Raw genomic sequence first — 142,605 nt, forward strand, 5'->3', positions numbered from 1 at the left:
ACCATAAAATGTAGATATGAAACACATACCGTACAACACCAACAACACACGGCACTAGCGTCACGTACCGGGTGCTATCGCTCATAACAATCGCACGGCATGCCAATGACACCGGATGTCAATTGCATTTCCCACACTTACACACAGCATCAGCGGGTTCACCACACAACATTGTCGTTTAATTTTTATATTGCACTCCACTGCACTTCACTAACAGCGTTTGCGTATCCCTGTTTTGCACCATGTTTGTCTGTGCATCGTTTCTCCCATACGACCCGACGATAAGCACCATCCGGTACTGCTCTGCGAACCCTGTGCGTTACCGCTGTCACCGTGCGCCTAGAAGGTAGGCTAACAGTTTTACACGCTCCTCACATCACTCGGATGGGATGCTGCAATAACATCCGGAATCTAGAACGAACGCCACGTAGTAGAAGCACGTAACAAAAAACGGTGAACATTAAGAACTTCTGCGCTTTAGTCGAAGCATAGGATGACATCACACTGGTAGCAAATTGAACGAGGATCACTATTCATCATTGCACACAGTACTAATGCCGGATAACTAAAGATGTTGCTATTCCCGTCACACTATTCTACGCCTTCACCTTCAATTATGAACTTTTTTTATCACTTCTTGTCATCCCAAGCAATGCGCTAGCAAGATAAGAGATCAACCCGCCATCAACTGACAAACGACGGGTACGCTATCGCGCCAGCAGCAGTAAATGCGCCTCGTTAGTTCTTTTTTTTTTGTCGTCCAGTTCAATTTCACCGCAATCGTAACCCTTCGCTGCTATTCCTGGTAAACCGACAAGCACTAGCGAAGGTTTCAAAGGGAAGCCTTCCAGCCGCGACCGAAAGGTCCGCTTAAAGTTTGCCTTTTAAACCGGGCCACATCTTACCCGTTTATCTCTGGTGCCGGGAGATGTGGTATTTGCACGTTGGCCTAGGCACGGATTCTGCAGCGCTACGGGTTAGGAAAAGTCAGGTTAGTTTCTACCCGCTTGTTTTGGACGTTTGCTAACCACAAGCGTTAACGTGTGACGGCGAAGGACGGCGCGGGCTTGATCGTTCCCTCCCTGTCTGATGATTTAATCCAACCGCAGTGTGATAAATAGTGATACCGGCGTCTACCGCGACAGCGCAAGCGACCAACGATCTACAGACAAAAAAAAACCCGATGGTACGAAGTTGTTCAGCGAACATCACGCAACAACGGTGCTCAAGTGAATTGACACTTTATTCGCATCGGTTGTGTCGCATCGTTTTTTTTTTTTATTTTGGTTTCCTCTTCCGAAAGGAATGGTACATTTTTTTTCTTACTTGCCCTATCGTTTTGCAACTTATCTTTATCGTTTTTGTGCTCGATATGCGCTAAACATTTCATCGTGCTCAAGGCCGGTGGTGCTAGTTTACCTTACAACATAATGAGAGTACTCACCGGTCGTTCGGCTGAGCGGATACAAAATGGAAGCATAAATAGACGCAGACCTGCTCTTCCGGATATGGCCACTGATGTACTAATGGAATTACCGTAGAATTGGTTTGAGGTAATTAGCTTCTACAAATTTTACCGATTATAATGTCCCCGTACCTTGTTACCGTTGTTTAAGCTTAAATGAACGATTAGATGTGTTTTTTTTTTGTATTTCTCTTTCTTACTGGATGGTATGCGGATTGAAGCTCGGTATTCGGAAGCTAAATTGTGTCCAACGCGAAATATTTCATCATCCTAATGTATCTCCATGAGATTCTAATTAGAACCTCTCCTAGTGACGCTTGCAGTGAAAGTTGTAATGGTCATAGTTGTAATCATGACTTTTCATTTTATTTTGTAATAACCTTCAGAACTTAGTTTTAGAAGCATAGCACTGTATTGGTTGTACAGATTTTTGCTAAAATGATTTCATTTATTTCGATTTTGTAACTTCACCTGAGTTTGTATTACCATGAATTCAGGAACAATTTTACCAATAAATAAGTTATTTGTTATAGAAGCCCCGTTTCAATAAACTTCACGTTTGCAGGTGTGCTTCAAACATTTCTTTTTCATGCCAATTTAATTTTGATGGAAGATATTTGACACTAGATTTTACGAACCTTATGTAGAAAATGTATTTTTTTACAAAATGGTGCATGCAAGTAACAAGAACAACATTAGGCTAAACATTAGACAAATTACAATTAGAAGTTCTGGTCGAGTTCTAGCAGATTGAGCATAAAACATCTGAAGACATACCAAGCCAATCGGTGCTCAGACTTTCTAGAAATGATGAGAATATTTCAATTAACCGAAGAACGAATAAATTACAAACGTTTACTTAATTTTTTTTTTTGGAACGTTGGTTTGAGAAAAAAATATGATACTGTACCATATCTGCTAAACATCTAAATCCCCAAGTATTAATTTCTTAACAACATCATCTTTAGTTTAGGTGTGTACAGTTATCTTATTGCCAAACAATCATATAAATCCAATTTCATGCACATGAAAGTAAATCAAATCACAGAAATTTAATTATGCGCAACCCATAACACTTCGCAGCTGGGTTTCAAGAAGGAAACATGTAAGTTTTTTTACTTATTTCAAGAGCATCGGGTGTGCCCCTACCCAAGGTAATGCCAGTGTCTAAATGAAGCTTTTCTAATCCGTGGTAACGTGTTCATGTTCCTGTTCTCGTGGTAAAGCCCGCAAAGCGTAAGGATCCTATTTTATTCTGTTTCGACTAAATTTACATGCGATATTTATGATATCTTGAGTAAATTTAAATAGTAAATGTAATATAAGAAATCGAACATCTCCAACTGTGAATGAATATATGAATATACGGCTAAGAGACTTGTGACGACATACCAAAAAGTCGTTTATGATCATTTGAATGGTTCTGGCATATTTTCGCATATTTAGCTTACCGGTCTGATGAATGAAATCATTCGGTTACCTCAACTGTTGAACTAAACCAAAAAAATATAGCTGGTGCTTTAGTTTCTGTTCCTGCTACAGAACGCGAAATAAAATCACAAAGATCACTTCTTCTTGCCAATCTGAAACATCCATTAGGTTACTCGATCAATAAAAGCTACCCCAGACGCATAAATCATAAACCCCTAATCGATCCACTGTCAGTATTTGTCACCGGTCGGTAAATAGACGATAACACACAACAAAAAGGAAAAAAAACACGAACCCAATTTAATCGATACACCACTCCAATCGATCGTACTGTGCTGACAGGCATAAAAAGATGCCAAAAATTCACAACACATACAACAAACTTTGGCATTGTACATGATACAGGCAACCATATCACGCTGCATCATCCCAGCACACCATGAAGATTCATTTACTGGTTCATCCCAGCGACCAACATCGAAAGTTAATGAGCCTCGAAAAAGGGAATTGCAACTAGGCCAGGACAATCATGGGGAGAGGGAAATAAAATAAAGGGATTTTCCACTGGTCCGTCACATACACCCGTCGAACAATTTGGACAGTTTCCCTTTGCGCCAAACGAGCAGCGGGGAAGATATAAAACCCCGGTATGCGACAGCTTGCTCATAACAGCATCGCAACAGAGACGAAAAGTGTAGAATCAAATGACGGATTTACGGGCTCGCTTTGAGAAATTGTAAACTCACCTAAAGTAGATCATAAATAAATATGCTTGATGAATTTGGCACCCTTCCCCGTAATGGAAGTGTTTTGTACAGCGGTACCGGTTGTAAACGAGGCGGGTTTTATGCGACAGCAATTACCGCCATACCGTGGAAGTTTTTCTGAGGCGCAGTGAAGAAGCGTTTGGCATCGAATAATTCAACTATTTTGCAATAATTAATTATTTCCATAAAAATCTCATTGAAATGGTGCTTAAATTCGTTTCGAGCATGAAGAAGCACAAAGCCTTTATCAACCATTGTTGAATAAATTGTATTTAAGCGTGCTTAACGAACCCCCCGTATATTAAAAGTATGCGAAAAGAGTTTTTTATTAGATTATGTACATACATACACCTCCTCTGTATTTGTTTTACCCCTTATACACGTTGTGACATCACACAATGCATCAGAATCACTCACGTTCCAGTATCATCGTCCATGCGAAACGATTGGAAACCAAGGTGCCTTCAATAACAGACGTAAACAATCATTCCAACTCGCAAATATGCTCGCTTTTCTCTGTCTGCCGGGGTTTCAGTGTCGTGAATGATCTCCAGAGGTTTAATTATGTCTTTACAGTTTCAGACTAGACTATTTATCAGACTCTCTTGAGAGCCTGACATTCATCTGCAAGATGTATAGGCGCTTCTAGGACCCTTTTGGTGAAAGTAGATATAATGAAGAGACAAACAACTGAGGCAACCCATAATAAAGAAAAGTTCTAGTGAATATTAAAATCTCCTGAAAGAGATCTTGAAAATATAGCTATCATATAATTTGAACGATTCCCACATATTAGTCGTGCTAACAGTCAGCTGGAAGTGAAATATAAACCGCTGAGAATGCATCTTATAACAAAATGTCAGGCGGCCTTTTTCCTATACTTATTCGTCATAGATTTGAACACGTTGAAATAATACTAACAAACAATAAACCGAATCTACATGCCAAGAGTGCAAGTTGTAAAATATACATTTTCTTTTGCATGAAAAAAACTGCAAGCCATGTTGCAAACTGCATAAAATATCATGTTGCTAAGGATAATGAAAAACCTGCGACCCAAACGCTTTCCCGATTCCTTTAAAGTGTATTGCAATAACATAATGTAGGGAGAAAGCATAGATTTCTTCACTATGAACCGGTTTTGATTGCAATTCGAATTCTGTGTACCTTATGCACTGCAAAAACTTTGCACCACCATTGCATTGATGTATTGCAGTGAACATTACCATTGCTATTGCATCCTTTCTTCGCTCTTCAGTGTATCCGTATCCTTCTGTGGAAGGAAAAATATGCAATCGTGTCCTGTTTGTATGGGTTTTTTTTATGGCACACCTGCGAACCGTCAACCGGCGTGCCGATGCATGGTGGCGAACGATGTTGAGCAGGACAGTTCAATCACCAACGGCTTCAGGTTTGTTTCGTTTTTGGTTTCGACGTTCGATGCGCTCAGCTTACATCGTCTGCATGCAAATGCATTTGTTGCATTTGTTGGCTGGTTTTTCTTTACCAGAGTTTGTTTTTCTTGTTGTATAGTGCCAGTCTGATGAGGCTTGTGCAATACGGCACCATCTGATGGGTAACGGATGCATGTTCATACACCGTTCAGAAGCATTCACTCTCAACAATGTTTTAAACCGTGCTGCAAGTGTTGTAGAACGAACAGAGAACGATCATGCTACTCGTTTTGCACTCTAAATGCAATTACTTCAGCCATCATAAAGGTTACGCCATGAAGTTTTTAATAAGTGTACGGAATATATGAACTACAGTGGTAAAAGGGTGGTCTGCAGGGATTGGCAGTGCCATATTACAAATTGTGTTTTCCCTTATGTTTATTTCCCCTTAAAAGCTGCTTAAGATCGGGGTTTGGTCAGGTAAAAATGTTAATTATCGGAAGACATTTTCCCTTTTTCTTTTTCTTTAATTTATTTTTCATCCTTGTTAAAATTTCTTTAATTGCCTTTTGTTAATCTGTAAATAATGCTATTACTTTGAAAACATTAATGGGAACCCTCGAATGTTACTTATGGAAGCTAAATTGATTCTCATACTCATACAGCTTTAGCTTATTGGTTCCTATGAATGTAATTAATACCACAAAAAAAAACGAATAAAAAGGCTTCCACGTCCGGAACACGTGGCCCACGCTGCTTGAATATTAATTGCCAATAAAATCAAATCAATTCCCCGTAACCTCCGTCTGCATTGTACAGATCCCACAGATCCTATCGTTTGCTAGGAACCAGTCCCAAATATGGAGCAACATGCTGGTGTGCGATATGTTTAATTATCCCTCGATCAAAGTGCAACAGCACAACGACGTGCGTATCATTCACATTAAAAGCTGCCAACCAGGGCCGGGGCGGCGTTAAATGGCCTAATGGAATTATTTTTCCCACTGTTCGCTCTGCAATTATACCACCATGAAGCTGTGGGATAATGTTTAAAGTTTTCAACCTAGACTTCCCACTTCGGGAATGTTATTTGATGCCCTACTCTTTCCGTAAGATATTTTTTCCTTCATTATCGTTTACGAAATCTGTAAGATTTCCAAGTTTTTTTCACTTGCGCAGCACCAAATAAAAACACTAAATCAATAAAAACTGTGTATCATTTTAGAATAAGTACCGACAGCAATGGGAGCTTCACCTTTCCATCAGTATGATGCTTTCGCGTTCGAACAGTTGGAGATAGAATTTATTCCAATTCATAAATCACACGCTTGCAACTTGCAGAAACGTCCAAGTTTGTTCTTTTGGAATCCGAGCGTACAGATAGAATCCTTTCGGAACGAAGAAATTCTAACGGCAGAGTCGAGATTGCTCCATTCTAACGTTCAACTTTCCTGGGTAATGTAACTATAATTTTTCCCTCGAACAAACATTCCAGCTTCAGCAATGCGACTTCAATGGAAACGAAATGTGATGGAAACATTCTTAAGCATTCTACGTGACGATGTTGCTTGCGACCGTTTCAAGAAGCACGGTTTAATTTACACTTCTCATTAACAAATAGTTGTTGAATAGCTCCGAAACTTTTAAAACTTTACCAACTTACTTAAAGCGGTTATAAAATCTGATTGCTTATAAAGCATTTTTATTAAAATTAAAAAAGTAAACAAAATAATTTGAAATTATTCGAGCTTGCTTGAAATTATTCGAAAAAATGCTTAATTGACATACGTAGTCGGAGTTGATAGATTTGCTTGTACTGGTTCCTTTTTTTTATTATTGTAAATTCTAAATTATTTATGAATTAATATTCACGCGTTATATTAAACATCTTTTCCTTGTACGCCGCCAATTGCATTGCTAATGTTTTGATTTTAAAATGCAATCTTTTCACTAATAAGCCACTGCGTGCGCAAGAGAATAATTTTACATGCGTTAGATATCCGATCCCACCCTGTTTCAATGAAATCAAATTGTCCACCCACTGTCGATTGCGCGGATATGGGCGCTAACTTTAAGCAAACGAGTCCATAGACCCAGAACCGGTCTAGGTGGAATGGAAACCGACCGTACTGCACACTCCACACAACGGTTAACGTCAACGTGCTATTGGCGATTTGGCCAACGCTCTTAAAGGCCTGCAAGACTTGACCACATTCCAGGTACGGCCGACGTCAGTACACCAGCGAGACTAGTTCGTGACCACAACCGGAATAATGACGGCAGCCTTCGCTAGCGATGGACGCCACTGTCAAGTTCAACTCGTACATGCAGTGTACTGAAGAACTTGTTTACCATATGCTTCCATGCAGTGCTCGTTGATACTTGCTAACTGCTTCATGTAAAATATTTTCAGAGGAAAATATCCCTCGAAAGAGTTCAACAATAGAGGAAGCAAACTAATCTCAATTACTTTCCAAGTAGAATAATAAATATAATTAGCATTAAATTTTAAAAGAGAAAAGTGGTTAGTTACATAAAGAAAAAACTGTACAAAAGAGTCCCTGTAACCGTGCGACATTATAAATTCATGCAGTACACACAACAATCCGTCTCGTTTTGAGCAGGATTGGTATGTGAGAATTCCTCGTAGGAGAAAAATGATACATTTCATCGCTGGCACCTTTTGCAAAGCTGTAAAACAGTGGTATTCCTGTTAATGTTGCGCATTAAATCAAATGTGTGCAATTTAATTTTTAAAATGAAACACGCTGCTTGCTTCTTTTTTATTATTTTTAGCTCACAGCTCAGCTAATCCAGGTTGTACCAGGTAAATCCGTTGAGGGTTTTTTATTTGCAAGTTACGACCGTACGAATGGCAAAAGGCTGAACATAGCATGCTTTTGTTGTCGTTAGCACCATGCAAGGAAACGAAATGGTGATCATGAATATTGATTCATGCATGAGGGAAGTAATGAATTCAATTAATTCATTTACTTAAAAGTACGTTAAACGTTAATGTAAAAATTTAACATGTCTTTCCAAAGAAAAAGAATTAAAAGCAAATTAACAACTAGAAAGTTACAGTATTTTTTCGCGTAAAACCACATGTATTTGGATAATCGTACTTATTATTAATTTGTTATTATTATTGTTAATCTGTTTTAACTATTTTACCGTGCAATTAGACGGTGACAATTATCTCGGAGACTTTTTCTCCAAGACTTTTTCGATGAAATGCGATGAAAAGTCCGTGTATAAAAAACGGCTTCCCATTTACATCGCGTATATGAAGTGGCTCTATTTTGGCTGGTTTTAACTACAAAATCAAGTCATTTCAAGCTTAAAATAAAATTAATATTAACTGCATACAACAAGTGCTGAAGGCAATTCAAAAACTGTTGGAGAAAAGGTCTCCGAGACGATTGTCACCGTCTAATTGCACGGTTACAAGTAACTCATTCTCTTGTGCCATTCCCATGTTATGCCGTTGCCCGCCAGCAGCTACTAACATGTACTTTCGTGAACATATCATATCATACCTTTGGGAACCAGTTCCCACTCATGATTGGATTATTTAAAAATACTCTTCCCCTTGCAATTATCATGCAGCATGATTATAATGAACAATTGATCATTCAGCAGATAGTTTAAGTTTAGTTTTGTTGAGTATTTTAGATTTAAATTCTCATTTAATAACTAATTGGTTTCAAGCAATTCTTTAAGGAAAAGAAGAAATCAATTATCTAGTATACTGGCTGGTATATATATATATTTGTTATTAGAAGCCTATCTGCAGCGGCAAGTCCCATTATTTACGGACAAATTTTATCTGGCTATCCGTAAGATAATGTGGCAAAATGGACACTTTACGTGACACTGCATTAAAATGTTATCCCAAGCCCAGCATCCCGATTGCGTCTCATTTGCCTGTTTATTGTACGCAAACACTTCGCCACAAACCTTCCACCGGATGTCGGATCCTAGCTCCACCAGCAGTAATAATAAAGCGTTTGCTTATTTCACTTAAAATTCAGATTTGTTCCCAACCCTAAATCCACTCACACTCCAGGGATCCCAGATGATTTCCGGCCGCTTCGTGGGAAATGTTGGATTGTTACTCGTTTCATCTTCATCCAAGATTGTATCTCTATAAATATTTACCTCGGCATACGCACACAACCAGTGCGCATCAATTTGAACCCCGCTGTACGAAGAATCCTTTCCGTCCGGTTGCTTTCTACCGTGACAATCGGTTAAATTTATTCGAAAATGAGTACCCCAAACGATATCCTCTGCTGTCAGCCCTATTTCATGCCACCATTTCAGCACAGCCTTCTAAACGTTGCCATTACGCAAAAAAAAAAAACCATTACCATAAAAGTGGCGCATCGATGATAGCGAAAAGACGGTAGCTTGAAAATGTACTGCTCAACGGAGATTTTTTTTGTAATACTTTTTTCTGTCTTCTCCTCCCACCCGACACATGCCTGGACGAAGAGTCAAATGGAGAGCGATAAAAATGGGTTATCATCAACAGTGTCACCAGCGTGACACTGGAAAGGGTACGCATAAATATTAGGCGCCGAAAGCATTTTTAACGATGGACGGGGTTGGTTTAATACAATAAAGCAAAAAGTGTTGGCAAGTGCTTCACTTTACCATCAAAGTATCGCCCACACAATTCTAATCAATAAAATTATGCTTTTTCCGTTTTCCATTTTCTTCGAGCAAGTCGGCAAAAGAGAATCATGGGTTGCCGGTATGTTTTTTTTATTCTCCTTGAAGGCTGTTTTTTATGGCTAGCAATTCTGAGTGCTACAAAGCAAAAGGCATGCGACTTTTAGATGAAATAGGCAGAAAAAAATGTAGCTATCAATTCACCATACTCATCAGCATGCATTTGTTCATTTAGGTCATTTCTACGCTAATGTGCTTTTTTGGGGGTTTTAGCTTCGTTCAGCACAAACAAAACCGACAAACAGAACCGGGTGTGCATGGAAAACAAGGAAAATTCTCAAGGAAATGTACGAATAGCTACAGATAAGACAAAGCAAGAAAAAGAAAACCATTGCTAAGGTACTTTCGTACCACAAATGCAGACCACTCTAGGAGGCAGAAGCCGTGGAAACATTCCCAATTTTGCCGATGTGGTACAGCAAAGCAAAACCGTTCTGCACGAGGCACGAAAATAACAGCATCCCTTTTTGACGTAATGTCTCTAAGCAGCCAGACCGCGATCGAACACGCTCTCAGCGCCTGTTGTAAGCGGATTCCGAGAAGTTCATCATTAAGAATGGAAATAGATGGGTTGCTGCAGCAAGAAAATATCTCTACCGGTGTCGAATATGACGAGAGTTTAGTATAGCGTTCGGGAAGCAAAATGGTTCGCCCACTCGTCCTGCTGTGAGTTGCTGTTCCGGGTGGATGATGCTTTGTTCCGGATGGAATGTTTCAGTAAAGCAATAAACGCTCCATACAGCCTGAAATACGTACGACATCAGCAAAGCACATAAATCACCGGTTTGGAAATTAATTTTCACCTTCCGATCCCGGGTTACAGTCGCAAAGCATTCGCCCATGCCCTAGTAAACGAAATGATGCTTTATTTAAGCGAAACACGAACACTACGTTAAGCATAATTAATTTTGCTAACCTATAATCGATGTCACTTTGCCGAACTTTGGCTTTTATCGAAGTTCAATCGTTTGGCCGGGACCAAGTTGTGTTGTGATGGAAGTGGCTTTGTAAAAGTTTGTTCAAGAACGCTCGCATTTCACCGCAGGGCACGGTAGCAAAGATTCGCGTTAACAAATCTTTCGCACAAGTTCGAAATTTGTGAACTCAGTGATTCTGTTTCAGCTATTAGCCATTTTGTTGTTCGCCGTTCGGTACCGTTTTCTCTTTGCAATATTACAATTGTAATTGGGACGCTGTGTGCTTCTGTTAGCTTTGCTTTGTAACAGAGATAGAGACGAAAGCAAACCAAACATTAAACCAATCGTTTTTACCATCGAACACCAGTATTCTGATAATTGGGGCCATAGGTCAAATAGTTTCATGTCTGATGGGATTCTATGCCACTGACAGCAGCCAATAAAGATACATCCGACCAGCTTTAAATAACCTTGAGAATCTCGATCAAACACCATTATCCCCATGGATCAGGCACTATGGAGCGACAATCGAATTAGTATGATAAGTACTCGCTATCCATTTGAAGAGCAATCTCATTGAAGATGGCGTGAAGATAACTACTTCAGATCAGCTTTATTCACGTGAGTATTCAGGTAAAGTTCAGTGTTTGCTCAATCGCCATTAGCAATAACAGGGGCTAGCAACTACTTAAGAGTATTTGAACAATGAACGTTTTGGCCGATTGTTTGGTAATTAATAAGTTTGGTAAAAATAATTTGAAAAAAATGCTTTAAACAACAATTAATCAATAAATGCGAAAACAAAATAAATATTGGAATAAACAGTAAAGATAAAAAATAAAATCCATATTAAAATGTTGAAATGTAATTCAAATTAAAATAAATTACCTACAGATTCATAAAACGTCAGCTAAATTTAGATAAAACGAAGGAAGTAAAATGAAAAGCATTCTATTTTAATTATAGCCCCCAAAGCTGTGAATCGATTCGGGAATAATAGAAAGAATATTATCTCATTAAAAGGCTTTCGAATATTTTATCACATTTAGGTGAAACCCTTATATAGGTTTCTACCTGGACTATTATTTAATTAGCGTGCTTATTTGAACAAGGTCAAATTTATTCATTAACCATTGACTTCAGCCCAGTTATGTAGCACCTAGTTTTAATATAAAAAGTTGCATCCCTGATCTCGATTCTACTTTAAACAAAAAACATCACTCACTGCTTAGGTCACCGAGATATGTTTCGGTGTATGTGTGTGTGTTCTACTAACCCGGCTATCTGCAGTGGAATGGAGTGGCAGTTTGCAAGAATGAAAACTTAAATGCCATGCAAACAAACAAACAACCAAATAGGCATCACGAAATAAACACACGCTCCGTTGTTTCAGTACGCAGATAATTACTATCTGTTATCTGTGGAGGTTTTCGGTGGAGTTGGCGTAGAGAAACCACCGCAGTAACAAGGGCTCTTCCGCTTCACCAGGTCATCTCTTGGTAAATTCATTCAGCTTCCCATGTGTTTAAGACCCCATCCAGACTGATGCTGGTAGGCAAAACGCCACCAAAAACTTTACTTTACACAACCCGGAACGTACCGTTTTTCGGTTCCAGGTTAAGGTTTGTGTGTGGTTAGGGCAATCCGGTTCTGGTCTGTCGGTTGTGTGTACCACGCTTTTATTTAAATAAAAATACTGCAGCACTCTGGCGATGGAGACGTGTGTAAATTTACATCTGCTAGCATGTACGTTCGAATCGTCAAAAGATAGGTTTTTCCTTCGTTGGTGCCTTTTGTAAACGCAATAGAAGCTCACCAGAGAAATGAAAAGATCCAACTTTCGGCTTACGGCATTAAAGTAAAGCTACCGGATGGATCCACTAGCCTAACGATGCAAAACTTTGCACAGTCTATTCAAGTACTTTTGGATGCTATATTTGTATAGCCTGACATCCGGTATCCTCCTGCGCAATGCCACAAGGCAGTAAAGTTTACGGTAAAAGTTTCCATATCAAAATCATCGAAATCATCATCATCTTCATAAATCGCCTTGTATGGACGACCCATTCACCATCACACTTTTGAATCAATCAAATTCAACTAAAGTAATGTGTAAAATAAATAAAGAACTTTGGAACCTCCGAATTTCTCGGAACACTCTGATACGAACCGTGAAGGATAGCAAAAACCACATCATGACCACACACCGGTATCAAACTTTTCTTCATGATGAACAGCGGTGTGAAACGTTTTTGTACTGCGAAATAGAAATATAATCAAACTGCCTGTGGATTGATGTTCCAGGAAATGATTCTAACAGCTAGATACCTGTCCAACCGGCAGCGAAAGGCACATAAAAGTTAACACTCCAAAACGTGGGGAAGAAGTTTCACGAGCTACAGTCGCCTCTCAAATCGAAGACAGAGATGCAACGTGATTTAGCAGCTTAGACGCTGAGACGGTTTCCCGTTCGCAAGATCTCTCGCAACGAGTGGAAAAGTTTTTGACATTCATTTAAAATTCTTTACGGATGAGGCACAATTGTCCTGCCGTATGTGTAAATCGTGACGGTAGAAACATTTGGGCAAATATTGCACGTGTTTATATTTTCTCTCATACCTTATCCCTTCTATGTTCCCCGATTATGATATTGTTTTCTTCGTATGTATGTGTGAGTGATTTTCTTCTTCTTTTTCTTTCAAATTCTTTCCCGCTCGTTTTACAAAGTTTGCACCAGTTTCTCACCCAAATTATCGAACGGTTGTTAAACTTTGCTTTGATTTTTTTTTGTAGACACAAACAAACCACGGATATGTTTACTAAACCTAGCATTTCGTAGAGACGTACTGTTGTTATTTTTTTTACTCCACAGATCATCTTCTAATCCAATGTTTTTTTTTATCCTTCTTTCTCTTCAATTCTTCCATCGAGAGCGGCGAAAGGTGTGACTTTGTTTACTTTGTGGAAAAATAAATATAATATGCTGCCGCACTACCGTCGAACCTTCGTCTCGGGTTCGATTGAAACGAGCGTGATAACTCGAGTGATTTTGGCTGCACCTCCGTCTGGCCATTAGTGAAATTGAGACGAAATTGAAAACATTTTTTACCGTAACACAATACCCTTTGGATCGGGGTTTTGAAGTATGGTAAAAAATGAGCTGTTTTTGTTACGTTTTTTTGCCTATATATAATGTTTGATCATATTTCCGTTATCGTGTAGTTGTATTTTTCCTCCTTTAAAAGACACATTTTGATTTTTATGATTTTTTCCTTCCCTTGTTAAAGGTTTCGATTGAATTAAAATAAAAATAGAACTGAATATTATTGAAGAAAGTTATGAAAATGTAAGAAACACAATTTCAGGAAAAAAATATCGCACGCAAATAAACCCCCATTAGGACATGATTTAACAAACTAAAAAAAATGCCCAGCTGATATTTTAAATGATTTTTTTTTATCAGCAAATGTCTTTCTTTGACTTTGTTTACCCGTAGCGGAATAGCCGGTCCTTAGTACTGGGGATTGGTGGGGTGCTGCACCAGTCTTATCGCATGAAAACCGGCGCCATCAGCAATACACCACCGAACCGTCCTCAAATTTCAAAAGAGTGCCAGTGTCCTCTTATTTTGTCAATTTAAGGTACGTTTTATAGTTCCCAAGTTATGATTAAATGAAGATGAAAAAGTAAGCAATCGAATTAAAAAATATATCCTTTCATCGATTTATTTATTGCTGCAGTTCGCGATTGAATAATGGCAAATGTAAATTCAATTTGAACTAAAAGTTTATAGCGTTTGCATGTTAGTTCTACAGATTTAGTAAGAATCCGTATTGTTTTCTATTGATAGCTCTGATGAGCCAATAGCGTACTATATTCATGCATATTATTATATTTTTCCTACTACTTAGTGTCTAGTAAAATTTCGCACAGTTACAATATTTGAAAGAAGTAGCTATTAATTAAGCTATACTTTAACTGATGCAATTTAAACATTTTCTTCTATAGTATATTTTGCTTCTTTAAAGAGTTTTATTTAAAAAAATGCTTACTTAAAGAATGCTTGTAACGATATATTTTTGTTCAAATGATGAAATGACTCAGAAATGTACATACTGACCGCTATTATTTCCACCAAGCGTTTATGGCTAATATTTAAACCAACCTTAAACCTTAACGGATGGAACATCGATTGTTCATCCTTGCACTTGCTGGTCTCGTGTTGATTAGTTACACACCCTAATTAGTTGACCATTGTTTACCGAGCCTTGCATAAACACTTGACCAAAACACGATATACTAACACCAATTTTCCATTGAAACGCACTTTCCGCTCTTGCTCTATTATTCAAGTACAATACAAAAATGTATACGGTTCAACAACCCCATCGTGGTAATCGACACTAACGAAATTTGTTTTGTTTCGTACAATTTGAATGCGATAGAATGAGACTCCTTTTATTGTGCACCTGACCAATTTCATTTACCAGACTCGTGGATTTCTATTATGATTAGTTCAAAGCTTTTAACTAGTTTGAATAATGATTTAAGGGAAAATTTGAAGAAGAAAAAAAACAAACAAATGTACTCACCCTCATATAATAATTATAATTTAGCTGGGAAGTGTGATACTATCTAATGAGTATTAATTAGACGAAACATCAAACAAGGAACACAATTACAATTCAATATGAGAAAGAGCAAAAAAAACAAATCTTGCAAATGATCAAAGGTGCCTTGTGAAACCCGTAACTCCGCTCAATAGTTTTCGTTCATACAATTTCGAAAATATTACTGAATATTACAGCAGATGTTTTATGTTGCGTCACTTCGCTCATATCGATAATCGACGAAATGCATTCTTCAATCACTGTCGATGGAATTAAATTAATCTACGCAATTTCGATTTCACGCTTGGATGATTTGCACTCACACAACTGCTCTCTTCACACACACGCTCTTTTGCTTTTTATTGTTATAATATTGGATTTTTTTCATTTGCAAAAATAGAGCAAAAAAGGCTCCTCATATAAACTTTTTGAGTATCACATTTTTTGTGAAAATTTGTCTTATGCTAGGATCTGTACAATGCAATGTTATCGGAAAGAGAAAACGAGAACAAAATTGAGCAAAGGAAACATTTCATGTCACATAAACATACTTTCAAATACATAGACACTGTTAACAAAAATTATCACATAATACTTTAAAAATCGTCTTAGTTATTTAACTGCTTTAACTTTCTTGTTTGTACTTTTCATGGCTTACACATATAACACAGACATTCCGTTACCACACTTAATCAATTAAGGCGTCATTCACTTTGCAAACAAAACCTATACACCGGGAACGTTCACAACGTTGTGCATTATTAAGGTGGCGGTTGGAAATTGATTCACATATAGCACTGAGCACCTCAACAAATGGCCAACCTCTTCAATTGGTCTGATGAATTCAACAAGTGTGACTTCCCACGCGAACTTGCACGGCCATGTTTGGTTAGATCTCATCCAAACAAGATCGTGCCGTGTAGCTGCATGTGATCCACGCTCTACCCGCTCTGGTATGGATCATGGTTAATTTAATTAATGCAACACATCCACTTACTTTACATCACTTGGGAGACCTTTTTTTTGTCACACTGCACATCACTTAGCAATTATAGTCGCATGCATGGCTACTACCGCGAACGCGTTTAGATAAACATTACTCTGCGACTAATCGTATGAACGCTTCATATGTAACGGTTCGTAACGCACCCTTGAACAACGGTTTTGCAATCCGATCGTACCAAAATAAAACGATAACCGTAGCAAAGGTATACCGCAGAACCATAACCCGGGCGAACCGTACGCCAGCCGGTGCGAATGATAACTGCCTTTTCGCCAACGCCATCGTGGTTTATCGGCCGCGGTGACTGCGTCTGACGGTGCTCACAATGAGTACCATGGAACGGGTCTACCCATGAGCGCCGCCGAGTAACGTCGATGGAGACGCGTGGTCGTCACTCACGTCTGTGTGCTTCTACGTGTGTGAAGCTGTCGTTCAGCGGTAAAAGATGTAGACTATGATGCTCTTGCCTTATAGAAGAAAACTTTTGGAACGAAATTGGAGCACCGAGTTCAATGTATGTTAAGCGAACTTTGTAAATGTTCGGAACGTTATCCATTGTAGTGTATTTCTTGTCAATAGTGCAAAATGGTTACATTCATATTGAAATACAAATTCATATTTATTTATTGTTTGGTTTTAAAACAGTACAACAGATAACTCATCTAAGTAAAACCTAACCTAACACCCAAAAACAAAAATAGAAAAGAATAATATATAAACTAATAGACAGCACGTTAGAGGAAACGAGAATAAGAGAAATTACAAAAAGGTACTATTGTAGGGAACTTAGGTAAGACGATAGAGATAAATGGAAATCAAACAGATGGCACGATGAATTAAAAGCACACATCGCACGTAGTAGTGGATCAATGCGACTTAAGGTGGTGCGACGATCGGAGCTACTTACGAAGAGATCGTGAAGGAACATAAAGTGGGATAGAGGCAAGAAGAGTAGGTGCATCAGTAAAACCGGACAGAAGCGAAGCAATGAAGAAAGACTAACACGAGGAACGACGGACTTCAAGGGACTCAAGCACCAGCAGCCGATCTGTCAATATACGGAGGTAGGTAATATAAACTATTGTCCACCTATAGCACCTTTCAGCAAACCAAGAGTGTTGCGCACAACGGTTCGAGTAAACCCGCACAGGTGCTGCGATAGAGTAGCGGTAGGTGGCGCTTGCGTTAAAAAAGAGACTAAAACGAAGAGTAAGCGATTATCTCGATCGTGCGCTCACGATCGGATGTGCGCCTTACACCAGGAGAGAAAAGTTCTTTTTCGATCTGACCACCGCTAAGAATAGAGGTTTATTAACCACACACCCCACATACGCGCTAATAAACGGTATTGTTAACGAAAAACTATTCGGTCGGTTGGATAAAAAGTAGTTGCTGGATGTGACCTTTTATTGCAGGACGCAACAAAGAGCCTTCTATGCTTTGCTAACATTATAGCCAGTAGTGATAGGAGATAGTAAGGCCACAGTCGAGGCAGACACTAAGTTCCTTAACCACACTGACCCTATTAACAGCAACATGGTCAATGGTATACTGGTGGAAAATGGGAGTACGAGAACGGGAAAACGATAGGACATTAAATAATGATTTAAGTGAATTTCAAAGTGATAGGTAGTTACGAGAACACCACAAGAAAAAAAAATAAGGTAGAGTAGAAAAAAAATAAATCGTTTGCGTAACAAAGGAAACAAGGCAAGTTCTGAGCGGCAAGATAGAACAAACATCGCTAATGAACAGAACAAATAACAAAGGACTAAGTACGCTGCCCTATGGGACACCGACATTAGCAAAGATGGACGAGGAGACATAGGAATTAAATTTTACACGATAAACATGCCTGCGCAGAAAAGAACGTAGCTAGGATATAATAGAGACATGGATGTCTATATTAGATAATTTTTTAAAAGCAAGGAATGAGAAAAACGATCGAAGATGAATTTGGAAAAATTGACAATACTAATGAAGGAAGAGGTAGTTGAGCTAATGGCAGTAAAATAAGCTATATACTAGTGTTAGCTATAGATAGGAACGAACGAAGCTTGGCTATATCACATTTAAATCCTCATGTACTCAATCTTCGCAGCAAGCAACCAACCTGACGTTTAATCGAAACGAACAATTAACAACCGATTAATATGTTGAATAAAGCAACTCTTCTAGACAACGAAAATTATTACAATCATGATATTGAAAAGTAAACCTTCCAATGGTTCTCATTGCTATGAAATATCAAGGATATTCTTTCCTAAACATATACTCTACCATATCATACACTCTGTTTCGTTGATCGACTTCTGTGTCGAGTTTGAAAGCAGTGTTTGTGTTTAACTTTCTTAAATGTACTAATTTTGTTGTTTCTCCGAAACAGCTAATATGCCATCGAACAAAACGGATACCACAGAAACCTTTCGGCAAATATTGTAATTTAGAGCTTGCAGCGAACAACCACCCTCCTATTAACTCCCGTGATTTATTTGTCCTGTTGCGTCGAGTCCGCTTTGAGGTTGAATATAGCTTTTCTGTTTTTATTCGTGCCCATTTGATTTTGTTGTGTTTGATTTCGCCGTGTTGCACAGATGAAAAAATGTTTACCAGAAGCGAGCAAAGATTTACGATGCCTTTGTTTCTGATGATTGCTGGGCGTTAGTTTATGGCCGAACTCTACGACCAAAGCTTAAAAATGAACGGCGAAGCTTAGTCTGCGGTGTGCTTTTCGGTAGCTTGATGTGGGGCAAAGGAATCAAATGCAGAACCCGCTCATTGGAAACAAATCGTTTACCAGCGTTTTCAACAAAAAGCGCTTAAAAAAAAAGACAAAATTAAGATAGAAAATGAAATGAATTAATAAACATAATTTTCTTTCAAAAAATAACAGTTTACAAAAAAATAGTTGGCTATCGCTACAGTATGCTTGTTTTATTATCATTGAACACATACCGTTTCTTTCGTCAATTTTGAGTAGTATGACATGCAAAAAATGAGCTATTCATAATTAAAGTTCCTGTATTCATCTTTCTATTTGTGCAATCCTTTCAAAATTCAACAAGTTTGTTAAACTAAAAAAAAACCTGAAAACAAAACATTAAGTCCTTTATGATAAAGCCTCGCCTATTCTCGCATATTTTACTTTAACCAGTTGCTCGACGAGTATTAATATTTAATAACAATACACAATTTATTCAAAACAATTCAATATTCAAACGTAAGTATTGGAAAACCATTGAAGCAATGGTGAAATAAAATGGACACCTAAATAAATAATACTTAATTTAAAATGAATTTGAAATAAAGTACCAAAAAGAATTCAACGCAAGAGCAGTGGCGGGTTTAACGGAAAACGGACTGAGCGGCCGCGAAGGACCCCGAGCTCAGAAGGGGTCCCGTCAGCCTGCCTTTTAAGCGAGTTGCATTGAAAAATTTGCATTTTTCCGTTTTGTTTTTATGCTTGTATAAGTTTTGATTGTTGAATCAGCAAAATTACATCATTACAGCACTGTAGAACAAGAGTGGAACTAATCGGTGCAGTTAAAATAATACTAAAAATCAAATTACACGAAATTTTGGTTCATACTCTTTAAGGTTTGCATGCCAAGAGTTACCAAAACGTAATAAAAATGGTTAAAATTTAGTTCACAATTTTTTTCCATATCTGTTATATTAAATATGTATTGGTTTAAAAGCATCAAAACTTTTAAACCAATACATATTTTTGATTATTTTTAAAATGAGAATATGCACCCTAAACATCGATTTTTCGAAAGGCGTCGTATAGTTATATCATGGACTGTATTTCATTTAATCGATGAGATGCATTATTGTTGTATGTATAAACCGTGGACGTTTAGCGTAACGCCATCACTAGGCGCAGTCACAAAGCGGCGGTGATCGAAGTGTAGAATCGGCAATCATCGGGAGTTCGCACTTTTTATAACTTTCTCCTTTACCAGCTTTTTTTTGCTTTTTAGCATACTTTGTTTCATTTTGTAAGCATGAAAGTCATTTTATTTGAGTGAAGTGAATGTAGGTTATATATATCATTCATGCCCTTCTGCTGCTTAAAACATAAAAGTTTGAAATATTTATAGTGCGATCTGTATCTATCTCAAATGTGTATATTTTTGTAAATACGATCAGACGTCTAAGAATTACAGTGCCATACAGTGGCTACTGCATATTACTTTCAATCCAATCCATGTGCATCGCCACATTGGTGTAAATACCCGGGTACCCGGGAGTTCCGCACTTGTTCGCTCCGTAGCTAACGATACCTATCAGATACCATGCACCTTTAACCTTCGCCATCAGAGGTCCACCTGAATCACCGGTACACGTATCCTTGCCTCGTACACCTCCGGCACACATTTGGGAAGGTTTCAAATAAATACCATTACCACTATATGCCTGCAAACAGTTTGTTAGATCCCTCACATTCAGTTCGACTTTGAGCTTCTTCTCGCTCGCTAATGCTGTTTCCGTTTTGCCCCAGCCTACAGCAAAGCTGGACATTCCTACCCAGTTACGATTACGAATCGAATCCATCACTGGCAGACAAATCGGTCGTATCGTTGAGGACCAAGGTACATCTTGCTCGAGGCGCATCAGTGCAATGTCGTTAACATGGCTGGTATTTTTTCCGGTGTAATCACGGTGAGCAATGATATTCTCCAAAGCTAGATCGATAGGGGATGGCGAACAGACACCATTCGAGCAATCGTTTTCCGTGGCAAGATCCCACTCACCGAGCCGAACCTTAGATCTGGGATGAAAAAAGAGCAGGTCGATGGTTGAAGTTGTATAAAAAAAAAGTTTAAACCATACCTACATTTGCCAGCCTTGAGGAAGAAATTTAACACAGTGAGCTGCTGTCAGGATGTATCTTGCGTTTATTAGCGCACCACCACAGTAAAATTCATAGAAACCCTCCGGTCTCCAATATTGAATGAGAGCCGACCACGGGAACTCCTCCAACTCCGTTATCTGGCCCCCAACGATACGATCCGACAGCTGAATGCCACATCGCGGTGCTACAGGGAGGCCAGTGATGGTAGTGTCGCTAAAATCGGCTGTTTCACAACATACCTAGAATGGGATGATACCTCTAACATTCACATACACAGGGCTACCTATATCATCCCACTTGATCGTACAACTCACCAATGTGCGGCGATCAATCTCTCCACAACGGCTGTTTGCCAAGAACCTTGATTCATCCGGAGTTGTAATTGGTTTTCTGTATATAGCAAGCAGCGGTGGACATTCTCGAAAAGGTATACATGTGCCTGGCTTCCCTCCAGGATTAACACAGCTTTGACCGCGGTCTGGCGAGGAAATGCCTTGGATCACAAACAATCAAAGATATTGGTCTTACTTATTTACCTAATGCTTCGACAGCGTTTACTGTAGTTAATATACACAGCGACAGCAGCCACCGATACGATTGACTTCTCGCCATTATTTTACCTGTAGAATGGCCACGGTAACAGCACAACCGACTTCTTCCGCCGGTTAATATGCACTGTTAAAAATCTGAAAACAAACTGAAGAAGTGTTTACGAACTCGTTTGACAACACCAACTGTTCGAGATCGAGATGATGCACAGATCACATTTTTGTACGATTACACAAACAGACCTCCTGCCAACGAAATCGGGTTTTCCGTATAGTGGGTTTTAAACGGTAGTTGTGAAGCCCACGACATGTTCGGCGATTTACATATTTGTTTTTTTTTTTGTTGTATTTCTTTTTTTTGCTCGGAGAACTACAACGCAAGACTGGCTATCGCACAACGGGCGTCATCACTGACAGACTGTGCCACCCACTGGGCAGGACAGGTCTAGACTGGCAATCGTTGCAATGCTTAAAACAAGAAGAACATAATGTCGCAGAGCGTTAACGAACACCACGATAAAGGACAAACACAAACAATATTTGCACATCGATAGTAAACTGGATTCATTTCATTCGAGGTTATAACTGCAAAATATGTTTGTTTCTGTCAGTACCGCATTCACTTTCTTGTGTCCAAATGCTGATAAGCTGTTCAACTAATTAAGTAATTAATTAACGTTAAGTAATTTTACAAACTTCAGTTGATGAAACAAAATAACATAACAATACTATTTTTACGAAATGTAATAATTTTGGAATTGTGAGTTTTTTAAAATAATTTACGTAATAAATTTTTTACGTCATCATTACCACGCTTGAAATTATGAATTATTAGCAGAGCTAAATATAATACTGCTCAAAAAATGAACTCGTCTTCATGTAAGATCACATGTATCCAAAACATTGTTGATAATTTGTAAGTTTCAATGTATTTTAAAATGGAAATAAACAGTACAATTATTTAATGTTATTTTTTATCCAGTCGACGTAAGCCGACACTTCCGTGTAAACACCAGGAACATCAGCCCAGCCGCACTTTTGTTCCCCCAAACCAGCAACCCCAATGAGGTAGTAGAAACCGTAGAAAAACCGCACCAAGCCTCCTCCAGCATCAGCACTGCAGATCTCCCTGCTTGATCGTTCTCCTAAAGCGCAGAGCTGGGTTGAATGCAGGAAACCCGTTCCACGTTGTTCCAGAAGCGATGAGCATTGCTGTGTGTCTCTCAGATTAAGATCTACTTGGAGTTTTTTAGAAAATCCACTGTCTCTTGGTGTGCTTCCCCATCCAGCTACGATGCTGAAACTTCCCGTAATATTTTCACTTCTAATCAATTCTGATAATGGTAGACAGATCGGTTGGACTGTGTCCGTGAAATTCACTTGCTCTTTGAATTGGATCAGAGCAATATCATTGCTGAAGCTATTACCCCGCAAATCATACCCATCGTGTACGATGATTTTAGCGATATTCACATCAATAACAGGATTATTGCAAGAATCGTGCTCACAATCTTCACTCGTCGAAATATCCCATTCACCAAGCCGTACCCGATTGCTGAAGAGGAAATGCAAACAGAAATACGTTTTATCAGTATACGCCTACAGCTTCAGCCACCCGGAATGTTTTCTATTCGTTCACTAACACCTTCCATCCAGGAGGAAGAGAGCTGACGCAATGAGCAGCGGTCACGATGTGCCCTTGACTGATAAGCGTTCCCCCACAGTGAAAACCATAGCTTCCGTCTGGTTTCGCGTACTCGATCAACACCGTCCAGGGAAAGTCATCGATCTGTGTTAGCTGGCCGCCAATAAGGCGGGACGAAGACTGTATTCCACAACTCGGAGGTGACGGTAATTCAAGTCGTTCGTCTGGTGGAGGACCTGCACAGCATACCTATGAAATTTGATATAACTAAGATTTCTACCAGCGACAATAATAGTCTCATACCTACCAAAGGCCTTCTTTCATGCGTACCACAACGACTGTTCAGCAAGAATAGTTTTTCCTTGGGTGATACTATGGCTTGACCAACAACGTGCAGAAGTACCTCACAGTCCCGCGTAGGAATACACTTTCCCGGTTCACCTGCCGGGTTTACACAGAAAGCTCCCAGTTCTGTTGTGGCTTTTTTATGAAACACATAATTTCGTTACTATCTTAATGATCACTATGTAATGGTCATATGTTTCACTTACCAGAGAAATCAAACGCTTCGATAAGCAAAAGTCCAACTGTAACAAACATTAAATATGATTTTAACACAGTCATCATTACTACAATTTGTTTGAATCCGCTCCAATCCGACACAAGTCTATACGCGTAAAACTCGCTAAACCGACTGCTTCAATTCTAAAACATGGGTGTCTTATAAAAGCAACAATAACAATAATCACCTCACAACTACTACCACCGTTTTACATATGAGTAATGGAACCGTGGATTCTTAATCATTGCTTCGTTTGTTTGTTTCTGATAGTGTCATGATTGTCACATCATAATTTGTTTTCAAAAATAGAAAATAGTCAATGCAACACTACATAATAGTAAGAAAGGTTTTTGTTTTCTTTTATTGTTGTGAATGCATGCATTAAGGTTAAAAGTATATGAAATCATAAGCTAAAATGTTGGCCTTGTAGCCACTTCGTCATATTTTTACAGAAAAGTCAAAGATCCCTCGAATTATATACAATTTCAACTTTAAAAAAACATTTATTACATGCAATATCTGTTCAATGTTTTTTTCCAAACTCACCATACTCTGTCACGTTCCCGTTACCGTTCCTATAAACTTTCAATTCCCGACGTGTGCCACTTTTTGTGTTCCAGCGGACTTATAAGCTCCGAAGTGATGCTTATAACTCATAAGTCCGAACAGTTGTAGATTTCTTTTCTAATAACTCTTATATCTTTTGAAGTTCTTCGGAATCGTCATCAATGTGACTAATACTAAAAATGTGTTTTACAAATATTTTATGTTATTCAGGTGGTGTTTTAATGTACATACATAATACATACATAATGTACAAGAGTGTAGCAAGCAGATAGCAAACTAAACGGTGATGGTTTTCGAATATGTATTCTCGGAAGCCAATGTGATGCCTCCGAGGATTATCTTTTTCTTTCCACAATTGTCAAATTTACCCCTTCGATATTGGCATCGATTTTTGCGGCTTTTATGCTGTTCGTGGAGCCGACTGTTTCATCATCCGCCTAATAAAGCACTACAAAACTAGAAATCATTAGAATTATTAAGTATTCTCAACAAAGGTAACTAATAGTACAGGGTCGTCAACAAAGTAAAATAGGAAAAATGAAAAATAAGGATAAGGTTTAAAGGAGTAAGCCCAATAAGCCAATATAAACCCAACTCCACGACTCCTCCCCAACAAACTCCACGATCAATCACAGAAGACGGTCCACATCGTGATCCTAAATCGCAGCCACACGTTTTTTACGTTGGACAGAACCCACCAAACCAATGCGGCAGGGTCACTGAGTTAAATAGAACTGGCATTGGAACAGATAGACCCTCAATTATTCGAACCATTTGGAACAAGCTCACATAGAAACTGATTCTTTATCGATAAATGTAGTTGAATTAGCTTCTATAAAAAACACGAAGTGCAGTACAGTCACCACGCGAGTTATGTGATTCTCGATCTACGCGAGTTCTAATTCGAAAATTTAAAGTAATCCAATTATTATTTATAATTTGGTACTATTCTATTAATATTCTCTTTGACAAGCAGGCACTTACCTCCTCTTCCATATTCAAGGATACATTATAGAAAACTCGAGTTACGTGGATATTCGAGATACGCGAATGATACACAGCGATATGATCGTTTTCCAACCAATTTTCTGGTAGTAAAGTTACGACCAACAATTTTGGAATTGTCCTTTATTTCCCTTCTCGACATTAATGTGTTTAGCAAAGGAATAATTTACTGCTTCGATCTGCAAGCTGTAGAAAGTGTCTCGTTTCTTTTTTCAAGGGCATTGCGACTCCTCATTCATTTAAGCAACTTAATAACACATTGCTTTTAAACAATAAAATGAGTGATAAAGCTGTTTATGAAAACTAAAAAAAATACCTATATACATAAAAAAACTAGCATCTACGAAAGACGGAAAACCATTATACTCAGCTTTTTCTCGAAAAATACCTTGTTGTGATATGTGTCGGTTGTCAGTATAGTCGTCAATTGTTCTAATACACATTATCCCGTATCCAATCAACATACTCAGCAACATTAGTATATACACCCGGTACACCGTCTGTGCCGCACGTATTTGGTCCATAGCTAACCACACCGATCAGATACCATGCACCAGCAATCTGACGCATCAGGGGACCACCCGAATCACCAATGCATGTGTCCTTACCAAGCACGCCACCAGCACACATGTGTGTCGCTTTTTGCAAAAATCCACTCCATTCATAAATTGATTTACACTCTTGCAAGCTAGTGATGATCAACTCGACCTTCAGCTTTACATCACTCCTCGTTTCATTTTCCGTTTTACCCCAACCGACAGCATAACTTGAAAATCCTACATGATCAAGATAACGGACCGATGCGCTCAACGGTAGACAAATAGGTCGTACTGTTTCAGAGTACTGAACAGATCGGGTCAAACGAATCAACGCTATATCGTTGGCATTTCTATTGAACTTCATGGTATAGTTGCTGTGAACAACAATCTTCTCAACCTCCAGATCGATCGGCGCTTTGGAGCAAAAGCCATCCTGACAATCATTAGCCTTTGACAAATCCCACTCACCAAGGCGTACACGATGGCTACCAAGAATTGATAAGAATTTTACAAAAATAGCATTTGTTGGTGGACGGAACGCTTCATTGATACTTACACCTTCCAACCAGGAGAGATCGATTTGATGCAGTGGGCAGCAGTAACAATATACCTCTCGTTGATAAGTGATCCTCCACAGCCGAATCCAAAGCTTCCATCCGGCTTCTGAAACTCGATCAATGCCGTCCATGGAAACTCATCGATTTGTGTTGGCTGACCGCCAAGCACACGATCCGAAATTTGCATACCGCAATGCGGAAATGTTGGTATCAAAGTACTCAGGCTGGATGCAGCACAACACATCTGAGGTCAGGAAGATATTAGAGAAATTGAGTGTAAAAACTAATCAAACACCTGATTTCAACTCTTTCGTCCACTCACCAATGTGTTTCGTTTTAGCATACCACACCGGCTTTGCGTGAGGAACTCTGTATCTTGTGGCGTGTTAATGGGTTTATTGTAGATGTTGACGAGTGGTTGACAGTCTCGGAAGAGAATACACTTGCCCGATTCTCCTACAGGATTTACACAGCTTTCACCCAACTCTGACAAATTCGAAATTAACAACAATATTTTGAAAATGATGGACATCACGTCTATCACTAGCTGTTATGCATACCAAGCCCTGCTACAAATTGCCCTGTCCACCACACAAGACTGAGCAATAGATAACTCCATCGCTGCTGACTCGCACCATCAAACGGCATGTTGCGATATTTTCAATCGCATGCACTACTTACCACCGTCGTGTTCAATCGTTAAAAACAAACTATTGTTCATCAATAAAACCATCGCAAATATATGTAGCAACAGATCGCGCTGCTGATGTATAGACTTTTTATAGTAATAATAATAACATTCGAGTTCAAGCGATGGTTTACATCATCTGGCAATGCCACATGTTTGATTTATGAGAAGGCCATTTGTCCACGCAGCTGCTAATCAATTCCTGAGAATTTAGAAAGCAATGGTTTTAAAAAACATTAAGCGAACAGTAATGCCTTACAATATATGATTATACGATTGAGCATCTCGACATTGAAGGTCATCTTTACTATGTATGAAATGCACCACATTTTATATGGTTACTTGGATTTAACTTTATTTGGCATGGTCACCATATTTATGCTAAAATTAAGTTCATACTTAATTCAGTTTTTGTGTAGTGCAGCTGCTCTTTTATGTGTTTTAGCAGATAAATTATTATTACTATTTTACAAACATTATTTTCCTGTTGGGTTTCTACGCTTGCTTCAGAACAAGGATTCCCAAACTATCATACTTCGATGTACTTCTCTTGCGTTGGAAAGAGAACTTCGGCAGAGGGAGAATGGGCCCAAGAGAACAGAATATTTTAACAGAAAATGTAAAAAAAATTGAAACAGTCATGGTAAACGACGATTTCATATACTGTAACTTTAATTTCATATACTTTTATTTTTTAATGATGCCATCAAACTTTCACACACAATCAGGGTTTCTTGCACTGCATCTAATACATTATCGGTTCATTTTTCGCTTTGATAAGCGAGCTCTTAAATTTCAAAACCGTTGTCTTACAGCCGGAGCTTCATTGTGTTGCGATAAATTGTAGCATCAGAAATTGGTAATCATTTGCTATCATTTCTTAAGAATGTTTCCTTATTTTTTTTTTTTTTTTTGAAACGGTTTCAACGACTAAATTTCCATTTTTCCTGTTGTGTGTGTGATTCTACAAAAGAGCTCGTTTCTATGCCAGCAATTAGTCCCGATAACACTAATCTTCGTGGAAGCTGGATTTTTTTCTACAGTAGTCTAATCATTATTAATAGTAATTATTCACGATGACGCCTTTCCTAACATGGTGTTGTCGCTTACAACATGACATTACGAATTCGTCTTCCTGGTGTTCATTATCAAAACGAATATCGACTTACAGGGTGGTTAATTACCTCCACCTTACTAAACCTTTTAACACGCAGAAATCCTATCTTCAATTGAACACATTAATCATTGCATCTCAAATACATTCCATTTGTTTATGAAATCATAAGCTAAAAGCCAATCACTCCCAATAGTTCTGTGCTTCAGATACAAGTCTACACCGTTTATCTTTATTAAAATCTAATTCTAAATTAAATATCACAACGATCCGTACGAAACGTAAAGATTCTATACAAATAAAATGATAGAGAGTGATGGACGAACATTTTTTCAGCTTTAACGTCCTATTCAAAATACGAAGCTTCTTCATTATACTTTCAAAATTACACAGGTAATAAATCCATATGCCAATACAATGATATAATGGACATGAACGAATGCACTTATTGTGCGAAATCCACCAAGTGCTATTAACACCGTTCAACCAGTCAATGATTCAACCACCGTTTGAATCAGTCTTGGCGCGATATTCATCTCAAAAGGAAACCGGATAATTTTGCATTTGGATCTAGTACACATTGTTCCGTATCCAATCAACATATTCTGCCACGTTCGTATATACCCCTGGTTCATCAGGTACGCCGCACCATCCTGATCCAAAGCTGATCACACCAATCAGATACCATGCACCAGCAATCTGACGCATCAGAGGACCGCCCGAATCACCGCTACATGTGTCCTTGCCATACACACCACCGGCACACATTTGCTTCGTGTTTAACAAAATTCTATTTTCTTCATAAAATGATGCACACTCTTGCCAGCTCGTGACGTTCAACTCGACCATCAGCTTCACTTGGCTTGCAATAGCAATTTTGGTTTCACCCCAACCGGCAGCATAACTTGAAAATCCTACATGATCAAGATAACGGACCGATGCACTCAACTGTAGACAAATAGGTCGTACTGTTTCAGAGTACTGAACAGATCGGGTGAAACGAATCAACGCTATATCGTTTTTATAGCTATGATCCTCCGGGTCATAGTTGCTGTGAACAACAATCTTCTCAATCTCCAGATCGATCGGCGCTTTGGAGCAAAAGCCATCCTGACAATCATTAGCCGTTGACAAATCCCACTCGCCAAGGCGTACACGATGGCTACCAAGAATTGATAAGAATTTTACGATAATAGCATTTGTTGGTGGACGGAACGCTTCATTGATACTTACACCTTCCAACCAGCAGGAATCCGTTCAATGCAATGAGCAGCAGTAACAATATACCTCTCGTTGATAAGTGATCCTCCACAGCCGAATCCAAAGCTTCCGTCCAGTTTCCGAAACTCGATCAATGCCGTCCATGGAAACTCATTTATCTTCGTATCCTTACCACCAATTACACGATCGGACATTTGCATGCCGCAATGTGGAAATGTTGGTAGCAAAGCACTCAGGCTGGATGCAGCACAACACATCTGAGGTCAGGAAGATATTAGAGAAATTGAGTGTAAAAACTAATCAAACATCTGATTTCAACTCTATCGTCCACTCACCAATGTGTTTCGTTTTAGCATACCACACCGGCTTTGCGTGAGGAACTCTGTATCTTGTGGCGTGTTAATGGGTTTATTGTAGATGTTGACGAGTGGTTGACAGTCTCGGAAGAGAATACACTTGCCCGATTCTCCTGCAGGATTTACACAGCTTTCACCCAACTCTGACAAATTCGCAATTAACAACAATATTTTGAAAATGATGGACATCACGTCTATCACTAGCTGTTATGCATACCAAGCCCTGCTACAAATTGCCCTGTCCACCACACAAGACTGAGCAATAGATAACTCCATCGCTGCTGACTCGCATCATCAAACGGCATGTTGCGATATTTTCAGTCGGATGCACTACTTACCACCGTCGTGTTCAATCGTTAAAAGCAAACTATTGTTCATCAATAAAACCATCGCAAATATATGTGGCAAAAGATCACACTGCTGATGTATAGACTTTTTATAATAATAATAACAATAATAATAATTGAGTTCAAGCGATGGTTTACATCATCTGACAATGCCACATGTTTGATTTATGAGAAGGCCATTTGTCCACGCAGCTGCTAATCAATTCCTGAGAATTTAGAAAGCAATGGTTTAAAAAAAACATTAAGCGAGCAGTAATGTCTTGCAATACATGATGATACCATTGGATTGCTCAACATTAGAGTTCATTCTTGTTACGTATGCTATCAAACACACACATTTCATATATATGATTTGATTTCACCTCATTAGGCATGGTCATTACTACTATTTCAAATGACTATTCTACAAACATATGGTTTTTCGTAACGTTCGAACGTAAAACGTTCATTTTACATCGATCACTCCAGCCGAAAAAATTTCGCTTATCTATTACAAATTATCTATTACTAACATGACAGTTTGACAAAAGTTTTACAAGACAAAGGGATATCAGGTCGCTGCTATGAAAACATGTTTAAGTCGTCAAATTTTTGGCTACATTGGCTTGAGGCAAAATTTTATGTTTAAAAGCTCAGAAAAGCTTTATTTTAAAAAAAAAATACTGTTACGCCTCAGTAAGCAACACCTAACGCTATTTAGTTCATTTTATTTTTATATATTTTTGATAGGACTATGGTGATTTTCTCATACATTACAGCAAAGGATAACTCGAACATATTCAGGAAAAGAGTAAAGTTACCAGATCATTACTCTATCGCAGATCCTTCACAAATTCCGAGAACACCAGATTCCTACGCACCATTTGTTCATTGTCTCAAAGGGTATCGAACATGCTGTCGGAATCGTTCAAATCTCACCGGGGTCTGAACCAAGTGGACGGACTCTCCTGTTTGCTGTATATCATCGCTCGGGAAGGTTTGATACGAAGCGAGGACTTCGACATCCGGACCATGACTTTCACCAGATCTCAACCAATTCCTGGACTTCGCGGATGACATCGTCATCATCGGGTGTACATCTGCGGCTGTGTAAGATTGGATTGAGGATTCATGCGACGAAGAAAAACCTGCCTGCCGGGGGTCAGATCAGAGCCCGACTCAGAAGCAGAGTTTCAGTTGAGTTATCTGATCTCGAGATGGTAGGAGTTCTGTTACCTTGGTACGATCGTAACTTCAGACAATAACGTTGGTGAGCAGCGAAATTCGAAGACGCATTGTGATGGGAAATTGTGCCTACTACAGGCTCCACAATCTCCTACGATCCAAAAGACACCAGCAATACACGAAATGCACGTTATATCGCTCACTAATATGTCCGGTAGTCCTCTTCGGGTACGAGTCTTGAACTATGCTGACGGAGGACGTCAATACACTCAATATTTTCAAACAACGGGTGCTAGAGACAATCATCGGAGGTGTGTGCGAGCAGGGCGTGTGAAGATGGAGAAAGAACCGCGAGCTTTCTGAGCTGTTTGGCGTAGCTGCTATCCTGACGGTGGTCAAAACCGAAAGGGTACGATGGTTGGGGTACGTGATGAGGATGCCGGACTCAGGCCCTAGCAGGAAACTGCTCGTCAGCGATCCGTTCGGCACGAGGCGTACAGCAGCACAGCGAGTTTGATGGATCAGGTGAAACCTTAAGATTACATTAAACCTTAACCTGATCAGGTGGCCAAGAAGAAGTAAAAGTACCACTAGAGGATTGTTTTGTTGTGTACGTTTTTTCAGATTTTCTGCTTCTTTTATTGCACTATAATCTCTACTATTTCCGCAGTTCTTCGACTTTTTTCATCCGTTTTTGAATAATTAATCTTTCATGTGAAGGATTGGCCCGGATTGGATTTTGTGCAAGTCCGGTGCAACTACTAGATCCAGTTAGGGATAATGTGATCCTTTACTGTGGATATGTTGTGAATTAATTGATACCTCAAGTGTGTATGAATTCAACCTGTCTTCGTCTATGTTTGAGGAACGTGCTCGATGCGTTCCAATACGTTTATGCGTACACCACAGTAAAAGAAAAGTGAACGAAAACTATAAAAGATACTATTAAAATATAAGTTGCATTCTATGAAAAATCTGATTTTCCGTCACATATGCTTAATGAAATTTCTACTTGAGACAATGAAAAACGTGAGAACTTGTGCTTTAATCGAATGCTTTATTTCTACATTTAGGATTATAAATTTTCTGCACATAAAACGAAATTTGTTTATCGTGAACAATTGTTTCTAGTAGATATTGGCCTGTATCCAATCAATGTACTCAGCAACATTAGTATATACACCCGGTACACCGTCTGTGCCGCATTTCGTAGGTCCATAGCTGACCACACCGATCAGATACCATGCACCAGCAATCTGACGCATCAGAGGACCGCCCGAATCACCGCTACATGTGTCCTTGCCACGCACACCACCGGCACACATTTGCGTGGTTTTAAGCGAAACTCCTTTCTCCTGATAAATTCGTGCACAATCTTGCCAACTTGTGATGTTCAACTCGACCATCAGCTTCACTTCGCTTGCCGTTGCAGTTTCCGTTTTACCCCAACCGGCAGCATAACTCGGCTGTCCGACATGATTACGATTACGAAGCGATGCGCTCAACGGTAGACAAATAGGTCGTACTGTTTCAGAGTAGAGAACCGGGCGGGTAAAACGAATCAACGCAATATCGTTGATTATTTTATTATTTTTTAGGACGTAATTTCTGTGGTAAACAATCTTCTCAATCTCCAGATCGATCGGCGCTTTGGAGCAAAAGCCATCCTGACAATCATTAGCCTTTGACAAATCCCACTCACCAAGGCGTACACGATGGCTGCCAAGAATTGATAAGAATTTTACGATAGTAGCATTTGTTGTTGGACGGAACGCTTCATTGATACTTACATTTTCCAATCAGAACGAATCAGTTCGACACAATGAGCAGCAGTAACAACATACCGCTCATTGATAAGTGATCCTCCACAGCCGAATTTAAAACTCCCGTCCAGTATCCGAAACTGGATCAATGCCGTCCATGGAAACTCATTAATCTTTGTATCCTGACCTCCAACTACACGATCGGACATTTGTATGCCGCAATACGGAGATTTTGGTAACAAAGAAACCTGCTTGGATACTGCACAACACACCTGAGGTCATGTCGATCGGAAAGAATGCCAGATGTCATGATCGGAAATAAAATGAACATAAAAATAATATCGAACCTCTGATGATAATGCTTAAGAACACTCACCAATGTTTTTCGTTGTAACATACCACACCGGCTTTGCGTGAGGAACTCTGTATCTTGTGGCGTGTTAATGGGTTTATTGTAGATGTTGACGAGTGGTTGACAGTCTCGGAAGAGAATACACTTGCCCGATTCTCCTGCAGGATTTACACAGCTTTCACCCAACTCTGACAAATTCGCAATTAACAACAATATTTTGAAAATGATGGACATCACGTCTATCACTAGCTGTTATGCATACCAAGCCCTGCTACAAATTGCCCTGTCCACCACACAAGACTGAGCAATAGATAACTCCATCGCTGCTGATTCGCTCCATCAAACGGCATGTTGCGATATTTTCAATCGCATGCACTACTTACCACCGTCGTGTTCAATCGTTAAAAGCAAACTATTGTTCATCAATAAAACCATCGCAAATATATGTGGCAACAGATCGCGCTGCTGATGTATAGACTTTTTATAGTAATAATAATAATATTCGAGTTCAAGCGATGGTTTACATCCTCTGGCAATGCCACATGTTTGATTTATGACAACGCCATTTGACCACGTAGCAGATTATAAATTTCTGAGAATTTTGCTAGCAATATTTATGAAATACAGTAAGTAAGCAGTAATGCCTTACAATATATGATTATACGATTGAGCATCCCGACATTGCAGAACATTTTTATTATGTATGATATCGAACACATTCAATATATTTGGTCTAATTTAACTTAATTTGACATTGTCATCGTCATGGTCATTATGAAATTTAATCCAAAATTTATGATAAAACTCCCTGCAGCTTTTGTGATGTGAAGCTGTTGTTTATTGTATTTTAGCAAATGGGCGAAAATTACTATTTTACAAACGTTTGGGTTTTTATGTTCACTTCAGACAAAAATTCCAAACATTTTATTGTTCCTTTGATGAATCTCTTTTCCATTTCCTCATTTTTCTTTCTTAGATTTCTGAGTTTAAAATTTCTAAGGAAGAGTAAAGCAACTAAAATGATTACAACGTTGTTTACCGCGAGATGCAAGAAATACTAATTTTAGCTTATCTTAGCTTATCTAACGAAAGCTTATGCTTAGCTTATGTTTACGAAATACATCCACGAGTGATGAACAGGAAATGAACACAGGCACTGCACCAGCTAAAATACTACAAAAGAAACCAAGTAAAAAGCAGATTTGCACGCAGCGACGAGCACTTACACCGAACAAATACTGAACCTGGTGAATCGAGTGACAGATAAGTAACCAAGACAATCGGCAAGGTGAACAGTGCCTCAGTGCCTGTACGTTTTCTAACAATCCGTGTACCGGTTCGTTACACAATTTTCGGTACTTTTACCAACACAACTGTTTTTTTTTTATTTTCATTCAAATTTGCTTCAAACCCTTGTTTCATGTAGCTGAAGTCATCAGCTTCATTTAGTGTAATCTTCATTCGAGGTTAACTGATATCCTCACTACATTTTAAGTTTTTTGATTGAAAGTTGTTTCCCTATGGTTTGTTCACTTTTGCCTCGTTTGAATCAAGAGCATACTTTCGATTAGATAAATTTCCCCGAAGGCCGAACAGATCGGAAGAATCTTTAATGCAATCGTTTCAATTCTCGAGCAAACGTTTAAAAATCTGTTGATGACATTCCAGTGGATTCATAAAAAATTTTCTAATAGGCTTACCAGACGTACCGTATTTAACGGGATTTAATCTCGTTTTCCTAACCAAAAGTTGATGTCCCGTCGTATGCGTGAAAATTCCCAAATTGCCCCGTTTTCTCATGTCCTGCGCACTATTAAGATTTTGTTTATTTTTAATCAAACCCCATCAAATGTTTGATAGAACCGTCATAATTAATTACTTTTTATATTTTTCTGCGTGTTTTTTTTCTCATCGAATCGAGTTTATAAGTCTCAAAAGTTCAACGAACTGTGATCGAGGTGCATATATTAGGAATATAACTATGAATCATCTACACAGTACGTGTAGAACTGTTGAAAGAGGTTTGTGAAATTATCGGTGAAATTTTTTACGAAAAGCTACTCAAGCTTGCCAATACAAGGTTTCATTCTCTTGGGCTTTCGATTGAAAGGATTTGGAATATGTTTGGCAGACGACATTCGTATTTTCTCTCTCAAGATAAATGTCCTTTTATGCTTTGCGAATTTTTAGAAATCCTCACCTTTAAATTGTGGCAACTGTTCACTAGGGACCAACTGGTAACTTTCCAAACATGCATCAGCCTTGTTGAGGGTGACAATATTCCAGCTATTGAAGTTAGAGGTAATTGCAATTGAAGCAATAGCTAGGTCGAATAAATTGGGTGGATCAGCACCAGTAAAACTAATGGAATTCAAATCATGCTTGTCAAACAATAATTTGTGTTTGATAAATTTCTTCTGAATTACGGTTTTGCAGCGCAGAGTAATTTTTGCTAGGACTAAAAAAACGACGATCAATGATATAAGTTTTCTTTCCGTATGGTTTGACAAATTTCGGTTGACACAAATTTTGTTCGATAACCATAAATATGGGGTTTGTTTTAGTTATGTACGTTTTTTTCAGATATCCCGCTCCTTTTGTTGCACTATAACCTCAAGAACTCGAGGCCTACCATTTCCGCAGTTCTTTGACTTTTTTCATCCGTATTTGAATAATTAGTCCTTCAAACATGGGATTGGCCTGGATTGGATTTTGTGCAAGTCCGGTGCAACTACTAGATCCAGTTAGGGATAATGTGATCCTTTACTGTGGATATGTTGTGAATTAATTGATACCTCAAGTGTGTATGAATTCAACCTGTCTTCGTCTATGTTTGAGGAACGTGCTCGATGCGTTCCAATACGTTTATGCGTACACCACAGTAAAAGAAAAGTGAACGAAAACTATAAAAGATACTATTAAAATATAAGTTGCATTCTATGAAAAATCTGATTTTCCGTCACATATGCTTAATGAAATTTCTACTTGAGACAATGAAAAACGTGAGAACTTGTGCTTCAATCGAATGCTTTATTTCTACATTTGAGCAGAGTCCTTCCACACATTGCCATTGCCATGTCCAAAAAATGCAGAAAGCAGTTATATTTTAATTTTAGCATAAAAATCATAATCATGCCAATTAAGGTTGATATATTAAACATGGTGGATCTCATACATAATACAGACGACCTTCAATGTCGAGATGCTCAATGGTATCATCATGTTTTGCAAGACGTTACTGCTAACTTGATGTTTTCTAAAAAACATTCAACACAAATTTCTCAGGAATTGATAAGCGGCTACGTAGACAAATGGCCTTGCATTCAATCAAACATGTTTCTATGCCAGAGGGTGTAAATAATCCCTTGAAATCGATTATTATTGTTATTATTTATATTGTTATAAAAATATCCATACATCAGCAGAGCCACATATAAATGCAATGATTCGATTGATGAACAATAGTTTCCTTTAAACGATTGAACACAACGGTGGTACGCAGAACAACCTATTGAAATTAACGCAACATGGTATTTAATGGTGCGAGTCTGCCACGATGGAGTTTTCTATTGGTCATCCTTGTGTGGTGGACAGGTCAAAGTGTAACAGCGTCCGGTAAGCATGACAGCAACTTTTGAAAACATCATTTTCAAATGATTTACGATACTTTCGATTTTGTTAGAGGTGGGTCATGCCTGTAAAAATCCTATAGGAGAATCGGGCAAGTGCATCTACTTCCAGGATTGCCAACCACTCGTCAACTTGTACAATGATCCCTTTCAAACGCCAGAAGATACCGAATTCCTCACCCAAAGCCGGTGTGGTGTACATCGCCGGAAAATATTGGTGAGTGGACGAAACTGTCAGTGTCTGGTTTCATAAAAGCTTGAAAGCTCATTTTCTCTTGTATCCCCGTGACCACAGGTATGTTGTGCAACGTAATTCAGAGATCAATTGAAACACGCCCGATCGAAGAGCGAAAGTTGACAAATGCCGCGAGCGACGCTCACGATCGTGCTTTGCAGGAAAAATGGAAACGCGGCACTGCCATTGAACCGTTACACTGTCAACTATTGGGCAGCTCCTGAACTTGAGAATTGAGTAATTTTATAATGCGTGATTCACTTTGGATGAAATATTCGAATGAAAATTAAAAATAAAAATCGAAAATATAGAAAATGTAACTGACTTGATCCGTCACAGTTGCATCCCACGTATGGATTGAAAAGGTGAAGTAAGAAGCAGGTGGAAATATTTATTTTTTGTTATTTCTTGTTTTGTTTTGACCGCTGTATATTTGTGTCCACATAAAAGAAACTTTATTCGTGAAAGTGTTGTGTAATACACTAAATTATCAAAATCAAGCACTGACGAGACGCTACACGAACTAGTAGACAAAATACCCAAAATAGTAACCAAAATTGAAAACAAAGAGTACCTAATTTGAAGAAAATAAAACTATGCTGAGTTCTTACATTTTCTAAGCTTCTATATTTTCTATTTTAATTCTTGGAAAGAATGTTTTAGGCAACCAAAAGCAATTTATAATTTTCGATTGAGTAAATTAGTTATCTGAACTTATTTTTTTAAACTAGAAATGATAGAGTCTTTTTACTCCTTTCAAACGAGTTGGGAAAATACACCTTACTGGTTGAACAATTTTACAAACCATCCTGATTATCTTTCGAATATTCATTTTTTCATGCATTATAAAATTATTCTATTTTAAAGTTCAGGTGCTTCCCAATAGTTGACAGTGTAACGGTTCAATGGCAGTTGCATTATATGAATTCGCGCTTCCATTTTTCCTGCTAGGCACGATCGTGAGCGTCAACAATCGCTCTACGGTCGGTCGTGTTTCAATTGATCTCTGAATTACGTTGCACAACATACCTGTGGTCACGGGGATACAAGAGAAAATGAGCTTTCAAGCTTTTATGAAACCAGATACTGACAGTTCCATCTACTCACCAATGTTTTTCGGTTATGCACACCACACCGGCTTTGGGTGAGGAATTCGGTTTCTTCTGGAGTTTGATTAGGATCATTGTACATGTTGACGAGTTCTTGACAATTCTGGAAGTAGATACACTTGCCCGATTCTCCTATAGGATTTGTGCAGGCATGACCCACCGCTAGTAAATTCGAAATTATCATAAATGATTTGTAAGGTATGGAATTCACACATATTACTAGTTGTTCATACCGGACGCTGTTACACTTTGACCTGTCCACCACACAAGGATGACCAATAGAAATATCCATCGCTGTATTCTCGCACCTTCAAACACCATTTTGCGTTATTTTCAATCGGATGCACTACTTACCACCGTCGTGTTCAATCGTTAAAAGCAAACTACTTTTCATCAATCGAATCATCGCATTTATATGAGGCTCTGCTGATGTATGAATTTTTTTATAACAATAATAGTTGATTTCAAGTGATTCTAAGAAACCAGTATCAATGGAATTTATAACATGTTTTCACAAACGTAAGTAATAAACAAATATTTAACTAACTAGCTAAATAATTCCAAGTGATTATGTACATCCACTGGCAATGCCATATGTTTGATTGAATGCATGGTAGTTTATTCACGTGCAGCTACGTGATCAATTCCTGGAAATTTTTTATGGAATGTTTTTAAAACACATTCAATGAGCAGTAATGCCTTGCAATACCAGATGATTAAAACGAGTATCTTCACTTTCGAGGACATAGTAACTACGACAGGAAATCGAACACATTGAATATGTGTGGTCTTATTTAACAGTATTTGTAATGGTCATTGATATGTATGCTAAAATTATGATATAGCTTGCTCCTGTATTGTGATGTGTTGCCCTTTTATGTATGGTTCAGCGTAAAGACGATTAATCCTGTTCTACAAACCATGCTCTTATAATTGGAGTCTTACGCTTGCTTCAACAATTTTTTGATTTTTTTTTATTTTTGCTAGTTTAACTGACGGTTACAATATTACGCAACACAAATCCTGGGTATATGAAAACTCTATGACATGTGCAGCATGGTTTTATTGCCAAAAGATTACAACAGGTTTAGTGATTGTTTGGCCTGACACATAGTTAGCGCTAGTAGATTTAAATTCATACCATTTTTAGTTTACACCAACCTTGACACGACTCGTGTCCAAATTAGACAGCCATCGGAAAATTACTTCGTAAGTTACAGCATTATTTTCACTTACAATCAACAATCAGCATACAACTTCACTTTACAGTAGTTTTAATTTTTATGGATTTTTTGTGTTCATTTTACCATGTTTAAACTTAATAAGCACACTAATACTTGAGGATTTATTTTGATGGGGCAGTGTTCGAAAACTTTTCAACTAGGCAATTTTTCGCTGCGACTGTATGTTTTCCCATCAAAAAGCAATATTTTATAACCACGCGATTTTCCTATTTTCCATGATTTTTCAAAAGTTGCTTCACGCAAAATACTACAACTTACGAAATAATTATTCGATGGCTGTCTAATTAAAACATGAATCGTGTACAAACTAAAACTGGTATGGATTCAAATCTACTAGCTTCATCCATGTATCCGGAAAATCAATTTTGAGCCTGTTTGTTTGTAATCTTTTGAGAATATAACCATCCTATACATGTCATAGAGTTTGCGTACACTCCGGAAAGTTAAACTAGTCAAAGTAAAACTAAGTAATTCAAAAGGGCAATACATCACAATAATAAAATTAAGTTATATAGTTATACAGAAGTCAGCATGCATATCAATGCCTATGACAAACACAGTTAAATCTGACCATACATATAAAATTCGTTTGATTTCCTGCGTAGTAAGCACGATCTATAATGTGAAGATACTCGTTGTAATCATCTTGTTTTGCAAATAATTTCTGCTTACTGAATGTGTTTTAAAAACATTTCACACAAAATTCTCAGGAATTGATTAGAAGTTACATGAATAAACGACGCTGCATCAAACATGTGGCATTGCCAGTGCATGTACATAATCACATTAAATCAACTATTATGATTATTATTATTATTATTATTATTATTATTATTATTATAAAAAAATCTATACATTAGCAAAGCCACATATAAATGCGATGATTCGATTGATCAACAACAGTTTGCTTTTAACGATTGAACACGACGGTGGTAAGCAGAACAACTGATTGAAAATAACGCAAAATGGTGTTGGAAGGTGCGAGATTACAGCAATGGATATTTCTATTGGTCATCCTTGTGTGGTGGACAGGTCAAAGTGTAACAGCATCCGGTAAGCATGACAGCTAGTGATAGGCGTGATGTATATAGCGTTGAAGTATTTTTTTGTTAATTTCAAATTGGTTAGTGTTGGGTCAAGACTGCACAAATCCTGTAGGAGAGGCGGGCAAGTGCATCTACTTCCAGGATTGCCAACCACTCGTTAATATGTACAGTAATATATTTAAAACGCCAGAAGATACAGAGTTCCTCACCGGAAGCCGATGTGGTGTGCATAACCGAAAAATATTGGTGAGTGGACGGAACTGTCAGTATCTGGTATCATAAAGAATCAATTTCTATTGTATCCCCTTGATCAAAGGTATGTTGTGCAGTGTCAGAGTTCTATCAGAGAACTTCATTACCAGAACCTCAGAACCGTAGAACGAACTACGGTATGCAAATGTCCAGACGAGTTAGTAAGTAAAAATAACAAACTCAAGTAAAAATAGCAAACGAGTTAGTAAGTATAATTTTTGCATAAATATCATGACCACGCCACATGTGGGTACATCAGACCACATTAATTCAATGTGTTTGACCTTATTAAGCAGGATAATAAGGAAGTTCTCGAACGTGAAGATACTCGATGTAATCATTTTGTGTTGCAAGTCATTACTGCTTACTGAATGTATTTCAAAAACATTTCGTACAAAATTCTCAGGAATTGCATCCATGCGTTCCATCAAACATGTGGCATTGCCATTGGATGTAAATAATCACTTGAAATGTAATATTATCAATATTATTGTGAATAAATACATTACATACATTAGCAGTGCCACATACAAATGCGATGATTAGGTTAATGAACAATACCCAGTGAGACACCCAGTCAGACACTCTGTTAATTTATGACGAGTGATGACGCCCAAAATGCATCAAATAACACAGTATTTCTATGTTGAGCAGGTTTTTAAAATAATTTAAAAGCAACATTAATCCGTGATGCATGCTCTGTGAATGATTTTCTCTCAATTTACTGTTTCATTAAGCGGTAAATAGAGTGAAAATCAGTATGCCTCTAAGACCCATTGTAAACATGTCAAAACTGATTGAAAGGGTGAATTAAGGATTGCCAATATTCCCCTAATTTATCCTTAAGTTATCCGATAAATTAGGAGTGATTAAGGGGTAATTCAACGAAATATTCCTCACTGGGTAGTTTGCTTTTAATGATCGAACTCGACGGTGGTTAGCAGAACAACCGATTCAAAACATCGCAACATTGGTTTTGGTCACATTTCTATTGGTCACCCTTTTGTGGTGTACAGGTCAAAGAATACAAGTACTGGACATGCGTAACAGCCAGATGTAGCCACGATATAAATAGCGTTGAAGTAATTTTTGTTAATTTCAAATTTGTTAGCGCTGGGTCAAGACTGCACAAATCCTGTTGAAGAAGCGGGCAAGTGTATCTACTTCCAGAATTGCCAACCACTCGTCAACATGTACAATGATCCCTTTCAAACGCCTGAAGATACAGAGTTCCTCATTCAAAGCCGATGTGGTGTGTATCATGAGAAAATTTTGGTGAGTAGTCGGAACTATCTTTATTTCGTTTGATAAAAGCTTGGAAGCTAATTTTCTCTTATATCCTCATAACCACAGGTATGTTGTGCGGTGTCAAATTTAGGTCAGAGATCTTCGCTACCAGAACCTCCGAACTGCGGAATACAAATGTCCGATCGAGTATTTGGTGGTCATGATACAAAGATTAATGAGTTTCCGTGGACGGCGTTAATACAGTTTCAGAAGCCGGGCGGAAGCTTTGGTTTCCACTGTGGAGGATCACTTATCAATGAGCGGTATGTTGTTACTGCTGCCCACTGCATCAAATCGATTCCTCGCAGTTGGAAGGTGTAAGTATCAATGAAGCGTTCCATCCACCAACGTATGCTACTGCTTAACGATTGATCAACGTTTTATCCATTTTTGGTAGCCACCGTGTACGCCTTGGTGAGTGGGATTTGTCGATGGCCAATGATTGTCAGGACGACTTCTGCTCCAACGCACCGATCGACCTAGACGTTGAGAAGATTGTTGTTCACAGCAACTATGATCCGTACAATGGTAGCTTCGAAAACGATATCGCGCTGCTTCGTTTGACCCGGCCGGTTGACTACTCTGAAACAGTACGACCTATTTGTCTACCGTTGAGCGCATCTCTTCACAACCTCAATCATGTCGGACAGCCGAGTTATACTGTCGGTTGGGGTAAAACAGAAACTGACACGGAGAACGAGGTGAAGCTGATGGTCGAGTTGAACATCACAAACCTGCAAGAGTGTGCACGAATTTATCAGGAGCAAGGAGTTACGCTTAAAACCACGCAAATGTGTGCCGGTGGTGTGCGTGGCAAGGACTCATGTAGCGGTGATTCGGGCGGTCCTCTGATGCGTCAGATTGCTGGTGCATGGTATCTGATCGGCGTGGTCAGTTTTGGACCAAATAAATGCGGCACAGCTGGTATACCAGGTGTATACACTAATGTTGCTGAGTATGTTGATTGGATACAGGACAATATCTACTAGAAACAAATGTTTGCGGCACATCAAGCTCGTAATATGTGACTCGTCGATGTAAGCGAATAGAAAAATGAATAAACTTGAATTTAGAAATAAAGCATTTTATCAAAGCACGATTAAGCTCAGGGTTTTTTTGTGCCCCGAGGAGGAATATCTGTGTCTATTCATGCACACACATACACACACATACACATACATACAATACACGATCGAAAGATCAAAAGGTGAAACGCTTTAATAATTAATATTATCAACTTTGCCAATGCCACTATTCCACTACGTCGCACTGTGGTGGAATATGGTTATTTTATATGTATGGTCTGATTTAACCGCCAACTAACACTAGAATTAGTTGGCTCTAAGAAGAAAGTAAACAAATGACTGAACGAAAGAAATGCGCATACCGAGCAATGCAACAGCGGCTTAGAATGCAAGCACGCGCAGAGGAATACACATGGCTCAAAGGGGAGGAGAATAAAGTACACCACACCAAGAAAGAACTCTAGGAGCAACAATGGGTACGAGAACTTCGAAAAATCGCAGAGCATTACGGACCCCGAAGAAGTTTTATCAAGAGATAGCTGGTCACCAAAACAACTTCAGACCTAAGGTGACCTGTTGTCGAAATAAGGACCATGGAGATCACGTCAGTTCCCAGCCAGAGGTTCTCTCGTGATGGCCAACTTACGCAGGGGTGACGTACAAATAGGTGAACACACTTTCATAGTCGCCTAAAATTACATCTATCTTGGGTCAAAAGACAGCACCGCCAATAACATTGATGCTGAAATTCAAGCTAGGGTGTTGGCTGCCAACCGGTCATACTACAGTCTAAGGAAACTTCTTCACTCAAAACACCTGTCGCGACGAACGAAGCTGGGACTACATAGAACTTATATAGTTCCAGTACTCACATACGCCTCTGAGACACGGACTTTGCCCAAAACAGGTGAAGTCCTCTTAGCGTCGTTCGAAAGCAAGATGCTCAGAAGGATTGTTGATCCCGTTTGTGTGGAAGGACAAAGGAGAAGCCGCTACAATGACGAGCTCTATGAATTGTACGCAAATTCACCGTCGTACGCGGATAAGACTCACCAGGCTCCGGTGGGCTGGTCACGTCATGAGAATGATAACGAACGACCCAGCCCTTAAAGTTCTTTTAGGTCGTCCCCATGGACAAAGGAGACGTTGTAGGTCCAAATTGACATGGCATAATGGCGTTGATGCGTCCGCCAGGAAGGGCAGGATAATGGTTTGGTAGTAAAAAAAATTAATCGAATTCTTTATACTTAAGATGCTATCAAATGGTGATTTACTTCTAAACTTCTATCTATTATTCTATACTAATTTTGACGTTTAATCACATGTATGTTCCTCCTGTTTCTCCTCGAGACACTGAAAGCGTAAGAACTTCTGCTTTATTTCTACATTTGAGTTTATCCATTTTCCGAGCTTGATGTATCGCAAACAATTGTTTCTATTAAATATTGTTACGTATCCATTCAACATATTCAGCAACATTAGTGTATACACCTGGTACACCTTCTGTGCCGCATTTCGTAGGTCCATAGCTGACCACATCGGTCAGATACCATGCACCAGCAATCGGACTAGCATAACTTGCCTGTCCGACATGATTACGCTTACGAAGTGATGCGCTGCACGGTAGTCAAATAGGTGTACTGTTTCAGAGTAGTAACCCAACCGGGTAAAACGAACCAATGCGAAGTCGTTGATTATTTTGTTATCCTTATTATCCTTGTTTGTTTTCCTTTAGGATACGGGAAAAGGAGTCAGCTTCTATTTGTGCTGGTTCCATGGTTCGAATGATTCCGGGTCGATGTGGGTCTTTACTAGTTTTGTTTCAATCAATTCAGGAAAAAGCTTCGTTGTCGCCAAGTAAAATCGTAAACCCTGAGAAGCAAACTTTAGTTCTATTCTTTGTTGTTTTTGTTTGTTTGTTTGTTTACTCAATCTAATCATCGCATTTATATGTAGCTCTGCTAATGTATGGATTTTTTATAACAATAATAATAACATAGTTTGAGTTCAAGGAATTCTTTACACCCTCTGGCAATGAAACATGTTTGATTGAATGCAAGGCCATTTGTCTAAATAGCCGCTTATCAATTCCTGAGAAATTTGTGTTGAATGTTTTTTAAAAAACATTAAGTTAGCAGTAATGTCTTGCAAAACATGATGATACCATTGAGCATCTCGACATCTCAAAGGTCAACTGTACTATGTATGAAATCCACCACATTGAATGTATGTACTCTGATTGAACCTTATTTGGCATGGTCATGATATTTATGCTAAAATTAAAATATAACTGCTTTCTGCTTTTGTGTTGGGCAGCCATTGTTTTATGTGTTTCAGCAAACAGAACTATTACAACTAATCATAGCACGAACTAGTACTAACCAGTAACTAACCTCTTTCAAAGTACATATTGACTTCAAGTTAAAATCCCCGCAGTACGCCATACTCGCTATATGCGATTTCGTAATTCGCTATGTTTTTGAAAAATGACAACTCAAAGATAATAAAAGGAATTCTGGAAATGGCAGTTCCAACAACTTGGATACGCAGTGAAAAAATAGATCAAATGGAAAGTTTAATAGTTATTATTGTAAAATAAATTAATGAATGAACATGCGAATTCCTCTTAGTTCCACGCAATTTAATTGTTTTCTGTGACCCCTTATACATGTCTATATTTCAACTCTTCAACATGAAGTATAAATGAGTTTTCTAAGGAAATTCTATATATGCAAAAAATGATACACGCTACAGCGATCGATCCCAAACATAAGCTACTGTGTATAAAAATTTTGATCAGATGCAAAAGAAGAAGAACAAGAAACTGGTTCCCGAAAACTGGCTTAAAGTTCAGATGATTTTCACTGTATTAAAATCAGATATCGCTCACTAAACCGGAAAGGCATTAGTTTCCTTTTATGCCTATATTTTCGGCCGAATACACCAAAGGTAAGGTACACTCCGGAGTTTTGTTGCGTAGCCATGCGACTAGGTCCTTAGCTAGTCAAAGTAAAAAGAAACATTATTTTAAAATTCTCGTTCTGTAGCAAGCGTTAGTCTTCTGAAGCCATTGTAATAGCGTAAGAAGGAGAAGGGAACTACTTTTATTAAATGTGTTTGATTACATGCACAACAAGAATGTTCTCTAATGTTAAGATACTGAATGTAATTGTTATGGACCACCCTATGTCGCATCGGTGGATCCGACACGGTAACTCACCGCTGACAGGTAACGGCCAGCGGTCGATGGTGTAAGTGCGATCCACCGGTGCCAGCGAGGTCAGCGTACGGGCGCGCGCGGCCAGACACTTCGGTTCGGACAAGCGAGACTCCAGCCTCTCAGTGCATGCCAGTGTGCATGTTGTAAGGTGTCAAATTTCGGTATAGAATATATTACTTTATAATACGTGTGTTGTAAACGGTTCACGTGTAATTCATTTTCGTGCATGTATAGTGTCGTCCTATTTGGCGCGAAAGAAAACATAAAAGTAATCATCATGTTTTGCAAGGCATTACTGCTAACTTGATGTTTTTCCGTCCATTCCACACAGAATTCTCAGAAATTGATTAGCAGCTTTAATAAACGGCCGTGCATTCAATGAAACATGTTTCTATGCCAGAAGGTGTAAATAATCAATTGGAGTCAACTATTATTATTATTATTATTATTGTTAAAAATTCTATACATTAGCAGAGCCACATATAAATGCGATGATTCGATTGATCAACAATAGTTTGCTTTTAACGATTGAACTCGACGGTGGTAAGCAGAACAACCGATTGAAAATAACGCAAAATGGTGTTTGAAGGTGCGAGAATACAGCGATGGATATTTCTATTGGTCATCCTTGTGTGGTGGACAGGTCAAAGTGTAACAGCGGCCGGTATGCATAACAGCTTGCGTTATATGCGTGAAGTCCATCATTTTCAAATCATTTATGATAATTTCGATTTTGTTAGCGTTCCATCATGACTGCACAAATCCTGCAGGAGCAGCGGGCAAGTGTATCTACTTTAATGATTGTCAAGAACTCGTCAACTTATACAATAATCCCTTTCAAACGCCTAAAGATACAGAATTCCTCAACGCAAGCCGGTGTGGTATGCATAATGATAAAACATTGGTGAGTAGATGTGACCCCTTACAGAACTGTCAGTATCTGGTTTCAGAAAAGCTTGAAAACTCATTTTCTCTTGTATCCCCTTGACCACAGGTATGTTGTGCAACGTAATTCAGCGATCAATTGAAACACGACCGACCGTAGAGTGATTGTTGACAAATGCCGCGCGCGACGCTCACGATCGTGCTTTGCAGGAAAAATGGAAACGCGGCACTGCCATTGAACCGTTTCACTGTCAACTATTGGGAAGCTCCTGAACTTAAGAATTGAGTAATTTTATAATGCATGAAAAATTGAATATTCTAAAGAAAATCAGGATAGTTTGTAAAATTGTTCAACCTGTAAGGTGTATTTTCCCAACTCGTTTGAAAGGAGTAAAAAGACTCTATCATTTCTAGTTAAAAAAATAAGTTCAGATAACTAATTTACTCAATCGAAAATTATAAATTGCTTTCGGTTGCCTAAAACATTCTTTCCAAGAATTAAAATAGAAAATATAGAAGCTTAGAAAATGTAAGAACTCAGCATAGTTTTATTTACTTCAAGTTAGGTACCATTTTATTTTCAATTTTGCTTACAATTTTGTCTGCTAGTTCATGTAGCGTCTCATCAGTGCTTTTGATAATTTAGTGTATTACACAACATTTTCAAGAATAATTTTTTTTTAATCTGGACAGAAATAAACAATAATAAAACAAAACAGAGAAATTAATAAAACCGAACAAATCTACCTGCTTCTAACTTCACCGTTTATAAACTAAATTCAGCCGTTAGATGCAGCTGTGATGAATGTGAAGATCAGTTCAAGTTGGGAGTTGCATTTTTTCTTGTCCGTAAGATGAATTTCTATTTATGTGAAGTATTTCGGATCAATTCAGTTCTGTTCCTTTAAGTGCTTTTCAAATCATATGTTATGATGAGATGATGAGCGTAGAAAGCGATTTGCTTTCGTGCTTGGTATTTTTAAAAATGCGCTTACAAAACGCATTGAATGTAATAATTTCTGCAGCAATTTAGTGATTAAGGTAAATGTTACGTGGTACAGTCCTAAAAACTGAATTTGCAACCATTTCGAATGGAATTCAGATTCACCGTCAGTCACCTATCTGAATAGTCAATCCTGCGATTGGCCCGGAAGAAGTAATGTACCGGTCCTGTATGCTTGTCAAATTTGTATGAAGTAAACTTTTCTACGACTTTGTATAAGAAGCGTTTTTATTACGTTCTATTTCGTTAAAAAATTACTTTAAATATTTGTATTGTTTGCGATTTTTTTTATTTAGAAGTTTTCCGAGAATTTCAAAATTTTACTATAAACGGAATTATTTGATAGATTTTTTGTTAATTAATTTATCAGAAGAAAGAAAACAAATTAGAAATTTATTTTAGAAATTTATTTAGAATTTTATTTAGAAATTTATATAAATATACTAAAAAAGAAAGAAAAAACACAATAACGAAAAATAAAATGAAATTAAAAGGAGAAGGATATGAAAAGGAAAAGTAGTGCAGATATGCTGCTGTGCCAATCCATCGTACTCTCTGCGCGACAAAGCTGCCTGCGATAAAACCGCGCCAACAGTATGAAAACAGGGATGGAGGAATGGAGTAGATATTAGGGGAGCTTATGACTGTTACGCATGTGTTTATTTATCACGAGACTTATTAACACAGGTACAAGATCGTCTCTTTTCCGCTCCCAAAATTTCTTAAAAGAATGTAAGAAATTATGATTTATTTTCCATATTTGATGATCTAGTTTGGTTTGGCGTCGAATTGTTTAGTAATTTCTTCTGAGAATTTGGATCCGGAGAGAATATTGAGTCAGTGTTGTTGTCTAATAAGCACTCTGTTTCTTCTGCATTGTATACTAAGCAGGCGGTAAGGATATATCTCACTGTAACTTGTACACCACAGCTTAAACATGTTGGAAGGCTCTGTGGTATGCTGGAGCTAGGAGTTTTTTAAACCTTTCTTCTTCTAGTGATAGGATTTTAGTACCTTATAAGGTTTTGAGTAATGACCAACACTTTAGTAGACGGAGGATTATAGGTCTGGAAGCTCTACATTGTCGGCATCCTAGTATTTTGAATTTATTTATACTAGTTTCAACAGTTTGATATATATAAACGGATTTTGGCTTGTCTAGTTTTTGGTGTCATTGCATTATTATAAGTAATTGATTTTGTTTTGCCAGATTTATTTATTTGTTTACCTTTTCTAATGTGTAATTTTTTTTATTTATCAGTAGAGACCTTGAACCCTGGATATGGTTGCTAGATTATAAGCTTGTGGATGCGGAAGTTATGAGGACAATGTCTTCTGCATGTATCAGAGGTATAATTAGGGGGGAAACTAAAGGAATAAGGATTGGTTGCTAATTAAAAAAGAGTGGGAGATAGGATGGCACCCTGCAGGACTCAACTTTCTAAGGTATACTGTTGTGATGAATAAGAGCCAATAATAGCCGGAATCATACTTAAAGCCAGTTTGTTGTCTATGCCAGCACCCCATACAACTGACAAGCCAAGTTATGGGGTTATTAGAACTGACCGATTCTGCCAAGCGATTTTGTAGTCCATTTGTCAGATCGCGTTTGACAAATAGACGACAATCCTTAAACCGGAATCGAGCATGCACAATTCCGATTTGTTCCGCTATTATTTAAAGAGATATAATTGATATGTTTGATATTGATATGAAGCTTCCGCTATTTCAATTAGATCAGCTATGGGGTTTTGAGAATTTAAAATGATAATTTTTGGTTTGGATACCTATCCACCTAATTGTTTGACTCTTCTCCATAGATCTTTTGAAGAGATTGTAGGATTGTTTTGTTAGTATTTTTTCCCATGTAGGTTCCTTAGCTCGTTTGACCACCTTTTGTGTGCATTAAATCTTAAGGCTTAGCGCTGTATATTGGCGTCATTTACCTACCCCCCGATCGTAGTTCATCTGCAACTGTATTGGGATTATTGCATGAGAGTGAAGCGGCTATCACTGAGATAATGAATCCAAATGATCTCTTACTCCTATTTGGTGATTTCAACACTTTCGTCGCTCTTCTTGGATACCTGCTCCTTTGCCGCGGAAATTCTACATCCCTAGCAGCATGCAAAATGTAAACTCTATGCTTGTGGATGGTATGAATGCTAACCGTTTTACGCAAATTTCAGACGTGAAAAATTATCGTGATCAACTGGACAACTGGACCTAATATTTGCAAATGAGGCTGTGATTGAGACTTGCCCCAACGTTTGTCGTTCAACACCGCCTTTGCTCCCGCAGGATTATCTTCACCCTGCGTTTGAAGAGTCCCTAACTATTTCAATGGTTCCCCTACCACCAAGGGAACGCGCATCGTCCACCCCGATTCTACTTTAAACGAGTGTAATATCGGAGTTTTTTGGAAATCATGGAAAGCCCCGACTGGTCGTTCATCGAAGGAGTTCGCAATTTGAATGAAGTTGTCTCCCAATTTTGTGATGTCACTGTTGCGGCATTCCCTTTATGTTGCCCCTCCTTATCTCCCGTGGTCAAATAGATCGCGGAGAGTACTAAAATCTGACGAAAAACTAAACTTCGCCTTTACCGTCGCAACCGAATTACTCATTATGTGCGCCTTTACAAATATGCGGCAAGGACTTCTTGTGTTCATAACCGTTGGCTTCACAATGCTTATGTAACACGAATTCAAGATCCTTTCATTTCTCGCCCGAGAACATTCTGGCGCTACTGCAAGGCCCAAGTTAACCTTTCCATTTACCTACACTCCTCCTACATATCCTTGGATGATGTGTCGGCGTGTACCCCTGCTGAGCAAAGTAATCTGTTGGCCAAGCATTTTCGAGTGATTTTTCACTCAGATAACAATTATTTGCCTATCGCTAAATACCTGTCCTATGCTGCTACTTTAAATCTGCATTGCTGGAACCAGAACCAGAACCAGTGCATAAGAAGGGAGATAGGGGCGATCCTCGTAACTATCGTGGTGTCTCCCTGCTTTGTGCTCCATCCAAGATTTTGAATACGTTGTCCTCTTCTCAGTCCTTCCTTGTGTATCTTTTTACATTTCTCGTCATTGGCATGATATTAGGCCGAAACGTTCTTCCTCGTCTTACCTCATGTCCCTTGTATCTTAGTGTTAGAGAATATTTTCATTAGCCGTCAAGTAGAAACTGTCAATACTGACGTTAAAGCAGCTTTCGACAGTATTCCGATTGACCTTTTGCTTGCCAAATTGAATAAACTCGGCCTGGGGAGGCCTATAACCATCTTCGTGCTTCCTCTTCCTTATCATTTCCTTAATATTAATTATTCGGTTACATTGTTTAGCCTTTAAGGCAGACGTATGTTACAGTTAAATAAATAAGTTTAATTAAATATCCCTGTAATTGATGCACTCTAGTTTATCTCCCTTCTTGTATGTGGTAGATGATACCAAGATTCCAATTACAATGCATCGATTCACTACCCCATCCCTCATTAATAATTCGATGAATTTTGTTCTCATATTATTCTTGAGCCGACGGATGGGTTTTCGGGTTTCGTCAATGCTAGATATCATCTACTAGTGGAGCCTCTAGCTGCTAGTTGAACTGATCGTTCGTAGATACTGCTACCCAGGACAGTTAGAGGACTCAGGACACTGAAACCCGTGAATAGTTGGGCTTTCATCGAATGCTTTATTTCTACATTTGTGTTTATCCGTTTTTCTATTTGCTTATACCCACGAATCACATATCACGAGCTTGATGTGCCGCAAACAATTGTTTCTAGTAGATATTGTCCCGTATCCAATCTACATACTCAGCAACATTAGTGTATACACCTGGTACACCGGCAGTGCCGCATTTATTTGGTCCAAAACTGACCACACCGATCAGATACCATGCACCAGCAATCTGACGCATCAGAGGACCGCCCGAATCACCGCTACATGTGTCCTGGCGAAACACACCCCCAGCACACATGTGTGTGGCTGTTAACAAAATTCTCCAACGCTGATAAGCTCGTGCACACTCTTGCGAGCTAGTGACGTTCATCGAAACCTTCAGCTTCATCTCACTCGCTGTAGCATTTTCTGTTTTACCCCAACCGACAGCATAACTCGGCCGTCCGACATGATCACGATTACGAAGCGATGCGCTCAACGGTAGACAAATAGGTCGTACTGTATCAGAGTACTGAACAGATCGGGTGAAACGAATCAACGCTATATCGTTTTTATAGCTATGATCCTTCGGGTCATAATTGCTGTGAACAACAATCTTCTCAACGTCCAGATCGATCGGTACATCGGAGCAAAAACCATCCTGACAATCATTAGCCGATGACAAATCCCACTCGCCAAGACGTACACGATGGCTGCCAACAATTGATAAGAATTTTACAATAGTAGCAGTAGGTTGTTTATAAAATAATTCTTCGAAACTTACACAGCGTCCTTGTGAATGCAATGGGCAGCAGTAACAACATATCGCTCATTGATAAGTGATCCTCCACAGTGGAAATCAAAGCTTCCGTCTGGTTTCTGAAACTCGATCAACGCCGTCCACGGAAACTCATCGATTTGTGTTGGCTGACCGCCAAGAACACGATCCGACAGTTGCACACCGCAATGGGGAGGCTCTGGTAATGAAGATTTCTGAATAGACCCTGCACAACATACCTGTGATCACATTATGATGTAAAAGGAAATTGAGTGTAAAAATAAATCAAACACCTGATTTCAACTCTTTCGTCCACTCACCAATGTTTTTCGTTGTATCATACCACACCGGCTTTGCGTGAGGAACTCTGTATCTTGTGGCGAGTTAATGGGTTTATTGTTAATGTTGACGAGTGGTTGGCAATCTCGGAAGAGGATACACTTGCCAGATTCTCCTGCAGGATTTACACAGCTTTCACCCAGCTCTAACAAAATCGAAATGAACAAAAAAATATTTGAAAATGTTGGACATCACGTCTATGATTAGTTCTTTTGCGTACCGAACGCGGTAACACTTTGCACTGTCCAGCACATGAGAATAACCAGTGGAAGACTCCATCGCAAAAGGTTCACACTACCAATCATCTTCTTGTGTTAATTTAGTACGGTTGTACTACCAACACCACCGTTACGTTCAACCGATGGACAACGACTATTGGAAATCAAACTTCTGAAACATCAACAAGTGTTAACAGCATCCCTATCAGCACTGATACAAGCTGTGTGCAGTGCTTCAGTTTTAAATGTGTTTAACCTCTGACATTTATTTTGGAAATTTTCAGAATGTCCGATAATGGTACCTTGCTAACACTAACTTTAATCTAGAAATTTTCTAATCAGAATTAATTTTAAGTTATATGTACTTTCTCTTCGAACTGGTTGTCCAGCTGTAGGTGATTGCCACACGGGGTTTAATGCCAGTCCATTCCATTTCCATTACATTTGATTAAATCATATTTGAACTGTACAGCCATATGAAGGACCGAGTTTCCAGCTACGTGTTGAATAAGTCACCGAATGCCAGAAGTTACGTACAAAGACCTTCCATTTCACAATGCTACAGAAGAAGCACCAGAGCACCAGAACTTTCGAACGAAACTTTGCAAGATAAAAGTGAATTGTGAGTCATTCAAACCTTATGGAAGCTTTCCTCCATGAACATTCATAGATATTTCTCCTAGGTACACTGAAACCCGTAAATAGTTGTGCTTTCATCGAATGCTTTATTTCTATATTTGTGTTTATCCGTTTTTCTATTTGCTTATACCCACGAGTCACATATCACAAGCTTGATGTGCCGCAAACAATTGTTTCTAGTAGATATTGTCCCGTATCCAATCTACATACTCAGCAACATTAGTGTATACACCTGGTTCACCGGCCGTGCCGCATTTATTTAGTCCAAAACTGACCACACCGATCAGATACCATGCACCAGCAATTTGACGCATCAGAGGACCGCCTGAATCACCGCTACATGTGTCCTTGCCACGCACACCCCCAGCACACATGTGTGTGGTTTTAAGCAAAATTCCCCCACGCTGATAAGCTCGTGCACACTCTTGCGAGCTAGTGACGTTCATCTCAACTTTCAGCTTCATCTTACTCGCTGTACCATTTTCTGTTTTACCCCAACCGACAGCATAACTCGGCCGTCCGACATGATCACGATTACGAAGCGATGCGCTCAACGGTAGACAAATAGGTCGTACTGTATCAGAGTACTGAACAGATCGGGTGAAACGAATCAACGCTATATCGTTTTTATAGCTATGATCCTTCGGGTCATAATTGCTGTGAACAATAATCTTCTCAACGTCCAGATCGATCGGTACATCGGAGCAAAAACCATCCTGACAATCATTAGCCGATGACAAATCCCACTCGCCAAGACGTACACGATAGCTGCCAACAATTGATAAGAATTTTACAATAGTAGCAGTAGGTTGTTTATAAAATAATTCTTCGAAACTTACACAACGTCCTTGTGAATGCAATGGGCAGCAGTAACAACATATCGCTCATTGACAAGTGATCCACCACAGAGGAAACCAAAGCTTCCGTCTGGTTTCTGAAACTCGATCAACGCCGTCCACGGAAACTCATCGACGTGTGTTGGCTGACCGCCAAGAACACGATCCGACAGTTGCACACCGCAATGGGGAGGCTCTGGTAATGAAGATTTCTGAATAGACCCTGCACAACATACCTGTGATCACATTATGATGTAAAAGGAAATTGAGTGTAAAAATAAATCAAACACCTGATTTCAACTCTTTCGTCCACTCACCAATATTTTTCGTTGTAACATGCCACACCGGCTTTGCGTGAGGAACTCTATATCTTGTGGCGAGTTAATGGGTTTATTGAAAATTTTGACGAGTAGTTGGCAATCTCGGAAGAGGATACACTTGCCAGATTCTCCTGCAGGATTTACACAGCTTTCACCCAGCTCTAACAAAATCGAAATGAACAAAAAAATACTTGAAAATGTTGGTCATCACGTCTATGATTAGCTCTTATGCGTACCGAGCGCTGATACACTTTGCACTGTCCAGCACATGAGAATAACCAATGGAAGACTCATTCGGGAAATGTTCACACTACCAAACACCATCTTACGATAATATGACACACCTATGGTACTTGCACCACCGTTTCGTTCAACCGATGGACAACGACTATTGGAAATCAAACTTCTGAAACATCAACAAGTGTTAACAGCATCCCTATCAGCACTGTTACAAGCTGTGTGTAGTGCTTCAGTTTTAAATGTGTTTAACCTCTGACATTTATTTTGGAAATTTTCAGAATGTCCGATAATGGTACCTTGCTAACACTAACTTTAATCTAGAAATTTTCTAATCAGAATTAATTTTAAATTATATGTACTTTCTCTTCGAACTGGTTGTCCAGCTGTAGGTGATTGCCACACGGGGTTTAATGCCAGTCCATTCCATTTCCATTACATTTGATTAAATCATATTTGAACTGTACAGCCATATGAAGGACCGAGTTTCCAGCTACGTGTTGAATAAGTCACCGAATGCCAGAAGTTACGTACAAAGACCTTCCATTTCACAATGCTACAGAAGAAGCACCAGAGCACCAGAACTTTCGAACGAAACTTTGCAAGATAAAAGTGAATTGTGAGTCATTCAAACCTTATGGAAGCTTTCCTCCATGAACATTCATAGATATTTCTCCTAGGGACACTGAAACCCGTAAAAAAGTTGTGCTTTCATCGAATGCTTTATTTCTATATTTGTGTTTATCCGTTTTTCTATTTGCTTATACCCACGAGTCACATATCACAAGCTTGATGTGCCGCAAACAATTGTTTCTAGTAGATATTGTCCCGTATCCAATCTACATACTCAGCAACATTAGTGTATACACCTGGTATACCAGCTGTGCCGCATTTTTGTGGTCCAAAACTGACCACACCGATCAGATACCATGCACCAGCAATTTGACGCATCAGAGGACCGCCCGAATCACCGCTACATGTGTCCTTGCCACGCACACCCCCAGCACACATGTGTGTGGTTTTAAGCAAAATTCCCCCACGCTGATAAGCTCGTGCACACTCTTGCGAGCTAGTGACGTTCATCTCAACTTTCAGCTTCATCTCATTCGCTGCAGCAGTTTCTGTTTTACCCCAACCGACAGCATAACTCGGCTGTCCGACATGATTACGATTACGAAGCGATACGCTCAATGGTAGACAAATAGGTCGTACTGTTTCATAGTACTGAACAGATCGGGTGAAACGAATCAGCGCAATATCGTTGGCATTGCTCTGATCCTTCGGGTCATAATTGCTGTGAACAACAATCTTCTCAACGTCCAAATCGATCGGCGCTTTGGAGCAGAAGCCATCCTGACAATCATTAGCCGTTGACAAATCCCACTCGCCAAGACGTACACGATGGCTGCCAACAATTGATAAGAATTTTATCATAGTAGCATTACTGGGTGTACGAAACGCTTCACTGATACTTACACCTTCCAACTGCGAGGGATCGATTTGATGCAGTGGGCAGCAGTAACAACATACCGCTCATTGACAAGTGATCCACCACAGTGGAAACCAAAGCTTCCGTCTGGTTTCTGAAACTCGATCAACGCCGTCCACGGAAACTCATCGATGTGTGTTGGCTGACCGCCAAGAACACGATCCGACAGTTGCACACCGCAATGGGGAGGCTCTGGTAATGAAGATTTCTGAATAGACCCTGCACAACATACCTGTGATCACATTAAGATGTAAAAGGAAATTGAGCGTGAAAACAAATCAAACACCTGATTTCAACTCTTTCGTCCACTCACCAATGTTTTTCGTTGTATCATACCACACCGGCTTTGCGTGAGGAACTCTGTATCTTGTGGCGTGTTAATGGGTTTATTGTAAATGTTGACGAGTGGTTGGCAATCTCGGAAGAGGATACACTTGCCAGATTCTCCTGCAGGATTTACACAGCTTTCACCCAGCTCTAACAAAATCGAAATGAACAAAAAAATACTTGAAAATGTTGGACATCACGTCTATGATTAGCTCTTATGCGTACCGAGCGCTGATACACTTTGCACTGTCCAGCACATGAGAATAACCAATGGAAGACTCAATCGGGAAATGTTCACACTACCAAACACCATCTTGCGATAATATGACACGCCTATGGTACTTGCACCACCGTTTCGTTCAACCGATGGACAACGACTATTGGAAATCAAACTTCTGAAACATGAACAAGTGTTAACAGCATCCCTACCAATACATTTGTAGTGATTATGAGTGATGACCTGCACACAATAACCAGTTTGTAGAGGACCAGTTTCGTATTCACTTGACCCCTAACAGCTTGATTTTCTTTATCTGCACGGGGTTTCCGACAGATACGACCAACCGATCAATTCAAAACGCATGTTTTGATGTTTGCTTGACTAAACATGTCATCGCTTCTAAATAATTTTTATAAAGTTTCTCTTCGGAACACTTAACAATCCATCAGTTCTACTTGTGTTTAATCGAACATTTCATTTATATATTTTAGATTAATCAAGTTTGCAAACGCTTACACCGAAGCGCCACATGTCACGATTTTTATGTATCATTTAGCGTGGTTTGTTGTTCTAGTAGATATTGTCCCGTATCCAATCAACATATTCTGCAGCATTAGTGTACACACCCGGTACACCGGCCGTGCCGCATTTCTGTGGTCCAAAGCTGACCACACCGATTAGGTACCACGATCCGGAGATCTGACGCATCAGAGGGCCGCCCGAGTCACCGCTGCACGTGTCCTTCAGTCGTGCTCCACCGGCACACATTTGTGTTGAGTCGAGAGTGATGCTACTGCGCTGGTAAACTGGTGCACAATCCTTCAAATCGACAACGTTGAGTTCCACCTTCAGCTTCTTCTGACTCGCTGAGGCCGTTTCCGTTTTGCCCCAACCGGCAGCATAGCTGGACATGCCCGCGTGCTTACGGCTACGAAGGGAGGCAGACAGTGGCAAACAAATCGGTCGAACCGTCTCGGAATAATGAATCTCCCGATTGAAGCGAATTAGCGCAATATCATTGTGGTGACTCTTGTCTCGTGTGTCATAACCAGTGTGTACAATGATTTTCTCGATGTCCAGATCAATCGGTGCAATGGAGCAGAAGTCATCTTCGCAATCGTTGGAAGAACCTAGATCCCACTCGCCCAAACGCACCCGATGGCTGTGGTGGCAAACGTTCGATACATTAGCATGGGTCGGCGAATCGCGCCGTTCCGTTTCTTCATACTTACACCTTCCAGGTTCGCGGAATCGAACTAATACAGTGAGCGGCGGTAACGATGTAACGCGTATTGATGATGGAACCACCACAATGGAAACCGAACCGTCCATCCGGTTTCTGATACTCGATCAGCGCCGTCCACGGGAACTCATCGATTTTGGTGGGCTGTCCACCAATGACACGATCCGACAGCTGGATTCCGCAGTTCGGCGGCTCGGGCAGTGATGTTTTTTCAGAGCTCTTTACCCCCGCGCAGCATACCTGTTTTTTGAGTTTACAAACAAAAACAAAAAAGGCACAAATTTATCCGGACATCATGTTGACATTCACAAGAAACAGGTTCCTAAAGCTGCTGCCCATTCCGTAGTTTAATACCAAAACCATACTGATAGCTCTCCGGCACTGAACTCATGAGGTTAATTTGATAAATAAATATTGGAAAGAGCTCCTACATTAGCAGCCGTTACAACAATGCGTAAATTGTGTTCACCCACGTCATGCGACATGCAAACTTACCAGAGTTTTGCGCTCAAAAACACCACAGCGACTTTCCGTCAGGAATTGCGTATCGTCCGGCGTGTTGACCGGTTTGTTGTAGATGGTGATCAGAGGTTGACACTCTCTAAACAACACACATTTACCGGCCTGTCCGGCAGGATTCACACAGTCTTGGCCCAGCTCTGAATTGGTGGTGAAAAATGAAATGGGCATACATGTACGTTTGTTTTTCTAAAAAGTGTGAAATTTCTCCTATCTTTCGCCTTACCTAGCGCCGAAACACTATGCCCGGCCAATGCCAACAAACCAACAATCAGCAAACCCATCTCACGTTTGCCGGTCATATTTGCTCTCGTGTTGCTGAACACTAAATCCGCTCCCACACAGGCACGAACGATTCGATTCTCGATATGAAACGATGCGTACGGCTCTGCTGCACCGGAGTCTATCTTAATGCACAACCGTTGCTCCTCAGCGTTGGCAGAGGACTGTATCAGCAAGAACTATCAGTCTATTTTCTAAGGTATTCGGCATCGCAGCATTGCTGCACGAACACAACCATCAACGATCAACGTTCCCTGTTTCCCCTGGGTAGCTTCCGCACGACATCGCAGCTTCCGCTACACACCGTACGCCGAACGCAACCGCCAAGACGAGCAGCACGGTCGAAAAAACCTTCACTCGGTGATAACCTTCCCGGGTGAACCTTCCCCGCTGTACTCGATCAACACGATCGCAACCGCCCGGGCTGCTACTGCCTGTCATCAAACGATCATCTTCATCCCGCGCAGAACAGGTTTTTGTTTTCAGCAACTTTCGTGTCCGTGGGTATGGGGCATTCATCAACATATGGTTTGGGAACTTGGCCTCGAGCTTTGTACGCGTAAACTTGTTCTGCCGAGGTCCAGATCTTACGACGACCACTATGACCGTGGCAGCCAACGACAGTATACACCTCTGGATCATTATCCCCATTCCTGTTAATATGGTTCTCTTTATCTCTGCCTGCCAGAGCTCTCGTTTTTTTCGCTACTCTCGGGTGTTGCATACTGATGGACGCGTGCCCACCGACCAGACACGATCGAGCGTTGAGCGTCTGATTGGGGAATTCCCAATTGCAAACACCACACCGGTTGATTAACGCTCGCGGAAACCGGCTTCGGTTTCATTTGACCAATGGTTGTATTATGGTTTCACACACTGTCGATGATCTGCCGTGTTTCTTTGCATTGCTGCCGGAAAGGGGATGGGTTTTTTTTCGAATTGTCCAAGTTTCCCCCGGACCATGTTTGATTTACCAACTTTTGTTGCACTCCTTCCTTGCTAATCGACGCTAATCTTGATTATTCTAGAAATGGTTCCAGCTTGTATGGTACCGGCAACAATAACAGGGAAAATTTTATTCCAAGAAGCACTAAGCAATAGTGATTGACCCTCAAGCAAACAGAAACAAAAAGTCAATCATCAACTAACGATTGTTCATTATGGGATTAGTGCGGCAGAATCAGTTTGTGCAGCAATTAAAAATATCTTTTGCAAAAACAAAGCTTTTTCTTGTCATTTCGAGTTTAGCAGCGGTTATATTTCTTCCGGTAATCTAATCACAACGATACCGGTTAGCCTTCATTCGTACTCCACAACGTACGTTTCCTTCTAGCTCAGTTTGACTCTTTCGTAAAACAACAACACAACAACAACAGGTTTTCCATAGCACAAGATGTATGTTCATTTGTGACACTGTGATATACATCCCTCGCTGGTAGGGTTTATTTTGGTTGGGTTTCTCGATAGTTGATACCGCAATAGTTGAGTTGCATTCCCATCATTTTCAATTAATAAGGCCTACCAAGCAGGAAATTTTCTGTAACTCAACATTTGAGGTTTCACCTACCGAGAAACCTAACTAAAATAAACCCAACCATTGAGGGATAACTGTAATCAATCATATCACCAAAGTTCACCTCGATATTGACCTCTGCCACGGTTTCTGATAGTGTACGCAGCATTTTAAACTGGTATTGGTTGCAACATCACATATTTGCAGCGCGAGATGATAATCCAAAATCTCTCTCTCTCTCTCTCTTTGTCTCTCTTCCAACATCTCTTCATCTACCGCTGATGTCCTCCACTGCTCAGCAGATGTGCAGTGTGGTATCAGGAGATTCCGTCTTATTTTCCCGAGGTTTACCCCACCGCTCATATACGGTGCCTCGAAACAACTGGACCGGTTAGGCAGCTTTCGGTACAGCGTCTACAACGAAACCCGAACATAACCGTGCCAACGGGCAGACGAAACGCACTAGAGCTCGTGGCTGGCAGGTAGAACATCAGTGCGTTATTTCGAGCACTGTGGCACGATTTACGCTGTAGGTTTTTCGGTGTTTGTTTTCATCGCTTCAACTCCCCCAGTGCGGTTTTCTCATCTCGCCACGCAATGTCACCACACACGGGATGGTTTGTGCTGGTGCTGGTGTACGTCATCGGTCTGATCGGATCATCTGTGGCATGTTAGTGCGGCGCTCCAAAATGGCTCTTGTTTCCGAGGGATCTGATCATTAACAGCTATCGTTCAATTCTGCCTCTTTGCAGTAAACCTACAAGACGAATGTCAGACACCGGACGGTAATGCGGGCTCATGTGTGCAGATACGATCGTGCCTCTCGATCCGAAGCCTGCTGCTATTGAAGGAAAAAATGACTCCGGAGGATCGGACCTTTGTCAGAAATTCGAACTGTGGCCAGCAGGGTCGTTCGGTGCTTGTATGCTGTCCGCTCGTTCGCAAGCTGACCGGAAGATTTGACGCACCGGTAGAGCTACCGCCACCGGGTGAGTGTGGTAAAATGCAGTCGGACCGTATCGTCGGTGGTGAGAGGACCTCACTAGATGCTTACCCTTGGCTGACGAGGATTCAGTACTACAAAGGTAGGGGACTTTTTCTTGAACCAATTCGTGTAAAGCTTCAATAGACACTGACACGCTACAATGGTTGCAGGCAGTAATCGGTACGGATTCCACTGCGGTGGAGTGCTCATCCACAATCAGTACGTTCTAACGGCTGCTCATTGCATTGAAGGCGTACCATCTAGCTGGATCGTGTAAGTGTACCGCTTAATGGTGGCTAGCGACAAAATCACTCACCTTTCTATTATACCACAGATATCAGGTCCGGCTGGGCGAGTACGATACAACAACTGACATTGACTGTATTGACGATGATTGTGCTGACCCGGTGCGAGACGTACTGATCAGCGCGTATGTAGTGCACCCGGAGTACTACAAACAAAACGGTGCAGATTACAACGATATCGCACTGCTGCAACTGGCGGAATCGATTGAATTCACAGACTTTATTCGCCCGATCTGTTTACCGGTTACGCAGGAAACCCGCGAAGCCAACCTAACCGGCAAGTATGTAACCGTAGCCGGTTGGGGACAAACGGAAAACAGTACTTCGAGCACAAAAAAATTGCATCTGCGTGTGCCCGTCGTAGATAACGAAGCGTGTGCCGATGCGTTCAGCGCGATACGGTTGGAAATTATTTCCACCCAGCTTTGTGCCGGCGGTGAGAAGGGCAAAGATTCGTGCCGTGGTGACTCTGGCGGGCCCCTGATGCGATACGGGGATGGTCGATCGGCTTTCAAGTTCTGGTACCTGATCGGTGTGGTGAGCTTCGGTCTGGAGCAGTGTGGTACGGACGGTGTACCCGGGGTCTACACACGCATGAGCGAATACATGGACTGGGTGTTGGAAACGATGGTATAGCAGTCTATGATTCTTAGCTTCTGTAGAAGCTCCACATCTGTAAAGAAAATACATCTATAGCGGCAAAGCGAATTGGACTGTGTAATTCATTGATCTTAGCTTCAATAAAAAATATCACCCGATAATTTGTTTTAAAGTTAGAACACATTCATCAATTTTAGCCATAGCGGCGACGAGCTTCATATAAAAGATCATCATCTTGTCGTGCACAGGAATCAAGGACATTACCACCTTGCCTATAACAAATGACTAAAACTAATAACAACTTAATCTTCTCCGAGCCTGAAAAATATTTGTTGCCATCCACTACATCAAAATGGCTTGTTAAGAGAATCTTATGGAAAAGTGTTTTCTTCACCTTCTTCCCAGTTTATTCAAGCAATATCTGGCGGTTAGAAAAAAGAAATCAATGTTCGTTCTACTATATTGCACTATCGACTGGATTGTTATACGATCGATGTTATTTTTCATCGAATTATTATATGGATTGTCATAATTATCAACTTTAATTTGTACGTTGTGATCTTGTTAGCACGTTTTCTGTTGCATGTTTAAAGTTCTGGACTATCTTATATTTTGTTTTTATTTCTCAGTATTCGCAAACCTGTTGCCATCACCAAGTAGATTCCAATTTCATTCCGGTTTGGAAATTATGTAAATATTCACCAAATTTCTTATAGGTTTTATTGAATGTTTCGTTTTATTTTTTAATTTTTAACCCCGATAACGAATTTGTTATGCAAATGCAACAAATTTAATTATTTCTTTATTTTTAGGAACATCTTTTAAATCTTCCAAAATACTTACTGATGAAAGGGAAACTAAACATGTCTTTTATTTGTTGCATTGTTCGAACGAAACTAATTTACATGATTTTGCAGAGCGCGATACGGTATAGCTTAGGAATGACGAAGAAGGGTGATTTAAGAAACGGCTCTAGTTTTAAAAGTAAGCCGGCAGTTTATATCATTTAACTTTGAGCAAAAACAGTCAAATTGTATAGAGAATATTTGTTCGTCGAAATCATTAGCCGTACGATATATCAGTTTTTAATCAAGTTCCCACCGGCGGGTAATGAAATGATTAACACCAAAACAGGTTTTGCGGCCTAAAGTAAAGCACCCATTTCATCATCAAACCACTTAAACATTCAAGTCGCGTACAAGCACAATGCATGCAAGCAGGGAAATTCCCGAAATGACAAATGTTACATAAAAAGAATTACTGATAGAAGGAAACCCACTATTTTAAATCCTACTAGTTCCGTCCCGGTTGGACACTGGGCACAATTACATTTGAGATTTGATGAAGCCTCGCAACCACGTGTTAATATTCTTAATTGCATAGGATGTAGCAGAATGTGTAGTTCAGTTAAGTTCAGTTGCAAAAGAAAAAGCACAATGATACAAAACTCGTTTCCACCTCCTAAAGGAGTTCCCCAAAACGCCTAGCGTACGATCATCGGTTCGTCACCACAAACGCGCGCGCAACACGAATCACCCACCTGCTTTTGCTCGCGTTCACCAATGGTTAGTTTCCGTTTCGCACTCGAACCGTACGCACAGTGGATCTACCTGTTCCGTTCAGCGATCAGGTGTAGGATAGAACAGGTGCTGAAACGTACCGGTCTGAACGTCCGTACCGTAGCAAACGAACGAGATGCCTTCCGTACGTGATTGTATGCAGGTAGCGGTACGGGTAATTATCGGCGTCATATGCGTGCTACATTCCGGCGTGGCTCAGTGTGAGTGTTGAGTTTGTGTTTACGTTTAGACGGATTGTCACAGGAACGTGAAGCGTACAACCTATATTAGACGCTGACTGCTGCACGCTTTCTATTTCCCATCAGATCAGAACCAGTGCCGAACACCGGACCAAAAGGGGGGAATCTGTGTAACGGTGGATCATTGTCCGTTGATCCAGCGTCTGCTGAATCAACCGCTTCTGACGGCAAACATCGTACGCTACCTCGAAGCCAGTCGCTGCGGGATCCTCGACAAGAAAGTGCTAGTGTGCTGTGAAGCTACAGGGAATACAGTTCCGGCCACAACGAACCAGCCGGCCGTGCAACCACAACCACCCAGCAGTCCACCCGTTGCGAACAGATTGTCTTACGATGAAAAGCTTCAGCTACTGCCTGAAGAGTGTGGAATTCAGTATACAGATCGCATCATCGGCGGTGAACGGGCACATATCGATGAATATCCCTGGACTGCTCGGATCCAGCATCGGCGTAGGAGTAAGTGTCCAACGTTTCGATAAAGTTTCGGGAACTCCGTCTAAAGTATGCTTTTTCCTCTGTTTTAGACGGCGACCTTAAGTTTCACTGTGGTGGGGCACTTATAAACGAACGCTACGTACTGACAGCGGGACACTGTATTAACATTCATCAAAGCTGGACACTGTAAGTGTGCGCGTGTAGCGAAATGCAACGACGGCTCTCTGACGAAACGATTATTTTCAGAACGGCGGTCCGTTTAGGTGAGTGGGACACCGAGTCGGATAGAGATTGTGACGTATCCCACGGCGAAACAGTTTGTGCCGACCCCGTTCAGGATATTGCAATCGAGAAAGTGCTAGTACATCCGAGATACACCGTCAGTACGTCGTCCGTAAAGAACGATATAGCACAAATACGTCTTGCCCGTACAGTACAGTTTAATGATTACGTGCAGCCCATTTGCTTACCAATACAACCCGCGGAGCGTATGAAGTCTTACGATGGAATACGATTCGTTGTAGCTGGTTGGGGTCAAACAGAGGAAGGTACGCAACAGTGCCCATCAGTTGATGCAGATCGCCGTGGTCGTGATGCGCTAATACGTTTATCTACCTTTTTTCTAGAATTGCAAAGTCGCTATAAACTATTCGTTGGAGTCTCTGGTGTTCCGGAGCAACAGTGCAGACAGCAGTATCCGGGAGCCAATATCGATCAGACGCAGGTGTGCGCGGGTGGAACAGCGAATAAAGATTCCTGTCGTGGTGATTCCGGTGGACCGCTCATGTACGTTGGGCAGCGCAATTTTGAAGGCGTTATGTATCTTGGCGGTGTGGTTAGCTTTGGTCGAAAGTGCGGACTCGAGGGCGTGCCGGGGGTGTACACCCGGGTCAGCCAGTACATTGAATGGATCGTGAATAATCTAGAACCGTAGTGTTGTTTCTCGGGCAAGGCACACATTTAATTACGCATTAGACTTACAATAAGTGACAGCTTCTACTTCTCTAAGTCTTTTTTCTACACATTCCATAGTACTCGTACAAGCTGCGGAACTGTATTGCAAAGCTTGCTGATTGTTTATTGTGTGTGTTACTACTGCAAAGCGCATTATAGTTTCAGTTTGCTGTCGAGCCAGTCCACGTACTGTCCGACGCGGGTGTAAACCGATACACCATCGAAATTCGCACAGCTCGACAGCGAACTAAGCACACCAACAATTTCGTACACTGGTCGTCGTGGATCGGGGTTGATCATTTTCATCCCCGTCAAAGCACCTCCAGCATCACCAATCGTTTGCTCGCCGGAATCAACACAGACGAAGTTGTACGATGTTCCTGCAACCGAGGGCACATACCGTTGACAGGCAGTTTGATTCAGTGGGCTAAAGTTGGTGAGCAGCTTGTACCGACTGCCTGAAGTCTCTAATGATTTTAATAAATACACCAATGAACGACGGTTTGTAAAAAAAATACACAACTTACCGCACGTGTTCTGGTTCCAGCCGGCAACGCTGTATGTCAGAGCTTCATTAATCACGGGAGATTCTGGCAGACAGATGGGGAATATCCAATCACTTAGCGCGACGGGTTGGGAAAGTTTCAGCACAGCAATATCGTTTCGCCGACCGGTATATGCGTCGTGCATTATGACTTGCGTCACTGCGATATCGTACGAAGGTTCGGCACACACGAGATCGTCACTGTCTGGGGACACAATACAATCTACCGCAGATTCTAGATCCCATTCACCAAGTCGCACTGTTAAGCTAAGACAGACGTAGAAGCGTAATATATGTTACCCATAAACTATACCGAAGGTAATAACATACCTTGACCAAGATTCAACATCATCCACACAGCTTGCCGCCGTTAGCACGTACTGTGGTGCGATAAGTGTACCGCTGCAGTTGTACTTGCTATCGTATGCTGTGTAACCAAAGAGAGAAACTGAGCACTGAGCTTGCAACTAGGTAAGAACACGCCATACCCTGATTTCCGTAGTGGAGCAGTGCAGTCCAAGGATGATGGCCGATGGTATAGTTAGTCATTTTCACTTCCGATTGGAAACCACACACGTTTGGCGATGATCCTACAACAGCTTCCATAGGGCGATTCTCTTCGGCATTCACCCGGATGGTTGTATTAGTCCCATTCTCTACCCCGATAGGAAGAATTGAACTTTGAGGGCAACAGACAAGGGCTCTTCCATCCGGCGTTCGACCACATTCCGTACCGTACAGGTACTGAATGTCTTCGTTTGTAAGGACTTCTTTGCGAATCGTTGCCAGTACACTATCACACTGCTTTACCGGTACACAGCGTCCCCGCTGTTGACCTTCGGTTATGCAAAGCTGTCGAAAAGAGTCTTAATTCATGTGTTATTTTAAAAACATGCCAACACGGTCAAGGGGTTTGCTTCGCACATTGTTACTTACGTCGTCCAGCGTATGATACTGTAAGGAGTAGTACAAAAGCAAAACCACAGAGCCATTTACATCCGGGTAACGCTCGCGAATAATACATTCTCGTACATGTACAGTTGAAGACTGAGAATGGAGCTGATAACTACGTCTACGTCTACGTCTACTACGTACAGCCCATAAAGTAGTACAACCACGCTTACAAACATTAATACAATTTACTGATTAAAAGGGAATATAGGCAAAAACTAATTGTTCGACAACTATGCACAAACACACGCGCACGATTATCTTACTTTCCAAAAGAGATTAAGGGTTTAAAGCAGGGTTCTCAAAATTTTTCATCTCGCGGGCTGCATTGGTTGAAACTACCGTACCTGAGAGCCTCACCCAGATATTGCATTCGAGATAATTTGTTATCCACAATGTAAGCCTTTCAATTTTAGTTAATAAAACAATAGAAAATATTAGAACTATATTTAATGAACCAGTTTCATGTGCTTATGTTTCATGTGATTCATGTCTCAACTTTACCAATAGCCTGCTAGGCCGCAATGGAGACTCTAAAGGGCCCTGGTTTAAAGAAGCGCTATTTTTAATCTCATTCGCTTTAACGCTTCGCTTTGACGCTCATCCCTTGGAGCTTGATCTTTTGTACACCCTCTCGACCTGGACATAACAACACACAAACTTAACCTAATGGCGGGATTTTTTGTCTAGTAAAAATTATAATCTGCCTAATAAACGCCATGCCGCAACTCAACGCAAGAACGCCACCAGGTCAATTATTATCAAATTACCCCAGATTTGGCCGAACGTAATATTAATCTTCGGTGATACACTAGTGGTGCACGCGGCGGACATAATTCATTTCCGATCGTGTCATCTCCCTCAACGTGTTGACGCTAAGATTTTTCCAACGAAAAGACGGCAAATTTAATCCGTAATGCGAATGGTACCTTTTTGCTGCTCATTTGCATTTAATTAAATTTTCCGATTTCATTTCGGGCCCGATGGTTTTTTTTCCCGAATGTATTGGTTACGGAAAGCGGCTGTGCTACAGTCTGGCCGTGTTTCATCGTTTTCGGTCAGTGAACTCCACCGTATTTCTCCAGTAAATGAATCAACTTAGCATAAAGTTATCGGAAGGAAGCCAAACGGTTATCCTTTGCTGTGTCTTTCTTCTTAATAATTCAAATAATCAGTCCTGCTTTCGTCTCTTTTCTTTTTACACTCTTTTTACACACATTAGCATCTCAGACGAGACAAGGCAGACGGTACAAAATATAGATTCGGACGATTGTTTATTAATGAAGCTCGACATGCTCGATTGGAGCGTTTACAATCGATTACATTTAGCCCTTTTTAGCAGGAGTGATACTGTGATGATACTTAACAGTCCAACAATACACACACTTTCGAAGCTAGTTGAATTGATAAGAATTTTCCAGGAAGGATATGTTCGGGATGATTGATTTTTAAATGACGTTTAGTTCAACGCACTCATACTTTAGTTGTTATTTGAAAAGAAAAAGCTCAATCAAACGCAATTGATGATTTTTTTACAGAGTTCCATGGTTTTTGAATTTCATAACGTAATAAAAACCAAAAATGAATCAGTTATTCATAAATCTGAACTTCAATAAAGCATCTGCAAAAATCTAAAGGTTGAAGGTTGATGTACTATTTTCATGCCGTTTGGTGGCGCGCTAATATTTTTCATCAAAAGGATCAATCAAACCTGCACCAAGATTGAAGAGAAAAGAAACAACATTAGAACATCATTCCATACGAACATAATACACTCACACTCAACATTGAACGGTTACAGAACGACATCGAACAAACTACGACAGCAAACAGCAACGTCCAAAGAATAAAGCAACCAAACCAACAACGAACGTTGCACATCCAACCAGCGCACTCCCTACAGCGTGTCCATACGCTTAAGCTTACACAAATCCACATCCGAGGCTTCGTCCTTGTGGAACTGTATCAGAACCAGCTCGTACGTAATGATTGCGCCGGTCACATTCAGCACCAGCTTGCGAGTCATGCTGAAAAACTTCAGCCCGGTCAGGGCGACAGTATCGGTAGTGACTTCCTCGGCAAAACGTTTCGCTTCCAGACACCAACCATCGCGCGGTATCGTACGCAGCACCTCGATCGGACGCTTGGATTCGTCGTTTACCTCCGCAGCAAACATGGCAACCGCTAGTGTACGCCCGATCAGGATAATCAAATTGAACCAAAAGTACACCGTGTGCACTAAGGTGGGTCGTGAGCTGTGAAATTAAAACATTTGATTGGTAATGTAGCATCAGTGCGATCTGCTTGATTAGTTAGCTCTTTAGGCGTTCGTACTTCATACTGTTGAGAATTTGAACGCAGATGAAAAACAGATTGTTCGAGATGGACAGCATTGTAATGGCGGATACATGATCGTCCACTGTTGTTACCAGATCGCACACGTTTCGATACTTCTGCCGCTGCTCGCCCCAGAACTGCTCGGACATTTTCTGTACAAAATTGAAAGCCAACAAGGAGCATTCTGACCTTTAATCAGTTGTTTGTTTCCAGTATTTCCTTGGTAATTACCTCACGTTTGTGCAGAAACAGGTACGCGTTGATACGCCGAAACGAATGCGACAAACCCATGCTAACCACGATCACAAACAGATCCACATAGCTCCAGATGAAGTTGCAGATCACATTGAAGAACTTGGTCAAAAAGCCACGCAATGTCGAGTAAGAGAAATAGTAGTACACGAACGCAAAGTTTGATTTGAAGAACGCTTCATACGGATCATGTACTGCTGGACAGTTGTTCGAGTAGTGTACTGCGGCCACGATCGATAGCAAATGTTCCGACAGCGAGAGCATCATCACTATAATAGAGCACAACTTTATGCGATACGCCAGAACAGCCCGTTCGAAGATGTTCTTTTGCGGGGGCAGTGAGTCATCGACCCGCGTCCACTTCATCATCAACCCTGGCCACCGTTGGGCGAGTCTACCGAACCGATACATCGCGTACAGATTGTAGCAGTAAAAGAAGGCCGTTACCATCTTCTGAAAATGGTAACGTTTGCTGGCAAAGAAGTATACCGACATGGTGGCGAGGAAACTAATACCGAGCGCACAAAAGTACGCATACACTGCGCGGCCACTGGTGTACGAAAGACGCAGCTTTCGGGGATCTTTCGCCAGAATTCCGCGCACAGGCATGATGGAGAACAGCTGAGCCATCATCAGTACACCGCGGATCGCCTCATGAAACGTTCCATTAAACATCCAATCATCACGACCGGCCCGGCGCGGAACCTTCGGCCAACGAAGCCAGGAAACACACCATCTTTTCAGATGGGTGTGCCAGGTTGGTTGTATCAGTGGCTTGGTGTCGTGATTTTCCATCGCTGCAAAACCCATCTTTTTCCGCTTTTCACATACCAGCTCATCGATTTGAAGGCTTGAAAGATGTTAAAAAAATTACAAAAAACTAAAACTTTTAAGAATTAGTGCGGATTTTACCTTATCACATTATTTCGTCGTAGCAGAAGTTTGTTTTCCAATAGCTTCAGCGCCATTCTGCACCTCAAGTGTGCAGCCCGGTCAAACCACGAATGGACAGGTTACAAGAGGTGTTGTTTTCATGCTGCCCACAGGATCAATAAATAATAAGCAATTGTTTACCTTCCAACGCGTGCCTTGTGGAAACCTGCATCACTATGATCTAATCTAGTGCATAAACAACATTATGACCATGTTCGCATGTTCAGCCATATCGTGATAACGAAATTCGAACGGTTGGTTAGAGTATATGCTTTACCATTGAGACACGAAATGAAATAGTGATCGTAGTGTTATATCCCAAACTGATCATATACTATATCCTTATGCAAACAACGAAAGGATGAACAGAATCAGAATACAATTTAGAAACAAAATCGAACACAGTTTGTCATTGCCATGCTTTGGTTCGATTATGTTAAACTGTGTGGAATGAAAATGTGATGTGATGGATGTGAAATTTCAGACAAATTCAATTGGGTTCCTAAGCTTTATAAATCTTAAACAAGAAAACTCTATCGTCTGTTCCTTTTTGGATCGCATTGAGAGACCTCACGAGTCGTATATTTTACATGTCTGCACTACGTAATTCCGTAAGTTCGTAATTTCTCATCGCAATATTAATTTTCGTTTAATTTAAAAATCAAATGAAATATATTTTTTTATTCCACATTTGACATGTATACCAAGCCATAACAGCTTCATTTAACTCTAAAGTTCCATAACTGCTCAGTATGATGGAAAGCACTTGTTTTTAAACTAATAAACTTATCCTTACTTCTTCCGTTCAACAAATCATTTTGGGATAAAAGGACCGACAGGATAATACCATCAGGTCCTTAAGTGGACTACTAAAAAGCGATTGAGTTTCAGTACCACCGTTGTCAATTCGCATTATTCACTTGCATTTTTTCATCACCCTTGACCCAATCCATCACTTTTTGCAGACAAAAAATAATACGTACAAAGATCTATGCGTAGCATTTTATTTATTTTTCTCAAACGACCTTTAACAACATCCTTAGCGATGCCAGTGTTTTATTTGCACACATTTTCAATGCCGATAACTCACCCCAGCGCTGACCAACATCTCAGCGAAGCCAAATGTTTCGGGTCGGGCTTTACCGTGCAAATCCACTGAAACTGGGCACACATTCGTAGGCGGATCACGTGCACGGATTATCGTCACCATTTTTGGCTTCCGCTTCGTTAACCTGCGTCAAAACCAACTCGTACGTTACGACAGTGGCTGCGATCTGAGGGAGGAAAATGGAAGCGAATCGGAAACCGAGAATTTGGATTCAGAAAAATGGTACTGATCGTTACGAAAGAAGTTGAATCCCCAGAACGGTTGGTGAAAACATGCCTTCAGAATGAGTTTTCGTGTCAAATGGAAAAACCCATAGCCGGTCAGTGCAACCGAGTCATGCTCGACCTGCCGATGGAACCGCTGAACCTGCAACGAGTCGTATGAGAAATGTGTGGATGGCGTTACGAGGACATTTTCTTGTCCAAATGGTCGAATGGATAGCATAGGAAAATAGCTTCCAAGAGCTTGACAGATGTAAAAATGTGTGTTTGTTTTTTGTGGAAAAACATGACAAAATCAGATACCTCTTCAATGCAACTGTACTGATCCGGTAGGTTGTAAAACAGAGCACGAGTCCGACAGTACTCGTCATGGACGGCCGAACCGTACAATGACACCGCTACAATGCGGCCAATGAGATGAGATAGCGAGTACCAGAAGTAGGTAGTAACGATGAATGATGAATTTTGCCTAGTGAAAGGATACAACAATTCTTTCAGACTGACCACAGGACACTTTGACAGAACAGCCATTGTAAACTTACTGAAAAACGTTTACCAACTGAACGCAGATGAAGAATAGATTGCTCGAGTAGGATATTACGATGAAAGCACCTATATGACCATTAACATCACGTGTCAAGCCTATAACTCGGCGATAGTGAACAAACTGTTCCTTCCAGAATGATGAACGATGGTACAACTTCTCCGAGCCTTCGATTATACCGTTCACATGCGCTAGGTTTGACCGTAGACCTATGCTTATGGTTATCAAAAACAGATCCACATAGTTCCAGTACACCGTCAGCAGGGATGTGATCGTTTGTGCTAGAAACCCAATGTATGGATCGTACGGAATGAAGGAGAACATTTCGGGAAACGCTTGTTTGTAGTGGGCCTCCAGCAGGTTTGGGATCGGACACCGGTAGGCACGATGAAGTCCAGCCGGTTTGGAAAGCACATGTTCCACTAGTCCACTTGCCAGCAACACGGTTGCAATCAGCACGATCTCACGCGCATTTCGGCGGTATGATGCGCTCAGGTTTGGCTGATCAGGTAATGATTGTTCCAACTGCAGCCAGCGAGCCATAAGTTGAGGCCAGTTTCGCGCCAAAACACAAAAGTTAATCGATATCAATAAGTTTATTGTAAAGAACCACCACGACACTGGAATGGAAAATGTAAAGAGTAACAGTAATGGCCTCATTCCACACCGTACGCCACGCACTTATCTTCGCAAACTCAACGCCATTGTGCCAGAAAGTGGCGAATGAGAAGCCAGCCATTACAAACGCACCCGCTTGCACGATCAGTACGTACAGCGTTCGTAACGATAACAAACGCCATTGAAGACACCAGCAGTGACCACTCCATACACCACCGACAGGAAATAGACCAAAAACTTGGCCCACGATCAATACCGGTCGCACAGCGCGACAGAAATGATCGCCACTGGTGGCAAAGCGTGTACGGTTGGGACGGTAAAAGTCTCCTAGAACCGATCAAACACAATTATATCTGCATTACTTAGGATTTGCAGAAGTTAGGTAGTTTAAAGAAGTAGCTTGGTTTGCCAGATTCAACTAACTTTCAAGAATGTGCAATGTTTTCGATAGGAATTGCGTTGAGCGTCCTCGTTCCGTAGAACGTTCCTGAATTGGATGTATCTTTTGCACCACCATCACTAATGTACCATACCGTAGGAATTCGCACAAACTATGAGCACAGTGAATCAGATGAGTTTCAATAAATACTCAAGCGGTAGAAAATATGCGAATCATGATTATACATTATTAAGATCAATTGATTAAACACTGCTGATTAACCAGCAAACGGACAGGAAAAAGACACATGTCGATTTGATAACAAACTGATCAGAAATGGAGCGAATGCGGATTATTTTTTTTTAACATTTGGCACAAAACATTTCCTCTCTCCAATTCCAATTAAAAAACTTGAACAAGTACTAAATATTCTATTCTTTAAGCAGAGCTAAGCTAAGTTTACTCTAAATCTTAATGATAGTGATTAATGACTCTGAGATATAGATATTGATTTTATTGAAGAAAACAAATTCAACTAATGACTCATAATTTTAAGGCATTTCCGTGTATGTATTATGTACTGCATGTAATGTTATAAATGTACTAAAATAAAATAGCTTTTACCTGTTGCAATAAAAGTGTCGATAACTTAAAAACGAGTTTAACCTATGATCAAATCTTTACTGCAACATGATTCTGTATCGCTCGCTATTTAGTTAAAATCAAGAACATCAAATTGTCCGTTTTTATTCTACAACAGAAATTGGCTTCAATTCGGAACATACATCTCGCTGGGATAATAAATTCAAATGTTGTTTTAAATGCTGTGTGTGAGATTTGAGTTATTCGTTGCTAATAAACCAGATTTACATAAAAACAAAGATCTGGTTTTGTTGTGTCCGCGATTCGAAGCAAAAAAAATGATTTTACAATGACTTTCATCTCACAAATGATTGTTTAATAACTTTCGGATTTTAAAACTTTATTCTTATGGAATTGATTTCAAATTTTATTGGGTGAACCGACAAATATCTACTGCTAGTAAATTTATTAACGATAATAGTTTTCTCATTTAGTTTAGCAACTTGTGAGTACAGAGAGAATGCAGCTTGCTTAATAAAGTACTTTTCCAGCTTCACAAAAATTTCTCTTTTCCTCCGAAGGAATAACTTCCTTCAGCATGACCAGCTCGTACGTGATCAATGTTCCTGCCATCTGTCGACGTCCGAATGCGAATAGTTAGCTTATCATTAGATCACTTTAAATATATACATACCGCAAGTATGACGCTACGGTTTAGGAAGAAAAATCCATATCCCGAAAGACAGTTTTTACTTGACAATAGTTCCTGCGTGAAGCGTTGCACCTGAAATGGAGAGATTGGTTAGTAAGAACGCGAAAGCGCGTTAAAAATGGGCACCATCTATACACACGTCTATATTCCAGCAGCTCATCGGTGTCGAACGTAATATGTTGAGTGGTCTCAGCGATGCTACGTGTATGTTGGAAGCGATCAGCAACATAACCAGCGTACGGAAAATTAGAAAAGCTAGCGAAAATTTAAAGTACACCTCAGAGAGCAAAGATGCAGAAAATCTGTAACGAGCAAAGCACTGTACAAGTATCACATCGCTCCCCTGGTAATCACCTTAATTGACTTACTGGAAAGAGTTAAACATCTGGTAAAAAATAAAGTACAAATCGGAAGCAGTCGTACAGATTATGATCGGTGCCATTATGCTCTCCATGTACGCGACCAGATTGGATATTCGTCCATAGTCCAGCCGCAACTGCTGCCAGATCGTTCCCATCACGTGACGCCCTTTGTAACGGACTGCATGACGATAAAACTGCTCGTACCGGCGTGCCAACCCAAGTGCCACGAAGATTATAAACAAATCCAGAAACGTCCATACGTACAGGAATATCTTGTGTGTTAGTTCGAGTAGCAGCACAGCCGGTAAGCTGTACGGTAAGTAATGGAAGAACTTGGGATGTTCGCGCTCATAGAACAGCGTCCAGAAGGGTGTACTATTGTCGCAGCGGTTGTAGTATTGAAGATTCGTGTAGTAAACCGAGGCAACATGTAAAGCATCTTCGACTGAGAGCAAGTAACAGGGATGAGAAAACTAGTTTTTTGCGTACTCAAATCATCCAGGTGAATAGAGACCTTACCAAAAGCAAGCACTAGCATCGTAATGCCTATAACTGCAATGACACGTTTCAAACTCCAAAAACTACGTTCCGCATATGGTGGATGTAGGAAGGTTTCTTCCAAGCTGCGCCATTTCTCCATGATCTTTCTCCAGCGTGACGCTATCACAAGTAGCACGAATGCTCCGCACAGGTTTAATACGTAGTAAACGATATTACCTTGTAATAAACGAGAGAATGAGAAGGGAAGCGTAGAGTACTACATCTTGGAACCATTGCTTGCCGCGACTTTACTTACTTATTTCCGACGTTCCCAAGGTACCCACATTGACGCTGTAATAAATGTGCGCTATCAGTGTGGCCAGGCCCGAGATGAAAAAGTACACGCTGTAAATAGTACCGGGCCCGTACCAACGAAACCGAATATCTTGCAACGTTGGTCCGAACAATCCGCTCAGCGGAAACAGCGAAAAGAGCTGCGAAATCAGCAGAAACGGCCTCACCGCCCGATGGAAGTCATCAATCTCCTGTGCCTCCATGGTTCACGATTTGCATCAGTGTCCTAATTACCACCATGTATCATCCTGCAGTACGTATTTTCAGCCACTTGTGTTATCCTTGCTGTACCGAGTGATCCTTTCCTGCTGGAACTATCCGTTGAAGGTTGCGGTCGAATGAACAATATCGCTAGCAATCAAGCATTCAAGTTCACCAACAACTCTCACCCCGAAGGTGCAAACGATTAATAAGCCGATGGAAAGTAAACGTGCGAAAGCTGGCAGGTGCTGTTTACGATTTTTCGCTTGAAATCACGCGATAATATGTGCAATAGAAACAATCCGACTGGTTCAAAAGTATGAACAGTCCGTTGATGAGTCGGGAATTTTTTTCACCTGGTCAAGCAATACCAGCTCGTACGTCACTAATGTTCCTGCCATCTGAAACAATGTACAGGCTGTGTTTGTAAGATATGTTGGTTTTCGTGTCGTGTGCTACACAATGTACGAAGCGATAAATATATGGTCGAATCAATCTATCGGTAAACTCACCGCAAGAATTAGTTGACGCTTTAGAAAGAAAAATTGCTTCCCGGATAATACGTTTTCGCCGGACGAAACTTCATCCGTAAGTCGTTGCAACTGGTGAGAAAAAAAAAGATTGTTTTAAATTCAAACTCCAGACTATTCTACAAATGCCGTCATAAACACTCATGTCAATCCTCACGTTTACTCACATCAATGCCCCAATTTTTGGAAGGAACATTCCTTAGCAATTGGAGCGGACTAGTGGACGCAACGTACACTCCAGACCCTACGTAAAGCATTACGATTGTGCGGAACATGAGCAGCAACAGCGAGTACCAAAAGTACACATAGTTTGCAATTGCTCGTCGACGTCTAGAATATTAGTTTTTTGTGAGTTAGTACTACTCCACAACACTCATCAAGACACCACGTTCGCTTACTGGAACCCATTGAAGAGCTGTGTTGCGATGAAATACATATCGTTGGCGCAGGCCAGTAAAATTAAATGTCCAAACCGAGTGTCCAGCTCGTTTACCAGCTCCGAAACGGCTACATAGTCCATGCGCAGCTCGTGCCAAAAGTTTGTCGGGCAGGTTAGACCCTGGACAGCCATCAAGCGCCTATAGATCTGTTCATACCGAAACTGGGCACCGTAGCAGAAGGAGATGATGAAGATGTCCAGATACGTCCAAGTGTATCGCATACAACGATTAATCCACTGCATGCAAAGGATCGTCATTACGTCAGCCTAAATCAGCTAAATCGACGGAATGGTTACATCTTACCTACTGTATGTACTTACCTCTGTAACAGCAATTGTAAACCAATTGAATGGAAGCCAGTGAAAAATGTGTGGATGCTCGCGCAGATAGAAATTCTGCCACACGGTTACGTTGGTCCGGTTGCACGTCACTATTTGCACGATGTTACTTTCGTACGCCGAATAGTAGTTCAACCAATCCTCCACCACAGCCAGCGCAAAGATGGCAAACCCTGCAAACCGTATCTTCCACACCAGGTTGAATCTGCCCTTGCTCTGTGCACGGTAGTGATCGCGCAAAAACGAACGCTCACAGCTGGCAAACGCGCCCAGTATTGAATGCCATTGGATTGCAATGCAAAAGAATAACCAGGCCGATAGGTATACCACCACCATGTAAATACAGTTGGCTGTGGATGGGAAAAGATGATAAGATGACGAGAGAGCGAAAAACACAACACATCCTTTATGGTCGCGTCCTACACACCAAAGTAGGAAATGTTCAATCCTTTCCTAATGTACCACCGGATGAAGAGAATGCAGTAAATGCCGGTCAGCACTAGATATAGCAATGAGTATATGCAACGAAAGCTCTTCATCTTGAAGCGCGCCGTGCGGAAGTTTGCATTAAATATATTCACCACCGGGAGTAGCGTTATAGACTGGCCTAACAGCAGCACTTTACAGCGAAAGTAAGAAAATAATACACGTTACAATGCAATAGTTTCATCCTGCCCTGAGTACAGTATGAAGTTGAGGCATTTTTCCTACGGTTTACCCGGTGCAACAGCGTGATGAAACGATCCTACGCCCGCACGAGTGTTTTGACGACCCAAACTTTTGCAATTTCCACGCCAGTCATTGCTTCTTCGTTTGTGATACGTATCGATGCTCATTCTGGTATTTCCAATCCTGCAAAAAAAAAATGTTCTCTCTACATCTGCACTACGCCTACAGTTAATGTTGCTACATTCAACCAATGACAAGGAATGCGAATGCGAAACTAAAAACGCAACTGGCCAATGACACTAGTGTTCTCACGATCTTAATAACGAAAATGCGTGACCATTGATTGAGCTGTGATACGAAACGAGCCACTAACGACTCTCTTGTTGTAAACATGTCGATACATTTTGTTGCAAAAAGGTCATTAATATTATGGTCAAATCTTGACAACTAAAATAATTCTATCTCAGGTGTAAGATTGTAAATGGTTAATCGTTTAAGCGGATGGACAATATAACTCTACATTATAAACAGAAAATAAACTATTTCAGCTTAACGAACATGAATGCCTAGTAATTGGAGAATCACAAATCGACACCTCTCATTTTTCCTCGGAAGAGGTAACTTTATCTCGCAATTGAATTTACACTGATTAAAATCGTTGTATAAAACTTATCTTCAATTTCGTACTTTCATAGATGACTTTGTCGTGTCTTCAGCTCATCATAAATATCTACAAAATTCATATAATATCACATTTCAATCTCATTTGTGTTTTTTCTTTGCTGGCACTTCTTCCTCTTTTTTATAGGTACAACAATCTCAAGAGGTCAGGTCCTGCCATTTCAGGTTTTCTTCGATTGGTTCATAGTAATAGTAGAAAAGTCAGTCCTACGTACGGAGGATTGGTCCGGATGGGGTTTTTGACCGGTCCTGTCGTATAAATAACGGCACCGCTAACAATACACTACCGGACCACTCCCCTCACTTCTACATTTCTTTTTGGTTGCGGCGCCGGTCTTCATACGAACGGACCGGACCAAAAACCCATCCGGACCGCGTTGGACTGTGCCTACAAAGGTGCGAGTAAATAAAATAACTGAAAGCCAGACCTAGACCTCTCGAGTTTCCTGTGCCGAAAAAGAATATGAAGAATCGTATAAAAGCAGTGCCGCTATCAAATAGATCAACGGAAGTTTTCCTCAGTTCTGCTAGCATTTTTCATTTTTCTCAACTGTTGTGTAAAAGGAAAATCATGCTCTCTCCTAAACGTCTTCCGCCGCACGTCTGTGATTGTAGAATTTAGTTGTTAAAAAAAACATGTAATCCTCATTATTTCTTCTGCAATTCAAATTACTTTTATGTCTACAGTCATGTTTTTTTTCTTGTTTATATATTTAGTTTTGTTTGTAATTCCTATGAACAAAAGATTTCGAAAAAAAATTAATTGTACTTTTGTTTCATTGCGCTGTAGACAGTAATTTAATAGGACAGTTTAGAAACAGCAGATGCTTGCTGCTCCTCAGAATATGGCACTCTCAATTTTGGTTGCAGTTAGTAAAACATGTATCCAACATTGTAAAATTACAACGGAAACATCAAGCAAACAAACTTTTTTCGGTATTGTAAAAATACTAACTCGTGAGCTTCAAATTCTCATATCGACTTTGAGTTTCTTAAAGTGAAAATCCATTTCGGAAATGGGGCTCACCCAGTTACGCATGCGTAAAGATAATCGTCACCGAACGGTAGTAAACTGTAACTGTAACATGTCTCACGACTACAACAAACGCCAACCTTTTTATTCGTTCCAATCTCACCAGAAACATACATGTCATAGTAAATCTTTAACAACACCTGCTGCTTATCTTGCTTACATCAACACACAAGACGTCAGTAGCCGGCCGATATTTTTTTCATTATCTTGCACATTCTGCGACACTCCGGTGTTAGAGGCATTTTCTTGGAAAAGTGACATTAGTTCAATGGTTCCAAACCGGGCGGATACTTGGAACGTAGGAACTCCGCAACCTGTCGAGATGCTTCCTGATCATCATGGTATCCCTTCAACTGCTGGCAGCTTTCATACCAAGCGTTTAGTCGCTTGTACTTCGTTAAATTTAAACCACAGTGCTAGAGAAACGAACAGTAAAGAGAGAGTTAAATTGAACTACTTTGAGTTAACAAACTTAAACGATTCCTTCTTACCACAGCCGAAGCAATCGTCGGTAGCAATGCCAAGTCCGCGATGGTTAAATTCTCGCCCGCGAAGTAGTCATTGCGGATAAGATAAGTCTCCAAGTCGTTCAACGCTTTTTCGGCATTAGTTTTCATCTCGTCCGAGAATTCCGTGGCCGAGCCGGAAAACAACGCGCCAATAGTACCGAAAAACTTCGGATAGAACGATCCCAAATCGTGATGCAGCACCCGATTGATTAGGGACTTTTCCTTTGGAATGTTTGGATAGAGCGTGTGCCCGGGACGATACGCATCAATCAAGTACGACAGAATGGCACGTGATTCACCCAGATAGAATCCATTATCGTCCAGCGTTGGAATGGTATGTTCCGGATTCATGCGCATGAACTCCTCGGTGCGCGTTTCACCAGCAAGTGGGTTAACCTCCTTCAGCTAGAAACACAAGTTGATTCACTTATCGATCGGCAGTTAACTCATTTCAACGCTGGCACACTTACATTCACCGTCAATCCAAGCTCCTTAATCAGTAGCAAAACCGACCGGGCTGGTGGGCTCATGGGATAATAGTACAGAGTAGGAGCTGGCATGTTGAAGTAATACTTAGAACCGAACCACGACCACTATTCTTCCCGTGAAAGCGTCAAAACGTCGAACTGTACACCACAGACGGAACACACCACGGTTTGCCCACGGATGGATTTGGAATGCATGCGGTTATTTGCCGGTGCACGATAAAGCTAAAAAAGTTGGGTCATAGATAAGAAACGATTCAACATCAGTCGCCCTGTTTCTCGCTACAGTTTCAGCGATAGGCCCGATAAGCGATATGTTTTGCCTTTGCCTTTGAACGATGATTAGAGCATTGATTATGCTTGTCAGTGGCGCTAGCCGCTGCTATCTTTCCCCTTGAAATGCGGCCACAGAATACTTCACTTATCGAACGCTAGATTGAGAAGTGTCGGTTTGCGCTTTGAGTTTTAAAGTCTCATATCTTAACACTCAACCTCATACTCATTCACAGCGTTTACCATCAAAAGAATGTTTGTATTTAGTTTAAGCACGCCTAAAGTTATGCAATTTCATATACAAATGTTTCACTATGAAGTTAACAGGTCAAAACAAATACTCATATTAATGAATTAAGCAATGGAGTATAGAATTTCAAACTTTAAAACAACAATGATTAGTCATCAAATGCACCTGACATTAAGGGGAACCGTTTCAAAATCATACTTTATGCTAATGTACCATTGGATCATAATGAATCAGCGCTCTGCTTGGTTACAATCTGTACCATATCTCGTTCGTACTTCTGGTCGTTACAGTTTCAGCCATTGCCTAGAGATAAATCGAGTGCAATTAATTACTTTCGAAACAAAGTGGCCTACATACAAACCGCTTCATTTATCGAAAGTACACTCAACAGTTCAGCGGTGACAACCGGACCGGTCGAAAGTGCAATGAATTTTCACAGCACCATCCGACCGATACTGGTCATATTTTTGCTGTTTGGACAATTTCCGCTCTACGGTGTCCTTTCCCGTAAACCAAGTCAGTGGCATTTTCGCTGGTGCTCATTCCAGACAGTGCTCTGTTTGGTGCTAGTACTTGTAGGACTTTTCCTGTGTTTCGTTGAGTATGATCGGCTGATAGTGATAGGTGTCAATGCGGATAACATTATTGGACCACTGTTCTATGCGGATGTGATTATTATTATGTTGCTGCTACTGCGTGTAGCAACCCGTTGGTCATCATTGGTACCGAAATGGGAACAGGTGGAAGCAATGGAAGTGATGCAGTACAATGCACGACAACAGGACACACGATCCAGCCGCCGAATCCGTGCAGTGGCGTTGCTTCTGCTAGCCATGGGATTTGGTATGGGTCAACGTGATGTATAAAAATGCCACTAAGTTATCGACTGACGTGGAATTTACTGGACATTGTAGCTGAGCATATGTTTTCGATTGGGAAAACTGTATACGCAAAAGTGGATGAAGGACGCATCTGCAACTGGGATTACAGTAACCTACCCGAGTACTACGCATTGCGGACGTACGGATTCTTCTTCCGCCATGTACCTTACAACTTTCCAGCGTTTATATTTCTGGAAGTAAATTCATTCGATTCGCTCGTTACCCGTACATACACCATCTGTCATCATTGTTCTTTCTTATCCAGTACGCAAATACGGCCCTTACCATGGCCTGGACCGTGCAGGATGTGCTGATAATCATGATCAGCGACTCCATCGCAGGTTACTTCGGTCGGCTGAATGCTAGAATTCAGTTCTACAGCACTGTGCAGGTAATTGCTAGGGAAAAGTTCTGGAGCGAAATTCACTGCGACTACGTAATGGTTTGCGAACTGCTGGAACATGTCATGAGCATATGTTCTCCCTTGCTAGTGATTTCTTGTGGCACCAATCTGTACTTAATCTGCTACCAGCTGTTTCATCTTGTAGAGTAAGTTTAGATTTATTGCAGCGTGTTTGTTTGTAAATTAAATTATTTTACACTTTTTTTTCCTTTCTGTCTTAGATCGCAAAAGTTTATAATTATGACTGTATTTACCTATTACTCACTATTTGTCGTAATATTGCGAACAATTTTGACCTTACATTACTGTTCTGCCGTACATGAAGTTGCGCGAAATCCGCTTAAACTGTGCCGTCGAGTGCCGACGACGAATTGGTGTAACGAGGTAAGCTATTCATAACGCAAATTGCACTACTTTCCGGCTAACTACTGAATAACCGAATCAGCCCTAATGTATGCAATGGGCATTTCAAAAGTATCATTTCGCTGATATTTGATATTTTCTAAATCGAATTTTCTAAGCAGTTTAAAAATAATGCAAAATAACACTGTTTCCAGCTCGAAAGATTTTACACCTTCATTCGTAAAAGCTCGATAGCGATCAGTGCGATGGGACTGTTTCGACTCACCAAGAAAACAATGTTAACGGTAGGTTATAGCGAAACATGTCTAAAAAACAGTTTTATTCATGGTACAATTACGTTTTCCTTTCACCGAAAAGATGCTTGGTGCGGTTATTACCTATGAGCTGGTTATGTTGCATTTTGCTCAGAGCACCGCCAATCAGGGCATTGTACGGGAATGTTCTACCGAGGAATTTCTGTTCGAGCCAAAAACACAAAGCCAAGACAACTAACCGTGTCGAGCATCAGTCAATATAGCCACAGGGCATTTCATCTCCGACACCTTGCGAGGAACGATGGAATCGCAGCAACACCAGCTCATATGTTAGCATGGAACCAGCCATCTGTCGAAATAACGGGTGGTATGTTGAATAACTCCAAACATGGCTCGCACTTACGACAAACTTACGGTAAGAAATATTTTACGTGTAATATTGAAAAACCCCATACCGGAGATGGCCACACCGGCACCGGAGCAGATGCGCAATATTTCCAACTCATCATTGTAGTGCTCACTGCGTATCTTTTGCACGAGCTTGTGCGTTCGTGTTGACTTTTCGTCCACTTCTGCCGCGTACCAAAGCTTGACGGAGGTACGCATTATCAGGAAGGAAAACGAATATCGAAAGTACCAGTCATTGATGTCGAAAGGTTTATCCCTGCAATGAGGCAAATTTATGACCGTTTGTATTAGAGAAGCTTATTCACACTCCCACGTACATACTCCACCGTATTGAGCGTCTGCAGACAAAGAAAGTACATATCGTTGGCACAGGAAACGATCACCAGCGGGCCGACGATCCTATTCGTTCGCTCGACCAGCTCCATCAGTCCGACGAAGTGTGTCCTCATTTCGCCCCAGAATGCTTCGGAGCGGTTTTGCAGGTTATTGTCGATTCGTTTATTCAGCTGCTCAAAACGACACGTTATACCGGTGGCAATCAGCATGATGAACAGATCCGCAAACGTCCAGACGAATGTTAACGAAATCGTCGTATACTGCAAAAGAAAATGACCGATTGTAAATTGCTATGGATTGTATGCATATGTTTTCCCTATGCTCCTAAAAGTATGCAATTCTTCTGACACAACTGCCTCTTTTGCCAATGCAAATGCTCACCAGTAAATAAATCGTTACGAGATGATGGTATGGCACGGATTGGTACACCGATTGAAAGGTCAATGAGCCGTACAGTTTGAGTGGGTGGGTCACATTATACCGGCAGGATAAACTCTCCTGATACACGTTGTATGCTTGGTTGATCACGTAGGTGACATGTTCCACTAAAAAACACTTTATTTTCTAAAAAAAAATATCTGAAACATGTACATGACATTCTTACCCAAGGCGGACACAAAGATGCACACCGCCACTCCGATCACCTTTCGCCGCAGATTAATGGCACCGTACGGGCGGGCAAAGAACAACTGCTCACGTTGGGCCCAAAAGATCATAAACTTACGCCAAACTATCGCTAGCCGAACGAAGAGCAAACTCAATAGTGTACATATTGCAAAAAAGATCGGTTCAGCAATGTTCATCGCATTTATGCCTACGCGATTCAGTCGTATCAGCGCAGCGGTCATGATAAACAACCCACCGGTAATGCTCAGGGTGCTCAGAACGATGTAGGGTGAAAAATAGTTAAACCGAAGCGCATCTGGATCCGGTGCGATAATGTTGGATAACGGAAACACACCAAATATTCGTGCCCAGCGAAGAACTGTTTGTACGTTGTAAAAAGAAAGTATAACAAAACAGGTAAAAAACGGCCCATGATTTCAGTATCACTTCGAGCAAGCTTACCAGATGCGATGGCCAAATAGAATCGTTCCTTCCGATCATCGATTTCTTCTGCGGGCCTGACGAAAGTAACGTTTCCGCGTTTCCGCAACCATTGCCACCTGGTACGATGCTGTTGCTTGCCGATGTTACGAACCGGTCCCGGTGGCAAATGAAACTCGAAACCAACCTCAATCATCGTGCACCGGACGCCATCAGGCGCTTCAGGGGTTCCTTACCGGCACAATGAACGCGATCGAATGATAAATCACGCCCGCTGGATCAGCTTCCATCTAAGCGCAGTTACCTTTGCTGCTCAGCGGTTTTTCGACACGATAAGCTTTCAAGGACATGGTGTCAAAGTGACCACCGTAGGTTGTTTTGAATCAGGATTATCGCCAGAACCTAATAATCTAATGAAGTTACAGCACGCCATAAAGTGCACTCGATTGACGGTCGAGTGGTTTTGCTATGGCTTTCACTAGCTGAGTCACATGCTACAAATTAATCATTGCGATTTGTTTACACACCACCAAGCACATGATACGACCGTGTTATGAACAGTAGCTGTACTCCAGGAAAACGGGATAGCTGTTGTAATTGATAGTTTAACACGCACTGCACCTATCTAAATTGATTGAACAACAACATTTTACCGCAGACATGAAACTTCAAACATGAATTATTAGTGTTAGCTGATTTTAAGTCAAATAAATAGAAGTTAACTCCAGCCTTTTTTTTAACTGTCCTTAAATTCGTTGTTCACTTAATTATAATTAGCGTTAATTCATGTCGCAAAATTATATCGCTATGGCGCAGAAATGCAGTACCAAATATGTTGGGTTATTGCTTGCCTTTCAAAGTAAGTTGAATTTATTAGTTTTTTGGATTTATTTATTGGAAATAATCCATATTTATTGGAATTTCCATAGACAATTGCATATCACATGAAGCTATCTTCCATAAAACTGAAGCTTCTATATCACAAACAGCATCAGTCTTCGGTAATCAAAATTCTTACACGAGAATTGTTTTGCAGACCCACTGCTATTTTTTTTCGTTGGAGAACATCCATGATCAGCATTAACTTTGCTAAGCAAAAAATATGTCAAATAAGATTATTGGCTGCTAATTAAATTTCAGAAAGAAAAGCACCTTAATCTAATGGAAAAGACTCACCTATCAACCTTCTCCACATCAAGAATGCCTGAAACGCAAAACTGATATTGTCTACTTGTACTTTGTTTTACGTTTCATAATACGCTTTACTGTTCGATAAAATATATAAAATATAAATATAAAAAAAATATTGATGGCGTAAGGCATTCATACGTCAATTTTATGGTGGAAACAATGCTAAGGTTGATTTCTAAATCAATGAAAGTAATATGATATTGTTGGCGCCTATGAGTTGGTGCCATATTGAATACTGTTCATACCATGAAATCCACCCCACGGGGTCATTTGTGCGAAAGCGTCTCTCTCTCTTCCAAAATATGTTCAGCAAATAATAATTCGAAACCCCAATTTATTGAACATTCACAAAGTTTTTCGTGTGTGCTACGCAGCAGTATCTTTATTTATAACAATTGTTGAAAGAATTCTCATCTCTCATCATCCCTGGCGGTAAATGCAATCACCTCACCAGCAGTCAAGTGTCCAACGTTTCGAACGCTTCAAGGTCCACGACACCCCATTGCGGTGTAAATGTCATCGGCTTCGGATGGAGTCAAATTCGAATCCGCGTGAAATAACTTGGTGGCTGAACTTTGCCACACTGAAATCCGACTCACCGGCAACCTGAATGAAGAAGCTTTGGTAAATTTATTAGCGATTGAAGTACGAACCAAAGTACGTGCCCACCGGTCGTCCCGTCTTGAGCAGGCGGCATTGAATCACCGTGGCAAAGAAGTTATCCGACGTACAAAACCGGACCGATACGTTGCTTAAGATGGTTCACTGCTGCACCACTTCAACAACAGGACCGCGATGCGTTCGTTTAGAATAAAGTTGGAAACTTTTTCTTCAGTAAACACTCGTAAAGGTGGGTAGGTACGCTTGCTCAACTATTTGCTGTTATTTTTGTGTGCCTCTATAGAAGCAAAAGAAGTGATGCCGTAAGCAATCACAACTTTGTCGTTGAGAATGTCTTGATATGAGTGAAGAAAAATAGCTAAACCGGTCCAACCTAACCAAAACCACCGTGTGCACGAATGAAAGAGATACGATGCGTGCACATCTCTTCAAACTGATGATAATGAGCTTGATGTAACGAATCGATCAAAGTGCTTTTCAAACACCCAATGCTGTCTCGTAATATTTTATTTGACTAATTTCAAAACTTTTCATTCGCAAACATGGCGCACAGCGGAATACGCCCCTGGCTTTCGGATTCTTCGTCGAACTTTAGCATGACCAACTCGTACGTCACAATTGTTCCGGCCATCTGAAAGAAAAGAAATCAAACGTTACACAGATACTTACTACCTCACGGTACGCGATTCCCTTACCGAAAATAGTAGTTGACGCGTGAGGCTGAAAAACCCCATGCCCGAGAGGGCTACCTTTTCGCTCTTCAGCTGTGTAGAGAAGCGTTCAAGCTATGTCATGAAATGAACCGAAGTAGCAAGAATTCGTTACCACTTTAATCTTAAATATTAACGTGTTTATCAGCCAATTGAAAGTGATTGCCGTGTGATCTAATATCAAGTTATTTGTGAAAATAAAATCTATTCATCATTTACTCTTACCTCAACGCACCAGCCGACGTTAGGAATCTTCATTATTATTTCCAACGGTTTCTTCGCGCAATCGTGTATGTGTGCGGCGGACAGGAACACGATCACGGTACGCATAATCAGAAACGCCAACGAAAACCCATAGTAAGCATCCTCGACCGTGTTGGCCAGCTTTCTATTCGAAGTGATCACAGCACATTGAGAGTATAAAAGCGTTAAACCTGGATTTCAACAATCACTCCTCTAGCCAACTTACTTGGAGACGTAAAGGATCTGAAGACAAATGTAGTACAGGTTAGTAGCGCAGGAGATCAACATCGTCCACGAGATAACATGATCGACATCGTCCAACAGTTCACACACCGACACGTAGTTCGTGCGGACGCGAATCCAAAAGTCTTCACCAGGTATCAGGACCCCATCGGACAGTATCTTCAGGTGGTTGTTGATCTGTTGGAATCGTGTCGCCAAACCGATGCTGATCATGATGATGAAGATGTCCTGATAGTTCCAATAGATAGTCAGCGCGGAAGATACGTACTGTGGACGGGATAGCACGCGGTTACGCACGTCTTCACATTGCATACCCTACAGGCGCATTTTACCGTGAAGAACACCGCACTCAAGTGATGATACGGGAAGTGTATATAAACGTTCGCAAACCGACGCATTGCATAGTGCTGGTAGTAGTTCGCAACAGTCCAGTTACAGTACCGTACTTCGGCTATCTGATTGTGCACATTACTTACTATAGATAGGCAATGTTCCACTGGAGATGAAAGCCAAAACAGGAAATATTACGAAAAGTCAAATTCACCGCCATGACTCACTGTGCAGGCACTCTTACCAGCGGCCAGAAACACTAAGGTAAACGAAACGACACACAATCGTTTCCGCAGGCTCCATCCAACCATCTGGTAAGGTGCACGGTTGAACGTTGCATCCACCTCGTCCCATTTAGCCGCAACCGTTCGCCATTTGGTGGCCAAATTGAGGAAGAGTACATTAATCAAAGAAGCGTCGAGAAAGAAAATTAATCCACTAACGTTCTTTGCATTGATGCCGATCGTCTTAAGACGACTGTACTCAAGGTATGCCTGCATCAGGGCAGTCACCACGACGGTAAGATTGATCAAAACGCGCAACGAGAACCACTTCAGCCGGAACTTATTCGAATCACTTGCTATGACACCGTAGATGGGAAAAATGCCAAACACTTGTCCAAGTATAACAACTAGCAAAATGTTCAGTTGAGTCAAGTTGAAAAAAAATCAATTATTCAAAACAATTATTGCAGGGTCGAATAACAGACTTACAGGGTCGAATGCCACGCAGAAAAGTGTCCTGATCGTCGTCCACCATCGTAGATCGGAACCTTTGGCGCACTTTCTGCTGCAAAGTGAATCCTTTCGAGGCGAGCGTCATGGCGGTTATGTGAGCCAACCGTTCTCCCTGCACTTGTCACCGTGGCTGCTAGTGTACAAGCGCATGTTTGCCTTATCGAATGCAATCACACACGTTGTGGTTAAATAATTAAATTATGAGCGTGTCCTGCATGAGATGGCAAATGGTCGTTAGCTGGTGCGGTAACGTTGTTTACAACTTTCAATTTCCCAAAGTCGACAAAACCGAAACGTGTGGTGCAAAGCACTGGTTGAACTATTGCGAGTTCAGTCCACCAACGGTTCTAAGTGATTTCGGTGTTGCTGGGAACGATGGCGAGGGAAATCTTTTACAATTGTTATCTCACGGTGTGCACAAACGGTTTAATTCGCTAATGACTCAAACAGCATTAAAACTTGCGTTCAAGTTAAAGTGCAGAAACATAATAAAATCTTCCATTCCAATGTACGCGTACACAGCAATGAATCAGAACGAAATTGATAATAACGAGTTTCGTGTAGCAATATTGGGTCACAACACTTTCACTTACATTGTAATCGCCAAAGATCCATCACAATTTCAATTGTACTGCAATGTAATAAAAACCAATGGATAGGGAGTCTTTGTGCAACTAAAACTTATAAAATAGGATTATTTAACTTCGCTACTCACCTACAACACCATTCAAAACGGTCAACCCACCCGAAACGCGACGTAAATATTGTGAAAAATAAAATAAAAATAAAACCTTAGAAGAAATTGCTCGTTGCCACCTTTTCAGTTGGGAAAGTGGATGGCGAACGCAACCTTTTTTGCAAAAATAGGGGTATTCAATATTTTCATAGATTTTATTTATAGAAACATACCCTGAAATGTCCTTATCAAGCATATCGAATGATAGCGCATCACACTGACATGAAAGAAAACACTTTTTTGGATCGGATCAGACTCATCGCTGTGTCAATCTCTAGTGTGAATGCTGTCGTAACTATGAGCTTACTGGCCACAACACACTATACCTACAAACATACAAGAGACATTGAGATTACTTTCAGTCTATAAGGCAATGTTTTTCGTTTCAACGTCCTGTGGTGCCGTGATGGATTTATTTCATACCTGAAAGAGGATACACTTGCCCGCTTCTTCTATAGGATTTTTAAAACCTTGACCCAACTCTAACAAGTTCGCAATTAACAAAAATAATTTGAAAATGATGGACATAACACCTACAACTACCACTTATGCGTGCTGAGAAGAGCAACAATTTACACTGTTCATCACACAAGTATAGTAAATATAAAACTCGCCAAACATCGCAGCCGGTTAACAATACCGACCATCTTGTTCTATTCTATTTCAAGTGCGTATCTATTTTTAACAGGTCGTACCCCCTACCACCGTCGAATACAATCAGTACAACTGAATCTGTTGTTCATCAATAATATCAATAATAATACCACACTTATGCGTGACAAAAGATGCAAAAAAATGCATGGCAATAGATCTCGATAATAATATAGTTGTTTTACATATAGAAACCATTTCCATCCTCCGACTTTTCCATATGTTTGATGGATGGTGAGATTATTTAACGAATACAGGTTTCCGCTCCACTTGCTTGATTGTTCTGATTTGTAGTTATGATTCCAGTAGCATTAACATAACAACATTTTCTTGCCGTACTTGGTACTTGGGATCCATAAGAGAACTTAAATTTGGTTTATATTAAATTTCATGCTGGTCGCGGTCCTGTGGTGTATTTGTATCCGTCCCGGTCCCACATGACAGGACCGAGAGAAAATTGACTGATTTGATTTTGGTTTTTGACGGCATTCGAGTGTCGGGATTTGAGACACACGATTATGGGTTAACAATAATTGCCAATGCAATAACGCACAGGCACTAAAACACACCGATCATCGATCACCAGTACATTGTTGCCTCTTTTGGCCTCCTACCGGTTTATAGTACCATTAAACAAACGAATTTATATTCCCATCCACTTTTCTCGCCATACATCATATGCATATCGTGTAATTATGTCCTTGTAATGGCAGGAAATGCTGCACCCAACTACATTCATCAAATGGGGCGTTAAACACCGGTAATCCATGACAGGCAATTAGCTTAAGAGGTTAAGTAAACATTATCTCCCGCATAGCTCCATAACGAAATCACACATCATGCTTATCAGCGATTATGGTAATAGAGGTTTTATAATACCACGGTGCCATGTGGTGCCTACAGGTGCGTACAGATGTCAAAATCTGTGAAAACCCCCTAGTAAAATTATGCTTGTAAAGAAGGACGTCGTATTAGACGGTTCATTTTACTTTTTCGCTGCTTATCTTAGTAGTTTGCATAATTTTATGATGTATAATTTATTTTAATATAGTTTTTTTTGCATTCGCTTAACTACATCGTAATGAACATTTCGCATCGTACTCGCACCGTATTGGAAGTGGTATCTACTCAAACCTTCACATCAATAACCGGATAATCAATCAGTTGCTACACCCTACCGTCCTCCATTTCCAACGAACAAGAGACACACACCGAAAAGCTCATGTTTCAAGATGAGACTGTCTCGGGGAGATATGCTGCCACAATCGCTTCATGTCGTCAGCTTCAAGGAACACTTCGTAAGCATTTATTTCCTGTCCAACCCCTGGACGCTAGTGTCACGTTATCGCTTACATGTGGACCTCCCCGTTGGACACACAGAACGAAGCATCCGCAGGAGGTAAAGGTTAACATTTGTTATGTTTGTATCTCGGTGCTGCTGCACAGTTCCCCGGTGAATTTGGCTCCACGCGATTCCACGCGGTGAATCTGTGGGTTGAAGCAACAGCAAACACTTAACACACGCTCGGGAGAACTTTGCGAAACGGCAAAATGCTTCCGTCACTTTGTTTCGGTGAAGGAAAAGGATTTCTGAGAGTGGTTCTTAAGATTTGTAGTTTGTAAATTGTCTTACACAGAACTACTTCCTGACGAACATCTTAGCAACATTGACGAAACGCCTGGGCGGGTAGAGTTGCAAAAAAAAGGAACGTCAAAAATCCAAGAAAAGTTGCCATTTTCAGCGTCAGATGCACACTTTCCCAACGGAAGAACACGGTTGCATAAAACCTTCTGTAAAGGACGTTCTGGACGGTTCCATCATTACGTGCCTAGAACAGTGAACAACTTTGATACGATCAAATAAAAACGATGAAAATGCGTCATCATAATGCGACAAAATTTGGTTCACTTTGAAAACAGAGCTTTTGGCAACGCAATACAATGTCGTAAAGATGCAGCAACAAATGGGTAAAATTTTCCAACTGTGAAACAAGTGCTTAGCGCTTGGGTCAAGGGGTCTTTTATTAGGTTTTTACTCGAGTACGAATGAAAATGTACTTCAACTGTCCAAAATTTCCATTCCACAAAACGGTATAATAATTATCAAAGGTTCAAAAATGTACAAAATTTTCGCCAGAGAACTCAATGCGTTCACGTTACATTGTTGGTCATTTATATATTCCTGAATCCTCTAACTTTTTTCTATCACTTTTCTTCAACCACAGCATGTACTCAACTGCGAGGCGTTCTGTACAGCCTTTCCTATTGTTTTCCTACGTATCCAAACCAATGCAAATCCCGGTCCATCGATCGATTGATATGTCAATAAAAGCATCGTATTGCCACACATTGTCCAGGAATGGTTGTAATCTGCATATGGATGCTGAAGATATTCCTCCCCCAGCACTCGATGGGTTAAGTTTCCATCGGACCGCATTTGATTGCATCCGATCTCACTCTCTGGATTTCGATGTATCGCCCCAAGCCCGTGGGCGAACACAGACCAGCAACAATACTACGGCTCAACTACTCCACTCGGGCAACACAACTGTAGAACCGTGCTATATCAAAAGTGGATAAAATAGGAAAGTGATGCAAAATGTTGCTACTACTATGTCGAAGTTCTAGCCCAAGCAACCGCTTAGGAGTTCAGTTACAAAGTACAGTGAATAGTGTGTGTGTGTGTTTGCGGTTTCTATGATAAATGCGATTCTTCTGATAAATAAAACAAAAATTACAATTGATGTACTAAAAAATGTGCATCAAAAAAAATACTAAATATTGCCCATTGCGTTTCTATTCACAACCGAAAACAACTGTAGTGGAAGCGCAACCGTTGTGATAGATAATGAGAGCCAGGCACTCGGACGATCCCTACCTCGTTTCTTTCTGCTACCTTTCACACCCCCTCGATGGGCCAAATAATCATGCTATTAGACCCACTATTTGACCCGAAATGGGTCAATCTTTCGCTTCGTGCCCACTTCGGCAATTTTGCTCACTGGGTGAGTGCCTCACCGATCACATGAGTGACCCGAACGAAGCGCGCCAAAAATCACGTGCTTGTGAGTGACACTGGTTTACGCACTGTAGTTTTGGCTGGGGACAAAATGACAATAAATGAAAAAAATCTTCAATAAAAATGATTTGTTTTCGTTTCTGTTTGCCATAACTGCCAGTAAATTAATAACTGTTAGCTTTCATGTTTTATGAATATTAGAAACTAATAGATAATTTTCGCTTATATTCGAAAAGCTAAAAAAATATTAATTTTGCAAAGATTTTGCAAATGCAAAGAAGAAAGACATTTTTGCAAAGATTAGAAAAATCTGTGACTTTTAGTAAAACTGTTTTTTAGATTCATATTTAAGTTCTTTTAGTATTTAATTAGTTAAAACCCGTTTAAAACGGCTTTAAAACTATTTAAGCTGGAACTGAATTCAACAACACATATCATAAGCTCCTCAGCATCTTCCGAATGCTGTCGAGTTTTCTACGATCGGGGAGAGATCGTAGAAGAAAAAAAAATTCGTTGAATACATTAACAAACAAATAGCAAGATGACTAGAACTGATTTTTTTTTTTAATAAAAAAAACTGAGATGACCTAATAATTTTCCAGGCACTTAACTTGCAACAGGGACAATTTGTCGAGTTCATTCCATGTTGTATTGTTGTATGTTGGAAGGAAATGAGAAATGGCAAAATTCAATAATAATTTGGTTTTAATAAATGAAAGAGTATTAAACATTTTTAAATTCTGAAGATATTTAATAAACCCAGCACTAACAGCGACACCTACAAAAGTAGCCATGCGGTTAACCGAAAGCTTCGTTGGGGCTTTCATAAGCGAGAGTGATGCTTGAAAGATGAGCATCAATAAACCCCCACCAGCAGACACCTCCGACATTCATTCCCTCCCTTTTCCATACCAATTGAATATCACAGGGCGGCTACAACCGACCCATCGCTGTGACAGTGACTAGCGTCATCTTCATTCAGCTTCCACCTCTCACTACCAAATCGTAGTAGTGCATGTGTGTAATCCTTCTCTTGGTCGTTGGGCAAGCTATTTAAGCTATGTCCGGACGGACGCGCATGCTTAGTCGGTCTTCACAATTGTAGCTGATCGTGCGGAAGGTGGCACCCGGTACGAGGATACATCAAGGTGCGCATGTCCAGCGTAGCAGGATTTATAAATGGACTGTGCGTATGTGATGTGTAAAATGATCGTTAGCAAATAGTAGAGCTCAAGCAGTGCATGACTCGATGGTGACATTGTGAATTGCATGTGAAATTGTCTGATCGATAAAAACGACCTCTACAACAGTATTTTTGTGCGTGTGTGTGATTAAGAGTGAACTGTGAATAGTGGTTCAAGAACAGCACTATTTTGTTGTGAATATTATTAAACAAACACGGTAAGTAATGTTTGCTTTTCCTTGCATCTTTGTTGACAGTCCGGTAATTTAAATGTGTGTGGAATTTTCGTCTCGCGATTCTTATTTGCGTTTGGATATAATAATGTCTTGTATGGTCATCGCGTCTATTAGACATAAGGCTTGATGTGAAACAAACAGACATTGTTTTATTTCATCCCTCCAAAGCATTCGTTGAGAACATCTTTCTTGTTTCTTTTATTTTTTGCAATAAATTGCTATAAATAAATGGAATTAAGTTATTATTTTCAAATAATAATTACTACCCAAAATCCAGCTACATTAAAAACTGTTTGCTTGCTTTGGATCTTTACTTTAACTCGTAAACTGCATTACGTCACTATGTGTGCATCCATCCATTCACAAGATTCACACCAACCGTATCAATTTTCTCCAATCTGCTGGAAAATCACTTCCGCCAACTTGATACGGCGATAAGATTCCAATCGGATCGGAAACAGGAAACTTGAGACGACATTTTCCTACTTTTGTTGTAATAAATACAACAAAAAATAATCCGCAATTTCGTTTTTTGAGCGCAGAGATGGAAATTGTTTTACACGGTTGGGTTGTCATGTGCTTTGGGTGTTGCTACCATCCTAAAGTCGATCTACCAGCGAGCGACCAGATTTCACAACTAATTTGTTTTCTACGCGTGCAGTGCCTTTGTGCATACAAATGAAGAAAGCAAGCACGGCGAAACAATAGCCTTTCGATCTTCGGATAAGTATCGAAAAACAGTGATGCAAAGGATGCGGAAAGCAAATCCTTACCAAATCTGTAATACGGGCTGCCGAAGAAAAGCTGACAAATGGTCGCACGGTGTCTTTTTTAAAGCATTTCTTTCGCTAAGCAATCGCACCGCTTGTGTCTAAGATATTCCATCGTTAGAAAATGTAAACAAGAAACAATCGTTCTTTCCCGTTGAAAGCAGCCTTGTTGTTGTAAGGATAATCCCAGCGTAATGTTCCGCAAAACTTCGCATTCGTGAATGATAAGAAATGAGCTTTCCGTTTCCAAAGCTGTGGAAGTGTAGTAATCTAAACAATTTGTTGTCTTAAGCAGTGGATCACAACGTCTACCTTAACGATTGTCTGGTGCTCGTGTTGAATAGTATCTTCATTATTTCTATTCATGGTGCTTGTTTGAACCATTTTAGAACCAAAGTATGGAAAATGTTTCTCCTGGTTCATACCAGCTCAACTGAAACATATTCTCGAAGGGAGATATTCTACGTTAGGACGAAAATGCCGTTTATTTTCTCAAATGGATTTCATTGCAGTGCTTCAATGTTTTAGATACTAATGTTCTAAATCGGCTACTTTGTTTTCCAAATTGCTTGGTGATATCATGATTCATGTTACTTTCGCACCCATTTTCCAACATTTCCCTCCGCAGAACATTACGGAAGGTAAACACAAATGCAATAGCTTAAGCCAGGACTACAACACAGCTTACCGTAATGGACGTGCTTTCACAAACTTTTCAAACCTATGCCAACCCGGCTAATAAACACCCAAAGTAGCTTACACTTATAAAAAAGGGTTTACACTGTAGCGACCTTGTACAAAATTTGCACTGCTACAATTTCATTAGCTCCCCACGCTAAACCTTCACAAACACGGTACCACTTTACCGTTGGGCATTTAGCTGCCCTTTCGGGTAGCAATGCTACGTCGTTTGCTGCCGCAGTATCCTTAAGTATCCTTAATGATGTGGATCTTTTATTTTCCTACGCTTGAAACTCTCTCTTGAACCGCTCTGTACAGGTGCCTGCATGCGCTTGTCATCTAAGCCGGTAGCACCAGAGACTGTTGGGTTTTTTTTTATTTGATTTTGGTCCACAGACATGCCTTAGCATACGAAAATGATGATGATCAAAGTAAAGGCCACAAAGATAGAGTGATTTCGTGTTAGCAGCCAATGCTTAAATTACATCACGTACAGAACCGTCCGAGCTCAGACCAAAATCTTTTTGTGATAGCTCCACGGAAGGGCCTTAGAACATATTGATGCATGTTGATCTTGTTGATTTGTTTAATTTACTCCATTAATCTACTACACTGTGATGAGTACATGATTTAAATTCAACCTAAAGTAAATAAGTTGATTTATTTTTTATTCACGAAGCACGCCTAGATCGTACTGCTTGAAAACATAAATCGATCAAAAATATCAAAAATGTAACAACAAAAGGAATTCGTTTACGTGACAATATTTTACGAAAAACGACAATTATAAATTTCGGCCCAGTAGAATGATTCTGCCACAATAATGCATTATTTTACGAACAATTGTATCGTAAATAACTTAACGGTTGCTTGTAAAGTACTCTTCTTCTTACATAAGTCTCATAAAAAATATTATTTGTAAGGATAATCTGATGCCCTAAATATGCACAATAATTCTAATAGTAAACGCACAAAAGATTGATTACTTTCTTCTTTCCATGCTGCATTTTGTCAAAGGTTGTTGCATAAATAAATTTGCATGAAAATTTCAATGCAAAATTATTGTCCGATATCATACTATTTAAGTTATGCAATAATTTATTTTTAGCATTCTAGACAATTGCTCAATACATTTTTTTATCTTCTATGAACCAAAATATTTAAAATTCAGCTTAACTGATCATCAGTTCACTTTACATTTTATGATTATGTTCTACTCCGTTGTATAATTCGGTTTTAAGTGTTTGGATCAAAATGGTGTTCAAAATTCTGCACTAAAGGCAGTACTAGACCACTGTATCAAGCACCATAACTGTCGCATAACATCCTGACATCATCGTTTGTCGTCCAACAACGGCAGCTAATCGAACCTGCCCCATAAGCCAGCTCCGATAATCTGCTTATCGGTGACAAGCCAGAAGCACCATCAGAATCGTTTAGCAATAATTGCACTCTCAAGCCTTTCCCTGTCGCCTTTTCATTTATGTAACACCGATAAACGAAAAACGATTTGAAAAAAAAACAGTCGGCGGAAACATGACAGCCCACCGTCATCACCTATACACACAGTTGAAGGCGTACGTACGGTGTCCAACGGTTTGATAGTTTGTTTTGCCCAGTCCGTAATGTCTTCCGTATGCACGGAAGACACTGCCCAACCAAATGCAGCATATTCCCACCATTAGCGACCAGATTGAGTTTCAGTCCTCTCTCGCTCGTTCGTCGCTGGCATCTTCATTTGTTGAAGGGTTCGAAACGAATGGTGCGATAAACCGTCAGCGGGAGAATTCAAGCGAAACTGCTATTAACTAAACGCGAACGTGGAAGCGGTTTGGGCTGCTGATCCGCGACACTATCTCCGGCCAGTGATGCAAAACACTACACCAGGGTGAAGCGTGTAAACATAACACGAAGCAATCGGATAAACATTGATGTGCATGGGGTGGTACACCCGGCCAGACAGATGTGCGCCATTCAGAACCGGCTAGACGCTTGGTGAAACGTCAATCATGATTTGAGCTGGGTTCGTCGGAAACGTAGATATTGATTCTGTCTCCCTTATGTCCATTTTGTGCTTCTAAAGGGCTGGAATGAAAGGGTAACGATGAAACGAGCATGTCATAATTCACACTCACGATCAATCATCGTTTCAATACGCTCGGGCATTGGGAAGCTTTCAGCAGAAAACGATCGATACGTTCGTTAGTGCGAAACTTTTAGATTGCACATAGTACAGTTTTCCAGCTTAATTTCAATGTAAGGACTTGTACATCGACCTATTTCCAACCGTTTCTAAGTCGTATCGTTGTGCATTTTTTCTAAATGTTAAAGATTCATCCTGCTTCAAATAAGCCTACGAAGTATATATAAATCCCATTTACACACCACACCTCAAGGGAACACCCACCATGGTCGTTCACTCCAGATCCATTGATTCCCTAATGGAAATCAACTTTCACACGGACGTGACCTACCGTACACATCGTTTTCAAACACCCAAAACTCTAGCTCACCGTTAATGGAGCTTTTTCGTGTGTAGCGCTTATCATCCAACACGTATTCGCACCGAACGCATCTGTACGCCCGTGCCCGTGAGATGGCACCCTAACCCCACAAAATAGGTCAACCAGTGAGCAGCCTCCCGATCAGATGTTAAAATGAAATGGACGGGGGAATAAAAAAGAAAAGAAACTCGTACCACCACCACCATGCTGGAGCTCGTGCATGTTGTCCAAACAGTGGAACATTACAGCATGTTACACAACCGTGCATCAGGCATCCGTCGGGTGTGTCATCCGCGGTCAATCCGTAATTGTGACCGTGAAGAAATATGGTAGGGAAACCCTCTTCATTTCAATGCTATCGGGTCCAGTGTAAGCTTATGTAGAAGTCATTTTGCCTCAGTAAATAATCAAACTTGCTACTTCAACTTTTTCATGTGCTTTGAAAGTTTTCCCGTGGTAGTTACAGCGACCTAGCTCGAAGAGTAGAAAACATTACTTAATTATTGCAAAGTCTTACCACTTCTAAACTCGTACCCGTCGCAGTGCATTCCAAAATACATCAACTGATTGCATTTGCCAATGCTTGAAAACTTCTAATCAAATTTGTTTGCGTTTGAAAAGAATCACAATGTAGCTCAAAGTTTATGTTCAAATCTGTCGATACTTTCGAACTCCAAAAACTTCTCATCCGGTGTTCCGCTTACGATCGTCGACACAATAATTAGTTACTCGTTCTCTCGAGGAAAAGTAGCTCAACTGCAAACGTAGAATGAATTAGATTAAAACGATGGCCTCCGAAGTGCCCTCAGTGAAGTCGATCGTGGATATTATTCAATTTTAAGGTAAGCACGTCCTGTAACATACTTCACCTCCTGAAATTTGTTGGTGCCACTTGGGAACTTTTTCACACCGCCACGTTAATCAGGGAATGTAGCTCAATGAAGTCACTTGGTATCGAAATTGACCGTCAATTTGTACCTACCGCGGAATGATGCAATGGGGTGTATTGGAAAACATGTTTGCATGTTCAATTTTTACATCATCTATTAACGGTTCTTTTTGGTTTCACTTTTATAGTTCCATTGAGCTACGAGCTGCTCCGTCTTATTTACATACGCTTCAAGTTACGTACATTCACCTTGAAATGCTTGTGCAATTGATGAAATTTTGTGGATATATTTTGATTGAATATTTCGTCTTATGAAGTCTAAAGGTTAACTGCAAAAAACATTAAAAACTGTCTATAATGTTCATTAAAAGATAGATGGACATTGAAAGATATGCATAATTTCCTTGAAAACATATTTATATATAACATTGTTATTTTTTTATAACACATTATTAGACCTTATTTCGCAATTCTTTTCTTCAATTGAGTAGAAATACTCATTGCTTAAAAAAGTTTCAATTTCGCGTCGATATTATTTACTTCACGTACTACTAATAAATATCATTTTTATCGCATTTTTCCCACGCTTCCTAAATGAAAGCTTTTTTTTTTTCTCTTAAATCGTACTCATCCGTCAACGGTTATCAGGCACACTTTTCTTATGGCTCTTTATTACCTGATAATAAATTACTCACCCCATACGGGCCTGTTCTATTCTAACCGTCACATTTACAAACACATACCGTCCCTATGCCTGTCATAAGTCACATTTATATAAACTGCCTGAATAATATCAACATTTGAATACATTAATTATGTGCAGCGGTGATGAACTACGTGCACTGATCGAAAACCACACCTCCTCTCAGCTCCTAATACCGCTTCAACTGTTTCTCCTCCCTATGATACCGGCTCTTCGAAAAAAAAAACATAACTCATAGCCAACTTAGCTTAATGATAGGTAAGAAGATTAAATTCACACCTCATACACATACCCGCACAACAGTGCCCCAACATCATTAGTGCAGTGCAAGCAGGTCACCGAACCAGAACAGACCAGGGGAACCAGGACTCACTTTTCAACGCGACACACTGAAAACGTGGTTGGTTTACAAGCACGTATAAGTAGCAAACGATTACCCACACGAAACGATATATTTCCCTCAAATATCTTCGGTATGCTGTTTAGCAGTCGAACATGTACAAACGAAGGGCACGTGCGTGCTCCTGCCGGCTAATAATAAACCACCTGTGTCGTAGGTCACAAACAACGGGTCTCACCTAAAAGCCCAAGCGTCCCAAAAGCTTCCACCAGATACCTTACTTGGCACCAAAAGGATCGAATGGTTTTCGCTTTTGATACAGCTTCCGCTGTACCTCAGTGGGCCGGAATGCCAACATTACCCCAAACGGTGCACAAACATAATTAATTGAACGTCTTACGCACGATTGCGCTACCTCACGGGAAAATGGTTGGCTTGGTGTTGATGTAAATTACTCGACGAAATCCTTCCATTCCAATTCTTCCACTTCCTATCCCCCATCGTCCCGTGCCTAATGGATCCTTTTCCTCGTCCGAGGACCATCACGATCGCATCCCTTCTTTTTCTCATTGCTCACCGGTCGTAAAGCACGACGCCGTGCTGACAGTTTTCCGCTCGCTTTAATACCCACCGTAAATTGTGCTCAATCTCATCCAGTGCTCCGGTGTGACGATCCGGAGTGAACAAGCGGCGACAATTTGCTACCTGTAAGATGGCTTTTTTGGGGAGATAAATTCAACCATGCGAAGATTGAAATGGGTTTAGAATGCTGCTGGGGAATTTTCAAGTGGAAAATAATTCTCTCTCGTTCCGGGACGCACTGCAGCCAAACACTTTACAACTGTCCGCAAATTTAGGTCCTGGAAATTAAATCTCTGCACATAACCAATCGTTTTGCCTATCACGTATAATAAGAAGAAATCCGTGTTAGTTTGGTGTATTTTCACAAGCCTTGCGCAACAAAATCACGCGAAATACAAAAAAAGCTAAAGAGTTAAAGTTAAAAGTTAAGTACAAACAAGGAAGCTGCAGAAGAAATTTCGTAATTGTGCCTTTTAACTCCCCGTTTCGAGGGAAGCCACGAGAGTTTGTCTGCCACATACGCTTGTGGAGGGCATAAATGCTTGCACGGTAGGAAAAAAAACATCCAACCAGCCCACACGAAATGGTTCCAACAATTAAAGTGTAAAAAACGCACACAAATACGACGCCCTCATCCAGAGTGACATAAACTTTTCACAAATAACCTCAAATGTACCGCTAAAGAAGTACAAAAAAAAGACACAATCTACCATCACAGCGCGCTTGAAAAGTAAGTCAAAATAAAAATGGAGAAAGAAACGCATACATAACGTGCTTGTAGTGATCCATCTGTTTGCTGCTAGCTAACTAATTTTGCGAACCACCAAACCTTACCCACAAAACCAGACATGAACCTGGGCTTCCGGGGATGTTTTGAAACTCGAGCCGTATGCGCATGTACATGGCTATATGTCGCATATCGCGAGCAAAGTAATCCTTTGTGCCGTACTGTCAGAAACAAACTTGCACCGGTAGGCGAAAGGCTGTGAAATGAGGAAGGACTGCAAACCACAGCGTACGATGGTGGAATTTTTCGTCTGAAGCAAAAAATTGGTGGCTTTAGATGACATCGGGTAAAAATGTGATTGATGAATCGCTTTTTGTTATATTCTGTGCGTTCGTTAGTTTATCTGGAATATATTAACATTAATATTCTTTATTGCATTGTTTATTTGCAACTCCACCAAAAGTTGCAAAGGTGCGAACTGCGAACTATGTAGGAGTAATTGAAAAGCAACAATTGTTTACTGTAATAACATGTTATGTTTGCTAGGTAGAAATTAGTTTTCTAACTAAATAATATTACTTCACTTTTTTATCATTTTTAATGATCTTGCTTTAAAAATGCTTTATTATTTACTTCAAATTTATTTATTTATTTACTTCAAAGTGTTCAGTACTTGGGTATTTACTTATACTTTCTCGTCACAGAATTGGTAATTTCCACTTTAGTAAAACGTTTAAATAGTAGATTAATAAATCGGTTGTCTGACGTCAATTTCATAACGGGATCAACCAAGAGTTAGACGAGTTAAATGCTTATAAACCAAAATCACTGTAAAGACGATCAGAACCCTTTTGAGAAGCTGATTTTTCAATGTCCTTTCACACAGGGATAAAATAAGCAATATTAGATTGATTTATGTTTCCGCAGTGTATTTTAATTGCAGTCCAGCGTACCTGTGGTAATAGCTAATGTAAAACATGTAATAATCGTACATGTATGGAAAAGATCTTACAAGAAAACAATTTACTAAAGTTACAGCAATAAAGTGAGCAAGGAAGGAAATAAAAATATCTCCACCGTAGAAAATACACTTCCTCCGTTCGTCGATAGTGTAATTCCCCATGAAAGCAATAACAAAAACCTTTCCGATTCACAAAACCCCTCGAGATCCCGTAAGCTTTAATCGTGTGCTACAAAACCGTATCATTCTTACCGTCCTCTGGTGCGTATCTCTTTGCTTCAAATAACAAAACGGGATGAAAGTAAGCGTAAATAATGCACATTCATAAACTGTCAATCCAACATTCCGCCCGAGCATGTACAGCGAGCCGAAATCGTACAAATTCTTCGCTTATCCTGGGACAAGCTTACTTCCCATCCCGGACCAGGATAGAAATATTTAGTATGAAATTATGCTGCTGTTCGTTATCGTGGCTCACAGCATTGGACAGCATTAGCGTGTTGCGTGTACACCTTCACGGTATGGCATCCAGGCATGTCACAGGTGTCTAAATACAATGCTGCTTAGTTTCATGTTCGTGATAGAGAACTTTTGTCGGAAAGGGGAGGATTAGCAAAGATTCGATTGTTACAGAACAGAGAAGCGGAAATAAAATCAAACAAGGGATAGAGTGATGAATACTGCAAAAAGTGAGGTAACGTTAGACATACCACACATCGTTCCTGTGTCATGCTCGAGAACCATTTATATCCTTAGCATACCGCGTTCGGACACTGCGAAGGATACGTATGTTGGAAATAGTCAGCACAAATATTCGCACACGAACCATTGAGCGCACATTGACTTGTTTACGTTTGTAGGTCATCCGTTATGGGATGGTAGCATGACCAGCTATGCTATCTTACAAGGAACTCCCGAATGGTTCATAACAATCAGGGAATGTTTACTGTTCAGGTAGCCTTTAATTAGACATGTCGTGTGAGGATTGTGCAGATAAATTAATTAATATTGCAAGCCAATATAGAAGCTTGCTTCTTTATTTATAATTGCACCGAAGAGATTACCCTTCTATTTCTGATTCGCTTCACGCTAATGTACGCTTATTTATAGTGTTTATAGTAGTTCGTAAACTACTTGATTTAACCGCCTCTGGGGGTCTCCCGCATTAACTGTTACGGAGGGTTGAACGATGGTATATTGTTCCTTTGCCTTAGAGATATCTCCGTTTACACCCCACCAGCAATCGGAAAGTACGGACCTACTAACCTGTCGATGTCAAGATGAACCGCTCTGTCGCGAGCGATGTGGACTCACCGGGCCGGGTCTCGGTGTAAAGCTGCTCGTAGCGGATGGCACATGGAATAGCTGCCGGTAGCCTCCCCAGCACGGGTGCACCTTAGCGAAGCGAACACGGTGATAGTTGTCAAGTGGCCGTTAAAAGCAAGCACACTGCACAATGCGAGAAGACGACTCGTAGGAATAGGACGAGCGTCTCGGTAATGCCTTCTACCGAACGAAGGCGTTTTAAAAATGGCAAAGTTCATCACAATTAAAACATGCGTACCGATCTAATAGGCAACAAAAGCACAGTATTACGATGGGCCGATGATGAGTGTATGGCGTGTCGCAGGTGCCAAAGGCGTTCGTTCCGACTCGTTTGATTAGTCATCATCGTGAACGGTGCTCAAGCTGTGAAGGACATTGCGATGCAACAATGTATTACCCAGTTCGTCAGTTTGATTTGTGGAGCATTTATCAAACTCTCGACTTAATTCCAATGTGATTATGAGCTTCTGAGTATGTGCGTTACATTCAACAAGTTAATTATTTTACTATGATAATGAACAACACAATTACAATAAAGGGATCTATCATTCTACGCCACCACAAAGAAATATTTCCCGTCCAGAAACGAACTTTTTAGAGCCCAGACCGCCACCGCCTGTAATTTCTGCCAATCGTACGCTTAATTTTTACAACAGTGCACAATTTTATGTGCCATATCTTTACGACTGCACTTATGCTTCCAGTTTTACAATCCTCCACACAAAAGACGACGCATGAGTGCGCCCTTTACCGTGAAAGGTACCATTTAACAGTTTTCGTTCGGTGATACGTACAGAACGGTCGTATCACTGGCAGGTCGTCCGCATGCAGGGATAAAAGTAGAGGTAATCAATGATCCGTGATGGTACATCACCCCCTCCTACGGGGGTTTTACCTCAATCAATGAACTTTGCCACATCCATGAAATCAACTTCCACTTTTGTTTCGTTTCGTGCCGAGGTTCGTAAAATTCAAGCACCATTGATTACACGGACAAGAAAGGACGCAAGAGAGCATGAGGAGGTATGAAAAAAAAATGCAATAAAATTTTAGATATGATGAAAATAGCTGTCCTCAAGTTGTCTCGCACACCCACACTGGGATCCTCTTGGGTAGATTAGTTCTCGGGCTTTTTGCTTCACCTTTGCTGAGTGTTTTTTTTTTATTTTGGGAAATTGACGGTTATGTGAAGATGAGCTAAAAATATACCCTTAGGTGTGCCTAAATATGGCAGAAGATGTCACTGTGGATTGAAAGAAATAATAATAGTATTACGTGTTGATGGATTGTGTCCGTTTTGCATAAATCTTTTTAAAAGCTCCAAAAGTGCGGCGGGTGGAATCACTTAGAACTAATCCCTTGCAAATGGGAGGACACATATTTTCGGACGGAATTGTGACGCATGTGTGCTTACAGTAGTAGCGAAATGCTAATCAATAGTTAAGAATTCTAGAAACATTTGCAAACGCATTTGGATGTAGAATTTCAGAGAGGGGCGTTGATTTGTTGACAGCTCCGACAATAACGAAACAGGAGTATAAGAAACCAAACGGACGATCATTTAATTCTTTTTTTTCTTTTTTTTTTAATTCACGGGAGTTTAGGATAGGATTTTGGACCGGTCATGTAGTGTGAAAACCGGCGCCGAAAAGAAGTAACAAAAACTATTTCGATAGTTTCCTGTACTTTCGATTCATGCTTATCTAAGCTTTTGAACGATGATGATGGATCTTAGATGTTTTCAACCATTTGTCATGCTAAATGTAAACGATCAGTCAAAAATCGATTACCCATCGAGGTTACCAATCTTGACCTCTTCATACCCGATGCACATGCAATTCAAAACAAGACGCTAAATAGTGTACCGCGGTGAGATAACCCATCGGCAAAATGGAAATTTAATCTAATACCAGCCACCCTCATCACCACCTTCATTATTTCTTCCCCTGCAAACCAATTGCAACTACCCCCGTAACGGTAAGGCCAAGTCCGGGCCAGCAGGTCGCGATTAAAAGGCGCCGATTTAACGCCGATCAAAATGCATACCTCACGACTGGTGGCACTCCGTACCTTTCTCATCGCGCACGCTTTCCCACTCCGGGTGCCGCTAGCCATGGTAAAACAGACGCAACGGAGGACGGATACTGGACCGGATCATCTTCAGTGTTCAGTGTCCAGTACCACGAGGTACCTCAGTCTAAATGTCAAACAAATAATGGCAACAATTAATAGACAGTAAGCTGTTGGTGGTGAGTCGCGCCGTACATCACGCGCCCCTCGATTGGACACTACGCCAACCAGGTTCCATCCATAGGGGGGTACGCTAATGAACGGCAGATTCGCTGTTACGCTAAGACCAGTTATTTGATTTTTTTTTACTTGCTTCATCAAAAGGGCGACAGTTGTCTTCGGGTGTTGATGGTGGCGGAAAATCCATCATTGAAATGAAGTTAGCATAAATGTAATATAACTAAGCCAGTACTGTGGACACCCGGACATGACCTTTCTGACACGGCATCTATATACGTACCTTTTGTCGTGCTTCAGTATGAGAACAATCAGCTGTGGGATTATCTTTCATCTTGATGCTCTCTGAAAAGATATCAAATTAAAAGAAATAAAGTTACTTGTCCTGGAATAATATTCTTTATTTTTTTAATCTCTTTCCCTTTTTCAGAATTACACAACATAAAATACATAGACTGCCAGGAAAAAGAACCAACCGTGCGTCCCTTCAACTATTCGAAGCCTTGAGTGTTTTTCCGTTCCTCAAAATGTTAGGATTCCGAGCGGTCGGGATCCTGCTGCTATTTCAGGTGAGTTATTGAAACATTCGCAAACAAGCTTTAGCACCGTACCGTAGCAATGAAGGCTTCTACAAGACCTTTCAAAATGGCTTCAATGTTTGACAAATTCATTCCCCAGCGAAACACAACGAAGGGGTGGACATCATTAGCATAGCATCATTACCACCGAAAAAAAAATGGTACCCTTTGTTATTAGCCAGTCTAGGTCCGATAATTTTAGACACCTTTCCCCGGTTCGTGCTTTTTTGTTTAGAATTTACATTAAAACCGCGTCTTTTGGGTATGGAAAGTGTATTTCTCTTACAAAGAATTCAGAATTTTCTCCATCATCATCTCTTCAGTCGATTTCATGACGTTCCTGTTTATGTAAATCAATTCCGGTATGCAAATTCGTTTAAAATCGTTCAATTTGGCTATCGTTTGACGAATAAAAGGCTGTCGTCGAAGCTTGTGGTGCGTTGTGCTTTTTTTTTAAGTTATGTAATTTTCTATTTTTATTCTCCTAGCCACCAGTGCATAAAAGGCTACGGCAAAAGTGGTTAGAGGATAAAGTTCTAGCCATATAAATGTTTTAAATTCGAAATACAAGAATCTGAAAGGAAGAATTTGGGCAACAAATCATCACATATTTCGCTTCTTAACTCATTTCGCTTCATTTTCCGTGCACACCAGGAAGCATTCTTTCATCTGCCCATGAAGTCACAGATCGAAACCAGTTTTGTAAATTATTCGAACTGTATGGCTGAACGGATTTCAGCATGTTTAAAGTTACATACCTTGAACGAATTGAAAAGATGGGAAAAAAACACAACCGAAAGGGTCGTCCTCTTGCATGAGATATGAGTGCTGGCTATCAATTCAAGTTTGATTTTACATTATCATACTGGTGGTAAACGGTCGGCGTGGGGCAGCTCTCGAAGATTTTTTTTAGTGGATACCATGTAAAAATTCTTCTTTGCTTGTGTACAACAACAACAACTTGCCTTAGCGTCTTAACTTTATCACTTTATCACACCTCTATGCATCTTATAAGAACATTGATAAGACTTTTTTAAGTTTGTCTGGTATTATTGTCATGTGATGACCAACGTATTAACGAATCTAACGCGTGTAATTTCCCGTCAATATTCAACGATCAACGATCTAGTTTCAAAGGCGTATTGGAGTATTGGGATTGTAAATGATTTGTATACAATCGTCATGGTAGATACTTTCAGTTTGCAACTTTAACATTACTGCCCAAAGTCGATATAATAGACGCAAATAAACACGTCGGTGTTAGCATTTGTCCCAATAAAGAATTAATGTTACGATGGTTTCGAAGGTGTGGACAGCACTATTGTGGTTTTAGCTTTAGTAATCTTCAAATGGGCATTTTCGGCCTCATTTCTTCAGAAAATATCTATCTAAAGATCTGAATCATATAAATAATTCTTAAAGGCATTTAATAAAAAAAGATAGTATTGAAGGTTTTCACTCCGGAAGGTTCCTCCAGGTTTCCATCGAACCCATTTACCCAGTACTATCCGTACGTTGGAGAAAGCTCTATGAGAATTCAGTACGTTGATCTTGATCATTCTCCTGGTAATCTTTAACACGCATAGCATATTGAGACAACTGGCCTCTTAGATGGTTTTTTTTCAGATAACATTGATCCTTTGAGCATCATTTTCGTTCACATTTCCTGAACACAATGAATAACGCTATGCTGTTTTGAATTCAACTTTTATTCCAATGTACACCACTCTCTCAAGATTTTTCGTTAATCAAAATATCAACTCAGGTTTAGGGTAGCTCTCAATATTGTATATAATGGATTGAAGTATCTATTAAGATAATAAAAATGAACTTGCCCACATATCTGTGGGAGCATCATAACCATGCACCATATGCACCCATTCAACCATATTGGATCGGTTGATGTATACCGAAATCCAATTACCTACCCAAAATGTCGACACCGAGTGCGTTCCTCAAAAGTCTACCATGCGCATTTTAAAATATGTTTTCCCTCTTAACTACCACTTCATGGCCCACTCGCGGGATGACCTCCACACCAACCTGTTTTGTCACCTTCACCATAATTGGTGAATTACCGAATCAACGGTGCCCGACGGCTTCAACCGTAGTCACCGGGTAGAGCGAAGAAAGCTCGTAGCATCTTCCTTCTGCATCGCACACGCAACCGGCTCACCGGCATTGTCAGCGTACATACGTATAAACTTGTTTGTACGTACCGGCGTGCATCGTCTGCCCGGTTCTCCACAAGTAATCGATTGCATGTAAATACGAAACGCCCGACCCGAACAGGGCGAAAGTCACCGAGACCCCACAGTACCAGCTGATTGCATCACAGCACGGTTCGGACGGTTGGCGCATCTTCTTCGGCACGGCATCTTGGGTGAATGTAATTGATTGTTATTTTTTCGATCGTCCGCAAGCCGCGATACATGTGCGGATACGTGTTCCCGCCGGGCATCGAACGGATCGGGGTCAGGGGGCGAATACGAAACGTTCGCATGGTGCGTGTGTATGTTTTTACGGCGCGCCTGTAACCGATTGGAAGGACCGGATGAAATTTGTCTTTCTGCAGACGTAATGTTAGGGATGGAAACTAATTTAATACATTTTGGCAATAATATTGACCGCTGTAAAAGAAGCATTTTAATACTGTCATCATGCTAAATCATGCCAATCGTGCTGAGCGTAAGAGTCAATGTTTTATGCGCATACTTGCAACATAAAACGATTGTAAAACTCAGTGAGCAAAGCATACTCGCGATGATTAAAAAATTCCCGCTGAATGTTCATCTCCTTTGCAACATTTGTTTTTGCTTTATTCCTGCACTTTTGAAATCCCTTTCCGTTGGCAGCTAACCGAAACCGGTCATTATTCGAAAACATCCAGCGTACACGAAAGCGGAACATCGTTCCTTCGACAGAAAATAATAACACCACCGTAAATCTCGATACTAAAAACGCGATTGCATAAGCTTCAAAAACGTCTTCAAACCCCCAAAGAGAAAAACGAAACAAACAGGAAGGGCCCAACATACTCAACCATCGTGTTCGGTCGTCTTCGGCGAACCATTGGGTCACCGGGGCAGCAGGTTGATTTTATTTTTATTTTTATGCACGCCCTTGGCAGCGTGGCTTTCCCGACGAGAAATTCCTGCCAATGTGGGTTTTAGCTTCGAATTGTGGCAAGTTTTTTCATTTTATTTTCTTGCCTCGCGTTTTTGTTGCGTTCCAGCATCGTTAAATCCAGCCACAATCCGGCCAACGATTACTGTAGCATTAGTATGATGGTGCTTGAAACCGTTACACGAATGCGACGGATCAGGGCAGATTTGCCAGTACCACTTTGCATGATCTCATGGATCGCGAATGGTCGAGCTTTCGGTAAGGCTTTGCGATAATGCACGCAGCTGGTGGTAAGGTGTCAGTGTTTCAATTTTCCAGACGGAAGCGTGAGTTATTCGTTTAAGCTTTGGTGAATGGTGACTCACTATCAAGTGTCATAAAATAAAGCTTATCGGAACGATTAGCTGAAAGCTTTGGATGGGCTCGCGACATGATATATTACAAGTTTGCTCGAAAATCTACATAATGTTTCCAACAAAATTACTAAGATTTGTACATCAAAATGAATCAATATTCCCAATAAACTATAAATATATAAAAATAAATATATAAATATATAATCCAATCCACAAATCCAATTTTTCCGAATGGTTGTATGTAAATGTATCGATAATGTTAACTGCTTGGCTTGTGTGTTACTGTCCAATAGTTTCCTTAATTTGTTTAAAAACTGAAATAACTGAATCTTTCAACCCATCAACCCACGATAAGTAAATAAATGTGACTGTGAAAATTAAAAAAAAAAAGGTGGATTAACAGCAAGATTCTCAAAAAATCACAAAGAACTACATTTTCTTAAAATTCCAACAACCAAAAATGTTTGGCCCTCAATCATACGCTAATATCAGTATCATGATTATAAAATTAACAAAAGACAATTTTTATCACAACCAAACCTTCACAGCACAACACAAAAAACGTGCCAAAAAGCAGTTTGCTAGAAACGTACTAATTGGGTAGCAAATTTTTCCACAGCGACAAGCACGATGTTTTGTCGTACACGTTGTCTGGAGCTTTATCCTACCTTTTTTTTTTAATTTGCCTCAAACCGAACCTCATTGTTCTCGCTGTTAGTAAGCATATAGACACAAAATCTCCAAATAACAATAAAAATAATTTCCGAACCATCGAAATCAATTTGTCACCGAAGATTACAAGGACGGCCGACCTGCACAGCAAGGGTCTCAGAGCGATGCGCGTACTGTCAAGCTTCGGCGCGAAACATCGCTTTATCGCGTCAGGTCCAACGTTAAAAGGTCAACCGGACTGAACGGTCTAAAGTTGGAAGCCGGTTGTAAATTCTCTAAAAATACCACCACGTACGAGGGACCGAACGAATAGCCAAAACTCAACTGCCAGTTTGGACCTAAGGGACTGGCAAAACTTTTTCCATCACCAACGGGCGCAATGAAAGAGCGCCAATAAAACCGAAACAGCATACGAGTGCGGCACAACAAGAATGGAGAAAAAAAATCAAAAAGCTTGAACATCACAGCGAACCGGTAGACGAATTAGGGACCTCGTTTTACCCCCTGCCGCTGCCATCCGTGGCGGATGGCATCCTCAGACCGATCGTTGCGGATGGTTCACCTTGAAATGGTTTTACGAGCCGCACATTTTTATGCTAATGCACACGCACACGTGTGGCTCCACCCTGAAGAAAAAAAAATCGGAGAACCGGACCCACCCGGGGAATGTGAAGAAGACACACACCGTCCTACGCACCATGGCACAACAGGTTGACTCATGTGCGTATCTTACGCGCATCGAACAGGATGGTAAAGTTTGTTTTGCATATTTTTTTTTGTTTTGTGTCGTGTCTCAACCATCTATCTATTATACCAAACCCAATCCCATTCGTGCATTAATATCTCACGTCGATCGGTTTCCCAAGCCTTGTGCCAAGTCCGGGTCGAAGGGATACGAAAGGGTGTTCAACTTCTCAAACGCTGTTATCTAACAAGGGACCCAGATACATCCCCGAAAGGTGTTCAAAATCGAAGCCAAAGCGTCCCTAGATGCCCTTGAGACCGAATGCAAAGTGTGTTATCGCTGTTATCTAAGAGTTTCGGGATGCAGCTTGCCTAGCAACCAGGTACCGAGCAGACGTTGCGACGCCGTGTGACGAAAGAAAGTTTGTCCCCAAAATCTAGAAACCGGTGGAAAAAAGCAATAAGGGCCGACCCACATGAACCGTTGCGCCCTACACGAATCTAAAGTGTATTACGAATCCGACGTGTTTTATTCGTGTCGTGCGATATGTTATCATTGATGAAATATTATGCCACCTTTCGAATAACTGTTATGGCATCTAAGGAGGGAAAGGATGTTGCTAAATATTTCGGTAAAGTGATCAATGCCTCCAATGTCTTATGTAGAGAAGATACTAGAAGTGAGTTCCAACAGTACAAAAACTATGACTCACAACAAGTTGCAATAAGTAGCAGTAAATTCGCCAGGAATTGTTGCGAAACAGACACTAGCAACGTGAAATAATTCACGCTGCATGATCGCTCCTACACTATTGCCAATAATTAGCTTTATGCAAATCTTCCTCCAGTATCGCAGAACTGCTGCTCCTCTGCATAAACCATCTGCACTAAAATCCGTTAACTAATCGCCACATCAAACGCGTGAGGCGATTAACTCGGTACGCACCTGTAGACAAATGGCACACATGCCTTTAGACACAAAGAACTTCACATCTTTACATTCAACCTCTATTCGAGTGTTTCTCGACTTGGCGGTGTCCTTCGCATGTCACCGTCTAGTTACGCCTGGTTTTATGCAAATAAAATCACCTGTAAGCTAAATTGCAATCAATCAGCGCGGACGAGCTTGAGGTCGCACGTTGGGGGCCTAGCAACTCCACCGCACGCAACGAATGAGCGATGCACTCGGATGACACACTGAAGCCAACTACACGAACAGTAACGGTTCGATGTTTCTTTTCGGTACCATAAAGATTAGAGATCCGCCAAGGACATTCTGATAATGGTTCGTTCGTAATGGCTGGCTAAATCTCTGCTCTTTCCTCACTGTACCTTTTGCTGTCCGGGCCAACAAACTTTACTCGTCGGGGCTATTAATAAAACCATATTTTTGACACCACCTAATCACGGCCCAATCGTCCGATAGGCAGGTTCATCAATCAATTCACACGCTTTTCTGTCGCTATTCTTAGAAAATATCGAAAGGTCAAAGCCAACGATGGCAGCATCGAGTTGTCCGGTACGATGTGATGGGTTACGGCTTGATTAATTACGCTGCTTCGTTAAAGGATCAGATGATTGGAAAATCGGACCGTGCGAAGATGGTACCGACCGTAGCAGGGGACGCACTTTCGCAACACGGTAGCATCGGGATGGAGAAATGGAAACCTGATAATGGTGCGAGGATAATGAATAATCTTTTATTAAAACGCAGAGATGGGACAAAATAATGCAATAGTCTGCTGGTTTGTGATTGACCAATGTCTTCTTGGTCATGCCTACCATATAATGGGTTACTAGGCTTAATTATATCACGCAGTTAAATCCAAAGCCTTTGGAGCCGGTCCAGAAGATATTCGACCAATTTCATCTGGATAGCCGCAGACCTGGACCTAATTATCTGATTTTATGAGCAATGTGCATGGTCGTGCAAGGTATGATTATGATATTATTTAACCCATTTTTAACAAACTATTTCCACAAATCTCTATATTAAAGGATCATTCTAATTGAATGTCGGATAACTAGTTTATTAGTAAATGCGTCAATAATTTGTCATCTTAAAACTTATGATCTATTTCCATATGTTTTTTTTGCAATGTATTTTAAATTATTAAGTTTTTTCTTATTTTCGAATTACAAATTGATACAATTGCTGATAATAATAACAACTTCTTTTTGCAAGTGTAGCACTTGTTACATCGCCACAATCGCGTTGCGGGATATTGAAAACAAATATAAATCGGTTCAGTCACTGTGTTTATCTTTGTATCTTTATTTAACGCTTCAAATTTATCGAACGATTTGAAGTTCCTGTTCCCTGACCAGAAATGTAAAAACAGGATCAATAATTTAATAAAAGTGTCACACTCGCCTAGTGATACAAAGAGTAACGGTAAGCTGCAAACGCATATCACTTTATTTTAACAAACAGAAAACAAAGATTGTAAAGTCCTCCCGAATCATGTCACTTGCTATTACGCCACTGCAAACGGCATAACGAACGATTCGCAAATCTCACCATAATCCAACCGAGCTAACAGGTGTGTCCGTAGATTTAACGCACGAATGCTAGACCCGTGTTCAATTATCATCGCAATTCGTTTGAAGTGGAAGGATTCGTACATGTGCACGTAATTTTTGGCAAGTTTTTTTTTGTTTTATTCATGTTGTAGATAGATTGCTGAACGTGAATGTTTGGCGCAGGCTTATAAGGATGAATAAAAAACATTATTGCACATTATGTAAAGCCATTCACTCGTTATTTCATACTGTGGTAAACCCGAGTATTTGTAATACTTCGAGCAAAGCCGCTAAAAAAAAACAACGAACCTTCAATTTGTACTTTAGTACAGTGCCATAAAACCAAAATCTTACGCCGCATTTTGATCAAATAACCATTATCCAATCAATTCTTCTTCGTTATCTTGTGCTAAGTACGCACATTTGCATGCATGATTCAATTACGGAATCAAAGTTAATGTCACTGTTTGCACTACCGGTTAGTAGACATTTCATTACCTTCATGATCTGTCCCATACGCGGTACGTGTATCATTTGCAGTATGCTTTTATTATCGAAATAAACCGATCGAGAACGGTAATTTGCGCTTACGGTATCGTTCGATGTGCCGCCGTCATGTGACAGCGAAAACACACGAACATGCTATAAAAAAGAAATCCCATAAGAAAAAAGCAATCGTAAAAAAACAGAGCCAATGTGTTTGGGATGACAGCACGGCGAGAAGATGTTCCCGGGCAAACAGACTCAACAGTAGATTGACATTTACCATTACATACCATCACGCTACCCTCCATATGGTAGTACGTTTGTTCTGAAAGCAAACCATGCCGCCAAAGTCGACATTTTGACGGTATAAACACAAATCGGCTCCATTACCCAAATGCGGTAATTATGATGCGTGCTATTTAGCTTCGATCCACTTATTCGCCCGATCCGTTCCACCGCAACGCGCTCGAATGCGTAACCTTTGCAGCGACCGAAGACTTCACATGTCTGCGCCATATTCATCTCAATAAGTCAATCAAAGTAAGCCGTCGATAGACAGGGCCAACGGTTCGGTGACAAACTACCACGATGCGAGCTGCAGCAAATGGTCAACGGTTTACCAGGATCGGGCGAGCGGCCAAACACAATGGACGATAAATTCAGTCCCGATTCTTCGATAGTCCTAACCACCTGTACCCGGGCAGAGAGGGAGATGCGTTACTGCGAAAGGTCTCCATGACTAACCGCCCCGATGAGACAGATCTACCCTGCAATAACCAATCCTGATTGATCGATTCCAGACAGTCTCTGCTCGATGGCGTGTACTTCTTTACGCAATACTGACTTCGCCGAACTGACGTGCGTAAAGCGTGTCTGAGAAGGCGTCAGACATATCCGCAAGTCAGTTGTCACGGGAGGCACGGCACAGTTCATCGACTTGAAGATGATTTATTGAGCGAAAAAAGAAAACTGCGTTACCGCTCGGTAATGTGTATCGATCTTTGGCGGTGGTTTTGATTTTGTTGTTTCGCTTTCCCTTTCGATCACTACACACATGCTGCACACATGACGGGGTGGCACACTAAAATTAAGCGCAAGATTAAGCTCGCGCGCTACGTCTGAAGGCGAAAGGCCAGTACAGCCAAGGTCGACACTTAGTCCTACCATCGGTAATCATTATGACACATCGCTCGTTAACATCGTCCCCATCATATTGAGCGGGATTGGGGCTAAACCCAAAATTATAACTTGTCGCACCGCCAATAACACTGGCGCAATTTTCAATTATTAATTTCGTAATTCTCGGCGACAACGATCACGCTTGGGCACTAATTTTATGGAAACTTTGAGATGATCTGATTACTTGATCATTCGCACGATAGACACAGCGGTACAGTTAAAGATTTCTTAATGCATCAGTCAAGCCAATGGTTTGGGGCTAATTTAGAAAAATTAATCCTTGATCTTTAAATCTCGATTTAAAAACCAACTTAATGTAAACTTCAAATGTCCTTGCTCAGTACCGGATGTTCATCCAGTCTTGTATATAGCAATCAAAAGAGCAGATAATGTTTTATGCTAACATAATCATTAACGATGCTTGCTCAGCTTCATGCAAGCCTTCCAGTTAATCGTCGTCTAATTTAGTAGCAATAAAACCCTTCACATCTCGACATCGTGACATCTCGAGCAACACGAAGTCAACGGTGTTATATGGCAATGAGGATGCAACCCGAAAATGGTGAACCCTTTGTTTATGCTGGGCATGATGTACCGGCGAATTTTAGACACGACTAAGAAAAGCGCGAAGCTCTACCGCAACACTCCAGACAGTAAATCCGGACTAATTACCTCGGGGACGACGGTAATTCTCCAGTCATTCTCGGTGTCAATAAATAGCATGGGTGTTTGTAAGCTTTAGCTGGGAAATTTTACAGCTTCCGAACGGTAAAACACGCTAATGAAATGAGCAAAAACACGTAGAAAATGCCTGCTGAACGTCAGGTCCAATAGATTGCGTAACACCCGTTGGAGTAACACCGACGGAGGTCAGCTTTCTTGGACCTTTGCACTAGGAAAGAGCTCCGTGCTGTTCGTGTGCACGCTATCCATTCATCATGCGAATGAAAAAGAATGCTTAAAAGTGCCATCCTCGTAGAGTTTCGATGCAGTCGTGGAACTCAGTGGCAAAAAACAACCAAGTGGTTTCAAATGAAAAAAAAAAGCGTTGGTAAAACTTAGTCCGAGAAACATCGATGTATTTCAAACGTTCGGACATCACGAAAGATATGCGATGGTGCTGAAGTGGGACCACCTGTTGAATGTTTCAAATCGACCTTCCTACCAAACTCTGCCCTGTGGGCAAATAGACAACCATTGATTGAGGTTGCGTTTTTTTTGTTAATAAATGCTCATCGTTCGGCACGCGGTACATCGCAACTAAGCACACTTTTATGCCTTTTGAGACGCGTAGTTATTTTGCGAAGAAAATATGTTCGTATTTTATCAAAACCAGTACCATGACGAGTGCATGAGAGTCACGTCAAGAAATTCATACGAAGCCAACCCACACGCACACGTGTGGGCTGATAAAATCCGAGAATATCGATTTTATGTCATCCGTACTGTCTCCAATGCTGTCATTTCATAAGGCTAGCCAGAAGGTAGACAGGCTGATCAGATGGATTATTAATAATGTTTTCATAACCTTGTACCGTTTCGCAAATACGAAAATACTAGCGCATACGGCCAAAAGCGAATCATAACGACGGGAATGGAAATATTTGCTTATCAGATTACTTCTTTACATGTTGATTATAGTACTTTGTATTCCATCATTATTCAATTTAATTTTTATTTTTAAATTAATGAAATTTTCTAAATAGCAAGTACATGTGACATACTTTAATCCAAAAACTTAAAAAAGAGTGAATAAATGCTGTACAGTTCTCAAAATTTTTGTATTACCTATTTTTTTTACAATTTTAAGCTTTGCCTAGCGAGTCTCAAACTTTCCTTAATGGATGCATAGTGGCACTTGAAAGTTTGATCATTGAGATCGTTCTGACCTTTCCACTCGATTCAACGTTCCACGCCAATATTACCTCGCTCCAGCGATTAAGGTGTCTGACAAGAGGATCAACCCGACAAGTAGGATCTGCCTTTATTTATCTAGCTGTTTCATGGTACCGCAGTTGTACCGCATCGTCACAACATTATTTGACGGACGTGTAAGCGAACGATACGCGATTTGACACCTTGCTTACCAGGTGGGTTTGGGTAAGTGCTTGGGCGTTTTGGATGTGGAGGACTCTACAACGAATGCATCGCTTGAAACATAACGCAAAGCAAGTGACTTTATCTGATGAGAACCTAGACATCTCCTTTTTTTGCGGAGGTCAACACCTGCGGGCATCGAAACCGCAGACAATGCCTCCCCTATTAGCTAATGACAGGATAGGATAAGAGCGGGGATGGAAGTAAAAACGGCAGCCAGCATCCGTGCATGATGGGAAGACACCATGTTCTCTAGTGCTTCGAGAGCGTTGTTGTTAACTTTCTGCCAGATACAACATCCAAATGTCAAACCTCAAATGAGACACCTAACCAGTGCTTTTCCTAATTATATCTCGTATACACCAACCGAAGTTTGGAGACAGTTTGACGAGTGAAAAAAAAACAACAACGTGTTTTCCCTCTGAAAACTCCTACCAGGTTACACTATTCCATATCTTCATGGATAGTTACTGTAACGAACTCGTTCGTGATTTGGGTACGCAATGAATACTCGCCCTATATGCCACAACCTCGAGCGAGCCATTCCAGTGTACAAAACCCCGGTCTGCGATGACGCGTCTTGATCGGGAGAAGATAATCTTCATTTACATTTCTCAACCGATCTAAGCCGTTCGCAGTTTCCCACCCGTCAGGGGCGTTGTGTAATGCCAGCTAGCTGTGCACGCTGACCTACTGAGCAGCTCGTTGGTTCGTCTCCTTTGCATGTACGGGAACACTGCATCACTTCGGGAACACTTTCTAACCTGCCCAAGCAGATGGAATGGAAGAGCAGATGCTTATCCCTTACCGCCACTATCATCAGATGTGTTGCTCCCGACCTGCGGGGTGAAAGAGATTGAACGTGAACAAGGTGCTCACATTTGACAAATCGGTTTTTGGTAGCATTTGGACCGATTGTAGGGATTGTTAAACGCCCCAACATCCACATGACCACATTAGTGGCGATGACCATGCTAATGACAACTACGTGTAATCATAAAATGCAGAACGGGCGTGAGAAAATGAGAAATGGAGCTTATTTCGAGATTTAATACCGAATGTTTAGCTAGGTTGTAAAATGAGGCCTTTGTGGATTTGTTTTACAACTTAAAGTGAAGGATAGTAATAAATATATGAATATATTAAGTTCTTTCTTTTCCCATCATGAAGATCAGCACAGACATTCCGCCAAGTTTATTTATATTCCGTCAAATGCCTAAAAATATCCCAATGGTCCTCCTGAGAACTTTTATCATTCATCATGGTATTGAAATTCATTAATTCATAACCGTTTTGCAAACCATTTCCGCAACCTTCTTGTTGAAGAAACTTCGCAGGAAACTTGGCCTTGAAATGCTACCAGAAACGATCCTCACTGCACGCGTGTTGACTCACATGATCGCTTACGCCACCGCGGCACCTCACATGGTACCCGTTGGTTCTCGCGGCGTTTGGTAATTCGGTGTTAAAATTCACAAATAATACGCGACATCTCACAACGGACGTCGTCGATGATGAAGTTTCGTGAGCCGGTGGTTCACCATCATCCTGTGCAAAAAATACGACTAATTTGCATGATACCGCTCAAAATAGACTTAACCCTACGAGCGCACACCCCGTCTTAAGTCGTTTCAATGCCTGGAATTAACCGTCCCGCTTGATCAGGTTGAACGGACCATCCCACCAAACACGTTTATCAACATAATCCGCCTCTGAAGCAATGAATGAACGTACGATCGTTAATGGGCTTTGAGCCCAACCGGTTGAGCCGATGGTCACCAAAAGGCTTATAGCTCCGAAAAAGTAAAAGCCCATCTGTTTTGTGCCTTATTTGATGACATTGGTAAACGGAGATTTGTTTGCTAGTGCTGCTCGTCACAAATAAATGTTTTCATTCCAAACAGACAAACATGGACGCGATGCAGATTAAGTGTCCACGGTCAACGTAGAAGGCATAATGTGCACGGAAGTGTCACAGTAATTTCATTTACAAACTAGCGCATGCTTCCTGTTGCTTACTTGTACACTTTAAACATCTCATGTTGAAACGGTAGATTGTGTAGGTCTATCGACACAATTCCTACATTTTTTTCTGGAATTATGGATCTTTAGCTCGTCATCTTCAAAACTTTATGTTCTATTATTCAAGATATTCGTGGATGTTGTGTTATAACATGCATGGATATCCCATTGTTTCCGATATGTCTTTGAACGATGTGTGGCCGTTCTCCTAAATTTTCCATTGGACTATTATAGCAAATATTATTATATATCATATCTTCAAAGAAATGATAATACAGCAAATACCGTCATTATGGAAAAAAATAAAATATTATCCTCCGGACAAACCAGTACCTTAACTATTACATAGCTGAGCTACCCAGATATTAGAAGAATTATTCAAAATACATTTACAATACACAAAACGTCTTGCATATATATTTTTGGACAATTTTAAAATAATCCTTTAAAAATCCAGGTTTTGCATCTGGTTGTGTAATAATGTTTTACGGAACATTTATTTCAAAGTGTCCTGGGTAAATTCAATGCCAAGCAAAAACGCATAGTTCTTCTAAGAATTTCTTGAAAACCTGTTATTTACGCAATTAATTAATATTTGACGAAGGTTTATACTTCCAGAATGCATTCTGTCTGTCCCTTACATCGGATTTGAGCGTAATTCTTCGCTCGAAGTCTTTTCCTTCCCAACTGTTTCAACGATAAACAAGAATTACAATACTAAATCAAGGTTCAGATACGGCTGCAGAAACACAAACCTGCCGATTTATCCTTATTTATTATCTAATTTTCTATGCAGATCAAATGCATGCCCAAATGTATGACGTGCCTGGCATGTTCTACCTACGGTTAAGAATATTTGCTCTTCCATTGTGCCTGCTTTCTTTTCTTTAATTCAGAGCCGAAGCTTGAACATCCTCAAAACGAGCCGCATTACAACCTCCCCCCTCCCAAAAAAAATGAACTAATTTCTAATCCATCTTTAGCTACTCCCGGCACGTGCAGTGCATGATGATCCCGAAGGCAAATGGTACCCTGTGTACCGGTGTAAACAGAGCAACCAAAACATGCCAGAACAAATGGCCGTACAGGCAAACGATGGTAACGCGAACGATGGATCATTAATTCCGTTGTCAAGCACTTCAGCATCCGAGTGGTTGACGGTCGTCTTTGCGCCTTGAAGAGATGGGTCGTATGCAAATGCTGCCGTAATCGTAAATCACCGCCCCGGTAGCAACGGGACGTTTATTTGGCTGAGAGCTAAAATTTGTCAAACATGTCCAAAAAAGCTTAGGAAACACTAGAAGAATCACGCGGCTAGCGTTACACAACAATCGAATATCGTGACATTTTTTTTTTTGTTAATGCAATTGCATTAGTAATAGCTTTGACAATAATAGCATTGATAATAGCTTTGCAATAGCATATCACTGTACACCGGTACAGTTGAGGTAGCCATTGGCCATGTGCCCAAAACCATCAAACATGTGCAAATTATCACCATCCGTGTGTCACAATAGTCGCCCAAAGTTACCCAAATCCCGACGGTGATTTGTTTCTCGATTGCGCCATGGTGAACGGGAAGGCATCACACATCACGGCACATCTCACATGGGCGGTTCGAAAATTAATTTGCCATCAACGTTTGCGTTGGTCAACTGCAATGGATAGATATTCCCACCGGAATCACCGGAATTAAACGCGTAAACTCTCGTATTACCATTACACAATACAGGGATGTGTGTACTTTGTGGGTGCAAATTTAATTAAATCGCTTCCAACCGCAATGGACGATTCACGGTTGTGTCCGAACGTTATTCCATTGCATTACTGCGCGATATTAGGAGGTTCGAGAAAAGTTTCACACTCCCGTTCGTCCAACTGGTGGAAAGTTTCACCAGACCGGTTGTACTGTAAAATCACGAGGTGTTAAATGTTGTGATGGCAAATGTGTTTCCGCACAAAGGCTCACGGTTTTTGACCTAATTAAACGGTGGTACTAAATTTTAGTGATGATGGAAGGTTTTCGTAATTACTAACTTTTAACCACAACAATTTCTGATATGTAAGATGCCCCTGAGGGGTCCATCATGCACCGTATTGTTTGCACTAGAGAACTTCATTCACAGACATTTCGGTATTATAATTCAATTTCCAAATTATAAAGTTATAACTTTTGTGGGCAATTTTATCCTAAAGGTTTCGTACGACACAACAAATAATCTGAGATATATGCCCATTAGTAATGAAAACAAAAGCATTCAGCGGGAACAGTAATAGAACATTCATTATGGAACTATTATTTATTCGTACGATTTTATGAACCATGAATGGAACAGTCATTTTAGTTCGGCCGAGCCTTTAGTGCCAGGAGTTACTGACATTTGATACTGACTATTTGATGAAAAAATTATGAACGATCACAAAAGGGCTGAAAGTCTAGGGAATATTTCTTGAACAGTTTAAGAATAGCATACAATTTCGAATTATTCTATGGATACCTCTGTTATCTCATTATATACAGGCTGATTTTGTGTGAAAAGCTTCTAAATCTATCCTAAATCTTATCTAACTTAAATAGTTTTAGGCTTTTTTCTGAACAACAATTCTGTTATTCGTCGCATATACAAATTTCTAATCTTATATCCCTGAAACCAGCAACGAAGATCAATGTCTTTATAATAAAATAAACCTCCAATTCTTAGGAAATGAAAAATCAAACCCTATTCCAACCCGGTTTGTCTTGACGAAAGTGTTGCAAAATCTGTTGTCCCAACCGGTATAACAAACGGTAGTACTTTCCACCTAACAATGCATCACCAAACTCCTTACGGAGCTACAAGAAGACCCATTGTGGAGACAACGCAAAAGTTAAAAGGGAACCCTCGACATTGCAACAATGCTTAATGCAACAAATTGTCCAGCGTGTAACGGTGAAGGATCCAACCGGTCGTCCGTAATAATGTGACCCACTTCCTTGGCCCTTCCGTTTCAACAGAACCTTTTTTTTCTTGCCCCACTCACAGAAAAGGTTGCATGCGGAAATTAAGTGAAATTTAATTTACCATCCCTTTCCCTACCCAGTCAAGCGTGGTCAGTATTTGTCTATTATTTCACCGGTGCTGCAAAACCCCAGCATCATCGTTCGATGTACATTGCGCGGGGTTTCGGTACCAATCTTCGAACCGGGCGTACATTTCATTCTTACCTTCTTTAAAAACTTTTATTTATTTTCCCTAGAACAAAAACTGGGAAGAAATTAGTTACACCGCTGAATGGAAACTCTTCTTCGGTATTGACTTTGACTTTGAGCATTGAACGAAATTACTTGGAAAGATCCGCTAATGGCGCGATTGCAACAAATGCGAAAAAACGAACACAAAAAAAATTAAGTAATTCATTACCTTCACCGTAAAAAGGTGGAAAGTAATTTATTGAACAACCAGCTTCAAGCAACACAGGTACTTGGAATATTTTCGTTCATTTGACCTGCCACAACACTCGAGATGGGTAAAATTTTCTACTTTACCTCAGTATCCAAAATTAATTTGAAGTAATTAACACGATTCCAACTCGATTCTGGCAACAGGAGAATAAATTTTTATTTTCACTAACATAGAAGTAATGTTTATTGGTTTACCATAAAATTACTGCCACATTATAAACACCCTTTCACGCATGATTCCTGAAGATTTTCATTAACTAATTCTTAATAAAAAAAAGTACAATCCATAAGCCATGACTGAGATTCCTTGGCGTGGCTGCTACATTACAACAAAGAGTTGCTACGGCGCTAAACACCCCTCACAGTAGGCTGGCTTTCATAATCATAAATCATGCGCTCGTGAAAAAAGATACATGCACATCCCATCACATGGCGACATCTCTCACATAAACGGACGGGCAAAGTGCACGGATACATCCGAGAACCAATAATGAGAATAACACGCACACGCACCATTCCTATACGTTCCGATACCGGTAGACCGGAACAACAACAGGGTAAGAGCCCTCGTGACCGTCGATGTGCCTCCCCGGACAGTGCCATAAAGCCAGAAACGGAACATACGGAGCATATATTGAGACGCACAATCGCTTACAATCTAACCGAACGGAACATGAAAGCAATAAAGTGTGGTGGAAAAGGATCTTTCTCTCGCACCAAAAGTTGGCCAATATTTTTCTAAAAAAAAACTTACAAATAAACAAACACACACACACAACCACTCACAACAAATCAATCGTCTTCAAAAAGGGAACGAAGGCCGATCGTGGCTTTAAGGGAAGCGAGCGTTAAATGTGAAACCACGCAAAGAATGTAATTTGTTCCCTTCCCTCTTGGCATGCGTTCCGTTTCCGCTTCACCATCCACGGTTTCGGACAAGCGGATAACTAAGCTCCGGCTCCGGATTCGCACTGATAGCAAAGTGTACAGCATAAAGAGGGAAAACACTTCATTCTACAGAAAGCTACCAGAGTGGAAGTATCTTCGCACATTCTACCGTATCTCACGCTCGCGTATCCCTTCCGTTACGCGATTCGTTTGAATTTTTCTCTTTACGTCTTTTTTTATGAACTACACGCACTCTGATGGATGTTCGTCCGCGTGCTGTAGGGAAACTTCGCCAACGGAACTAGCAAACGTTCGCCCGTGTAGCAGGTGTTGGCCCAAAGGTAATTTCAAACTTTACGACACGTCCGCTATGTTGTAGCGACGTGGTATCGCGATGCCAAATACGACGTCGACGTTCAGAATAAGGCAACTCCTAATTGAACTCAGGCTTCACCAGCGTTGATGAACCACCGTGAATGTGTCTAGTTTTCCCTGAAAATGCTCTTTTCTCCCGCCAATGGAAATGGGCAGAGCAGCGGTAAGCCGTATGCCAACGGAAAAAATATGCTCCCGTCCGTTTCAATTTGACTGACGACACGCAGTTGCGTGGGCAAACGCAAGCTGGTACCCAAAATGGAAGCAGGTTTGGTAACCCCAATAGAAGAAGCACAGCCGAAATGGACCAAATGTCTGACAGTTTGTTCACCACACAAACCAATCGGTCCAATTATCGGGCCCAGGTTCGCAGTACTATCCTACTAGGAAAATATTTGAAGGAGAACTAATCCTTTTGCTTCGTTATGTTCAACTTTTCCTTTTGTGCTCAAAAACAAGCGGGACACATAGGAGACGATTCAATTTGAATTGCAACACGCTACAAACGAGTTCGAAGGAACTTGGAACTTAAGAAATCGGCCCTTCTTCGAATCCCGGCAACTGCACAGCATCCCGAGGGCAAGAATGCCACAATTTCAATGCAAAATGCTAACAAACAAATTGCCACGGAACAAGCGGCGGTTCTGATTTGATTCGTTATTTGTCACAATGAATGGCCCGGAACAGTGGAGGACAATTTCTTTTCGGTCACAACATGTACTGTACGACTGTAGGTCTATTTTCTGGGAAATGTTTTTGCCACGACACATTAACTGGAATGTGTCTTCATTACAGCACTGAGAAGGACCACACTTTACGCGCTGATTCCAGTGAGACAGTACCGTCCAAACGTCTGACGTACTTTGAAGTTAGTTGATAAGTTTTTTTCATTTGACATTTGAATCGTGTAAGAATTCTCAGCAACCTGATTGTTTCCGAGAATTTCTTTACTAGTCGCTTCAGTGATGGGGAAAATTTAATTTGACATTCCCAAATCATCTATCACCCCCATCCAGCTATCGCTTCCTTCTTCTTGGCCGGTGGTCGTTAACCATTATTGGAGCATACAATTTCCAAACAAAGACCGAAATGCCATTCGTATGTACATCACAAAACCTGTCGGTCGGACACGGATCTTCTCACAGTTGTCTCTTTATCTGTGATGTGTATGCGTGTTGGGAGACAAGTGGAACTCGTAACGGAATTTTGGGAAACCTTTCATTCGGTTTTGGCTATAGATTTCCATATATCCTTCCAGCGTGAACGTGACCCCAGTAAATTCTCTGCCACTCGTCTACGATCTCTACAGCACATTTGCTGTGCGAATTTGCATATTACATATATTATCCAAAATGATGATAAATTCTTATCGTTTTCTTGCATCTGCTTTCTTCCATCAGACAAGCTGTACCATTGCGCAACTGTTTGGAGACAGCCAGAATGCACTCGCGCCGGTAGGCGGTAGGCGAAATGTGCTCCGCCAAGGTGATGGAGCCGCTAGCCACGATCACACCCACATCGAGACGATCGATGTCAAATGTGATCAACGCAACGGTATGCTCGTGACGGTACAGTTCGAGGATGACTTCCGGGGTGTTATCTATAGCCAGGGCTACCACAACGATCCTAAGTGCCGGTACGTGCAGGCAAACCAGGGTGGCAAACAGTTCACCTTCACCGTACCGTACGACAGGTGCGGTAGCAAGCCATCCTGTGCCGTGTGTGCCTCAGTCGACAATGTGCTCGTCATACAGACGGACGAGGAAGTGCAGGAGGCCTGGGATACGGCCCGACGCATCTCCTGCAGCCAGAGCGAGCAACAGCAGAACACGATCATCTTCAAACCGTTCGTCGTCGATCAGCTAGAAGTGGTCAATGTACCTACATCGACTGGCGGTGTCGAGTGTTGGATGGACATCCAGCGAGGTACCTACCCGAGCATTTCGCCCATCCCGAGCATTATTAAGATCGGGGAGGCGCTCAGTGTACTGGTGTACCTGCGTGATCCAAAGGGCGAATACGACGTGTCGGTAAAGGACTGCTACGCATTCGATAGTCCAGATTATGATGCGGCCACCACCGCACGCCTGCAGCTATCTGACAAGAATGGGTGCTCGCGCAAGAAGAAGCTGTTTGGGTTGTGGCAAAAGACGACGCAGACTGGCAGCTCGGGAGCTACACTGGTTGTGCACAACAGCATCAAGGCGTTCAAGTTCCCCGATCGCATGCAGGTGTTCCTCAAGTGTGATATCGAAATCTGCCGCGGTGGTTGTGGACCGCAGGTATGTGCCGAAGAGAATCTTATCAACACCGTCGAAACGACCACCAGACGTCCATCGCCAACACGCGGACGGCCAACTCAATCGACTTCGCTAGCTCCGCCCGTTCCAACACGCGGACGCCGTCCACCAGTAACGCCCGCACCATCTCAGCCAGAATATACGGTTCCGGTAACACAGCCTCCACGTCGTGGTACACGTCCTCCGCGTCCGGTGGAAACAACACCTGCAACGGCACCGTCAAGACGCACGCGTCCACCAAACACTCGGGCTCCTACGGTGGTACCAACGACGGAATTTACATGTCTGCCTGGTTCAACAGACGACCGCTGCAATGATGTAATCGTCACTCAACGTCCGGACTGTTCTCGAGGATCTCGTGATCCACGCTGTCGTTCTCGGGGCACGCGCCCGACACCTTCCACTACTCAATCTACACCTGCACCGCTCCGGTGCTTCCCCGGCTCGACGGATCCTCGTTGCCCAACAACGTTCCGTCCTACGGTAAGACCAACAAGACCTGTGCCATCTCCTACAACGCCACGATTCTCCACCACAACTGAAGAGGAGGATGATGGTGTGCCAAACTGTTTGCTTCGATCCAATGATCCTCGCTGTGAGGAAGTATCCATCTTCTTGCCGGTGATTCCACGGGAGCAGGTTACAACGAAGTCACCGATCGTGCCAACTGTACCATCGGTAACGCCGAGTACACCTTTAAATTGTTTCCCGGGCTCAAACGATCCACGTTGTAGAACACCCGTACTACGTTGTCCACCAGGAACGTCAGATCCTCGTTGTCCAGGATTTGTGCGACCACAGGAACCGAAAGATACAGCTACATATTTACCACCGGTTGAGAAACCTGTCTGCTATCCAGGATCTGCCGATCCACGATGCCCTCAAACGACCGCTGCTCCGCGATGTTATCCGGGATCAAGCGATCCTCGCTGTCCTACGACTCCACGGCCGACACCAACCACACAATCACCATTGCGTTGCTACCCAGGTTCTGTTGATCCTCGCTGTCCTCAGCCAACGACAACAACTCAGCCACCTTTACGATGCTATCCAGGTTCAACTGATCCACGTTGTCCACAAACTACTCCGCGCCCGGCGCCTACAACTACGCCTGCTCTACGTTGTTATCCAGGATCCAATGATCCTCGATGCCCTACCACGCCAAGACCACCACCAACTACACAGCCACCACTACGCTGCTATCCTGGATCGACCGATCTTCGATGCCCGCAAACTACTCCACGGCCGGTTCCAACAACTACTCCAGCCCCAGTTTGCTATCCTGGATCTACTGATCCAAGGTGCCCTCAAACTACTACACGCCCAGCTCCCACAACAACTCCTGCTCCACGTTGTTATCCAGGATCCAATGATCCTCGATGCCCTACCACGCCAAGACCACCACCAACTACACAACCACCGCTACGCTGCTATCCAGGATCGACCGACCTTCGTTGCCCGCAAACTACTCCACGACCAGTACCAACAACCACTCCAGCCCCAGTTTGCTATCCTGGATCTACTGATCCAAGGTGCCCTCAAACTACTACACGCCCAACTCCCACAACAACTCCTGCTCCTCGTTGTTACCCTGGATCAAGCGATCCTCGATGTCCAACCACTCCAAGACCACCACCAACTACACAACCACCGCTTCGCTGCTATCCGGGATCGACAGATCTTCGTTGCCCGCAAACCACTCCACGGCCTGTGCCAACAACTACACCAGCTCCGGTTTGCTATCCTGGGTCCACAGATCCACGTTGTCCGAAACCAACACCTACGACCCAACCTCCTCTGCGATGCTATCCTGGTTCAACGGATCTTCGTTGCCCTCAAACTACTCCCCGTCCAGTGCCAACGACCACACCTGCTCCACGTTGTTATCCAGGATCGAATGATCCGCGATGTCCGACGACTCCACGCCCAACTCCCACCACCCAACCCCCACTTCGCTGTTACCCAGGATCGACAGATCTTCGTTGTCCACAAACTACACCTCGTCCAGTGCCTACGACAACTGCAGCTCCTCGTTGTTATCCGGGATCAAATGATCCTCGATGCCCGACCACCCCTCGACCACCACCATCTACACAGCCACCACTTCGTTGTTATCCGGGTTCTACCGATCCTCGCTGTCCGCAAACAACTCTTCGTCCTAGTCCAAAGTGTTATCCAGGCAAGTCATGTTCGCAATATGGTATATTGCTAAATATAATGCAAATATTGACATATCTATTTTTCCATTTCTTGTTTTAGGTTCGCTTGACCCTCAGTGTTCTGACAAGCAGGATTCGGAAACATATCTGCCTCCAGTGGAAGTACCAAAGCCAACAACAACTCAACGTCCGGCTTGCTATCCTGGTGAGCACAATGCTTATATAAATGTGTAATGAAAGAAAATCATGTTAGTAAATTGTATTTACGATTGTATTACAGGGTCGACTGATCCTCGATGCCCATCGACAACACGCCCTACTCCACCCACAACGTCGGCTCCTCGTTGTTATCCAGGATCCAATGATCCTCGATGCCCACAAACCACCCCTCGGCCAGTACCAACGACTACACCTGCTCTACGTTGTTATCCAGGATCCAACGATCCTCGATGCCCTACCACTCCAAGGCCAACACCTACCACTCAGCCACCACTACGCTGCTATCCAGGCTCTACAGATCTTCGTTGCCCACAAACCACCCCTCGGCCAGTACCAACGACTACACCTGCTCTACGTTGTTATCCAGGATCCAATGATCCTCGATGCCCTACCACACCAAGACCACCACCAACTACACAACCACCGCTACGCTGCTATCCAGGATCGACCGATCTTCGTTGCCCGCAAACTACTCCACGACCGGTTCCAACAACCACTCCAGCCCCTGTTTGCTATCCTGGATCTACTGATCCAAGGTGCCCTCAAACTACTACACGCCCAGCTCCCACAACAACTCCTGCTCCTCGTTGTTACCCTGGATCAAGCGATCCTCGATGTCCAACCACTCCAAGACCACCACCAACTACACAACCACCGCTACGCTGCTATCCGGGATCGACCGATCTTCGTTGCCCGCAAACAACTCCACGGCCTGTGCCAACAACTACACCAGCTCCGGTTTGCTATCCTGGGTCCACAGATCCACGTTGTCCGAAACCAACACCTACGACCCAACCTCCTCTGCGATGCTATCCCGGTTCAACGGATCTTCGTTGCCCACAAACTACCCCCCGTCCAGTGCCAACGACCACATCTGCTCCACGTTGTTATCCAGGATCGAATGATCCGCGATGTCCGACGACTCCACGCCCAACTCCCACCACTCAGCCCCCACTTCGCTGTTACCCAGGATCGACAGATCTTCGTTGTCCACAAACTACACCTCGTCCAGCTCCCACAACAACTCCTGGTCTACGTTGTTATCCAGGTTCGAGCGATCCTCGATGCCCGACCACCCCTCGCCCGCCACCATCTACACAGCCACCACTTCGTTGTTATCCGGGTTCAAATGATCCAAGATGTCCTCAAACTACTCCACGACCAGTACCATCAACTACTCCTGCACTTCGATGTTTCCCAGGATCGACCGATCCGCGCTGTCCAACGACACCGAGACCTACATTGCCACCAACTCAACCACCACTCCGTTGCTACCCAGGATCGAATGATCCACGCTGTCCACAAACCACTCCCCGACCCGTACCAACGACACGTCAACCGTGCTATCCCGGTTCCCTGGATCCCGCTTGTCCGCGTCCATTTGTCACAACCACTCCGTCTTCGTGCTACCCAGGCTCACCCGATCCCAACTGCCCGCAGCCTTATCGACCAAGCAGCACTAATCCTCCTGCTACTTATCTGCCACCATTCCCTGCTGAATCTGGAGCCCGCTCGGTACGACATCTTAGCCCAGAAACATTGAGCGATATTAACGCATTGGCCGATTCAACGGACTCTGCTGCGGCTTCGGTCGGTTCGGCACCGGCAGACACAGAAGGTGTACCGGATTCATCGTCACTGGCCAGTACAGCACGTGCAAAGCGTGACACCAACCTGGTTAACGATTTGGACGGAGAACCGGCAAAGGAAATCATCTCCATTACGCTAAACATTAAGGGCTATCAGTTTGAGCCAGATTCGTAAACTCGTCGTCATGTTGAATTGCTATCCTCTGCTTAATACTCATCCGTACCAATAAACGGAAGCCAATATATTCAACGGCGTAGCCAAAAGACAGAGGGATTACTGTTCAGACAATTTCTTCATCACTTACTGCCGGATAGGGTCTTTGTCTACGCGCGTTGAGCTAGATGTAGCGATCGTTGTAAATAAATTAAATAAATTTCTCCCCAAACGTCCATCCAATGGGCGAGTATGGCTATAATTATAAAAAAAAACTCAATTATCATAATTGCTCTGTTACCAAGCGCGTACGTACGGCTTCGGTATGGTTCTTTATTGGCGCACCTGAGTTTCATTTGTCGAATACATTCTGCACAAGCGTTACCTGTTGTTGCTGTAGAAATTGTATCAATAGTTCGTCGATATCGTCATTACTACGGGCGACTTGCTGTCGAATTATTTGCTTGAAGTCCTCCTTAACACCCTTATCTGCACCGCGCGTTCCAATGCGTCGGGCACCGGTTGCAAGGCTCTGCTGAGGCATGGCCAGCTCCAGCTTCACATCGGGCGAGTGCGTCCACAAATGCATAAATTCTTCAATAATTTCCGCCTGAACGACGTAGCTCGTGAAATGTAGATACGCAAACAGGCGACGCGTTTTGATGATTTCGATAATAATCTCCACGGTCGTTGATTCGTGCGGCCAGTTCAGTTGAGAAAGTACCAGCAGATTTCCCAGCAGCGAACTGCTGCACTCCATGTCGATCAGTTTCGGTTTAAGCAGCACTATAAGCGTTTGCACAAGGTAGTGCAGAATGGCACGTTTCGTCAACGGCATCAGCATAAGAACGCGAGCCGTCTGACCTAGCGAAACGTTTTCCAGGTAGTAACCACGGGAAGGAGCGTGCGGAAGATGCTTTAGAATCGTACCCAGCTGTTCGAACAAATGGACCGAGGGTGGACCCTGCACGAGTGTGAGTGCAAACTCGCGTACCGATTTCTCCAACTGTGTCATCGTAGTTCCGGTGGACGCTTGAAGCAGGGTGGCCGTTTCTTCATGCTGGCCGGCGCACACATACAGATCGATCAGGAACTTCTGCACCCAACCCGATAGTTGCGGTATGCAGAGAATCAGCTGCGCAAAATCGGCTTTCATAACATCGTTCGAATGTAGCAGCTGCCAGCAGCTTTGACAGGCAAGCAGACAATTTGGGGCGTCCGGACTTACCGGGGCGTTAACCAGAATGTGTGGAATCTCGAGTACACCTTCGTGCGCACGACGCTTCACGTCCGGTGCTGCATCTTTGAGTGCTTCGACCAGTATCACCTCGGTTTCGGTAATGCCGTCCTTTGAACGGAGCTTCGAATACCCAATGTAATCCTGCAGCGCCAGCACGAACACGATCGTCGCACAGAACAGTATCTGTTTGCTCTCTGTCGACCGGAACGGATCGAGATTGTAGATGTGAATGATCTTCTGACAGTATACATCTTTGCTCCAACTTTTCTTGTACAGCACAAACGGTTCCCATTTGAGAATCTTTCCGCAAAAGTCCAGTATCTCAAAAATTTTCTTCCAACAGTCTGCCGAGGTTCGCGCTCGATCCTCTGTATCGTTCAACATCTGGTTCAAGTAGTACTCGAAACATACCGCCATCAGCCGGTGCACAAGTTTGGGAGCCAGTTCCGGTGCGCGGTTGTACACCAGCGGTATCGCTTCGTTAAACAACATCTCCTTGAAGCTAGGCATGGTTACATTCTGTATCAAGGTTTCCAGCAAACGAGGCTAATGAACAAAAAAAAAGACAAACACGATAAGTTTACGCGTTTGGGTATCCTTAACAGGTTTGCAACGATGTACATACCGCATGCGTCGAAATAGCCTGTGGAAAACGTTTCAGCAACAACAATATCAACCGGCAATGGTCAAGATTGTTGTTCGAATGGGCGGCCGTTAGCAGCAGAATCTGGTGTTGCACCTCGTACGAAATGTATTGGAACATTTTCACATAAAACTCTTGCTCCGGTGTCGTACATCCTTCCGGGATGCGCAGTGCATTCGTCATAAGCGATATCTCGTTCAACAAACTGGTCGGCGTTTGATGAGCTCCATGGAACGTCATTACACTACAATGATAGTAAAAGCATAATAATGGGGTGTGAGACGACGACGTCGACGCCACGAGCAATGCTTACATGTAACTTAGACATTTGGCCGCTTCCTCGAAATTGTTTGCATTCTTTTCGATTTCGTACGCCTCAAACTAGGAATGGAATAGAAAACACGTTACATCAGCAGTAGCAACTAATAAAAAGACATAATCTAATGCAACTATTAAGCTGCAAATCCAGCTATCGCACTAACCTGCACACCAAAGTCGTTCGGGAAGAGTGTTTTGGCGGCTATTATCCATGCTTTCGCCTTGTACGGATCGGTGGATTCTTTTGCACGCGCTATAAGATACTTTTCGTTCGATATCACGTCCATTGGTACGACGGTGTTTAGGGGGCGGAAGAACGTAATCAAATAGTGTTCGGGACACGGAACGTGCTTCAAAGCGGTTGACCGGTTGATAAGCAAATTATCTTTTTTTTTGTCTGCCAACCACCTGGAATGGTTAGCAATTATCTATTCTATGCGATGTTTGGTCCGTTCGATTGTCCGGCTTTTTATTTCATTTTTTACTGTCTGGCCCTAGCAGTAATCTAAAGAAGAAACACAAGCAAATACGATTATTGTTGAGGTGGAAATCAAAAATTTTATGTTTGCTAAAAATACCGCACCTTTGTAAACAACCAACTAAACATCAACAATATGTTGTCGGAAAGAAGCTGTCACGGAAACGGAACGATTTTGACATTTGTCGGAAGGCGTACAGTGCTTGCCATCATTGCACCCAGAGGCTTTTCTAAAAAATTATCATCAAAACTGGTAATATTCAATTTGTACTTTGAACGATAAAATGATATCAAAGATTTTATATTTATTTGAAATAATATTTCATCGCATTTAGCTTTAAAATACTCGCTACTGCTACGCTACTAATACTCGCCAAACAGAACGAGAACGTTTGATTAATTCATACAGTTATTCAATTGTTTCAAGAATTAGCGAACTTTTTTAACATTCTGTTTTATTTATATGACAGCCTTCCAAGATAAAATGCTTTTGATTCATTAAGTTTATTGAATAACCATTGCCAATGTCTTCTCGAACCCTGTAATAACCTCGCGCCCTTGTGTTGGTATACGTTCCGTTCCTTGTGTTCAACAAATCTCCAACCTCTTTCATTCCACACAGTTTCTTTTTCATTTAAATTTCTATCGCCTGCGAGTACAGTCGGGTCGTGTTAAGTTGCTGCTGCATTTGTTTGCAAACGTTGTATTCTGCGGAGCATTTCACGGTACAATTCTAGTTTACAGTGGATCAATTCGTTACTATCTGCATACCTTCTTCGAATAAATTTACGTGCTATAAATCGCGCCATTTCTGAAGGCGATCGGTGTGATCCTGCTTCTGGAACGCTTCTTGTGATTTATGTTTCTGAAAGGAGGAAAGGGAAAGTGTTGTCAAGATGTGTATTATTTAGTCGTTCAAGTCATTTCTGTGGTTAAAAGATTATGCCCACAGTAGTGAATATTTCGTGAAGATCGTTTTCGGAATATGTTTACATATATTCAACTGTGAACCATTTGGTAGCATTGATCGGAGTGATATCTCGGGTGAAGTTTTGTGTTGTAGAAGCAAGAGCCATGGCGTGTGTATTATTTTTATCGCTCTATCGCACTGTCTGTTGTAAATTATGAAGTAGGGTTTTATTTTTATTCCTGCTAACCCCGATCATGTTGCTGCCAAAGCAAGATCACGAAAAACAAAATGTTTGCATCCTGTGCTACAAGCGCCACATCCGTGATCGTGCTGAAAGTGCTACGTGTGTGTATGTGTTGTGTATCGAGAAGAAAGGGAGAAGAAGACAGGTTTTTCATTTTGGGCCCCGACGTCTCTCGAACGGTGGAGCAAAACACTAGCAGAACCGGTTCCATCCGATCATCCCGTGGTTGGGCTCAAAGGGTCAGCCACACTTGCCTTACCCACCCCATCCCGGAATGATCGGTCGATCGTTCCGTCAGAAATGCCACTGGTGACCCCACAGGCAGCAATGACAAAAGAAAAGCCATCCCGCCTAGCCATTCGAAATGTGTGTCTCCTAGGACCCCAGTCAGAAGAAATGTGTATAAGTGCGGTACGGACCATAAACCGTGCCTTTAACCTAAGTGCGCCTGTGTTTGTGTACGTGAGTAGGCGGTAAAGTCCAGTGTGGACAGAACTGGCCCAGCATTAATCATCCGGCATGGGTGATGGCAATCGTCTCCCAAAACAATAGCACATAAAATCTGACGAATTCACTTACGGAGCAGATCGCCACTGTTCCGTCCAGTTCATGGCAGGAAATCGCAACAAGGAAAAGCAATTCCACATGAATACGTCAACAAATAACAAGCGGATTGCGAAGTTGTATTGTGAAAGTAAAAAATATTGTCTTCATGCAGTGAGACATTATGTGCATTGTTTTATAGTTCATATCTCTTAACGTTTCTTGACGGATAAAAATATATAAACAATTTATGTTTGTTTAATAATTTAGGTTATTTAGGGTAAAACTATGTTGAAGATTTGTTTCGACCCGTGACAAAGTTTGATTAGCGACAATTTCATCTGTCTAACAACAATTCAATTGAAAAGTGCAAAGAAGCATATTGCAACATTTTATTTGTTGTAAAAGGTAAGCTTAAAGTAGTTAAATTAGTTATAAATCTTTTATACTACAATATTATACCACAAACTGATGATATTGTTGTAATGTTATGGGAATAATATTGACTATTACACTGTACTAAACTGTTTTGCTTAAGGAACCTTTTGAGAACAGTCATTCATTTGAATCTTTTTGTGAAGATTCATTAAAATAATCAATCTTCAACTCATTAGTCGTGTCCATTTAATGAATCTTTGAGAAATCTTGTATTAGGATTCCTGAATATACGAGGTTTCATCAATCTTTCAAAGATTTTTCAAACATTCATCTCTCAATTAGACATTCATAGGTCAACGTTGGACCAATATACCACCGGTCCGTGTATTGGTAATGGCACCGGATGTCACACGACAGGACCGGTCCAAAATCCCATCCGGATCAAGCGTATGCAGGATCAACTGCTGGTGAATAGAACCAAAGAAAGCCACAAATGGCAGACCTTAGAAGATCTATTGAGGTTGTTTTTTGTGCCGATAAAGTGCAAGTTCAGTGTCAAAATTCAGTTCAAAGTTTCATTCCTTTTTAAAAACCTAAATCAGATACACCAAACAATATTACAAGCACGATCAATTCTATCAATGAAGGCAAAAAAAACTTACAAAATCCGACTGTCTGAGTACCAAAGCTGCATCATTACACTAGCCAAGACATTGAAGATCTTGTTGCAACCACGCATAACATGAAAATCCAATTAATCAAGGCCACCCAACCCCAACCATTCGCGCCCATACGACTATTATTAATTACCGCCAATAGCCAATTGTACAGACAATTAATCCAAATGCAATTGCTCTTTTAAGCCACGATCTTTCATTCCCGTTCACCCCAAAGTCATGCGTTTTGTCTTTAGACTTTTATAGCTTCTTTCTCCTTTAAAGGCAAGAATGATGCATGGGTAACGTCTGGAGGAAACTATTGGCAATTACTTCCGTTGGACAATAACAACAAGCTGTGCATATATATTAACCACGTCATCACGACCTCCGGGCTGTTGACACTTTAAGCGTTATTCAGCTGATGTTGTTTATCGTTTTTGTAACTGTTTGCATCTCACACCCCATACCCGATTGATGGAAAAGAAAATAAGATAGCCAAAAGTACCGCCGTCGTTGCGTCTTACCTCACTGCATGAAGTTGATTGTGGTTTATTTCTTCTTCTATGCGTTAGCTCTAAGTGCCGTTCTTGATGCAGGGCATGATGAATGCGTGACTCAGAATCGCTGAAGATCGTTGGAAGTTTTATTTCACACTTTTTTCCATTTTTCCATTGTAAAAGTGTTTTTAATAAAGCGAAACAAATTACAACACAAAAACTCTTTTACCATCTCGTACCCAGCTCGTATGCTGCCACGCATTCAAAAGTGTTGAATTCCATTGCATTTAAATTCGTACACTCCCTGAGCGGCATGAAGAAAGTTTCCCAGAAGTACTTTAATTTACGCGCATTTACATTATTTTTTTTTCCATCTACACCCATCTTCGGCCAGCCACTTTATGCAGCTCCAGAAGGTGCAGCAGGTACCGAAACAGTGCATTGTGTTTTCGTACACGCTGTCGCCCATGTAACAGCGTGCAAACCAAAGCGGTTCTTCGTGATGGTGGCTCACGGTCAAACAACGGGTTAGTAAGGTAAAACAACCGATCATAAACAACCCGGAGCCACACAACAACAAAGCAACGGCGACGACAGCCCAGCCGTACGGCACGTCAGAAGAAATAGAGATTTTGTAGACGCTCCAATGGAGAAAAAAGCGGAGTTGTTGAGCGAGTGGAATATAATGAGAGAGGGGAGAACAATTTAAATAACCAGCATCGACATTAATGTCGATTATGCGCGTTTTGTTAGAGCTTTCCTTTTTTCAATGTCCAGAGGCTTTTCAAGGCGTTCTAAGTGAGAAGGTAGGAACTTTTAGCTTTAAAAGTGCGACATGCGTTTTAATGTTGAAAGATTTAAGTACTTCTCACCTTAACAAAATGCGTCATCATTTCGTGTGTTACTATCGTGATCATTACGCTCTAACAGTACTCTCTCATATCAACCATGGTACCGAAGTAAAGATGCGCCTATAAAGCCCACGAATGATCCCTGCTATCGAAGGTTAGAAATCTCCGGAACACAAGGGGCTCAGCCATTGCTTACACACGAAGCTACCGGCCCGAAAGTGATAGGGGATCTCTAAAAACCCAAACCTACCTCCGCCGCCTTCTAGAACGCGTCGTATGTTTACCGTGTTTTAATTTTGCTGAATGCTTTCATGCGGCAAATGAAATGCAGCAGCAGAATTATCTGCACGATCATAGAACCAACCCGGCGCAAAAGCTTCACCTTCGATCAGCTAAAACCACCGCGCACCGTTCAACCTTCCCGGTTTTTCGGATGTGGAGTCGGCGTACCTAGCGGTTCGTGCAAAAGTTCAACAGCATTAACAGAAATGGGCAAAAAGAACGTAACGTTTCCCTCTTCCCACTTGCGTTCCGATCTGTTCCGATGCTGACGGAACGCACCCCGTTTGGGTCCTTTCGGGCGGGGTCTAGGAACTTCATAAACCTAGCCAGCTTTACAGTGACCGGCAATTATTGAGTTTCCCCCTTTGGTAGCGGTGAACCCTCTCCACCAGTTCGGAACCGGACTATTGCGTTCTCGATTCGACCCCTTCCCGTTCGTTCAGAATGGCATGTATTACTTGCATGAGGGACATGCTTGCCCCGGTAAGCCGAACAAATAATCGACCATCGAAAAGACCATCCATCCAATCTTTTCGCGGTGCGATTATTACGAGATAATGCGAGCAACGCGTAATCGCACACTTCCATTTGTTATTTTTTTGTGTTTGGCTTTATGAGCAGCTCTTACTGTCCGTTACTCAAGATGATGATCGTCGAGCGTTTAGAACACAATCGTATGAGGCCGCTTTTTTTTTCATGTGCGTTGTTTCTCCCTCATGGAATGTTCGAATTCTGACTATGGATGACGAAATCAACGATTTAGATGAAGTACCGTTTTGTGGTTTAATCTAGCCGTTCCTTTAGCTAACCTTCAAGCCTCGTCCAAATTGATGCAACGTATTGGTGCTACTGCCGAAATACACATTGTTGAGCCTAAATGAACACAGCCGCTGCTCTGAGCTCCACCCAAAACGAATGTCCAGTGAATTTACACTCTCCTCCCAGTGGTAGTGACCTTTTACAGATCGATTCAAGGTTTTTGGAAGACCCAACATATGAGGGCATGCACGGACTTGGATACGTGCAGTACGCATACGATTATTAGTGGTAGATTGATTGAACGATAGCTCATATACGTTAATAGTGATGGATGTTGCCGAGTCGACTCTCTGACTGCTACTAATCCCTTTTTATTTTTTCGTCATTATCTTACGACAGTCTAGTACACTAATTCTAACGTAATCCCTAACTTAATCGATGTTCATGCACCCGCAAGTTCCTGCAGCCATCTAGGCGCCAATATTGATCTTATTGAGCATCTTCCAAATTGTATGATGGGCAACTCTTCCATCCTTAGCCTAGTAGAAAATGAGAGCTGTAAGCCTATTCTATGTATCAAAATCATCACTAATTCCGAGGAGACCCTAGAATTAGCCCTCGCTTACTAATATGTGATGCTGTAGGGATCTTGTAATATTCACCGAACAAATCAACTCTTACAAATGAACGTTCGAAACGAACGTCTCCCTGATCCCTGCTAACCGATACAGGAAGTGTATCGTTAGGTGAGCTCGACAAATAAAAAACATTTCACCTCCAAAGCGTTGTCTTTCACAAATCCCCGAGGGGGCGAAAAGACAGAGCCCTCGAGGGAAAATGGCGCGCAATAGAGTCTTTTATTCCATCTCATGTCATCTGGGCATATCTTCCAAATGTGTTTGAACTTCCTGATCGAATGCGCGGTAGCGCTCGTTCTGCACAACACGATCACTTTCAGTTGCCGTACGGTTGTCACATATTGCTGGAAGAAGACATATGCAAGCCACACGCTGGCCGATATCTCACACATCTTTCTCACTTTACCGTCTTGACAGTGGAAAGATCGCGACGTTGTCACACAGTTACAGTTTTGCTTACGACGATGAGAATGATGATGATGATAAAAACACAACACAGCCACAATATAAATGGTTTCCGCTGTAGCGAACCTCGCATAGGAGTTCCAAAAACGATCGAACCGAAAAATGTGGCTTTTTCAGTAGAACATTTGCTACAGATGTGTCCCGTGTACTGTTCCGCAGAAATCCCACTTGCGAATAATTTGCCATCGCCATAAGAATACAAAACGGGTATATTGTAGGGCAAACCACCAATCTTCATCGTCAACACCAGTTACGCAATGTCGATACGGCGTTCCCTCCTGCCACAGACACGCTGGAAGTGAAAGGAAAGATCTCCGACAACTCCGCATGTTTAACTGCTTTCACGCGCCATCATTGCACCGACGGATCCACTAATCAAGTGACGACGCACCAACCCGCACGCACATCGATCGCCTGGGAGCGGTGGTGGTAGCAGTTTGGTTGTTAATTTGAATTTTAGTGACTCGTGCACGGATCGTATCTAAAGTGTTTCTCGAACAGATCACCACACACACACAGACACACGCGTGTGTTTGGTGTCAACTTGGCCGCAGGGCAACCTTCTTCTCGTGTACGGTGCGTGGGAGAGATAGAATTTCCAAATATAAACAGAAACAACTTCCCTTCGGTCGATTTTAGAATCGTGGGGCCAGGGATTGGACGAAGGGAAGAAAAATCTGTAGTCTTGTTTCCATATTTGGTGCAGATCCAAACAAGGAGTTCCATGCTGTCCGCAAGTTGGTAGTGGCCCGAAAGAGACTATAACACCAAAAACCGTGAAGTGAGCGGAATGGTTCTGGCTTCCAAATGATTCGTATTGATCAGGGATCATCAAACAGATCAAAGTTGTTCTGCCTTTGTGGGCAAGATACCGTGCAAATGATTTAAGTTTATAATGAAATTCTAATCTAAGCGTAATGTAATGAATAATTCTAAATTTCATCGTCAAGTTTTTCAAAATGCTTTTTTTTTAAATTAAGTTATATCCTTAAACCTCAATTTTTAAACCCACAAATGATTCATTTGAGTCTTAATCACAACCTTATTTTGTAGTTATAGCCCACTTAACCTTCTCTTAAGGGCTATTCCCCTTTTAGTAGAAACCAGACCAGTTGTACCAGTTTTTTTCCTAAAAACTTTATAATTTCTTATTACAAGTTCATTGCTATTTGTCATACTTGTGTGACTTAACATCCTGCATTCTGATCATGTCTGCAGTATTGTAACTTACCAGTGTATGGCCAAAAGTTTAATGAACGTTGGACAATTTCTGGACCCGAAATGACAATCTCTAGACCCGTATACATTGTTACATGGGTCGCTCCGGTGGCATGATGGTAGCGGCGCCGGTCTTCACACGAACGAACCGGTCCAAAACCCCATCCGAACCAATACCCCGTGCACAAAACTGACTATCCAGCTACGGGTAAATAAAGTCACAGAAAGCCAGAAATGGCAGGCCTCTGGACTTCT

The 142,605-nt window shown here is 41.2% G+C and overlaps 15 protein-coding genes across 15 annotated transcripts; 5 read left to right on the forward strand and 10 right to left on the reverse strand.

Annotated features, from left to right (window-relative positions):
* Positions 1-20,506: 20,506 nt before the first annotated feature.
* On the reverse strand, positions 20,507-23,999 carry LOC128717884 (CLIP domain-containing serine protease B4-like). Its single transcript, XM_053811558.1, has 7 exons — positions 23,927-23,999; positions 23,683-23,855; positions 23,374-23,624; positions 22,699-23,285; positions 21,497-21,660; positions 21,165-21,421; positions 20,507-21,098 (listed from the first exon to the last, which is right to left on the reverse strand). The coding sequence occupies exons 1-7, from the start codon at positions 23,997-23,999 to the stop codon at positions 20,507-20,509; spliced, it is 2,097 nt and encodes a 698-aa protein (XP_053667533.1).
* A 1,942-nt stretch (positions 24,000-25,941) lies between these two features.
* Positions 25,942-27,253, reverse strand: LOC128719592 (CLIP domain-containing serine protease B4-like). Its single transcript, XM_053813218.1, has 4 exons — positions 27,166-27,253; positions 26,928-27,091; positions 26,605-26,849; positions 25,942-26,533 (listed from the first exon to the last, which is right to left on the reverse strand). Exons 1-4 carry the CDS (start codon positions 27,251-27,253, stop codon positions 25,942-25,944), a joined length of 1,089 nt encoding a protein of 362 aa, XP_053669193.1.
* Positions 27,254-28,977: 1,724 nt separating this feature from the next.
* On the reverse strand, positions 28,978-30,289 carry LOC128719591 (CLIP domain-containing serine protease B4-like). The gene is made up of 4 exons (XM_053813217.1): positions 30,202-30,289; positions 29,964-30,127; positions 29,641-29,885; positions 28,978-29,569 (listed from the first exon to the last, which is right to left on the reverse strand). Exons 1-4 carry the CDS (start codon positions 30,287-30,289, stop codon positions 28,978-28,980), a joined length of 1,089 nt encoding a protein of 362 aa, XP_053669192.1.
* Positions 30,290-32,622: 2,333 nt separating this feature from the next.
* Positions 32,623-53,496, reverse strand: LOC128717885 (CLIP domain-containing serine protease B4-like; the record flags this gene model as incomplete). Its single annotated transcript, XM_053811559.1, has 6 exons — positions 32,623-33,214; positions 33,286-33,530; positions 33,635-33,798; positions 52,342-52,925; positions 52,997-53,229; positions 53,311-53,496. Coding segments are annotated over 6 exons (2,004 nt in total), but the record flags the coding sequence as incomplete, so codon positions are not given.
* Positions 37,138-43,401, forward strand: LOC128719589 (CLIP domain-containing serine protease B4-like). The gene is made up of 4 exons (XM_053813215.1): positions 37,138-37,225; positions 37,293-37,456; positions 42,479-42,729; positions 42,810-43,401. Exons 1-4 carry the CDS (start codon positions 37,138-37,140, stop codon positions 43,399-43,401), a joined length of 1,095 nt encoding a protein of 364 aa, XP_053669190.1.
* An 866-nt stretch (positions 53,497-54,362) lies between the features above and the next one.
* On the reverse strand, positions 54,363-55,666 carry LOC128719594 (CLIP domain-containing serine protease B4-like). The gene is made up of 4 exons (XM_053813220.1): positions 55,579-55,666; positions 55,340-55,503; positions 55,026-55,258; positions 54,363-54,954 (listed from the first exon to the last, which is right to left on the reverse strand). Exons 1-4 carry the CDS (start codon positions 55,664-55,666, stop codon positions 54,363-54,365), a joined length of 1,077 nt encoding a protein of 358 aa, XP_053669195.1.
* A 726-nt stretch (positions 55,667-56,392) lies between these two features.
* Positions 56,393-57,708, reverse strand: LOC128719590 (CLIP domain-containing serine protease B4-like). The gene is made up of 4 exons (XM_053813216.1): positions 57,621-57,708; positions 57,382-57,545; positions 57,056-57,300; positions 56,393-56,984 (listed from the first exon to the last, which is right to left on the reverse strand). Exons 1-4 carry the CDS (start codon positions 57,706-57,708, stop codon positions 56,393-56,395), a joined length of 1,089 nt encoding a protein of 362 aa, XP_053669191.1.
* A 477-nt stretch (positions 57,709-58,185) lies between these two features.
* On the reverse strand, positions 58,186-59,679 carry LOC128719593 (CLIP domain-containing serine protease B4-like). The gene is made up of 4 exons (XM_053813219.1): positions 59,604-59,679; positions 59,354-59,517; positions 58,848-59,098; positions 58,186-58,777 (listed from the first exon to the last, which is right to left on the reverse strand). The coding sequence occupies exons 1-4, from the start codon at positions 59,677-59,679 to the stop codon at positions 58,186-58,188; spliced, it is 1,083 nt and encodes a 360-aa protein (XP_053669194.1).
* Positions 59,680-61,562: 1,883 nt separating this feature from the next.
* On the forward strand, positions 61,563-63,098 carry LOC128719596 (CLIP domain-containing serine protease B4-like). Its single transcript, XM_053813222.1, has 4 exons — positions 61,563-61,842; positions 61,925-62,257; positions 62,328-62,430; positions 62,492-63,098. The coding sequence occupies exons 1-4, from the start codon at positions 61,770-61,772 to the stop codon at positions 63,096-63,098; spliced, it is 1,116 nt and encodes a 371-aa protein (XP_053669197.1). The 5' UTR covers positions 61,563-61,769.
* A 1,659-nt stretch (positions 63,099-64,757) lies between these two features.
* On the forward strand, positions 64,758-66,250 carry LOC128719588 (CLIP domain-containing serine protease B4-like). The gene is made up of 5 exons (XM_053813214.1): positions 64,758-64,842; positions 64,948-65,337; positions 65,406-65,502; positions 65,563-65,864; positions 65,943-66,250. Exons 1-5 carry the CDS (start codon positions 64,758-64,760, stop codon positions 66,248-66,250), a joined length of 1,182 nt encoding a protein of 393 aa, XP_053669189.1.
* Positions 66,251-66,423: 173 nt separating this feature from the next.
* Positions 66,424-67,838, reverse strand: LOC128717886 (CLIP domain-containing serine protease B9-like). Its single transcript, XM_053811560.1, has 5 exons — positions 67,751-67,838; positions 67,303-67,680; positions 67,145-67,241; positions 66,798-67,081; positions 66,424-66,737 (listed from the first exon to the last, which is right to left on the reverse strand). Exons 1-5 carry the CDS (start codon positions 67,836-67,838, stop codon positions 66,424-66,426), a joined length of 1,161 nt encoding a protein of 386 aa, XP_053667535.1.
* Positions 67,839-80,799: 12,961 nt separating this feature from the next.
* LOC128718964 (glutathione S-transferase 1-1-like) lies at positions 80,800-81,608 on the reverse strand. The gene is made up of 3 exons (XM_053812582.1): positions 81,519-81,608; positions 81,031-81,453; positions 80,800-80,955 (listed from the first exon to the last, which is right to left on the reverse strand). Exons 1-3 carry the CDS (start codon positions 81,606-81,608, stop codon positions 80,800-80,802), a joined length of 669 nt encoding a protein of 222 aa, XP_053668557.1.
* Positions 81,609-82,481: 873 nt separating this feature from the next.
* LOC128718963 (gustatory receptor for sugar taste 64a-like) lies at positions 82,482-84,195 on the forward strand. Its single transcript, XM_053812581.1, has 6 exons — positions 82,482-82,899; positions 82,971-83,134; positions 83,203-83,486; positions 83,562-83,724; positions 83,898-83,987; positions 84,061-84,195. Exons 1-6 carry the CDS (start codon positions 82,482-82,484, stop codon positions 84,193-84,195), a joined length of 1,254 nt encoding a protein of 417 aa, XP_053668556.1.
* Positions 84,196-126,521: 42,326 nt separating this feature from the next.
* On the forward strand, positions 126,522-132,248 carry LOC128717887 (proteoglycan 4-like). The gene is made up of 7 exons (XM_053811562.1): positions 126,522-126,536; positions 127,207-128,137; positions 129,374-129,502; positions 129,590-130,030; positions 130,115-130,285; positions 130,366-130,470; positions 130,852-132,248. The coding sequence occupies exons 1-7, from the start codon at positions 126,522-126,524 to the stop codon at positions 132,246-132,248; spliced, it is 3,189 nt and encodes a 1,062-aa protein (XP_053667537.1).
* A 331-nt stretch (positions 132,249-132,579) lies between these two features.
* LOC128706786 (integrator complex subunit 10) lies at positions 132,580-134,715 on the reverse strand. The gene is made up of 4 exons (XM_053801727.1): positions 134,593-134,715; positions 134,424-134,491; positions 134,093-134,354; positions 132,580-134,013 (listed from the first exon to the last, which is right to left on the reverse strand). The coding sequence occupies exons 1-4, from the start codon at positions 134,713-134,715 to the stop codon at positions 132,580-132,582; spliced, it is 1,887 nt and encodes a 628-aa protein (XP_053657702.1).
* Between the last annotated feature and the right edge of the window lie 7,890 nt (positions 134,716-142,605).

The sequence above is a fragment of the Anopheles marshallii genome, chromosome 2 (genome assembly GCF_943734725.1).
Source record: "Anopheles marshallii chromosome 2, idAnoMarsDA_429_01, whole genome shotgun sequence".
NCBI classification, from domain to species: Eukaryota; Metazoa; Arthropoda; class Insecta; order Diptera; family Culicidae; genus Anopheles; species Anopheles marshallii.

What these genes read in the sequence shown, in the direction of transcription:
- LOC128717884 (XM_053811558.1), bottom strand. Translation starts at nt 23,999, where the DNA reads ATGACTGTGTTAAAATCATATTTAATGTTTGTTACAGTTGGACTTTTG. An exon ending in CGCATGAAAGAAGGCCTTTG is followed by an intron (nt 23,625 to 23,682) that starts GTAGGTATGAGA and finishes CAAATTTCATAG; the next exon opens with GTATGCTGTGCAGGTCCTCC. An exon ending in CTTCCTCCTGGATGGAAGGT is followed by an intron (nt 23,286 to 23,373) that starts GTTAGTGAACGA and finishes TTTCCTCTTCAG; the next exon opens with CAATCGGGTACGGCTTGGTG.
- LOC128719592 (XM_053813218.1), bottom strand. Translation starts at nt 27,253, where the DNA reads ATGCCGTTTGATGGTGCGAGTCAGCAGCGATGGAGTTATCTATTGCTC. An exon ending in GCAATTTGTAGCAGGGCTTG is followed by an intron (nt 27,092 to 27,165) that starts GTATGCATAACA and finishes CGAATTTGTCAG; the next exon opens with AGTTGGGTGAAAGCTGTGTA. An exon ending in TGCTAAAACGAAACACATTG is followed by an intron (nt 26,850 to 26,927) that starts GTGAGTGGACGA and finishes TCCTGACCTCAG; the next exon opens with ATGTGTTGTGCTGCATCCAG.
- LOC128719591 (XM_053813217.1), bottom strand. Translation starts at nt 30,289, where the DNA reads ATGCCGTTTGATGATGCGAGTCAGCAGCGATGGAGTTATCTATTGCTC. An exon ending in GCAATTTGTAGCAGGGCTTG is followed by an intron (nt 30,128 to 30,201) that starts GTATGCATAACA and finishes CGAATTTGTCAG; the next exon opens with AGTTGGGTGAAAGCTGTGTA. An exon ending in TGCTAAAACGAAACACATTG is followed by an intron (nt 29,886 to 29,963) that starts GTGAGTGGACGA and finishes TCCTGACCTCAG; the next exon opens with ATGTGTTGTGCTGCATCCAG.
- LOC128719589 (XM_053813215.1), top strand. Translation starts at nt 37,138, where the DNA reads ATGGTATTTAATGGTGCGAGTCTGCCACGATGGAGTTTTCTATTGGTC. An exon ending in TCAAAGTGTAACAGCGTCCG is followed by an intron (nt 37,226 to 37,292) that starts GTAAGCATGACA and finishes CGATTTTGTTAG; the next exon opens with AGGTGGGTCATGCCTGTAAA. An exon ending in ATTCCTCGCAGTTGGAAGGT is followed by an intron (nt 42,730 to 42,809) that starts GTAAGTATCAAT and finishes CATTTTTGGTAG; the next exon opens with CCACCGTGTACGCCTTGGTG.
- LOC128719594 (XM_053813220.1), bottom strand. Translation starts at nt 55,666, where the DNA reads ATGGTGTTTGGTAGTGTGAACATTTCCCGAATGAGTCTTCCATTGGTT. An exon ending in GCAAAGTGTATCAGCGCTCG is followed by an intron (nt 55,504 to 55,578) that starts GTACGCATAAGA and finishes CGATTTTGTTAG; the next exon opens with AGCTGGGTGAAAGCTGTGTA. An exon ending in TGTTACAACGAAAAATATTG is followed by an intron (nt 55,259 to 55,339) that starts GTGAGTGGACGA and finishes ATGTGATCACAG; the next exon opens with GTATGTTGTGCAGGGTCTAT.
- LOC128719590 (XM_053813216.1), bottom strand. Translation starts at nt 57,708, where the DNA reads ATGGTGTTTGGTAGTGTGAACATTTCCCGATTGAGTCTTCCATTGGTT. An exon ending in GCAAAGTGTATCAGCGCTCG is followed by an intron (nt 57,546 to 57,620) that starts GTACGCATAAGA and finishes CGATTTTGTTAG; the next exon opens with AGCTGGGTGAAAGCTGTGTA. An exon ending in ATCCCTCGCAGTTGGAAGGT is followed by an intron (nt 56,985 to 57,055) that starts GTAAGTATCAGT and finishes AATTGTTGGCAG; the next exon opens with CCATCGTGTACGTCTTGGCG.
- LOC128719593 (XM_053813219.1), bottom strand. Translation starts at nt 59,679, where the DNA reads ATGACCGGCAAACGTGAGATGGGTTTGCTGATTGTTGGTTTGTTGGCA. An exon ending in TTTTTGAGCGCAAAACTCTG is followed by an intron (nt 59,099 to 59,353) that starts GTAAGTTTGCAT and finishes CTCAAAAAACAG; the next exon opens with GTATGCTGCGCGGGGGTAAA. An exon ending in ATTCCGCGAACCTGGAAGGT is followed by an intron (nt 58,778 to 58,847) that starts GTAAGTATGAAG and finishes TTGCCACCACAG; the next exon opens with CCATCGGGTGCGTTTGGGCG.
- LOC128719596 (XM_053813222.1), top strand. Translation starts at nt 61,770, where the DNA reads ATGTCACCACACACGGGATGGTTTGTGCTGGTGCTGGTGTACGTCATC. An exon ending in GATCGGATCATCTGTGGCAT is followed by an intron (nt 61,843 to 61,924) that starts GTTAGTGCGGCG and finishes GCCTCTTTGCAG; the next exon opens with TAAACCTACAAGACGAATGT. An exon ending in GAGGATTCAGTACTACAAAG is followed by an intron (nt 62,258 to 62,327) that starts GTAGGGGACTTT and finishes CAATGGTTGCAG; the next exon opens with GCAGTAATCGGTACGGATTC.
- LOC128719588 (XM_053813214.1), top strand. Translation starts at nt 64,758, where the DNA reads ATGCCTTCCGTACGTGATTGTATGCAGGTAGCGGTACGGGTAATTATC. An exon ending in GATCCAGCATCGGCGTAGGA is followed by an intron (nt 65,338 to 65,405) that starts GTAAGTGTCCAA and finishes CCTCTGTTTTAG; the next exon opens with ACGGCGACCTTAAGTTTCAC. An exon ending in TTGGGGTCAAACAGAGGAAG is followed by an intron (nt 65,865 to 65,942) that starts GTACGCAACAGT and finishes CCTTTTTTCTAG; the next exon opens with AATTGCAAAGTCGCTATAAA.
- LOC128717886 (XM_053811560.1), bottom strand. Translation starts at nt 67,838, where the DNA reads ATGTATTATTCGCGAGCGTTACCCGGATGTAAATGGCTCTGTGGTTTT. An exon ending in GATGTTGAATCTTGGTCAAG is followed by an intron (nt 67,082 to 67,144) that starts GTATGTTATTAC and finishes CGTCTGTCTTAG; the next exon opens with CTTAACAGTGCGACTTGGTG. An exon ending in CTGGAACCAGAACACGTGCG is followed by an intron (nt 66,738 to 66,797) that starts GTAAGTTGTGTA and finishes TAAAATCATTAG; the next exon opens with AGACTTCAGGCAGTCGGTAC.
- LOC128718964 (XM_053812582.1), bottom strand. Translation starts at nt 81,608, where the DNA reads ATGCCAGCTCCTACTCTGTACTATTATCCCATGAGCCCACCAGCCCGG. An exon ending in AGCTTGGATTGACGGTGAAT is followed by an intron (nt 81,454 to 81,518) that starts GTAAGTGTGCCA and finishes TTGTGTTTCTAG; the next exon opens with CTGAAGGAGGTTAACCCACT. An exon ending in CGACGATTGCTTCGGCTGTG is followed by an intron (nt 80,956 to 81,030) that starts GTAAGAAGGAAT and finishes TCGTTTCTCTAG; the next exon opens with CACTGTGGTTTAAATTTAAC.
- LOC128718963 (XM_053812581.1), top strand. Translation starts at nt 82,482, where the DNA reads ATGAATTTTCACAGCACCATCCGACCGATACTGGTCATATTTTTGCTG. An exon ending in CAGCGTTTATATTTCTGGAA is followed by an intron (nt 83,135 to 83,202) that starts GTAAATTCATTC and finishes TTTCTTATCCAG; the next exon opens with TACGCAAATACGGCCCTTAC. An exon ending in CCAAGAAAACAATGTTAACG is followed by an intron (nt 83,988 to 84,060) that starts GTAGGTTATAGC and finishes TTCACCGAAAAG; the next exon opens with ATGCTTGGTGCGGTTATTAC.
- LOC128717887 (XM_053811562.1), top strand. An exon ending in CGTCGAAACGACCACCAGAC is followed by an intron (nt 128,138 to 129,373) that starts GTCCATCGCCAA and finishes CAACTACTCCAG; the next exon opens with CCCCAGTTTGCTATCCTGGA. An exon ending in GCGATGTCCGACGACTCCAC is followed by an intron (nt 130,031 to 130,114) that starts GCCCAACTCCCA and finishes CACCTCGTCCAG; the next exon opens with TGCCTACGACAACTGCAGCT.
- LOC128706786 (XM_053801727.1), bottom strand. Translation starts at nt 134,715, where the DNA reads ATGGACGTGATATCGAACGAAAAGTATCTTATAGCGCGTGCAAAAGAA. An exon ending in CGAACGACTTTGGTGTGCAG is followed by an intron (nt 134,492 to 134,592) that starts GTTAGTGCGATA and finishes TTCCATTCCTAG; the next exon opens with TTTGAGGCGTACGAAATCGA. An exon ending in AGGCTATTTCGACGCATGCG is followed by an intron (nt 134,014 to 134,092) that starts GTATGTACATCG and finishes TTTGTTCATTAG; the next exon opens with CCTCGTTTGCTGGAAACCTT.